Genomic DNA, 144,179 nt, shown 5'->3' with positions numbered 1-144,179 from the left:
ATAAGTCACACAATTGGCTGTCGGGACAGATTTGTGTCTGCGGAGGATTATCATTTATATTGCAGAATAGTTGGAATTTTTGATCTAACTCTCGACTGCACATAAGGCGTCTGAAAAAAAAAAAAGAAAAGGGAAAAATGTTTTACATTTCAGCAAACTAAGAAAAAAAGAAAATATCCAATATGGCTGGGATGAAATTTTAGATGAAACCGAGAAGACGGAGGATAGAAGCTACTGCAGTGGAGGTCTTATTGCCCAGTGTGTGGGTGGGAGGCCCTGGGGGGGGGGGGGGGATTTACGCAGGGGATACCAGAATCATCGGAATTCAATTTCAAGATCAGGGGGTGATGACCCCACTTTTCTGGAGAGAGCCTCAGGAAAAGGGCTTAGAGATTGGCTGCCCACACCCGCCTCCCACCAGCTCTCCCCCCCCCCCACACACACACGCACGTGCATGTACACATCGTCCTGTGGTGTCTGAGGAGGGTTAATCACTTCCTCAGACCCCGGGCTGTGGGGCCCCGGCCTGGGTTCGAGTCGCTGCTCCAGCATTCAAACCACATCTGTGTCTCCTCTTCGTCTTTATCGATATGTGTATTTATCTTTTTCCTCCTGTTGGTTCCTCTTCCTCTTACTTAAAGAAGCCTCGACTCCCCTGCTCTTGTGTTCAATTCAATGCAAGGTCTTTTGTATTCAAAGAAACGAAAAGGAAACCTCAGCCAGGAGATAAGAGCAGCGAGTGAATAGGGAAAGCAGATAAGGAGTTAAATGACCCAGCTAGGCTCAATGCCCCACTGTACTCCTGCACTGTGTTGTCTGCTTTCTCTCCCTTTACTTTGCTCCTTCTCCCCAGCGGCCTCCCTCTCTCTCTCGGGTTGTGAATACTGATGCAGGCTGTGTGGGCAATGATGGGAAATGTCAATTGGAGAAATCTGGCCGGCCTGCTGCTGTTCCTGCTGCTGCTGCTCGGCTGCCGAGGCCACCGCTCTGTTTGCACTGCCCCCAAGAGGCTCAGCCCGTCCCTGCAGAGCAGCCAGCAGCCGCAGGAGCAAAGGTCACAGTCACACAGGATCTGAATGACTTCCTTCTGAGACGTGGCCCGGAATGTTAGTGTTGGCTGTGCTCGGGCTGAACTTGGGTCAAAAATGATTTTATGGATTCATCTGTGACAGCAACACAAAGACAGAACGAGGAAAGAAAATCAATCGCTGGAATAAATCTGTGGAAAAGATGACTTAACATTTAAAAAGTGTTCCCGAAGTAGAACCTCTGGCTTTTGGTTTCACGATGATTTAGTCATTTGAATATCAAACCATCTTTGGTTAAGAATTTAGTTTTTAAAGTATGTGCTTGTTTAGTATTGTTTTCATTGTGGACAGCATGCACAGAAGAGTTAAATAGGATTCGACTGGATTTAATAAACGCATAGATACAGTGATTTGAAAAGTGCAAGTAGATGCAACTATAAAGTGCTGGTGTGCAGAGAACCTCGATACTTGTCGATGATGTTAAGGACGGCTGTAATAAAGTTTTAGTTCTGTCCACGGGGTCTTTATACTGCCAATGCTTTTATGATGTTCATTTGCATTTATGCTGTGTCCTGGTGAGACGGTCCAAGTGAAAGAAAGAGCACAAGTATCAGCATGTTTACTTTTAACTTTTAACTTTAGGAGCACAGGCAGAGCTGTGGTTATGTAATGCAACCACTGGATTTCTTACATAGGTCTGTAGATGACTGACAAAGCCTGTGATTTATACACCATAGATGTGTCATTAATTCACCAACAGACATTAGTGGGTTTCTTCAACCATCACCAAAGTGTCTGAGCCAGACCAAGTCATGTTTCTACCAAACTTTAACCAGAGCAGAGTGGTAGACATTTTCCAAAACATCACCAAGTAAGTTCCATATGATGTTATGGTTTTTCGTGATTTTTAAAGGTAGTCATGAACTCCATGTTCCTTTTAAAGAAGGACTGATTGATTTTGTTATATTTTTCATTTGTCGTGTTCTAAACAAGCCCAGGGGTTGTCTATGTGTGAACAGCTTGTTATGACCCAGAGTTGAGTTTTATTTTGAAGGAGCAGGTGATGGAGAATATCATGAATGTAAAGACACAGTAGGAACATGTTAAGTCACAAGAGACTATTTATTATACTATTGTTTATTCCCTGTTTGAAACATGTCATCGTTGCAGCAACCTTAGCTTTTCCTAAACCTCACCAATTAATTTTTTTGTGCCTAAACCCGACCAAACCATGACTGTTCCATAAGCGGTTAACATGTATATATATATAATATATGGGTTCTTCCATGAATGGTACTGTGGCCTGACTCCAAGTTTCATGGTAATCCATCCTGTAGTTTTTGTGTAATGCTGCAAACAAACAGACAAACATGAGGAAAAACACAACTTTCATGTTGGAGGTTTTAACATGATTTATATTGTTTCTGATGCATAAAAACTGTGAAGACAAGAAGTGAAAGTAATGTTTAAAAAACCCACAATGAACAGAGGACTGGTTTGAATCACTGTTCATGGAGCGGACCTTTCTATAGGCTCCACAGTCACTGCAGTAAACCATCAAAACCAGGTCACAGTTCAACCACATTTTTGGGGTAATTGTAAAAAGAAAGACCCCCCCCAAAAAAAGTACTTTGGCAAAACCACAAACAAACACACTCCGAAAAAGAGCAAATGGATTTCATTGTGAAATTCCAAACATGAGCCCGTCACCGGCCATGCAGACCAGGGAGCGATTGAAGCTGATTCATTCATAACTCTTGAAAGGGAAGAGATGCACAAGCAACATGTGGAAGTGTTTTCCCTGAACCAGGTCCACATGGTAGCACTATTATCCACGGCAGCGTGACATGCTCGGAGCAGGGAGAGCGGGGGGGGCTCTGGGTCTCTGTGCTCAACAGAAAATGATTTTTTTTAAGACACTGGTATCTGATGGAGGCAGAGGAACCCAGCACCACAGCTATCTCGAGAGCCCCTCCACACATGGAGGCAATTATATCGAATGGTGTTCTCCGGCAATTCCCCTAGTTGAAAAGAAATCACTGAAATTCTTATCCCAGCCTCTCTCTCTCTTTCTCTTTCTCTCTCTCCGTCCATACTCCTGCTATTACTGCAGCAGCACTCTGTCTGAGGAGCCTTGTCTTGATTGTTATTTCTTTCTCTGCAGCAGTGCCCGGCTCGTGATGAGAGACTCTCAAGGTCTTATAGCAAATTTATTGCAAAGACAGAAAAATGCCCTTGTGGTCCGGTGTATCGGCAAGACTTTGACTTTCAAATACCTTTTGTCTTCCGCCGCTGAATTAATTATCACAACCCCTCCGTTTAAAACTTCATTATTTATATTAGGCCTTGAGAAGTTAACTGTTCTTTTTTTCATCAGCTTCATGTTATTTTCATTGGACTGATAAAACTTGAAATGTCGGAGGACACTTCCACACCTACCTGGTTTGGTTCGGACCTTTCAGCCTTTTTTATATTAGATTAAACCAGAATAAAATGTGTGGAACATCATGCCAACATATGCACGGCCGACTCCAAACCATTTACAGTAAAGTATCGGTAGACGCAGCCCACATAGGTGATGACGACAACAATTCTTTTGTGCGCTTTCTAAAATTAAATGTGAAACCGAAACTAGCCAGATCAGATGTAAACAATCAAAACGGCTTTAGGTGTTGATAATGTAGACATCATCACAAACCTTTATGCAAACCATGCTCAGATTCTGTTGCATGGTTCCAGGAACTTAACAAGCCGCTGGAGGAGAAGAGTGTTCCGAGGTCGTGCAGCAGTAAAAGGGAAAAGGAAATAAAACACGTTGGTACTTCTGATTTAAAATGAAATAAAACTTAATAGGGATCTGAACAGAAATTGGCCACAGCATTAAAAATTGTGCAACGTAAAACTTTGGAGAAAGTAATAAACTAAACAGACTTTAATTAAACCTCTATAGTCGGGGGTGTTCACTTCATACTCATATCAAACAATGTAATTATAATTGTATATACTGTAGTTAACCCTCTCACTGCATGAGGATATGCAGATACAGGCAGATGCAGTCATACACATTCATTATTAGTGTTTTTATATCTTTGATGTGTACTTAACCTTAGTATATAACATGTATATAGTTTAGTAGATTTAAATAACATATCCTGTTCTCTGCTGTGATTTTATTTTCAATGCTCGTATGCATTTATCTTGTGTATTAGGTTCAATTGCAATAATATTCAGTACTTTAATATTGAATATTTGGTCCAAAGAATGAATCTGTCATTTTACGAGGGATGTGCTCTCATATCTGTCTGATCAATCACCATCAGAGGAAAATACCTGATGGGAGATGGGGATTGAACAGAAAGTGGAGACTGACTTCATCCTTGCTGCAGCGTGACCTTGTGACTTCTCTCAGAATCTGACGGACGCAGAACACAGAACATCTGATTGAAATGATCGAGATGTGGGCGTCACTTTCTGTCAGCCGACGACGAGCCTTCACTTTCATCACGTTGAAGAAGATGGAGATGGAAATACACGTTTTTTTCAGCAGATAGTGGAGTTATGGGAGAAATCCATGATCCATTATCTTCCATTATCTCTGGCAATCACCGCATATTCACCACATTACATTTGTTTTATATTTTTAAATCAAACGTTTATGTGTAAAGTGAGAGGAATCATTCATAGTGACATTTAGCTGAGCTCATTTTGGTTGTTATGCCAATAAACATGTTAAATGAATGCAAATGTTGCTCCATAATGGATGGATGGATAGATGGATGGTTGGATAGGTTGCCCAGTAACTCAAATTATTGAGTCAGCAACCTACAGAGATTAGGATGCAGGGTTAAATACACAATAAATAACTTTAACAGTCGCATTATCAGTTTTCAAAATGTATTTTAATGTGTAATTTTATCCAACATCATGTGTTTTGTATGATATTAATCAGAAAAGCTATTAATAGCTTGTGCTGTCAGATAGATAGTGAAGTAGTTGAGTGAATAAATTGTATTTAGTTAAATCATTCCACTAATAACAGATACTAGCATCAACAGTGGGGCACTGTATTGTAAATCAAACTAATATATAGTATATAATCTAAAAGGTGTGTAAACTGTATTTTGTAAAGTTTCACTACCACTACCAATACTTCCTCAACCTGCCTGAAGCTTGTATAAGCCCAGAAAATCTCCTAAACACATTCAGTGCGGTGAAGTAGATTTAAGGAAATAAGTTGTTTTAAGTTTAATTTTAAGAACAGCACCTCTGCTGCGTCACCGTGCTGTCGTGACCGTTTGGAGCCGCACAAAGCAAGACAACCGTAGTTCCCCCGGACATTAATATTCACCAGCATCTGCTTCAAAGAAAATCCCTTTACAAATCCTGGAATGTGTTTCATATGGATTTCAGGCTTTGACATTTCACCAATGTGGATGTTCCCCCTGGTTTAGAGGCTCGAAAAGTGCATCTTCAGCGCTTCATGCTATGTATTATTCCCTCTTATTTGCCAAGTGAAGTCTGTGTATAGGTTATATATAATTCATTTTTGTTCCCCAGCTGAGGCAAGGTTAGATCTATTTGGATAGCATCGCAGCAGCACCTAATATAAATATGTATTATTGAGGTGAGATATTTCCACTGTATGGACGTGCCAATCACGACGCGTATAAAAAAAAAGGAGCAATGTGCACCGAAGGTAACGAGAAGTGCATCTCACCTTCTGAAAGGAATGGAGAAGCATGGACCTTGAAATAATGCTGGTTTTATTATGCATCACCGGCATGTTAGTATTCCCCCCCGGTTCGCTGACAGCAAATCCCAGTTTACTTTATGTATTTGCCAAATAAATTGATTCCGACTCTGGAATGTTTAAAATAACCTTTTACCCTCACTGCAAATTAGACACCGTGGTCATGGATGAATAGCGCCCTCAGAGTCTGGTTAGTATGGGATTAAAATTAAGAAATAATTGGACGCATGTTGGCCTTTCTTTGTAATAAGACGTGTGTTTACATTTGGACATCAAACACTCAAAGCCCCCCCCTGGGTGTTACAGCATATGACTTCCCCCTCCAATAAGATAATCAACTGAATTCTTCAGTTATTTACACATTTTCCATCCTGTGTCCTTCCTGTTTACATTCTTTTTTAAACAAAGGCAGTAAAAAAACTTCCCCATCATTATATTTACCTTTTTCTTTTTTTGCAGGACCCGAGCCCATGGCCCACTTCGCACATCGCTGCAGGGCCAGTATAAAAAATAAATAAAAAAAGCATTCCCATCAATCACCCGGCACACATGTCAAGATTGCCCTAATAAAAACGAGGTGTAAATAATGTAGGGGGCAGATATGGCGTGCGGCACCATTTGCTACGTGGCGACACAGGCTATAAAAACACAGCAGCACTGTTTGTCTCAATCTGAGCCGCCTCCCTTTCCTGTTTGCCACCGCGCCGCCATCAACGGAAAAACCGCCACTCTGCACGCCAGATTCCCAATGTGTTTAAACAAGATGCTCCGTTGACTTTTTGGCAAAACACTTGCACGTTTGTGAAATATTTTATGTCCTGTATATATAGGTGATGCAGACTGTAGAAATATGTGTGTTTGTGCTTGAGTGCCATTTATGCTGCCGGGCTACACTTAGGGAATAGTGACAGACTTTAAACTCAAACATGGTCACGTTACTACTTTACCATCCTGGTTTTGTGTGATGAAGACTATCATTGAATACAAAGCACAGAAGAGAATAACATGAAAAACTCTGATTAGAAAGTATTTAAAGATTTGACATGTGAATCTGAGCTCATGATGCTGGATGGAAGGTTAGTGGATCAACAAAGTTTTCAGAATTCAGGAGAGAAGAAATCCATCTATTTAATTTCATGGTAATCCATCAGAATTATAGATATATTGCAATAGAAAACCATCGATGTGAACCTGATCACAGCTCAAGAGAAGTCGTCTGAGATTAACCGAAGTCAGCAGGATTCATTCTCTGAAAAAGAAACAAAAATGAGTCTGTTTATTATTTAGTATTTTGATTTTTCACTGGATAAGTCGAATTTCTTGGACTTGATAATGGCTCCATATGAAAAATCAGGGGATCAGCAGTCATGGGCAACTGATGGAGTTGGTTTGTACTGTTACCTCATTTCAACTGGTATGAGTGTGAATGACTGTGTCTTCCAGCCTGTGTGCACCCCCCCTCTCGCTCAATGCCGTCTGGGATTGGCTCCTGCTCCCCCCCGCGACCCTCAGAAGGATAAGTGGTACAGATAATGGATGGATGCATTACCAGTTACCAGATGGATTCCTCTGGGCACAACTGATATCTGTGCTGGTGTGTCTCCGGCAGCTGTCGAGAGATTCCACAGAAAACCCCCAAAAATGTCTATATTCCCGGCTGGCACTAGACTAGAGGATGAAAGTCAAGAGGATTCATCCTCTGGGGAACATGAGTTTCAATGGAATCCATACAACAGTCGTGGTTGTGATGGACAATCTGGCCGGTCGACAAACAGATCGACAGGAGCCTCCCTAAAGGACAAGCTTGGTCAAATGTAAAGTAAAGGAATAGAAATGTTGCATTAGATGTTTTGATGTTTTGCATAACGAGGTTTAATTAATCCAGTTAAAAGGGAGTAAAGAGGAGATGCCTTGATTTAAGTGATCAGTCATGCATTATATAAGCACTTGCCTAGTGAGATATTCGCTATAATTTGAATTCTTCATGGAAACATTTCTGCTGTGATCCTCCGTGAGCATCCAGGCAGTTACACGAGGTCCCTGGTGCATTAAACTTCTGCAGAGCCTCGGTAACCTTTGACACAAATACTGTCTAACCCCACAAGTGAAGGAAAATCACAAATACTCCCAGTGAGGCCTGTTCCTTTCCGTCTCATTGTTTCTAACCAGTGACCCCGTCGGGTCAGACCTTGTGATATGCAGAGTGGCTGCTTTGATATATGTCTCACTGTCAAAATTCATACACTTCACAATGCTGTCTGCACCGCGCCGCAGGAGCGTTTTCTCCCGGCACAATGGAGATGTCACACAGGGACATGTGGAGCCCCCCCAAACCCCCCCAGAGCCCCTGGAGGACACAGTGGGAAACCCCCCTCACTGATGTAAAGCTAAACCTGCCCTTCCCCTCCACTACTGTAAACCAGGCTCTTGTTGCTGTATGTGATGATAATGAGAGCTGGACCAGAGGCAATGACTTTGTAAGTGACTAGGAACTGATATACGAGGGCCTGGTTAATTGGGGGTCTTTTTACGAGGTGATGAAAATCACTTTGCCTCGTTACAGGACGTCTGGCTCAGTTCCAGTTGCCCTCGTTCACATTATGTATTTATGACTAAAAGCAATTTTCTGGATGAAATATTTATGATAGTAAGTTTAGTTACTTAGTTCTGCAATGTCCAGCTCCCCTGAGATTTATGTTTCCTGGTTCAGGGAAACAAGACAGGCTGGAAATCGTTAATCACTCAGCGTGTCATTCCAAATAATTACATTAATGTGTAAATTCCATTAATTTAGAATTTTAAAGTGGGATTTCCACCAATATGGAAGATCAATTATACATAGCCATTCTAAGCCAATTTGTTTGGTGCTGAAACAAAATTGAGTTTAACCAAAAATATCCATAATAATCGGTTTCCCTGGAGAACTGAGCTTCTGCACTTCTGTACCTTGTTTTGTGCACAAAGTAAAACCAGGATGTTTCTCAGTGATGGATGTTTACATTCTCTATGTCTTGTTCATTAAGTAAATAGATTTAAAACTTGTTTAATGATCTTACTTTTTGTGTTTATTGACTCAATAGCTGGGTCAAAATATCCTCAGGACGATGATCTCATATTCTCAGATCGCAGTCATCAACTTATGTTTGTTGTTTTGTGTTATGATGTTAATATGACTAATGGGAATTATGAGTGATTCTGATGATTTCAGATGAGGAAATATTGCAGATTTGAGAAGAAATTAAGGTAGAAATGAAGGTCCTAATTTGAATATTCTAACTAAAATGCTGTTTCATAGGTATTTATTTCATTTTCATGAAGAGGAAAACACTGGTCACTCTATGCAACAATATTTATCAATCCCCAGAGCTCCTGAGTCCACAGAAGTGCATGAACTGACTTATGTTTATTCCATTGTTAGTCATTTATTGACACCGTGTTAACATAAGGTTAGGTGGCCTAACAAGCACCCAGAGAAGAGCCCTATTTAATTAGCTTGATCGTACCGTCCTGTCAGTTTTGCAAATATAATGTTGCCTTGGTAGATTCATTTGTATCTTAATCACAGTAAATCCTTTCACAGTTTTTCCATAATTGAAAAACAGGACAAAATACTAGACAAAGAGTTGTGAGTGGTGAGTGGTGAAATCCGTGTGACCACTGGCACTGTAGCCTCCACTCAACACAGAGATCATGTGACATGTTGTTCACACTGACTTGACAGGTTGTCACACTTCGTCCAAACCAAGTGAGCAGAGTCTAATCAACACAACCCGAATTAAAAAATGACTGACACTCTTTAAAGACCTGGTGCCAGGAAGCTCGGAGCGAACTGAACCGCCTCGGCCAAACGACCCGCTCCTACGCTCTCGTTCTCGCTGCCAAATGAAACAAGCGTCCAATAAAAATTCAAAGCTTCACCAGAGGAGCTGCTCTCGATCATCGTGTCGAGGTGGTGGCAGCCAACCAGGCCTGTGTGATGTCTTTGAGTGGGTCACTGCTCCGAGACCCCGGGGCCAAAGCAAACTCCCCGGTAACAGCCGGCGGATTGTCCCTTCACCTGGCTGCGGATGTAGCTCCAGCATTCACAAGGCCGGACCCCCCCCCCCCCCCCCCCCCCCCCCCCCGACCAGGCCGGGCAGACAAGGCGCTCTTTCACCCGGCGGCTCGTTTCCTCGACCAGGAAACTCCCACTGGAGAGTTCGTTAGATGAGGCATCCAAGGTCATTTTAAGGAAGGCCAGTTGAATCGGCCTGTGTAACTTTTTATGATTCAGGTTGGGACTGCAAGACTTATTGATGTTGATTTGAAAACATGTTTAGAGTTTTTTTAAGGTTCAAACACAATGAACAACAGTGGCCCAACATCTTTCTCTGGGAGAAACACGGCCATGTTTGTTTGGGTTCTGTTCGCAGACCTGGATTTTCTTGTTTGGGGACATTGACATGATTTTATTTCCTGAATTAATCCTGGTGCAATTAATGAATCAATATATTTGAAACAGACTGAAACTATTCACTAATATTTGGAATAGTTTACTAATAAATCAAATGTCACAAATTTCTTAATATGAGATTGATTTCTTATATGATTTATATAAATCCTTATTAAAAGATGTGCTTTTTCTTAACTTAATTTGGAAAAGATGTTGACACACACATTTACACAACTGTCAGTCCCAAGGCATCGTCATTGGATCTATTGTGAATGTATTTGTATAAGTTTACTAAAGGTATAACTACAACTATCAAATTATCTAAATAGTACCATGGCACAATACTTATACCAACAAATATTCTCTGATATTGATAAAAAGTTGAACCTTGTTATGTTACTTGACTAAAAAAAGTAAACTTAGCACAGTTTACTTTTTTTCTGTTACCTGATCCCCACTTGAATTCAAAAGTACTCATCGGGATGTTTTAGAAAAAATGATTTTATTCGATGTTTTTCTGAATGAACATAAACAAGCTACTTTGAAAAAAGAACCTCTACAAACCCAAAGTGACTCGTCTGAAGCTGAGCAGTGATGTTGTGAGCGTCGAGTTCAGGCGAGCAGCTGCCGCGGGAAAACAAATTCTATACACACTTCCTTGGCAACCTTGGAGCTTAAGGTTTTACCCAATATGACCGTGAATATTTTTCAAAACTGTCAAAACAACACTGGGATACTTTCTGAAAGATGTCTCCTTCAGAAAGTTATAAAGCTGCACGCTGGGGTGAAATGGAAAGCCGGTCGACAGGGGGGCCGGTGGGAGAATTATAATAACAACACGAGAGGAGGCAGCATCTAACCACAAAGTTGATGAGTGCAAATCTCTGTAGGAAAAAAAAAAGCAGCGTAAAGAATCTCAACACAAACGGCAGAACACACAGAATCCAAATCAGCAGGCAAAGGTAAACACGAGTTCACAGCTCCTCTCCCACAATGCACTGTAAGCCAGCTTTGTGCGGGTGACCTTCGCCCAGGGAGACGTGACACAACAGCACTGTCAATCACACCACACAGCGTTTGACTGCAGGCCACTGGTGGTCTTTGCCCCTTCAGAGTAAGGGCGTCGCAGGGCGGGCGGGGGGGGGGGGTAACGGACCCCCGCGTGGACGCCAGAGACGTTTGTGTCGAGCAGGCGCCAGCTGGTCGTGACTACTGTAATCTCTGCCATTGATTAAAAGGGGTTCCCAGGTCTTTGGGGGTACCCGCCTCCTGATGGAGCGGGACCACAGTGGAGGGGGGGGCGGGGGGGGATGGATGAACACGCCCTGGGCTGCTCTGTGATGTCGTCTGCTGGGGCTGCTGATTGTGAAAGCCATGGCCACTGGCAGCCACAGAGAGATAGGACCTGCTGTGTGGCTCTGTGGGCCAGGGGAGGTTTCTAAAGACACAGGCTGGATGGGAAGAGTGAAAAGAGGTTTAGAGAAATACTGACAAAGCAAAAGAGGGAGAGAGGAGCGACTGCTGGGTGCCGCCTCTGCTGCAGAGCCATTAAGGAATAATTCAAATACCTTTAAATACCCAGACTGGTATTGACACACAGAGAAAAACACACAGGTCTGTTATCTATCGTCAGTGCATATGTGAAATAACATCAGGGTTTGTGAGTCTGAGAATATCTCGTGTAGCAGCGAGTTTTAAGATGATTGTTTCTGAAGCTGTCGGTGTTCATGTGTCATTGGCTCATATTAGTTGTTTGTCTCGTCTTTGTTCCAGTTTTCCTCCAGGTTTCTTTCACAAAAAGAGATTTTGTTTTCAAGAAGACACCTGATTGAATAAATGTTACGAATGATTATACAAAAACTGAAATTATACTTATTCTTCTGACCTCTTTCTAATATCACCTATAAATATATAATATGAAACTATCCTTCTACAAACAACTAGACATACATTTTGTTGATGTGTAGTTTCATAAGCAAAAATGTTCAAACCCAGAGAAATACCCAATTTTATTCAAGGTAAAAAGACATTTTAGATTTTGGTCTCCTATCAATTGTCTCGTATTCACTTCACTTCGGGGAAAACGCTGTTAGCTAATTAGCTGTTTCCTTCCTCCACTGTTTGTATTGGTCACCAGTAACAGATCATGTTTATTCATTGCCTTCTTTCGCAGGCACAGAGGAAACTGAGCGACCCGAGAAGATTATGAGGACGACTGTTCCCATTATTCCACAACATCATCAAACTGGCTCCTTTTGCTATTGTTTGGATTGAGATGGATCCTGTACAATTGCAGATGTACGGATGTTCACGTGGTTCATTTAAACAAATGTCAAGTACTGCACCGAAGTTGTTGATGTTTGTGGTAATATCATAATGACATAATTGCGGCTTAATTGAAGAGAATAATACATTTTCTCCATTTGAACAGAAATACTTACAAACCAGCAAATTGACAACATGCCATGTTCAGACATATGGATGTATAGATAGATGCAGCCCGTGTACTGTAGGTCAGAGGATCATATGAACACGTACTCTATGTCAGTCTTTAGTCTGCTCCCTGAACTGTAATGTGAAACAAAAACTAAGCAGATCAAAATGTAAACAATGTCGTAAAGACTTTAGGTGTGAAAAGGCCCCAAGGATCATTTTATAATCTTCAACCGCAATTAAATACCGAACAATACCCGCAGAGCATCTTCCCTCCCAGACGAGTCTCTCTTACAGCCCCCCCCCCCCACCTCTCGAGCACCCCCGAGCTGTTACTGCCTGTAATTGATGCACATTATAGAGTCATATTTTCACAACAGAGAGGGGGAGGGGGGGGGGGGGTGCACATTACAAGCTGGAATCCAAAAGGAGCATCGGGTGAAAACACAAGTCAGCGTGAAAAATAGACTAAAAACAAGGCTGTTGTTTGATCTCATTGTTGAGCTTGAACGTGAGGTTATTTTTAATTGCTAAAATAAAGTAAACAACACCTAAGCTGCTGGAAATATGGGGAGAGAATTTATTATTTTTATTTTCTGCAAACCAAATATAATCTTTAATGGGGAATGTATAGAGGCATTTGTGTTGATCAATAATCAAATCAAATGAATAGTTGTTGTTTTATAACAGAGCAGTAAATAAACAAGCATCTCGGTTAACGTTTGAATTTAAACATCAGCAGAACAGTGTCTTCAGGACGGGACACTGGTGAAAGCCGATACATCTCACCAGGCTGCTGACTCGAAATCGGAGTGATTGCGAGAGCTGATGTGTTCGGAGGGTGGAGAGGGTTGGGGGGGTTGGGGGGGGGTTTACCTGAGCCCTTCAGCTGCAGCAGACGACAGGCTTCTCCATCTAACAGCCTCTCGCTCTAATAACTGCAGGTCCCATCTCAGAGAGAAGCCGCCGCGTGACTGATCGATGTGGACAGGTAGTTTCAAGGCCGCTGCTCGAATCGCCCAGAACAGGAAGAAGCGCCTTTTCCTGAGGGCTCGGCTGTATCTGCCTTATATAATAAACTTTATCTGTGTAGCTCTGTTTCAAGATGCAGAGACAAAGTGCTTTACAGACAATAAAGCTGGGGGGGAGGAGGCTTTAGCCAGATGTAAGCACCTTTTTTTGTGATATACTAATCCAGAATCGTTCTGGTAACACCGCCACAGCACTTTGAAAATCATAAAACCAAACAATTCAGCGACAGTTTCAACTTGAAGTTACTGTTTGTGTAAGTGACAGTGACAACATTAATTTGGATGTAGCGCCGTGTGTGTTTGGCGTCTGAACAGGCTCATAACCGAAAGAGGAGGAAAGCAAAAAACATATTTATGGTGTGCAAGGCGAGCTGAAATCATCTCTGTGCTAATGCACTTTTACTGGTTCCTACTTCCTTTTGCTATGAAAATTGGTCGGACACTCCAGCTGCCAACTTCAATACCCGTCTCAACAGGCAGCACGTCACACGGTCAGGCACACAGCAGCCGCCATTGGCCAGCCGCTGTTCCCATGGAGACCACTGCCTCCCTTTCCCTCCCGAGGAAGCGTAAACAGTGAGTGAAAATGGGGCGATTCATATAAATTGTTTCCTAATCTTGTTATTTCTCATTTCCATGCTGGAATGGATATTGGATTACAAGTGTGCTGGGAGAGGAGGGAGTGGAGGGAGGGGAGGGAGGGGAAGAGAGACAAGTCTTCTCAATTTGACATTTCACTGCACGGCTCCTTCACTTTCTGCTGAACAATCCCACAGAGTTCAGTGTGAGAGTTATACAGAACACTCACCATAACTGTGAGAGACACCCAACTGGTGTATTTTTAATGGTTTGGAATAGTTACACTGTCAGTTTACGTGATATTAAGTTTCCCATTATATCTCGTATTACAAGACTATAACCTTAAATCACGCTATAATTCTTTAGAGCCAGAATCTGCACAGAGGTGATCACGGTCTGGAGCCGAAGTATCAAGATCCTGCCAATCACAAGAAATTCTCACCTGTCAATCATGCATGTCACCATAGTTTCCTTAACATCAAATAATAATAAAGAGCTTACTGCAAAGCTGAACACTTTGAAAACCATCTTTGATGAAAATGTATTTAACGTGTACTTTGAGTTTTTAGTCCACGTCCCATCTGCTAACACGGAGGAGGTGGGGTTTATGATCTTTACTGCTGTCAGCCACCAGGGGGAGATCAAGGTCACTTTTTTTACATTTCACAGAATGGTTCTCCCTTTATTTATATGACTCAATTATACCATTTTCTTTTACCAATTCTTATGACTGTTATGTGCTAAAATCAAATGATGGCTTTTACTTTAAATGTTATTTATTTATTTGTTTTCCTGTTCTTTCTTCATCTGCCTTTGTGAAGCACTTTGTGAAGCCCTGTTTTTAAAGGCGCTATGTGAACACACTTATTATCACTAGGCCATTATTATACCCGGTGTCTGAATCAAAGCCTTTCATTTCAAAGCGATCATCCCTTCGCCCCGGTGTGAACTCCTTTTCCGTTCTGCAGACCCCAGAGATAATGTCAAATAAATCACCTTGGTTTGCAGGAGGTTGAGGATAAGATATGAATTCCTAACACTCCCCCTTCTGTCAGGCTGAGCTTGACCTATTTGGACCGTAGTAATCTCTGGCTCTTTTGTGCCGCGTCTGATGACACTTTACCTACACCCCCTCCCCCCCCTCTTCTTCTCCCAGCTGTAACACAAGACAGAGGGGTTAGCCGCTTCACGGCGCCTGCATTTGCTGGTCTGCTGGATTTCAAAAGGAAGAGCTCCCTTTGCACTCCCCGGGCGTAATGTCCCCAGGTCAGGGCTCTATATCATGTCCAGATATGAAAAGACTGTCAGTGGGGTAGGGGCCCATGAAATAAACACCTCTTGACCACCGACACCCTCTGAATTCATCATGAGTCCGTGACGTGCAATGAGAAAACACCAAGCACAGCATCAATTAATGGAATCACAGCACAACACAAGCAGGATATGCATCTTCCTACCAATAATTAATAATACCAGCGGTTTTGCAAGGTGCGGCGTAAGCTTATTTTGTGCTTATGCGGGAGGTGAAGTGATGTCACCTACAGGCCGCATTACCATTCATCATGTTTTGCACGCTGGTGTTTGTGAGAGGGAGAGCAGACGTTACACAGGTGGTTCCTGATGTGCATTTAAACACCACAGCGAGCCACTGCAGTCCAATGAACTGGAAACTGCATTAAGACTCCCACTGCACGCTCACATTTCCTAAAGTGTAGATGTTGTGGATTAAGCTGCTCGGATTGACGACGCTAATCCTCCGTATTACATCATCTTGTTTGTGTAGAGAGTAATGTGTCCGGCTTGATCAAGTGAATCAAATCTTTTGTGCTTCTGCATAACAAAAAGGAGGGAGGGGTTAGGCTGCAATGGATTTTTTATACAAATCCAATTAGGAGTTTGTGCTGCGGATTGTGGGAGCTCACTTTTGTTTCTTAATGGCGCAAAGTAATTAGCGAAATGAAGACAAGTCCATTAAAATCATTATTGTTATCATCTAATCAGTGATATAAGGGGGGAAAGGCTCAACTGCTCCTCAAGGACGTGAGCGGGTCATCAATAAAATCAAGCAACCATCAGGTCGTCCTCTCTGACTTTGATACCGTCAGCAAGGTTAAATGTAAAGTCGCACTGGGACGTGCAGTTAGTGTTGGAGCTTTACGTTTCCGGGGGGGTTCCAAGACTCTGCTGCTGATGGAGTGTTGATTATTAACCAGTAAGGATGTTAGATACCTGCCCGTGGAGACGCAGACCCAGAACTTGCAGTAAAACAGAATTTATTACACAGAAGTTTCACAGGTCAGACGGGCACCATGGTATACCCGGAGACATCACAAGCCAATAGTGAAAGTCTGACTTGCCTCATGCAAGACAACGAGTTTTATTTGTGGAGGTAGGACCCCGTGGGAAGGTGGGATCCCAACACTAAAGATAACAAGACATCACAAAACTGGGCCTTTTACCTAAATAAGGACATGTTTAGTATCTTGTACTGCAAGTCTTCATTTTACAGTTCAAAAGAGTATTCTCTGGGGGAGAGAGCTAACGAATAACACCTGTGATAGTGTTCAAAAGAGTCTGAGAATTTGAGAATCAACACGCCTAAGATGTTAACGTGTCATTATGTTTTATAACTATGCTAGATAGATCTATAAGCTAAGCTAAATATACTACAAAAGCTAGCAAGCTAACTTCATCATTAGCAGCTCATTAGCTTGGTCTTGACGTGAAGCGCATCCTGGGATTGGTTGGTCCAAAAAAGATCCAGCGATAGAATCCTTCATTGCTCAGCTTAAACTTGTTCATGCTAGTTTTGGCATGTAGTATATGACTCACATATAGTATTGAAAAATGTTTACCCTCATCGATGCTGCTAATAACTTTAATCCTGATGATGTTTTCCTACACTTGACATCTGTTGCACTTCTGTCCGTCCTGGGAGACGGATCCTCACATGTGTCTCTCTGAGGTTTCTACGTATTTTTACCTGTTAAAAGGGTTTTAAGTAGTTTGTCCGGACTCTTGCTGAGGGTTAAGGACAGAGGATGTCACACCATGTTAAAGCCCTATGAGACGAATTGTGATTTGTGAATATGGGCTATACAAATAAAATTTGATTGATCAGCTACCAACATTAGCCAGTGCAACGATACTTACAAGCTCCCAATGTTTTCAGCTGCAGATTCTTCATCAGGCAAACATGACAGACGGCCTCTCCTTTTTTCTTTATTCTACCTTCTAGCTGTTCAAGTGTCTGCTCGGCCGTTGAAATGAATCACTAAAGCTAAGTACTTTTAGATATTGCACCTTTCAAATTACCAGGACCAGAAATGTCTGTCTGAACCATACATTCCCATCCCCTCAAGGGAAGCTTCAGAGCAGTAGCCATGGTTACGACAGGGGAAATATATAAAAGGTTGTTTTTTATTTATGAGGGGGTGAATGGGACTGGTGAATTAACTGTATTTAGCATCTTTCCTGTCTGATCGACACATTCAACTTCATGCATTCACCCTCATACACAGCTTTTGTCAAAAACAAACACCAAGGATATATGAACTGATTTCAAAGCAAAGATGAATTTTCACTTCAGTTTGACTTTACCTGCATGAATATTGTTACTGTATGAGGGTGACATGGCAAAACAATTGTCTTACCTGAGTGCCGTTGGTTTTATTTAAAAGTAAATTTCTGAACTGCTGGCACAGGCCACGCCACTCATCTGGTGAGTCAAAACATCCTCTGCAATTTATTTGTGAGTGGCTCTTAACTATGGTCTGGTAATAGCATCAAATTACCAAATAGACAAGCAGGAGAAATTGAGGCGATTCATATTCAAGACCTTGTCTGCAATTACACCTCCTTCAGTTTGTTTACAGCTCTTCTTTAACCCGCTCTCGTCCCTGCACAGTTAAATCCCTCTCCTCCTCTCATTGATTTAGGATTATTACGATAGTGCGACAACTGGGCTGTGGAGTGGAAGAGGCTTGGGATTAAAGAGGCCAGTGATAAGAGCGCCACAGAAACCTGGGTCTCTGAAGTAAGCAGCTCCTGTGGTGGAGTACCGCAGCTCGGGGAGCCCTTTGGGGTTTCAGTACAGAAAGACAACTCCATGCACAGCTGAATTGTGGGTATGGGTAGGGCTACATAGGAGTGTGGGGGTGAGCAATTAGCCAGATCAGTGGAAGCACGTCTCAAGTGGTTTAGAAGCACCCATTGAAGCAACTTATCTAGAGGAAAACAAAGGAAATGTCACATTTCTCCTCTACAAGAAACTGCAAACTAGGCACTAAAGAAGAAGCGTATTTGTCATCTAAACGGCCACAACGTGCAGAAAATGCCAAAATAAAAATTACTTTGTCTTTCTTTCCCCACAAGTGCCTTTTAGTATGGGAACGGAAAAGAGAAAAGAGCTGCTCTCATGCCCAGAGGAAATGTAAAGCATTTTTTCCATCCATCCATCCATCTATTATCTATACTGCTTATTCTTTAAAGGGTCACAGAGGGGCTGGAGCTGGGTGAGAGGCAGGTTATGCCCTGGAGAGGTTGCCAGTCTATCACAGGGCCAACATAAGCTGCTCTCCCGACATGCACTGAACACTGGGTAATGTCCTGAAATTATCCAGAGGGGAATTTACAGGAAAACACAAATATCAGAGTGCATGGGACACTGGATAGTTTTTCCTGCCTGCTCCCTGGTATCAAAAAACAAAAGTCTGGATAATGTCCACACAAGCCCTTGACAGTACAAACAGTACACATATCTCAGAGCTATTTACGTAAAAGACGTCGAGGAAGATTTCACGTTGGAAAGACAATGAGATTCAAGAGCTTTTGGTGATTCAGGTGACACCAGTGTTGATGTGCTACAAACAAAAAACAAGTGATCTCAGCAGCCGAATATGTCTTGCGTGCAAAGCTTAAACTCTCTTGAGATTTCCCTGTGATGAACACGTCCTGCTCAACCTAAGTATGCAGAAAAAAAATCCAGATCCTTCTGGTTGTTTGGCAGCATTGCACCACATGCTGCCCCAGAGTTTACCAGTCACAGCCAATTTTACCAGAAAAAGATCTTAACCTGGAAGTCAGGATCAGAAATGACGCCATGATGTTTGCATGCCCGTAAGGCGCATTGAGAAATACAGTTAATATTCCTATAAAGTCTTACCAAGGCATTAAAATGAAATCAATTCAAACAGCAGTGAATTACTAATAAGACCTTTATGGGGTGGGGGATTTTAACTGCAGCTGGCATGGGGCAAAGTGGAAACACTTCCACTTGTGAGTTTCTTTTTAAGCATTTGGCTCATGGCCTATGGAGAGCCATAAAAAAAGAGTTAACAAAGGTATTTTATTTTGTAGCAGCACAACCACTAGTAAAAGGGTGTGAAGCCATCAATGTGAAATATGCATCTGTAGATTTATCATTTATCAGCATTAAAGTTTGGAGAGGGTAAAGTAAAAATGTCTGCAGGCTTGTAAACTGACTTTGCAGAGCTTCTTCTCGAATTACACATCAGCCACATGTATGAGGAGGAAACACAGTGTGTGTGTGGGGGGGGGGAATTGAATGCAAACAGCTCAGGATGCTTCACATCTCTGTGCTTTTGAATGCACTGTTCCACACTTGTTCCCTCTCAGCTGTTGCATCTCCTCTGAATTAAAATGTAAATTTCCCTGGTTTCTCTCCGAACATTTCATTTGATTTGATAAAACACTAAAGACCAAACAGACACCGGGGCTCATGCAGGAGCAGAGAAAGGAGTCGGGGCCTGGAAACACATCTCGCTCTGGTATATTTGAGCTCACGTCTTTGAAGTCGTAAGTCTTCTAATGCTTCCTGTTGGACCAGAGCTTCAAGAGCTCGTTTTAATTGCTCCCAGAGAAAGAGGGGAATTGTTAAGGAGTAACAGATTCTATGTAAAAGGGGATTACAGTAATCTAAATACAAAATATTGGCAGCTGTAATCTGTTAGGCGCTGTAACAAATTCTGTCTCCTCATCCTCCTGTTCTGTTTCATGTGCGGCTTGGAGTCCATATGCTTTGGGATTTCTGCAGGCAAAGGAATTTTATGAGAAGTAATCACATTATGGAAGAAACTTTGCTTTGTGCAGCGCTTGAGTTTAACACCACTAATTTTGCCCATATGGAAAAGTACATTTGCTTGTTGCCCGAGTGAATGACTGAAGCAGCTGTACAAAAAAACATTGCTTTAAAACAATACTGAACAAGGCACCTTTCCCCCAGTTTTCCACTAGCCAGGGATTTAAACTTCCATCTCTGCTGACAAATGAAATTATAACCACTCTCTGAAATGTTTTACATGGCCAACAAAAGCTCTCGGAGTGGGCGCACACAGAACTGCTATTGTGTACTTGTGTCAAAACAAATTGATATTGCAATCAAAGCATCAGCCGTGGTGAAAGATCCCGCCGTTAAAAGCTTTTATGGAAAAACTCGTAGAATGACAAGCATAGAATCAATAAGGGCACACATGCACTCACCGCAGGGAGTCATTAGGAACATCTGAACCAAATTCCCTCGCATACATCAAGCGTGCTGGAGCACAATAGACTTTAAATCCGGGTTTTGAATGGCTGACTTGACACGGGGCGGCTTATTGCCATTGTGTCGACACAAATTTACTTTAACAATCGAGCAGACGGGAGATCAAATGTGGCGCGGGACTTCTCATCGGTGATCCTGCTAGCTTAATGACCTGTGTAACGCCACATTACGACCATGAATGTTGACCATGAGGAGTAGACTCCTAATCTACACCAGGAGGCTGCAGCTGGTGGTGAGGGAAAAAACGCCTGGTTGCTCGTCCAACACAATCCAAAACACTACCAGTCACTTTACAGCCTGTTTTCAATTGTTATAAAGAGAAAATGCTCATTTGAATTGATTTAAATGGTTCCAGTGTGTAAGATTTAGGTGAAAGGGATCTATTTATAAATCTAAAATAATCCCAGTGATGTTTTTCCTAATGTGTAATCCCCTAAATTGTAAGAATTGTTGTTTTCTTTACCCTGAAATGAGCCCTTTGTATTTATATACTTTATACAGTAGCCCAGGCTGGACAAACTTAACACCTTTTGAGTTTCTAGCTCAGCTGCAACATGCAACGTCACCTCTAGATGTCACTAAATCCTACACCCTGAACCTTTAAGCTTGACAACTCCATCTTGTCTTGCGGTTGATGACCAAAGACTTCCCCCCCAAAACTCTGAACGTATAATAAATCACGAGCCGTGTCCTGAGCCGCTGAGACGCTCCAGATTTCCCATCTGTGTCACCAGCTTGTTCCACTCTCACCGTTGCATCGTTTGTTACTTTGAACAGCTGCACTTACACCAGCTCAGCCGCCAATTGGATCCGTCGTAGCTCAGGAGCGGGCGGACACATTTAAAAAGGGCTGAAACACCATGATTGACAGCTGAGAATGACTCGCAATAGGTCGTACGCGTAAATCAGCGGCTCCACGTGATGTCAAAAGGGCAATAACCTGGTTTAGCAGAAGCTGGAGTCCTGTGCTGTCAACTGGTATAATAATCTATAAAATCCCTATAAAGCCGGTAGAAGGATCTATATCTTACAGTAGAGAATGGAAATGTCATATATGACATTATTACAGAATGTTCTCAGCCCCTTGTGGAGATGATCCTTCCCTGTGCACCATCCTGAAGGAATCCCATGTTGTGCTGAGGAGGCGTGACCGGACAGTGGCGTCTTGTTAGTGCCGCTCCAAACCTGTGATGTTCACCGCCATGCCAGATGTTAATTGGATAATCAATCTCTCCTAAATTGTAGTGGTCTCAGACCCCGGTGGAGTTCTTCATCAATGTCACCGTGTCAGCAGCTCCCCTGTCCTCATTTCCTCCCTTCACCAGGCTGCGAAGTCCGGGGAGTAGCAGCCGAGGATTAATCTCTGGGAATCTCTCAGGCTCGCAAAACAAAAGAATAAAAAAAACACAGCAGAGACTCGGAGGCGGACGGATACAAATGGGCGGCAGCGGCTTTCCAGGTGATTTATATATTGTTACAGGACAGTTCACCAGGGGAATGCACCTCATCTCATATCTGCCACCTTTGACCCTCAGCCAAGCTTTTACAACTTATCTTGTCAGGGACCCTGGGAGACTTTAATCCCGCCCTCTGCAGCCTAAACTCTAATGGCAGATGTTTATGGAAGGAGGTCGCTTCCCCCCACTTAGCTGACCTGATGGAATTCAGGTGGCAGGAGCTAACAACATATGGAAAGCCCATTAGAGACTGCATTAGAAATAACCTTTTAAGCCCCGTGCCTGTGCTATATTTCATCATTCTGGACATTACCTGCACACAGGCATGAGGCTTAGTTTGAGTCTGAGCGGATTAGGACGACTATTGATGTCTGAATTTGGGGGAAACTGAGATGAGCGGTCCGTGCAGAGATGACAAGCGAAAAAAATAAACACACCGAGCTTGAATCTGTGTTGGAAATGCATTTTCAATTCTTGGGCATTACACTTTACCATCATCTTGCCAATGCACCGTATCTACCTATTTTATTGTATTTTTATCTTGTGCTTCTGTTGTTTTATTCTTTCTACCTTTTATTTTTAATTTTATTGTATTGTATTGTATTGTATTGTATTGTATTTTATTGTATTCAAATATACCGGCTGCTATGACAACTTAATTTCCCTTCGGGGATGAATAAAGTACTCTATCTATCTATCTATCTATCTATCTATCTATCTATCTATCTATCTATCTTTAGGATACAAACAGAAGAGTCAGGGTTGAAGAATGTTTTAATATCTATAAACTGTAGTATTTTGCAAATACACAGAACAAACATGTACTGAACTCTGGATATTGTCCTGAAATTATCCGCAGGTGATGTATGTAAGATCACATATACAAAGAGGACACTGACATTCCAGAGCTTTGGGGGTAAAGGACCCATACCGATATCAATCTGCTGTAAACAAACATTAATATTTCGTGTTCTGACTCGGACAATCTCCAGCTACGTTCCTCATATAACTCGCAAAGTTTGTTTTGGTCTACTACTTCTTTTGTAGGAATAGATAGTTTGGAAGGAATCCATTTAAATAAGCAGCATTTACTTTTGCACTATTTCTCTGCAAAAAGCCATTTAGTAAATATATACATCTGCGTTATTATTAGGTTTCCGAATAACTTATGCAGCATTAAGCAGGAAGAAAAAACATTAACAAAGAATCCGTAATTCTATAAACCTGCAGTTCTCTTCCTGCACAGATCAGATTACCAGTACGGGCGCCTCTCTCAGTTTTGGACTCTCATACCGACTCATTTGCATCTGCAGCCCCAACATAAATGTCAAACTGCTCTCTCTGGCTCATTAATAATAAAATGGAGCATCTAGATCCCAAAGCTTGTGTGGCATTTTTGGCAATTAACGGACTGAATGTTGTAATTTCAAATGCTGCCCTTAGGGGTCCAATATGCATATGATAAATATTTAAATGAAACTGCAGTCAACACTCAGCCGGGGTAGAGCCAGATCTGGGCGGCGGCTATTTATCCACTGTCAGTCACTATGAATCTTTAACTGTGAACCTGCTCGTACCCTGTAGCAAGGTTCATAAATGTGTATAGATTCATCTGCATATTCAACTGCAGTAGAATGTTTGTGGGATAAATGAGCTTTTTGGTTTCATTTGAAAGTGTAACTGCACTTTATTCTTTGTTTTTTTAGTATTTTCTGCAAAGTCACCTTCACAGAGTCACTGCTCGATGGAACCAGCCAATGCTCCCTTGAGAAAAACATGTTTCCAAACACGTCAGTCTCCCAGACAACATGTTATTTTTATGACAGTGGCATGCTAGATGATGTAACAGATGATGATTATGATTATTTACACATCACGTTGAAGCAGAAGCATGTTTAACATGGGTCCGTCGCTACAGGGTGGTCTCAAGCTGAGAGGAGCCCCCCCCCGAGAGAGAAGGGCTGATTCTGTTTGTCCACATCAACGACCTTTAATTAATAAATGTTATGTACAGGAGACGGCAATGATAACATGGTTATAAAATCCCTAATGAGCTCCTGCCACTGGTTTTCTACCAGAAACTAATATTAAATCATGTAAATGTATGTACATTTTTAGTGGTTTGGTTGAAGACTAGAAAGTATAAATGTGTGAATGACGTGGCTGCGATGATGGTGGAGGTTTGAACTCACTACTAAAAGAATCCTAACAAGATTGAAATGATTTGCGTTGACATGTGTTTCTTCGCGGTGTGTTTGGTTTGGTTCATTGTCGAATCCCCACATATCCAACATATTAGTTTGAATCTACATTTCTTGCTGTCTGTTCAATATCTCTGTGTATAAAGGAACACACAATAACTAGTTTACATTTGTTGCTTCAGATAAACTCATGGAACCCACAGTTCCTTATTGTGTGATACTCCTTTACACCACGTTACCCTGTAGGTGTAAATGCAGTGTGTAGTTTAACTTTGGATAAACAGCAGACTCACTTTCCCTTCCACAAGTACCATCAAAGCTCAAACAGCCATGTGTATGCATGTGCGTGTTTCTCCCTCAGTCCCAGTGGAGCCGTTCCTCCAGGCCGCTGCTGCTGCTGCTGTAAATAAGACAATGCTCTTAGTCAAGATGCCTGTGTGAGCAATTTAAAAACACCGCTTATATCTTTGTTCTGACACTCAACACGTAGTGATAGAAACATTACATCTGCTGTTTACTGTCCCAGTACCATCTCCTGCTCGGCCTGTGGGGAACACTTTCCTTCACAATAACTGGAACGTCTGAGCACAGCATGATTGTTTCTGTAAACCACGATTTAATGCTTCTGGCATCAAAGCTGCTTCTGATCTATAACTGGTGTATTTAATGGTTATGAACATAATGTCATACTTTATTGTTTTAAGCAAATTAAAAGGATACATAGACATGAAGATGATTGACATGACGGGTTTCCCAAAGTGAAGCCAAAGCGATACCCCTCCTGGTGGCAAGATGAAGTATTAGGTCATAAACACCATCTCCTCCGTGTTAGTGGATGGAATATGGTGTAAAGTAAAGAGTTAACCTGTACAACCAGTTTATGTTGTTGTAGGTATGTTAGTGTTTAATTAAATATTTATTGTTTGACACTTTAAAAAAGGGTTTTAATTGTTTTATCATTTAAAAATGGGGTGAAGAATCCAGAGTAATAGCTGAGACTGACTAAGTTGGCGCCAAAGTGTCATCATCACCTCTAAAGTTTGATTTTATGGCTTAAAAGAGATAATCTATATCATTTGTCCATCTTTGAATGCAGTCTGTTGTTTAAAAAGATTATAAACATGCAATTTTTAAATCTTTAATTAAGTAATAATGAAGGCCTTTTAAACTAACTTAAACCAAGGGACAATTTTCCATCTGCTACAACCACAGGTTTCTTCTCATAAGTTTATTATTGGACAATAAATTCAGTGTTCATCACTTTTATCGAGGATCATATATAAATGATTCATACTCTTTCTGCCAGTAAGTATCAAAACAGCACTTGATATTCCTCCGTGTCATTTTAATACTCGTCCCTCACACCTTGGCCACTCGATGAAAGTGTTTATCCACATCCGCAGCCGATGAGAACAAACACAACCAGGCGGCACATTACATGACAGTGCAGCAGCATCCGCCAGATGTGACGGGATGTGTTTGACTGGGTCTCCTGCGAATGATCAGTTCACCTCACAGTCAGCAGACTGAGACCATATCGTGTTCCCTCTGCAGAGTGATGGGCGAGCGGAGCTTGTTATTCGGACGGAAACAACTTCAATCTAACGACGCCTGTTGAAAAATACATGATCACATTGCTTGAGAGAGAGAGAGAGAGAGAGACAGTCTCATCTTCCCCGGGGTTCGTGCTGTGTTAGATATCATCCGTGTTTCCGTCACTGTCAGCGCAGCACTCATTGTTTACCAAGAGATGATAACACAAAGCACAGTGTGAGGCGGTGTACCCGTTCAAAAGATGGCCGAGGAAGCCACTACCGACTGTGCAGTGAATGCCATTATCTGCGCTCTGCATATTGAGAGGCACCAAGGGCATCAACAAGAGCGTGTTGTCTGCGTGGCCGTGCTGTGAGCTGCATCTCCAAGCATCTCCAAGGGCAGTGTTGGAAATGCGCTATAGGGGCTCGGAGAAAGGAAACGATATTCTCAATAGGCCCCGGTTCGCGTTCTTTTCTCAGTGAAAGAGAGAGAGAGAGACGGAGACGGAGGAGTGAAAGTGTCACGACCTTTAAAATTCACTGAGGAGAGGCGCTCCCCCCCGGGACTCTCCGGAGCGCTGCAGCCTCGGGGCAATATCATGCGATTCCAGCACAGTTTAACCATGTCAAGGGAGGCCTTCGCTGCGTAATTTCTCATATAACTCCCACTGAACTCACACAAAGAGGGTTTTTACAGCAACAAACAGATACACTGAGTGATTTTATTGTTCGTCTCGCAGTCGTCAGACCACAGCAGCTGTGTGGATGAGAAGAATAGTGATGAAGAAGCTGCTTCTGGTAAGATTTAAGTGCAGTGTGTTACCTGTCAGTGGTTTAATTCTGGTATAAACAGGTCTGTGCACACATCTGCCTCTTCCCACGAGGTTAAAGCATCCCACACCGGATGTGTTGGTAAATATGAGCATGCAGGTTGTTGATTTAAATTAATTTTAGAGAAGTTAGTATCCCATTTTTCTAGCATTGTGCTCTTCATTTACCTGGTGCTCCTTAAAAATATAGAAAACCATTAAACCTCTTTTTGCCATTGATTGGATGATTTGTGTATCTAATTGCTGTGTTAGTTGTATAGTTCTATTTTAATCCGTTCCATCATTTGTTGTTACCTCATCCAAAGAGGTTCTGTTTTCGGCCCTGTATGTGTTTGTTGGTTTATTTATTTGTTTTAACTTGTGAACAAGATTATACAAAAACGTCTGAACGGATTTCCACAGAACTGAGTGTAAGAATGGAATGCTGTACGAGTCAGGGAAGAACTTATTGATGCAGATCCAGATCAGATACGGATCCAAGGGACACCAAGGACCAACAAGACTATTTGGATTTGGCTTTGGCGGAGGTACGCTGACTCCCATTTTAGTTTCCTTTACTTTTACTATTTACTCTGCTACTGTAGTGTCTAAATTCCCTGCTCCCAATAACCACAGGAGCGGCCAATACAATGCAGTACTTCAGATATGAAGGAGACTTTCCCCCAGAGCCCTGACACTGGTGCTAATGATGAGGAATGAAGCACCAAGTTGAGACGTCTAATGAAGGTTCTCTGGTTGGATGGTTGGAAAGCAGCAGTTAGAAACAATCAGTCTCAGTTGTTGGTTTCTCTCCTTTTTTATTGCATAAAATAACAAATTAAAACCAAACTAATCAAAATCATGAACATTTGAGCAGACTGTAGTTTGTGTATTTATTTCCTCGTCATGTCAGACTGGGCCATTCCCAACTTCCCTGGAGGAACCAGTTTCTCACCGTTTCCACTCACCTGATTCCCCCTTCAACCTTCTGGACACCTGATCCCCTCTTCCCTCATTAGTTCCCTGTGTTGCTCCATGTCCACTTGCACTCTGCAGATTGTCTCTTTTGTACCTGCATGCTTCCGCTGCCACTTTTTGACCTCCGGCTCCCGACCTTCTTCTCGCTCCCTTGAGCTCTTTCTCCTGGTGTTCCTGCCTCTTCCTCTCTCCGACCACTTCCTGCCGCTCACCAAGCCTTTCCCTGCTGTAGCTTTAAATAAGGGTGAACTCTCTGAACTCCTTATCGACGTCTCCGAGTCGTGCATGTGAGCTGTTCACTGAAAGAAAAACGCTGAATAGGAGATTACCCTGAGTTGCAGCAGCCAGTGCAACAATGGCCTCACATGGCCGCCTGACTCTGGCTCCATTAGAAACATACTAGCTGCTGTAATACTGAGCAGTGAACAGACTGTGAGGAAACTAAATGTATAAATCACAAAAACAGCTGCAACATGAAACGCACGATCGGGTAATGCTCCAACAATCTGAGGAGCGGATCAAACACGCAGGTCGATATTCATGCTGCTGTAGAACTGTGTCAATAGCGGGTTGCTATAGCGACAGAGGGGTAAACTTAAACCGTTCATGTGCTGCCTGAATACAAACACATAATCACGTACGGCAGATTAACCCACGGAGCACTTATTATAATGTTTCAACATGAAAATACATGGAAGTGTTTGGTAATGTGCTTTTTAGTCCAGCAGAGAAGTTGAGCTCAGTTTCCGCTCTAGCAACGTTTAATTTAACGTTTCCAGCTGCATTAAAACGTTTGACTGACAAAGTGATTGATGCTATCGAACGGTAAAACAAGTTTGTGTTGTTTTTTTGACACTTGTGTTGTAACTCAGCCTCGTTGTTTCCTCCCTTCTCAAGAGGCTGTCGGCTGCCGTTCACTCCGGCGTGAAAAACAACTTCCACACAGCGACGTGATTCATCGCAGGAAACAGTCGGTTGTAATTTACTGTTGTGTTGTTATCTGATCTTGACTGAGTTTGAGTGTTTTCACATGAGGGCTGCGTTCATTTACTGCTCACCACGCACACAAGGAACAGGAAGTACCCTCGACCATGTAGAGTCCTACTTTGAAACATACGTGAAACTGTGAACAACATAATACTGACTCTAGAAAAAATGAAGTGAACATTATTACTTATCTGATCCTTGTCTTTGCAACTCTTTTAACTTCCTACCTCTCCATAGGCTGTTCATTGTTGTTTTAAGTATAATGTATGCGTGAATAGGTATTGATCCATTTAAATCCTCCATATCCGTAGCTTTTCAGAAGATGAACACAAATATGGACTTAAATGAACCTAAATGAACCTTTAGTAAACTTTGGATTGAATCTACTGAGAGCAGATGTGAGGGAAATCAGATCATGGATCAGCTCAAGCCAGAAAACCAAACTGAACTTCTGATTTGGCTAATATTTGGCAAAACATTTTAATTAAACTCAGGGGCAATCATGGGGGGAGTAATATTATTATTACTTTAACAGCGTAATTGTGTCTGCAAATATTTATCTGCCCTCCCCGGTGTGTCACCTGCTGTAACGTGACGCTCACACAGAGAATCATTTTGCGTTCTTCCAGCCTGACAGCGACTCACAGCGAGGTCACCCGGCCTCTTCGTCCTCCTCCTGAGCGACGGATATCTGAAAGTAATTACACGCAGCAGATCTGGCAGAAGCCGCGCGGCGAAGACAAAGGGGGGGAGGGGGGGGGTTGCTCGGCGGTGGTCACCGTTAAGAGCATTAACGCTGCCCCCACATCTCATCATTATCTCCGCACAATCTAAAGCTCAATAAAATGCAAATCAAAAAAAAAATCGCCGCTGTTCTCTCTTCGGGAGATTTATACATTAAAGTGAGCCGGCAATAAAGGGAATCCGCCGAGGGTTAAGGTCATGTTGAAAGAGCGTGGAGTAATGGAATATAGAATGAGCGAGATGGCTGATTAAAACAGCTCCGTGCACTTCCACTGTTTTGGTGTCAGGTGTTTTAATCAGCTCGGAGTCTGTGTGTGTGTGCGACTGGTGATTTACACACTTCACATGTACAGTGTGTGATCTGCTCATCTCTCCTCATTAGGGACGAGCGGCTGTGGTCTCTGTAGCATGTTCCTGTTTAAGAGACAAGACGGGAGCAAGCAGATCATTTATGAGCCGATCGGTTTCCCACAACAAACTCCTTTAACCTTAAACTAGTTCACACGTCCTCTATATGTGCCAGGCACAGCTTATTACAATGTAAAGTTATTTTCAGAGTGCACTACACAAACGCCCTATTCACCCAGAAAGTGACTAGACCCCCCCCCCCACCCTCAACTACGTACTATTTACTACTCTCTATTATGCACTTATGCACTTATTGTAAGTCGCTTTGGATAAAAGCGTCAGGTAAATGAAAAATTAATGTAATGTAATATTATCTCAACAACAGATTTTTATTTTTTTATCTTAGTTTATTTTATTTTTATTTTTTTATGTAATGTAAAGTGTGTAATGGATTGATTAAGCAATTATTTATTTTTTTTAATTTTATTTAATTTTATTTTAATTTTTTTATGTAATGTTAAGTATGTAATGGTTTGATTAAGCAATTATTTATTTATTTTTATTTTTTTTTATTTTTTTTTTATTTTTTTTAATGTAATGTAAAGTATGTAATGGTTTAATTATGCAATTATTTTACTTTTTTCTTGTCAGCGGGTGGGAAGGGTCAAGGGTTAATTGTGGTTCATAGAAGCCGTTCTGGCTCAGTTTAAGCACATTGTTGTTATCATCATAAGACATCCTACCGCTATTTTCTACCTCTAAGAATTTTTGTAAACACTGTATGTTTGAATTATTGCTGTATGTGAACGAAAAAACTAATAAAAAGATGTGTAAAAAAAAAAAAAAAACTCCTTTAAGCCGGCGTCAAAATGGGAAAATATCCATATATTTATGACACTGATTTCTTTTTTAGAAAATGCATCTTTGATCCGACCTCAGTGTTGGAACTGTACACAGCATTAGCATACCTCCCACCCCTACCCGCAACCCCCCCACCTCTCCTCCCGTCCTGCATGGCCTTTGAGGGAGCCATGCTTTCTTATACTTTCACATTTAATCCAATTCATTATTGTGCCCCCCCCCCCCCCCCCCCCCCCCCGCCTACACTCAGCTGTCAGGGGAGACAAAAGCCCTGCCAAATATGGATCCTTTTTTGTTCCCTTGGATTTGTGCTGCCCTCCCCTGGGGATACTGCAACCCCCCCCACCCACCACCACCACCACCACCACCATCACCACCACCTCAACCCCATCTCCCCTCCACACACACACACACACACACACCCTCCTCCACCTCCACCCATTCAGGAAAGGGGGCGAAAAAATATATAAATACCTGGGGCTGTTCATTGTGTCACCTCCTCCATGGGTAGAGACGCAGAGAGGATGGAACCCAACACAGTCACGGTGCGGTGCAGATTCTTTTCAGGGTCATGCTAATTGAATGCAAAAAAAAAAATAGATGCTGGAGTCAAAGGAGAGCGGAGATTTAAAGGAAGACATTAACTATTGATGAAAATCACATGAAAAGAAAAAGGTGGAGGGGATTGATTATGTTTGGGATGTGTTTCTCATTTTCTGGTTTTTAGGGTTCTCTGATATTTGGCTTTATTTGATGTCTTTATTTCACCTCTATTCAGATTTAGTCTTCAAATGATGTCTTCACCAACCAACAGTCAGAGGCAGGTTTTTGTAGGAGCCATAACTGGTGACTGGGTTATGTTGACCAGGATCCAATCCCTTTTTCTTAAACCTATTTTGCCTTAAACACATTGTCTATGATTATTTTCAGGCTGCTTTAATTTGGCAAAAACTAAATAAATACTTTAAAACCCTTGTGAAGCTTCAGATAACAAATGGAAATATCTCAGTTCGAAAGAACATTTTTTCTGATGTTTTGACACATAACTTGTCATTAGTCTTACTACACCGTGCACATTAGTTTTACATGGACCCGGTTGCATGCTACATGGTTCTGGTTTCACACCTGCAGCCGCTCAGGGCCTTTCTGTGTGGAGTTCTCCCCGTGTCTGTGTGTCTCCAGCTTCCTCCCACATTCTAAACACTTGCAGCTTAGGCGGATGGAGACTTTATTTATCCCTGAGATATTCGGACGACCTGTCGGGGGGGGGGGATATCCCGCCTCTCGCTCGGTGACAGATTGGCTCCCGCCCACCTCAGGACTGTCAAACAATAAGCAGTGTAGATAATGGATGGATGGACTGATGGTTGAAATGGGAGTGTGTTTTGAAAAGGTGAAATGATTTAGAAATCATGCAGTAGCCACATATAGCAAAACACTTGATCAAAGAGACTAGAGGAGAAAGATGCTGATACATATTTAGTGTCTGACCGACTTCTCAGTTTTTATGTTCCACATCACAGAATGAAAGAAAAAGGCTAATTATGTATAACATTCAAATATTTATATAGTAATATTATGCTCCCTGTAGAACAAGCGTTGAAACGGGGTCGGTGTGGAGTCGTGGATGAATGAGACGAGTGACAGAGGGTCAGACACAGACCAGGTGTCTCAGGTCTGTTGAGGCAGCTTGTGATTCACTCTGAACTTCCCCTTTAGAAGAAGACTCCCCAGTTTGACGCTGCAGCTTCATGTTGGTGCAGGCAGGAGTTACGGTGTCTAACTTGATAAAAGTGGGATATTTGTTAGTGTTAGCATTTTGTGTTTTTAGCTAAAGAAAAGTAACTTTCCTGTCTATGCTGCATCTCTGTTCAAATAACACAAATGAAGAACAAACACCTTTAGACAACACATTTGTTCCAAAAGAGACTCTGTCAGTCACTGCTCCTCAGTTTAATGTTCGCCCTCTGCAGCTGCACTGCTACCAATTACCCAGCGTGAGTGATAGGCGGTGGTGTGGAGAGCTCGGGCATACACCGGGGTCACCGATGCTCCGTCTCAATTAACCACACAGCCACACATGGGATCTGCCGTGGCCCTTATCTCGTATTTATAGAATAACACAGAGACAAACACAGAGCAGCGTCAAGAGGCCAGACCCACAAGGTCAGTTGTTGTTACTGCTGATATTTGCAGCTGCTGCACAGGGAGAGCGGCGGGGAAACCGTGCTGGATTGAAAAGTTTAGATGGAGAATGTATGGAAACTGTAGGAATTTAGAGTTGAGGTTCAGATTCTTTGCTTGTTACGTTCATGCTTAATAAAGGAGGAGGGAAGGAAAAGCCACAGCAGGTTTATTTAATCCAAATCCTTGTTGGAAGAGTCCAATTTGTAAAATTTTTGTACTTGATTAGTCTAATATGAGGGAGCATTAGGGCAAAAGTCGTAATATTACGAGAATTGTGTTGTAACTGAGGGAAAAGTCTGAATAATTCATCTTGTAAAACCCTATTCTTGAAAATATATTCCTTTTTTCTTGTAATATCACTAACGTTGTGACTTTATTCTCGTATTACAACTTTATTTCTCAAAATCTCCCTTTTTCGCCTTTAAATGGACCAAATAAGAAATTTAGGGTTCAGGTTGGTGAGCTCTTAGAAACACCAGATTCTGAGAAACAGATAATTGTCTTAGTCATTTTTTAAATTTGTCTCTTAGAGCAATGGTTTGGAATAATAAGCTTTTCTTGCAGAGCTCCAGGTGCTCAGTGTAGTTTCATATCTGCCTGTTTAACATAAAGCAGGAACCAGGGGACAGTTTTCTTACCCTGTACAAAGAGCAGGAGGAAACAAGTCGCCCTCGCTCTGTGCACACGTAACACAACCTGCATCTAAAGCTTCTAATAATAAAAGCCTTATATCTCATTTGTGTTATTCATATAAAAGCTGAGTTGTAAAACCACTGGAGTCTCCACCAGTTGCTTGGCAACCTCACTGTTATGACAGAGCTGTGTGTGTTGACCTCTTCAAAAAGAAATATTTCCTGAAACATTAAACTATTCCTTTAACAGTTGTCACAGTTAACTTGGTTATGCATGATCAGCTTTTTATGGGGTTTGACGACATCCACTTAAAACAAAAAAGTGTTTTAATAACGGGAAAAATCTTTGAATAAACCTTGTTTAAAGATTTAAGATATAGCAACGCTTTATTAAAATGTCTAAAAATACCAGAACTGTGTGACATACTTTATTGACTTTACATTTAACAAAATGTTTACAACATTACACAACCATGATCCCACACTTCTTCTGTTATTGTTTTGAATGAGAGGCTCCACTTGCCAAAGCTACATATTGTACATCTAAGCAGCGTCTATGAGAATATGGTCCTACACAGACTACACTCACAGAGTATTAAATATTCATTCTATCCAGTTTTTACACCCACATACTATTGCATAGTCATGGGAGCCTGTCCCAGAATGCACTGGGGCAATAGATGAGGTATATTCTGGCCGGGTAGGGAGTCAATTACAGAACCTGCATGTGTTAAAATATTAAAATCCCTAAATCACTTTTTATATTCTGGGGATTTTACTCATGAAGGCTGTTGCAGTGAATATTACCATGTAACACTCTATAAAGTACTTGTAAACATTGGCATGTACTGCACTCTACTGCTCTGCTCGTCTTATCAAAGTAAACAACAGCTGTTGTGTCCGGTAACAAAAGAAATATGGCAATTTCTCCTCTGAATAATCTCCCCCTTGCACACGAGCCCCGACATAATGAGCTCCGGCAGATTAAAAATTGTAATCCGTGTGCTAATGGCCATGCCATTTTTGTCTTGCTTCATTATGTAGATTTAATGCAAACAGAGGAGCTTTCAAATTACGTTTTATGACGAGTGAGGCGCTATCAGAGCTTGCATTAGGAGGCTCGTTAGGTGACATCGACTCTGTGTGCTTCCATTTGCATCTTAAATCTAAGAACTAACAGCAGAAAACCCACAGAGCCGATGCAGATTGGTCTAATTACAGGAGCGTGCGTCTTCCTGAACCTCCGTATAATGGTGTCTACGTTCGACAGGAATAGCTGCATCACATATGATAATGTGCAGCGGTTGGAATAAACTGAAAAACCAGGTCGAGCCCCGTGTTCTACCTGTGATAGCAGAATGTGAATACTGAACACGCTGCTATACAATGAGCAATTGATTGGATTCATATTCCGCTGCTGCCGTGTAACACTCTCTCACAATTACCTTTCAGGAGCTATAAAGGGACTGTGCATATGGGTGAGAGGACGGCTTACGAGCCAGTGCAGAAAAGCTCAGTGGTACCAGCCACAAGTTGTTGTGTTAAAAGGTCAGTTTATGTATCATCACATGTTACAGACAGACACACAAAGAGTTGTGACCTGGTCTATAGAGATATTACTCCAACGACCATCATGAGCATTTCCCCTTCTTTTGGATAGGATCTATAAGAGCGTTATGTTTAGGTAAAATATTATGGGTGCTGGTTAAAATAAGTACCTCACCAATATTAGAGTATTATGTAAAGATGGACAATGCTATTCCACTTCAAGAGAAATGAAACTGAAATGCTGGCATTTTTTACGATGTTTACATCATTCGGAGCCAGAGTTTGCGCAGAAGTGATCTTGGTGTGCAGCCGAGGAATCAAGGTTCCGCCTATACATGGGCTGGACCGTTTTTATAGCATCAAATAGTTAACTTAGATATCACTAAGTGGAGCTCATACCTCCATCAAGACCCAGAAGTCCCGTTAAATTTAGTCCAAACGCTTTAAATTGTACATAAATATCAATATAGTATTTTATATCAATATTCATGATCTTGCAATGTTAAAAAAAGTGATCTGGATCCACACCAGATTTAATCGCTTCTTCTCTGACCCGTATCGTATCCTGCCACTAAATTTTGTGGTAATCCGTTGGGTGGTTTTCTGTAATCCTGTTTACAGACAGAAAACCAAAAAGCCCCAATGAAAACAACTTCTTTGGCAGAGGTAAATAAAACCCAACTTCTTTTGTCCATATCCCATCTACTAACATGGAGGAGGAAAGGTTTATGACCTGTACTGCAGCCAGTAGGAAAAACATCTCATCTGATCTCTCAAATCTTAAAAAGTATATTAAATTTAAGTGTCAATCCTCATCGTTAAAACAATTAGGCCTAATGCTCTGTGTGCTCTGACATGATCCGCCATTTTGCTCTACGGTTTACTAGGCCTTGTGCAGACGAGTTCCATTTCATTTTAAAAGATTCTTTTAGACGTCATTATGTGCTATGAATGAATTCAATAAGCTGTTGTTCGTTAGCCTTGAATGTGAGAGCATGGTTAAAAGCACTACATGTGCTTTAGGACATTGTTACTGCAGAATTCATCATCCCATCAAATGCATTTGTATTGTGACAGAAGATTACTTAGTAGGTTGTAAAAACTACAAAAATGTAGTGACACAAAGAGAAGACGCCTCACGGAAAATACAAAGATCAAGTAATTAATAACCCTGGGTGCAGTAAAATGCAGCAGCATCTCTCGGTCAACAAAAGTAAGTGGTACTTAGATGCAGGTTACACATTAAATTTCACAATAGACGACTTTAAGTTCCTGGTTTGACATCTACTAATAGCAGCACAAAATGTTTTCATGGTATAAGTGCATTAATTCATTAAAGCGTTTATTTCTGTGTCCACTTCTACTGGATTATAGCACAGCCGGAGACACTGCAGCTCGGTGACCTTCTACCTCCCGTCTACCTCCCTTCTACCGCCCAGCAGCACAGAGGAGAGAGGAAACAGGAGAAAAGGTATTCGGTCTTAAACTGGCCTTGACAGGTCTGACTTGACAGGAAGAAAAAGCACTCGCCTGATGAGATGCTGCAAGAGAGAAAAGAACAAAGCATTTGGTGCTTTCATTTATTTAAATCCTTGTTTTAAAGAGAGAAAAGCGAAAAGTCAGCAAGTGAAGAAATGGGCAGGGTTTTTGGAAGGGACCAGAAAGAGGAAATCAAATGCTAACACCTCCGGGTGACAGGATGCAGCCAACAACACATTATTCTCATTATCTGCAGGTAGCACGAGCATTAAAAGTGCTATCGAAGATTCTCTACTGGAAGTTCAGTCGACCCGCGGAGGGCTTTAATGGTGTGAAATGTGCCACGGTGCAGTAACACTTCCAGTGATGTACAGACCTGTCGGGAAAATCGCCAAAATCAGGTCAGTTTTGCACTCGAGGCAAATGGACAACTCTGGCCCAGACTGATTTAATCAGGGTCTGATTTACAACCTCTAACCACTTAATGTCTCACTGCCACATTCACATCATACACTCATTTGTTTTCCTATCAAAGAACTGCAGCAGATCTGCGGAGACGAGGAAACTTTTGGATTGGAAAGTTTTTCTCCTCTGCTGCTCTGAGCTCGCTTTCAGAAACATAATGACCAAGAGAAATCACGACTTATTGTACAAAACACTTTCCTGCACCTACGATATTACGGTATAAAGACAAGGTTCTCGACAGCTTATAACCAGCAGCTTCTTGAGCTTTTTTTATGCTTTTATTCCTGAAATCACAAAATTACCAATTCAATTTCAATTAAATTACATTTTATTTGTAAAGCACCAATGATTAGTAGAACATATAAAGGTTGAGACCTCAGAAATTATAGAGAAAATCCAACAGTTTCCACAATGAGCAGCACAAATGGATAAATTGTGGTAACAAATGCATGGACTAGTTTCTCAGAATCCTTATGTTCCTAACTTTCATAATAAGATAAATTCCTGAAGTTGAACCAAGTTATTAGATTCATCAGGCTTCATAGATACATACAGCTGAGTGTCATCTGCGTAACAATGGACGTGTACGTGATGCTTTCTGATGGAGTTGCCTAATGGAAGCATGTAAAAGGTGAAGAGTATCAGTCCAAGGACAGAACCTTGTGGAACTCCATCACTAACTTGTATGTCCATGAAGGAGACATTTTTACATTAACAAATCTGATAGTACGACTGAAACCAGCCTAGTGCTGTTCCTTTAATCCCTACATGTTGTTCCAGTGTATCTTACAGAATCTTATGGTCTCTATACTGGTCCTGATTCAGCAGGACCAGCATAGAGACAAGTCCATTATCTGAGGCCATGAAAAGGTCATTAGTAATTTTTAACAGAGCTGTTTCTGTGGTGGAGTCTGACTGAAAGACACGTAGTCTAAGATTTAGAAAACATTTCTGCAGCTGTCATCTCCACGGCTTTCCGTAATAATCCACTAATGGTCAAGTTTCATACTTAATGCATCACATCACACTCTGGCTCCCAGTCACATACAGGCTCAGATCCAGAACAACACTCACACACACTCTCACTCTCACACACACACTCACACACACCTGGACTTGCACCAGTAAACAAAGACCTGGAGCGGAGCCAGCAGCTCCATTGTTTGAGATTTTATCAGCTGTGCCGCTGCTGTGACCCAAACCCATTCTGAGCTCTAATGAAAAGTCCATTTGGAAGACGAGCAGTGTTGCCTCCTCTTCTCGCGTGGGCTTATAAAACCTCTGCACCAGGGGATGGACAAAGGTTTGTCCTCCGCTCTCAAATGAAACCAGAGAGGCCGATGTCGATGCATCAGATGAGACATTCTGAGCAGCCGTTAGCAGCCGTGTGCAGGGAAATCACGTAACACGCAGCAAATAGGATGCACGCTGAGAAGTGAAAACCAGAGAGCGCCCTGGAAGGGAATTTATAACCATTAGGGATTCTTAGAGATGGCCTCAATTCATGTGTTGGTCAGATATGAAAGAAAAATCCCATTTACATTTCATATAATACTCTTGCTTCTACCAACTACCATGAAAACAGTCACGGGTCACGTGATTCTGCCTCCAGCCTTAATATATCTATGGCTACTTCAGCAGTAAAAGACTCATGGGAAATAAACCCAGTGGCTCTGTTGTCTCCACCCATGACACTGTTTGAATAACTATTCATTTTGACACAAGGTTATTATTACTTGTTCTTCTGGGGCACGTGAGGCGCATGTTTGAGGAGTGTCTTCTGCTAAATTTGGTAAATATTAGATTAGGTTCTTCGGGGAAATTTGCTGGAGTCGGAGAAATTAGCGTTTCTTTGTTATTGGTGATTAAAACCAGAAAACGCTTTTCACCTCGTACATGTGAACTGTTTCTACGTCATTCAAAGTAAAGCAAGCAGCTGATAACATGAATTCAGACATGGGTGGAAATGTTCATATTCATATTCAAATATATTCTAACAAATTGCCATATTCCTTCGAATTACATTTTTGGAAAAACGTTACAGCACTAGAAGCCAAACACTAGTATGCACTTTTGTCATTGAAAGCATTTTATTATATTATTGTTATTATAATACATACTACCATTCAGATAGAAGCACCACTGTACTTTGTTTACAGCACACCTGCCTGTATAGACAAAAGGCTTCTGAGAATATGATTTAAGTTAAAGTTTTTATTTTTTATTAAGTCGTTTATTTAAATACTGTGTTAATGTCAAATTGTGTTGGTGAAGTAAAACAACAGATTTCATGTTAAGGTTTATTACTACTTAAAGAATTGTGATGATGACTTCTGATGTGAAATCATACTCGTCACCTTTGATTTCACACACTTGCCCTTTGCTGTAAACATTAAATTGCCGTTTTTATGAATAATTTATTCCCCTTTGTTTCCTTAAATGATGGATCCGGGTGCTGGAGAATGTTCCCCTGCACCTTTTAGTCAGATCATCATTTCCTCTGCCCTCCCGTGAGGATTCTTCAGTGGCTTTTCATCCCTTATTTCCTTGGTAACTTATAGATCAATGCATTCTCAGTTTTTCAGACCCACCTTCTTTTTGTGTGTGTGTTTTTTGTGCTGAGATCGAAACGCTTCCAAAGGTTGTTGATGCAGAAACACAACTGGTCCATGAATAAAACAGTCGGGTCCGATCCATACTGAACAAGAAAATGAACATTGGGCCACATGTAGACAGAAACACACACACACAGACACACACACACAGACACACACACACAGACACACACACACACACACACACACACACACACACACACACACAGCGTATAGGCACACAAGCACAAATGCCTGAATAATATATTAAAGGTCAATGATAATAAGATGTTATGTCGATGTACGTTTATTGGAGTAATTACACTTGTCCCATCGTTTCACCAAGAATATTCTCTGTCCTCCTCATCCCTCATCGACCCTCTGTCTGTCCTGGAGGCTTTATCTCCCTACTCCTCTCTGCTCTTATCTCCTCCTATCTCCATCTCTCTGCTCCTTTCTGCTCCTTTCTGCTGCTCTATGCTCCTCTCTGCTCTTATCTCCTCCTCTCTGCTACTCTCTGCTCCTCTCTGCTCCTCTCTCTTATGTGGACCTTGTCACAGCAGAAAGTGGTTTGACAAAGACACTTTGCCTCCTGTCTTCAGCGAGCACTTTATTAGGAACACGTGCATCTCTGTGTTCATACGACCACCTGACAGTGGTTCAGTGCATAAAGTCAAACTGGTTTGACCAAACCAAAAAATACCTAATTTTCTTTTCTTTTGTTTTAGTTTGACTTCGGGTGCAGGTGTTGTGATTCCATCTGGCTCCTACCGGCATTTTATCTTTGAATAAGCACCCAGTTCTTTATAGTGAACCTTGAAAAACAAATGATAACGCAGCATTGATGGAGCAATCTTTCCTGCTCCAGATTTTAGATTATCAGATAATGTTGTCTAAGTTTAATATTAATATTAATATTGACCTGTACTTAGCTCAAACATATGTTACTACAGGACTAATGTGAGCTGTGAGCAGAAATCAACAGGAACTCTAGTTCCCTTCTGTTATTTCCCCTCCAGTCTCCATTTCCACTGGCTCCAGTTACCTCAGCTCTAAAATTCACTTTACCTTAAGACACCTTTATTGTCCAGCAATAGAGTAGATATTTATTCATGTATTTAGCATCAGAGTGACATCAGTCATGATGAAATGAGTGAAATAAGCTCCAAACAGCATCACAAGACAAATCTGTGTCTCTAACAAAGCCTTCAAATCTTGTCTGATGTTCCCTCAGCACCAAACCTGTTCTGAAGTACACGTCTCCATCCGCCCAAAACAAAAAGGAGGAGGTGGAGGAGAAGGAGGAGGTCTCTTCAACCTGGAGCAGAGAAAGAACAATCTGAAAGAGGCTTCAAACCTTTTAAGACTCCACATGACAGGAGGTATATTTTCTCTCAATCTTCCCCACTCCACAGGAAGCGGTGTGCGTGTGTGGTTTTGTGTGTGTGGTTGTGTGTGTGTGGGATTGTGTGTGTGTGGGATTGTGTGAGTTGCAGGTTGAATCAAAGGGATTTTACTTTTACTCACTTTCGCCATTTTCCCAGAGAATAATGAATGGCTCTAGATCGAGTTGTATGTGCTGATCTAGTTTAAAAAGTCATGGATACTCCGCTCTCCTCTGCAGCCATAAAGAAAGATGAGTCCATATAATTAAATTAATGCATTGTACGGATAAATGGAGGAAAACTCTAAACTCTTTCTTTCAAACAAGCGTAATAACCTAAACTTACATTGGACAAATCAAAAATGAGGCTGCCTCTGCTGCAGAGATGTCACATGTTTGAGGAACAGGTGACAGCGATCACTTGTGAGGACACAAAATCATTACACAACCCTGACATGAACAAAATGCAGTGTGTGTGTCTTTGTGTGTGTGTTGTTGTCACAGTGAACCAAATATAGAAGTCCCCTGGTCTCTGGAGAGGCATCAGGAGTCTCCTCTCTCCTCTGGCTCTGCCCACTTCAGCTGATGAACCCGACTCAGACGCTTTGTTCTTTCACCTCCGGACAAGAAACATGTTGTGAATCTGTAAACAAGTGTTTTTGCTGTTGTTAGACGCGACTGACACAGGAAAAGAAAAGGACATATATTCACAGAAAGCATCAAAAACTTACAGAGGATTGTTGTACCGATTATGTCAGAGAGAAACAAACTAAAATATAAATGAGACCATTAACTTTATTTTCTTTAAACTAATCTAATTTATAACTTGTTTTACAATGTGAAGAGCCATACAGAAAACTTACATCTCATTAAATCTGCACTTTAAGGATGAATATAAAAAGGATGTCATCTTCATTTTGCTTTAATGTTCATTTATTCGTCCCTGTGTTTTTTATTTTTAACATGTAAGTGACTTTGAGCAGCTGGAAACTGTCCTCAGTCACTGTTTGATTCCCGGATGACTCATGTTTACCTGTGAGCGTCGGTTGTTTCAGCCGCTGTTCAAAGCTCCACCTCCTTGGAACCCAGCTTCCAAAGCGCTGCAGCAGCTGGAGGAGCTGGAGGAGCCGTGACTCCTCTTCATCAGGAGGAGCAGTGACTCCTCTTCATCAGGAGGAGCCGTGGCTCCTCTTCATCAGGAGCAGACTGTGTGATGATGATGATGCAGAGCTGCAGATGGAGGAGGTCACTGTAGAGGATGGGTCGACTAAACACTGGACTTACATGAGGAGAAAACCCTTTTCTCATGTTTTTAAAGGGGACTTGGCTCTTGTTTACCTCACGGGGACCTCTAGTGGTCATGTGACGCAACTTGACCTCTCAGGTGTAGCGTCACATCGTGTTTTCCGTACCTGCGGACACTTTTAAACACGACTACAACTGTAACCAAGTTGTTTTAGTGTTTAAACCATGGACGGTTTATACAGATAAAGGATATGAGAACCCCCAAAAAAGGGAGGCCAACTCATCTTGATTGCCCCCTGGTGGCTGGCTGCAGTATACAGTAGTGTCATAAATCCCACCTCCTCCAAGTTAGCAAATGGGACATGGATAAAACAAAATAGTAGTAGTAGTAGTAGTTCTTATTACAAGAAGAAACTGTGACTTTGACTATGATTAATTTACACATAAACATTTATAAACACATCAAGGCCCAGGTTTAGAAATACATGAATTCCTCATTTATATGTATGTTTGATGAAATGATGTAAAACCACCAACATGTTATGACAAAATTCCAGCAGCTCTGCCCTCAGGTCGGGTGCCTCCTTTCAGAGCAGCATGGGATCGTAACACAATGCGAGAGATGAATATGACATTCTCTACATATCTCTGCCACTGAAGACGTTTCTGTCTCCGATGTGAACTCATGGCGGTGAATGGCCAGAGGTTCCCAGCAGTGCATTGTGGGGTGTTTGGGTATGAAGGGCCTTTGTGCCGGGAGCCCGGGGGCAGCGGTGCTCGGCTCTTTTAGGGTTTGATTTATAATTGAAAGCTGTGTTTACATCCGCTCTCCAGCCTCCGTGGCACAGAGTGCAGTTCACAGCGCGATGGAGGAGGAACCCAGAAAACTGAAACCATTAATTTTAATTTTTTTTTTTACTTTGAGGAAGGGGCGAGGGGTTGGGTGGTCATGGAGCCCGGTGTTTACATTTGGTTGTACATCATTGTGTACACTGGCGCTGCTCTGAAAGGACAGCAAGGGAAATGTTAAATCACCTCTGACAGCTGAGAAATTGACCAGCGCTCGGCTCCAGCACGTTGCATTGTGGGAGATGGAGGTGGAAGCTAATGAGCGATCATTAGAGTCGGTCAGCTCGGTGTAATCACAGACACACACCGGCCATTCAGAGACACGGCTGGTGTCAGAAACTCCTCACGTCAAAGTGCAGTGCAGCCGATTTGTCTCTAATACAGGAGAATGTGTAAATATCAAGATGAAAATAGCATCATGGGTTAACAGATAGATACACAAGTGCAGTTTCTCATTATAGACAATCTTTGTTTTATCCTTCACACAAATCTGGTTTAGGGCAGAATAAAGAAAACGACTTGTTGCCCTACGTAAATAAGTTATTTGTTCAAAATCAGATATTTGTACGTATGTTAGATCAGAAACCTTCTGTTTTTATTCATAAAAACAACATGAATAGAACTCAGTAGAGCTCATTTCTCCCCGAAGCCACACAGTCCCATTATATCATTATCCAATCACAGAGCCCCAAACTTCACACACACATAGATATCAACTCACTAAATATCCCAGATTTTCGTTTTTTAAATCAAATGATCACCTCGTCCTCAGAAGTTTCCATTTACCGAGTTGTGACGTTGTTGTTCTGACTTCTGAGTTTTCCTTCCACCAAGTTTTGTAGGAATCTGTTTGGTTGTATTTTCTGTAATCTCGCTTAAAAAGATTTAAAATAAGGTACAAATTACCACTGAGACCAGTGATCACATCCTGGGCAGTCAGAGGTGATCACTGGTTTCAGTAGTTGGACTGTTGGGCCTAAGTGAATGTATGAGCTATGCTATATGCTAGTTGACTTGGCCAAAGTATTTTATTGACGAATTGTTTTATACCTTGTATTACTGTGTATATATATATATGCATATTTATTTCATTCCTATTTATTCAATGTATTCACTTTTAATGTATCAACTTTTTTATTGTACCCTCAGCACCATTGTAAATGAGGGTCTTATCCCTCAATGTGTCTTCCGAGGCTTAAATAAATATTCAATCAATCAATCAATCAATCAAAATGAGCTCTACTGAGTATATATGCTTCTATCCAAAGACTTAAATCTTTGTTGTCTTGAGGTGAAATGCTGTTATATATTTTGGATCTAATTATCCAATAACATTTATATACTAACTTGATTGGTAATCTTTCTGCAATCCTCCTTAGTACCAGTAGTGTTACTAGTTAGAGAGCAGAGCCTCCTGTCAGTACTTCATGTGGATCTGTAGATCCCTGTAACTTTGTGTATCACGTGTCCGACAGTATTCAGCTCAGCTAATTCATAATGAACGACCCCGGTGGCATCAGAGTTTCCAGGAAATCAGTTTTTTCTTTCCCTCAAAGTCATATTCAACAGAAGCTGCTTCCCCCAGATGTGCCGACAGTGATCCGTGTCTGAGGCCATAAAGTATTCATGCAGCTCGTCAACATGCTGCCAGCACAATTACCTGTTCTGCAGCTGGACGGATTCACACCACTCTCATCCAGTGTCTGTGTATTACCTAACCTCCATGGCTAATTTAAACCTGCACCCCCCCCCCTTCCCCCCTCTTTCACTGCAGCACACGCTCTCTGAGTTAGACTCATCTCACCCACTGCAGCATCCACCACGCTGTGACCCCGGGGTCGGGACGCACCCCCCAGGCCCCTGCAAATATTGCATCTAATTAAATCGTGCTATTGCGCAAATATTATTTATTTAAATTCTGCACTAAATTGTCTCTAAACCGTGTAATGGCTTTTCCCTGCTGCTCTGAAAAGCCTCAGCGGTGCCATTAGAGGCTCAGGATCAGAAAACTACACCTGAGTCCCCCCCCCCCCATCCCTGGAACACTGGGTCTCAGACGTTATGGCCACTTAGAGGAAGATTGCTGATGTTGGTAGAAACAAAGGAGGGAGGGAGCGAATGGGAGCAATTTCACCCAATCGTGCTTTATTTATTTAATTGTAAACACGGAGTCTGAAAGTAAATAACACAACATGCTCAAGAGGGAGGGGTGGGGGGGGGTGGATCTGCTGCCTCACATGACCACATGATAAATACCAAAAGCAAAACATGTTGATGCTCACTGAGCCGCATGTAAACTTTTAAACTGGGTGGAATTGTCCTTTAAAGGTTTTCCCATCAAACCAGTTTGTGAACATTTGAGTCAAACCCAGTTCAACTTGCAGGTTTTTGTTCCTTTTAAAAAAGCAGATGACGCCATCAAGTGGTCACTCTGGGCTCTACATCCAGTGTTTATGTCAACACGGAGGTTATGTTTTCACCCCCTGTCCACCTGTTTGTTTTGTTATGTATTGTTGTTATTTTCTGCTGTAAATATCCCTTAGCACAGTTAACATTAAGATCAATATCATATTAATATATTTCAGATAAGATATTTGATTTATTCAATATAAACAATAAGTCAACCTCAAGCACAGACGACTAATTCACTGTGTGCTGTTTCATTTATAAACACTGTGACACAGATATCACAAGTTTCATTATTATTAACTTATTTGTAATTTAATTATCCAGCATTAAAAGTAGATTTTCAAGTAATCCATTCAGCATGTTTTCATCTTCCAGTTCTTTGAAGTACATAAAACTGTTCCTTGACAATAAACCCCTTGTCTTCAGATTCCATCCCCTCCTCCCTCAGCTCGTTCCTTCCTGTAGACGACCTCCAGTAAAGATGGAAGCTCAGTCCTGACGCTGCAGCAGGAGTCGGATCTCCCTCTGACGTGATCCAGGATTCCTCTGAGGCCTCCCGCTCGTCTCTTCCTGTCGATGAAGAGGACGGAGCAGCCGGAGCGACACAGCAGCTCCTCCTTCTCCAGCGCCTGCAGGTCAGCGAGGTACAGAAGAGGATCGTGGTCCATCAGCACCAGGTTGAACCCTTCTCTCCCATCAGGCTCCAGGTTGAACCCTTCTCTCCCATCAGGCTCCAGGTGTGAGCGTAAAGCTGGGACGACCTCGGCTGAGCTCGACGTCAACACCTGGAACTGAGGACGTCAGGAAATCAGTTAGATTAATTTCCTGTTTGATAACCGGTCTTTAACTGAAGCTGTAATTTACCTGATGGTGTTTGAATCCAGACACAAGTATGACCTCCTCCCCCAGCTCTGCTGTGAGGGGGTCCATCTCCACTGTGATCAGTCTGCCAGCAGGGGGCAGCAGACGCAGCAGGCGGACTGAGCTGTAGCCACAGTGAGTCCCCAGCTCCAACACCCGAGAGGGACGCACCCGCTTGACCACAGCATCCAACACCTCACCTGGGACAGAGGAAACAGGACTTTATAAAACCAGCATCATCAACATCATGCACACAAACATTACAATACCAGTAACTGTACTGGGAGTAATGGGGAAACCAGATAAATCTTGTTTCCCCATGGAAGCAGCATTTTCATTTTCTGATGATTTTCTACCAAACTGTGGGCAGAACATAATAATTAAAGGTATTAAGTGTTAAAGTTATTAATATCATATATACAATGGGTGGAAGTTAGTGATTCATATTAGGATTTCTAATGTTAAAGCACATTTTCAAACTTAAAGATTTGTGATCTCTTAATAAACTACAGGTTCATCACTGAATTAAAATAATTATTATTCCTGCTTTAAATACAGCCTGAGTACATATATTGTTCAGTTCTGGTTTATTTAAAATAAAACCAGATAAAGAAACTGCTGGTGTGGCTTAAACTGCAAGTGGAAAGATCGCCACTCTCTGGACACTTCACGAAAAGCAAGTCTCTGATATCAGCAGCATAAACTTCAAGAGATTCACATTTGTGTCAGGTGTGATTTAATTAAGAAAAAACTTTCCTTATTAATTCCACATTTGCTTTTGTTTGTCAGTAAGTGTTCAAGTTTCTTTGCGGCTGTTTGAAGTTAATAAATCTCTGAACATTTGGGTGAAGTGAGGTTTGGATGTTTTTTAACAACTTTCCCAGAAGCTCCTGATGGTTTGAACCTGTCGGCCACTGATTCATCACTTAACAGAACAAAACCCTCAAACTGTGTCAGATTCTGATGCTTCCACAGGATCTGCACCTGAATTCAAGCCTTTAGGTCAAAGGACGTCAACAACTTTACATCCACACAGGTCACAGATTTCAGATTCTACTGGTCTGAATAGTTAATATCACAACGACGGTTCCTCTAAACTTTAGATGCAGTTACTTACCTATTTCTGGACCAATGGATAAGGAGGGGTGCATCTCAGCGTAGAGGTCAAAGGTCTCCAGGACACTGTCCACTTTGCCGTGGGTGCAGTTGGAGAAGACGAAGGAGTGTGTGCTCCGGACACACTCCTCCGGACCCCCCCGCCGCAGCAGCCTCAGCACCCAGCCCAGAGCTCTGAGACACAGCGAGGACAGGTGGACGTGGTAGCGACGGGACGCCAGGACGATGGCAGGAAGCAGCGGCACGGAAACTGCAACCAGCCACATGTTAAAGTTTGAAATCTCAAAAACCTGTGAACACAAGACGGAGAAAATGAGGTCAAACTGTTTGATTTCAGCAAAGTGACACATTGGTTATTGATTTATCTTAACAAGAAAAATCTGGATCATCAATTGGAGTATATTGAACATGGTTTCTGTTGGATCCAGATTCTAATTCTTGGTATATTATCATATTATCAATTATGTAATACAAAATCACTTAACATATATTATATTATTTTATATATACATTATTTAGCCATTATTTTTGGCTAAAAGTTTAATGCTTAACTTATAAGGCGTTTAGCATCTTCAAACTTGTATTAGTTGTTAAAATATGAGAAAAACGTTGTTCTTTAGCGCCCCCTGCAGGTAAATTGTGGTTATTTCAAAGCACAGGACTGAGATTTTTTAATCTATCTGCAGATTTCCAGTCATCCTTTCAGATATGAGCAACTGTTGATTTTACAATTTAATAATTGTATTTTGTCCCTCTCTGGAAAATCAACTACTTGATCTAATTGTTTCTGTGATGGAAACAATTTTGCAGAACAACCATATTCATACTTTTAATATAACATCTTAATAATTGTATTTTTTCCATCAAACCGAACACGACACAATGGAACAAACTTAGAAACAGAAACAGACCATTTCTGCAGAGATTTCTCATTACAATTAATATCACGTTTATTTATAAGAACAAACCTTCAAGTTTAAACATCAATTATGACCTAGAGAAATGTTGAAATCAAACCTTTACAATGACTTTGTTCAGATGTTTGTACAGTGGTCATATGAATAAAGACCTTTGTGTTTCAGTCCAGATTAATAACAATACACACTCTTTGTTTGATAGAAACATGTGAACACGAACAAGGAAACTTTTAATTGTGAAAAGTGTCAGAGCAGCTTCTCACCCAGTAGCTGCTCCAGGATCAGTCCTGTCAAACACAGGTGGGGGGGGGGGGATCTGTCACTGAGACTCCTGTCAGTCAAACACACGAACAGCAGCTGGGAATCAAACCTGGATCCTTTAACCTCTGAATCAAATCCTGAGAGAAAGGAATCCAACGAGAAGGAAAAGCACGTTAGTCCGATTCCACTCTCCAGGAAATAGACAGAGGGGCGTGGCAGAGTCCGGCTGGAAGCACACCCAGGCTCCTCCCCCTGCTTCTCAGTGATGCTGCGGGATTCCACTAGAGGGCAGCAAACATGTAAAAATACAACAAGCATGTGGGAAACTGGTTCTGCATGGAAAGTTAGAACTGGCATCATCTGATATGAAATGTATCTGACTAATTAATAACGAATATGTATATATACCTGCCTTTATATTTATATCAGTCTCTTTCTCTATATAAGATCATATAATTCTTCATTAGTCCCAACACAATAGAGGTCAGTGAAGTAATGATTCAAGATTCAAGATCTTAATGATTCATAAACATGCAATACATACATACATACAAATGGGATATAAAAAATATTGAAATACAGATGAAACAGAACTATTATATACCTAGTGAAAAGTTATAACTATACTGTTCAATCATCCTATGATGATGCACTTTATTCTTCTACTTTATCGACCCATAATATTCTCTCTGTAGTAGGAGGTGCGTAAACATGTCTTTGTATTTTTTCATATTTTATATCATTGGCTATATTTTACAATATTTGTTACTTTTACTTGCTATTTTATTTAATATTTTATGTCTGACGTAACTTTTTCATTTTTAGGCCAACAAGAATGAGAGAAACTAGAGAGAGTCGAACTGATCAAAGCGTGAGAAAATATTAATAAACAAATATTAGAAGATGCAAATGGTGTCAGTGACTGGAGGTTACACACACAATCACACAATCACACGCACACACACACACACACACACACACACACACACACACACACACACACACACACACACACACACACACACACACCGCAGTGAGGTGTGCAGGTCCTGTCATCCAGTTAAGTCAAGTTTGCTTGATTGTAACCGGAATTAAAGTGAGTTCGTCACCAACATAAAAGCAGACGGATGGAAGAATATAAGGCAATGAGTGGTAATGATTCTAAAAATAAGCAAACTGTCGATGTTTTTACAACTCGTAAACATCGACAGTATCCCGATATTAAAATAAATAGAGTCAACACCTTCAGAAAATAATGATAATACCGTTTCAGTGTGTGCACGGCCATGAACAGCTCTTTACTGTCATTGTTTGGCAAAACTTAAAATATTAACACATAAAAGCAGCAAAAATATTACACATCAAAGGAACAAAGGCACATACAATGTTTCAAAGGACAAAATTAATTAACGATCGTAAAATTGACAGGAGCATTCAAAGTACACTTAAGTATTGCATGTTACTTTCTACCTATTGATTCTTTCTGTAATATTGCAAATGAGACAGTAATCTTATTTTACCGCTCTAAACACTATGATTCAGCACGTTCTTCTGCTGGAGCCTTTATTTTGTGCTCTCCAAACCGGATGTCACACCAGTAGTGTTGGACTCGAGGCTGCTGGTCCGTGCTCAGATTTCCACCAGGAGCGACCGTGGAGCAGCACCAGCTCCTTCGTCCTCCTCCTCCACCTCCTCCTCCTCCTCCTCCTCCTCATCCACCTCCTCCTGCTGCAGCACCTCCATCGGCTGCAGTCTGTGGAATACCTGCGGCACCGAGCTGCTCCTGCACATCGCTCACGTCCCCAGGCTTTTTTTTACTAGTTGAGGAGAAGCTGAGCCCTCTCGCCAATGGCAAGTCCGGCTGCAGACACAGGACAGTCTCATCAGCATCACCCGGCCAGCGACTCTGCAGCAGACTCCGGGTTCCAGGAGGCGCAGACATGGATCGAGGTGAGTCCCAGGATCCTGGTTTTCTAACCCTGCAGGTCTCTGCTTCCCTGTGAGGCAGGTGTGTTGTGTTGTGTTGTGTGGTCTCCCAGTGAGATTAGTTACTGGTTTGCAACCTGATGTCTCCCTTGAAACAGCACTTTGCTCTTTTGTCTTTATTGCCTCGTCACCTGTTGAAATGTGACTCAACCAGAAGGGAAATCCTTATTATCAACCCCCATGAAGTTCCTGAGGAGGGTCACAATGATGCATTATGAAGTTATTATCATGGATATGGTGAATTTGAAATTCCTTTAAATTAACAACTATAACCAAAACAAAAAGTTGTGTTATTTACCCACTATGATGCATCCTAAGCAGTGCAGTGTCTCCACATTCCTTCCCAGGATGCTGCACACACTTGTGAGGGACCTTCCTGTGTGTTGCAGCAGGCTCTCACTGGTGTTGTGTAGGTCGGGGGGGCCTTTGTACAGTAGCTGCTGTGGGGCCTGGCTGCATGTTGGACTGAAAACAATGAATGCATCATGTGGAATGGATTGTTTTTTGCCTCATCGCGAGCCTGGCCGAACAATAATCACACAAGCGAGGTTTTGTTCCGGGAGAATTTGAATCACGACACCCTCCTGCCCCCCCCCCCCCCCCCCCCCCCCCCCCCCCCCGTGTGCAGTTGTCATCCCGAGCCTCCTCCTGTCAGGACTCAACACACCGGCGTCCGACACATTATCTGCAGCTAGTGAGCAGGATGTTGTCCCAGCTTTGCAGCCTTTCACCTAGAGGATGAAAAGACTGATCTGAAGCCCACTGTGGCTCCAAGCCTTTGTGTGAAGTGGGTGATGCAGTGCAGCAGGGGTGCTGCTAGAGATTGTGGGGCCTCATGTGTCTCTATTTCTTTTGCTGCAGCTTTGGGTTTTAGTTTTTCACTCATCAACTGTTGGTTTGTGAGACGCTCACCCACATGTGACCTTTGATCCCAGATGTGACCAGAAGTTAAATACTTGAAACCAGGTATATCTTAACAAGTTGAGCAACAGCACAAAGGTTCTTCAAGGAGACATGTGATGCTCTTTCAGTTCATAATGCCCATGTGGGAGCTAATCGGGCCCCTGGTAAAGTGAGAGCAGACTGGGTTTTATTTAGCTAAAAGTGTTTCAGACAGAGGCTGAAAAGAGGAGCTGCAGCAATGAGCAGGCTGAGGAGGGTGATGTGTTTTGTGAACATTAGAATTAAATATTCTATAAATAGTCAACAGTGATCAATCACTCACACGTTTAACTGATCTTTGTAAAAAACCTGCTGAATCCAGGTCGCTTCTTAAAAGTTTGAACACTCTGTTGCGACATAGTCTGCAGCAGTGTGTGTGTGTGTGTGTGTGTGTGTGTGTGTGTGTGTGTGTGTGTGTGTGTGTGTGTGTGTGTGTGTGTGTGTGTGTCTGCCCATCTGTCGCTCTTCACACAAACAAAAGTGATCACATGTGTCTGTATCGGATCATGAATCCGGATCGTTCCAGCCACTTCAACCGTGATGTCCTCTGTGCGTCATGTCTCGTGTCATGTGTTTCTTTTAAACGTGTTTAAAGTGAGTGAATCAAAACAACCCAAAGTCATCTTCAGTACTGTTCAGGTCCTAATAACTTCGGAAATGTGGCAAAGGTGAAACGATACTGGATTCATAATGTGCGTCTGTCTGCACTGATCCTGAAGTGGCGATCATTACGCAGAGAACACTGATCTTATTCTTATTGGTATTAATACAAGTGAATTCCTCAGTGTCAGATTATCAGAGGCCATCACAGCTCTACTTAGCAGCACCGAACTCCTCCGAGGCTCGTATCACATCTTTAAAAAGCCACTACTGACCTAGAATCTCAGAGGCGTCTCCGGGCTGAGCGCTGAAAGGAGAGAGAAGTGATACAGCTCCTCCTGTTGTTGTTCCTCTATCTCCCTTTTCCCAGGGGGACTGATTTAATTCCCCATGCACACCTGGTGACCGTCCTTCTGTCACCTCAGGCAACCAGAGACCGGTTGCTGGTTCCATAATGAACAGATCAACACAAAGCCTCAGTCTGCAGCACAGTGGTCAATCTTTGAATGCTTATATTCAACTGCTGTGCCAGATAAGGTGTCAGGACCGGAGGCTGGAGGTGAGAACAACAGGGCCTCTGTTTGTCAGAGACTAATCAGAACAGAGCAGTGCTCCAGACTAACCTTTTACATTGGTTTCACCGGTGCACCTAACTTTGTCATTGAGGTGCATTCAAAAGTTTTCACTGCATCTTTTGGCACCATAATAATACACCTTTTATACCTGTACTTGACAGTTCCCATCTATATATATTCCCTTAATTAATTTGATTTGGATTTACAAGGTTTTAAATCAATATTGATTCAGTTCAGGATATTTCATTGTACAATACAAATTTAACCTGGATATGACATAAATTCTCAGAGAATAAAAGGAAACCTCTAACTCTGTGCATTCTTAAAATTATTAAGGTTTGTTAAACGTATTTTGTTGGAAGATAATTTGCCCCAGAAATTTCTGCGTTAAATAATATTATTGTCATTATTCTGAAACCATTTAAAACCACTGGTACAGTGATACTATTATATCATAATCATGCAAGTACATCCTGTCAAAGAGCAAAGAAACTTAATTCTATATTAAAATATCCTAAATGAAACAAACTGTGAGTTCAGTGTTCCTCATCGCTTGGGTTGAAATATAAACTTTTATTTGTTGCAGTTTAGTTGTTTCTTGTCGCAGTATTTTCTTAAACTGAGCAACCAACTGAAGATCTACTTTCTGTTTATACCTGTAGGCATGTATGTGAATGGTCATGTGTTATTCATGTTCAGGTGTTAGTATGGGTGTAGCTTGTTTCAGATTCGGACCAGGGTGCCGAATTAATAATTTAAACTTTTGCTGAACAACTGGATAACGTTGGCTTGTGTGTTTGTGGTGATTATAAGTTTTGTATTAACTTGGAGCAGTTTGCTTTGGCAGGTGAGGATAATCTGACCACAGCTGTGCACTAGCTAACCGCACTGAGACTCGTTGGAGCTGCTGTTGAAAACCAAATTTATGCTTCTCTGTCAACCTGCTCTGCTCGTCCGGCCATAGCTACATCCAGGGCTGCAGCTGATTTATTATTCAGTGCTGGACTTTGTCTGTTCTCTGCTGAAGCTCCACTGTCATGGCGAATGGCCATGTTGTGAGTTATGATGTGTGACCATGCATTTATTAAATGTAAAAGTCTTCCCTCACACATGTTGTGACATGGACGTGGGACGGTTCTCACTGTAAATCTCCTGCTACAAAGGAGACACACAATGTTTGCTTCACGTCATGTTTATGTTCTTTTGTTCAGGACATTTCGTGCATGTAAATGATTTGCAAGATGAGAAAAACTGGATATTGAATGAAAAAGAAAACTAAATTACGAGAAACTATAGTAGTTGGATTAAGAAAATGCACATAATTTACATTTAAATAACTAAATGCACTAAATCCACAGCTCTTCTACATTGTTTATTCTGTCAAATAAAAGTCTTCATATCAGCAAACATAGGATATGTGTGTGAAAGACTCGTATTAGCTGATTTGGTCGAACAGCCGATCCACCAACAGGCTCTCGAGCAAACATGGTGTCACTAAGAAGGAAAAGATTGCTGAATCTTGAAATTGCTTCATGTTTTCTCCAGTATCATTAATCTACACCAGCATTGGAAACATGCAGGAGGAAAGATAAGTGGCTCTCGCTGAGTAATCACAGTCTCAGTGGTTTCTCTATTTAAGAAGGAGCGTGTCACAACAGCCAATCAGGTATATTTCCACCACGGTTAAGTTCATTCTTAATATGCATCAGACCCTTACTGTCCACTTTGAATTTCAAATGAGTCCTTTAAAATGTGTCCCTATGGTAACCAAACACAGGTTCCTTCCTTGATGGGCACGTCCACTCACCTTCATGTCAGCGGCGCTGCAGCTAATCACAGTGTTTAGTCTCCTGAACCCAGAGGAGGAGGTCTGACCCTTCTGATGAGGGCGGGAAACCCTGGATTGATTTGCATCATGTAGCCGCAGGGTGTGTGTCGGCTTTGAATTGGAAACCCATAGATATTCACTGACTGGGTATTTTTCTCAGATCACATCTTAGTGGTTTGATAAATAGTTTGTTTGGTGGTTGAGGACTATTTTTGCTGCCGGCAAATTAATATCACAGCACAACTGTGGGAAAGTAATGGTGTGAGAGTTGCTTAACTCGTTATTCACTCGCCTTGTTATGATGACAAACATTTACGATGGGAAAATATCCAACAGAAAATATCCAACAGATACAGAAACATAGATATGTGTTTGAGCAAATGAAATTAATTTGACAACTCGATAAAAATAGTGCATGTACATGAGGTGTGCAAATATGCAATATGACAGACAGATGTTGATTAATCAGCATAATGGAATCTCGATAAATGATTCAGTTTAAGTTACTTTGTGTTGTAGGTTTTAAACTGTATAAAGTAAATAAATTCCCTCAGCAACATGCCTGTTTTTTTCCACCACTTGTCTCAACTCGTTGTTTTCCTCTCTACCGGTTCCTTATTGTCTCAGTCTCTCTCTTTCTCTTTTCTTCTATTCCTGAAATCCCTCCTTCTCCTCCTTCTGCTCCTTCTCCTCCTTCTCCTCCCTCTATCCGTGTCATGGCATGTTTAGGTTGCTCAGAATAAAACTAACTTTCCTTGTCACATGCCTGCTGGCAACTGGGATATCATCACATGTCAATGGCTAATAGCATTCCAGTGATATCATTGTGCAAAGCAGTCAAATCAACACAGACTGATCTATGCAATTAGATTCTGTATTCAATGTAGTTATTATGATGACCGGAGATTTCATCCTAATACAGTTTTTTACAGTAGACTGACTATATTGTACCTAAATTTAGATCTGTGCAAAGGGAATAAAACAAAATTCTGTCATTTTATGTAATTCTTATCGCACTGTGATGTATTTTCACTTGTTAAATTTACCGGGCTGTTGACAGACTGTTGACAGTTGAGACTGTCTTGCAGTTGGTCGAGCTTGTGTATCGTCAGACTATCAACACAAAGAAACCAGCTAAAACCAACATCCTACCTCCTGTTGGTATTTGTTATTTTTAAGTCATAACTGAATCTTAAAAAAACATTTCCAGTTGATAAATCTCTTGGTCGCTCCTGTGCAAAGGGCAAATGGAAGACATCCATTAGACAGCAAGACTCCGCTGCCAAACAAACAGGTTTCCGTGGTGATGGATTGTCGCTCAGCAGAGCCAGCTTTATCAGACTGGAGGGAGATACTGTATATCAGGTGAAAAGTGTCAGATGGGACCAGACCTGATGACAGCTCAGAGGTGTTTTCCACGAAAACCTTGAGTTGAACAGCAAGGAAACAACCTGCCGAGCCAAGAAAATGCTAAAAACAAAGATACTCGTTGCCAAGGAGAGTTTTTAAACACAGATGATGATCCTCAACACTCAGCAAGAAATATGCATCATCTCTCCTCACCAACACTGTCTGCATGGTTTGCTATGGAAACGCATACATTTGGTTTATTTAGGGGAACCTAGGATTGTGGTTTCTGTAAAGCCTCAACAAAATACCTGTAGGTTTATGTTTTGGTTGAGTGACTCTTGTCTTAGTTGGATGTCTTGACGGCGACACCCTTTGGAATGCAAATGGTACACACATCTTAGTTTTTAGCCCTGGGCTGTTTTGGAAATTCACTGCAGATCTGGAGTCGCTCCGTCTGTGTGCAGTCGTTCCCGAGGTCCTTCCGTGATGTCATTCCCAGTTTTGGGGCATTATCCTTCTTTACTAGTTTCAAACCTTATTTTCTCAGATGTGCTGCTATGACTACAGCTGTGGAAGAATGTAAGGTTAGAGGGAAGTGTCTGTCAGAGGAGGGTTCAGGGTAGATTGAGGATGTTCCCATCATCCCTCACCTTAATGCTCTGATGAGCTCAAAATCCACGGTCTACCACGACCTCCCTTTTCTAAGTGGTGCTGCTCCAAAGATGAGCTCAGATTCCACAGTTCAGTGTCTTCTTCCAGGAGGAGAATTAACTTGAAACATTGATGTGATTTAATTTTAGCTGCTTGTAACTTTTGCTTCAGTTCTTCACGTTAAAAGCTACATTTTGATTTTATCGTGGTAGTTTAGCAGAGTCATTTTAAAACGGTAATGGCACTGGTAGCACATATCTCTGCCAAGGCCCAACAGTCCACTCAAATTCAACCAAGCTGCACCAACTGTCACACTGTCACAGATATCAGTCTTCTAAATGTATGTAATATGAAGATAAATCGATATGTGTTTATATTTTAAATGTTGAAAAAAGCAGTACCTCTCATTTTTCAGAAGCAAAAAATCCACTACCCAATTTGTTGCACGAAGCACAACTGTCTCCCAGTCCTGCTCTTTTAGCCATAACTTCAGTTTTTGACATTTATACTGCTCACATCGAAGCGGCTGCAGGACTGCTGATCAACCAGCTCACAAGATATATGTTTATACAATCTGCTGCACTGTGGCACTGACACAAATGAGACATCTCTGAAAGTAAGATGCTAATCGCTAATCCAGGGGTTATGATCTTCTTAATCTGAGCAGAGGCCGTGTGTCCTCTCCTGGCGAAGCAGGGATACGAGCTGGCACGTGGACACGGAGGCATTAAGTGAAACAACCCCAGGGATTAGATGTTTCAAAGAAGCAGATTGATGAAATTCTCATTCACACTCATGTTTCCTGTTATTTATCCACATAATACTATTTATCTCATACTAGCTTTGATTTTGATATTGCTACATGCTTTCATGAAAGGTTTTCAGTATATTTCAGCAGGATTGGATATATTGTAAAAAAAAAAAAAGGAACCTAAACGATGCAGTAGTGAGTAAATCTGGGTCCAGATGGGTCTTTACACGCAGGCAGGTTTGCAGTGAGAGGTTGATCATGTGGCGGATTACCAAAATCGAGTGGAGATAAGCCCCCCCCCTCTCTCTCTCTCTCCAGTATGTGTGCATGTCTATGTTTGTGTTCATGCAGTAAGAGGCAACATCCATCCACTCCGTTATTCCACGTTTTGTATCGTTTCTGGAAATCTCTTGTGTTTCTTTTTTTGCAGGCGCATGTCACAGGCCACACCAGAACTAATATTTCCAAAAAAGACGAGTCCCTAGTGCCACTTTTCATGCAATTGACACAATTTTTTAGGCTGATAATTCTGTCATTACATCTTCGAAGCTTGAATATATGGCACCTTTTCATTGTTGGACCAGTTTCCGTGGGTTTTGTACAGTGGAGTACAGTCGGCTGTACCTGGTTTCCATCACGTAGATAATTCCTGATGATGTGACCTTAATAACTTTGTTCATAACCTTTTACTACTTACTCTGCCGGTAAGAAACAAAAAGCCTCTGATCCTCCTTCATTTTAAAGGAGACATAAGACGAATTGGCCGGACTCCTGACGAGGATTTTCAGTAGCAGTGTTTTCTGTTGAGATGTACGTACATTTTAGCGACTCAAAATCCATATAACATGAAAGAAAAACGGAAACAGAATAATTTTACCTCCTAACAATCACTCTTTTTGCAGTTAAAGTCATGTCATACCTGAAATAAGAACTCTAAAACACCCCAAGCAATTTCTGTAATCCAGCAGTACAAGGAGACAGGACAAGTTGATCATCAGCCAACAAAACATCAGATGATATATACAAAGTTATAGATTTACCAGTGATGATCAGGGTTAACTATTTGCTGCGATATCATTTATCACGAGTCATCCCTGGGCTCATGTGTGTCCTGCTGCCTGGAGCTGATTTGTATAAAGCCCTTTATCACAAAAAGACTTTCAAATGGAGCAGTGGAATCGTTGGCTGCCGTTCACCTACAATAATTGAAAGTGGATTTTTGAAAGGCTTCACCTGCCAAAGAAGATGACACAGCTGACGGGAAGCACACACACACACATGTGCTTCTCTGAACCAGCAAGGGGGAGAAAAAACCAACTGGTCAAACTTAACTCCTCAAAGCTGAAGTAACTTCATTTTAAAATCAAATATATTCAAATGGAGGTGGCCACAGGACTGGGTTGGGTTGATGACATGTTATACCAAAGTCCAAGTAATATTTAATATGAACATTTGAATAGATGAACCAGCCATATATCTGATGCTCGATCTGAATGTGTCCCTTTGACTTTCTGTCTTTTACGTTTGCGTGTGTCTGTTGCCTGATGTTGCAAGTCTGGTCGGACATATTTATCTTGCTCAGCTGTCAGGCCTGTGTGTTCATGCACTGGAGGAGAAAAATAGCTTTCAAGGAGGAGAGGGAGCGAGGCGGCGTCACACTCGAGTGAAGGAGGCGCAGTCGGCTGTGTGTCGGGGGTGCACAGCTTCACCCTGCATGAAAGATGTTGACAATTGTTGTGATTTGCCACCAAAGCCATTGCACCTGCAGCTCAACCCGAAAAAGAAACATGACTGACAGATGTTGACAGCATATTGAGGAATTTTAAAATTATGCTTAAAGAATCTAGAGAATGTGTTTTTTTTACGGATGACTTACATTCTTCGGGTGGTTTCACACCTGAAAGTTCAGACGACGACCTGAACCGAGGTACATGCGTGTGTTCAGACTCTCAAACTCCTGACATGTGCTGATGAAACCTTCCTTCCTGTTGGTCTCTGTTCTAACCACATCTGCTTATATCAAGATGCAGCCATTAGGCATTTTGTTTTAAGTCAAATAAACAAGGCCCCCCTTAATGTAGAATTTATTATGGTTTGGAATGCTACTTCTGCATCAAAGCCACAGGATGTCCGAAAAGCCCCGGAGTAGTTTCAGTTACTAATGTTCTTTTGAACCGACCGTATAATTAAAGCTTTTCAAGTTTTCCTTGACCAGCTTTTCCTGTTTCATTAAGCAGCAGACTCAAAGCAAAGAGGAACCCCGAAACAGACATACTTCAGCTTTTTCTCCTTTCTTCTTATCATCAATCACGTTCATCTCGAATATTCACCTCTGGACATGTGGGGATGATACATGGAGACGGCAGCCGAACCTGAAGATCTGCCACAGCTCGGTAAATGTTCAAACATCAAACGCACAATAATCAAAAGATCACAAATACTTCACTTCCTCCGAACAGATTTTCTCGACCCATTTAGAGACTCGAGCCGTTCAATCACAAGCCTGTTCTCTGATCTTCCCCTTGTAATGACAGGGCATTCCTCCGCTGTCATGTAATCTCCCATCGGGCTATTGATCGGCCCTTTTCACAAGAAATGTGGGTCACTCCGCACGCCTCCCATTCAATTCAGATCTATTGATTGTTTCGTGAGCTTTTGACCGAAAGGGCGCAGATAAGTTCTTAGTCCAACAGGGGAAACTTTTGTTGTTCTCCAAACCCCTTTTGCAAATATCCAATAATTCTGTCCTGTTCTTATCCCACATGTGCTGGAGCTTATTGAGCAGCAGTTGCAGGCTGAGGTTGTAATGCACAGCGTCGTAGATTGGTGTGAAAAAGTAATTCTGTGGAAAGATAACACGAGCAGTATTAAAAGCATGTTAAATGAGGTGTTACTCTCAATGTCTGGAGCCGGTCTGAACAGGCCTACGGGACAGAGGATGGATGTGACAGAGACTGATGCTCCTCCTCTGTCCAGGGGATGTTTCTAATTAGGTCGTGTGGGCTGAGCTGGTTCCCTGGTTTTTCTGAGCTGGGGCACCGGGGGAGCTGGACTCTTTCTGACTGTCGAGGGAGCAATGCAACCCGGATGGTTGGAACTCGGAAGACTGACAGTTGTGTAGCAACAGTGTCTGATTGGCTTGTGAATAAAGTCCCTGTTCAGTTTTTATTGCTGGCTCTAAGCTTGAGGTTATTTTTGGCGTCTGTCTGTTGGACACAACTCTGTTCTAGATTGAAATATTAATAACTTTTGGCCGTACTGGCTCAATTTCAAATGATTCAATTGTCCAGTTTTCCAATACAATACTTAAGTGGTCTCACTGGCTACAAATTTTGTCAGTCGAATCAGATTTGTCTTTTCAATATGATATTCCACGATTTATTTTTCTTGTAGAATCAAGCAACACTTAACTGAACTGCCACATTTTACAGCCGGACATTTGGGAGTTAGGCTAATGCTCAGTCATTTGTCTGTTTACTTCAAATTAGCAACATGCTAAGCTAAGATGATGGTCATATCATCAGCCTTGCCATTGTGAGCTTGTTACCATGCTAGCATTAGCATCCAGCTTAATTTTGTCCTTCTAATGGATTTGACAGCTTTGGACTCATTGCCTGAAATAAAGGACCGATCTCTGCCTGTTGCAGTCAACCGGTCTTTTTTCAGTTTAACTTTGCATTCACTGTCAAAGTGACTGCGATCAACAGTTATGTTTCTCTATTTGAGAATGAAAAGTCACGGTATCTTTAATCAGATAATAATCAGATGAACCTGCCTCGTCCCGTTTCTTCGGAAAATTTACCGCGTCTATAAAACATGTCAAGATATCATCTGCTATTTCAGCTGGAAAATCAGATTGTTAGATTTGTGCGCCGCAGAGAACCAGATGACTCAGGTCCACCATGAATGGAAGCTTTTAGAACTGAGTGAGGTGGCTTTCATTGTCTCACACACAGTCTCATGCACATGAATCTCAGCCAATCCACCCCAACATTCCTGAGCCCTTCGGTCCCCATCCCATTCAGACTGGCACACACACACACACACACACACACACACACACACACACACACACACTCACACACACACACACACACACACACACACACACTGCTCCCCAGCTGGTCGCCCCCGGTCACAATGCGTGCTGTCATCACACTCTGGAAAGTGACACAATCATCGCTCAGCTGACTGGCGTTTGTCTGCCCTGGTCTGCATGATGCAGCATTGCTGTCTGTGGCGCATTTCTGCCATTTCACAGGTGAAAGCCTGTTTAGTTGGTGAAGCTTTGCTTTGGAGACACAGTCTAAAGCTTTTGACACCACAATGCCTTATTTTATTTTTGAAAATATCTATGTTTGTGATGTTCAAGGCTCATACAGTCTATTTTTTGGGGAAGAATTCAACATTTTTCTTTACTTTTCTACTCAACGCTATTGGTTTGTATTTTAAAAGGCATTTTTATAACATAGATACTGAAGTGTTTATTTTTGTGTGCAGGCTGGATGAATGAATCAGTTTTCTTTGTGATCATTCTAGGAGTTAATATGAGAAGGACATTTAAACCCAATGACTGCTGCTTCAGGATAAAAGATTCTAATGGAAGATAGATGACTTACACGGTCCGGCCCCCTGTGCTGCCGTCGCTGAATCGTATTTGTTCTACTAAAACCATTAGACTCTATTTGCATCAGAATCAATGTCTGGTTTCTTTCTTTCTCATGCTGGCTCTTCTTTTTATATAATCTCTGCCCAGCATTAGAATGAAAACCATACTTGATCCTGAGTCTGAGGGTCTTTGGGCCCTGGTACTCATCTTCAGTATTTGTGGGGGGGTTTGTGGTGGTGTGAGAGACTGGGATTAATTGGATGTTTTCCTCCATGAGTGAATCCTCAGAGTTAAACTTGAGATGTAGACACCAGCTATGTGTTCTGATGGTTCCCCATCATCCATCAGTTCTTGTCCGACATGTCACCACTGAGAATAGAGTTCAATTGGAATTCTTGGAGCCACACCCCTTTAAATATAGCGCCCGCTGTTACGTGAAGTGGAAAACCTGCTGTTGAATTGTTCTGTGTTTGTTGCACCTATCTTCACGACATGAACAAGCATGAACTGGATGGAAAATAGGATTTGATCGATGTCCGTAATTATCTGATGCATTTTAACAATGTTATAGAAATTTGGCCGACACAACACAGCTGTGATCCAAGTTATCCCCATGAAAACGTCAACATCAGCCTGATTTGTTGTTCTTCATAACTGGTGTGAGGTGAGTCTGTCATGAGGAGTTCAGGCAGAAGGAGACGCTTTATGATTTATGAGACCAGAGGAGGAAATAGCAAGTGAGCAGAACTGAAGAAGAATTGTGCAATCAACATATGAGTGATCAAACCCCCATGTATGAATCCATAAATAGCTCCACCTGCTGTCCAGAAACGTATACCTCAATTGTTGTATATATATATATATATATATATATATATATATATATATATATATATATATATATATATATATATATATATATATATATATATATACCTCTATACCTGTGTACCTCTTGGCAAATGAGAGGGCATCTGTCCCTATTGCTTAATTATAAGTGAGCAGTCAGAGACAGTCAAGCTGTTACCTGCCAAACTATTGTCTGTAGTAAGACATGCAAACAACTTACAGCCAGAAACCTCAGATTTGTCTTTATTCAGTATATCAATCATTTATATTTAAACCTACTTATAACCCAATCTGCTGGCTGGTTAGATGTCTGGCAGTCAGTCCTAAACAAATAGTTATTTCTGGGTTTCTTTTGCCTGCAGGGTGGAAGTTCAAATTTCCACTGGGCTCGACCATGCGGAGAACACAAGCACTCACTCTGGTGAAGGGGATAAAAGCATCTTCTAAATGTTTGACTTGTACAGTGGGAGTCCTGTTCTCTCTGACAGCAGCAGGCAGACGGCTCTGCAGGCTCCCTCGGGCCTGGACCACAGCCAACCCTGCAATTTGAGGACACTGTATAAACTCTTGTCACGATTAAAGTGTGAGATTGCATTTACCATTTCTGATTTAAGTACTATCCCGATACTCAAACAGTGCAAAGATCCATTTCACATCAGCGATAAGGAGTTTTTGTCCTGATATTCCTCGTTTCCTGCTTTAGGAATGGACGTCTCCAGCTTTCCATCTTCCCACTAGTTGTATTTGTTTGACAGTTGGCCAATTACACATTGCTCCTTTTTAAGAGTGTCAACTAAATACCTACAATGGAATGGCAAAGTGTACAGTACTGGACTCTTGAGTGCGGTTATCCCCATCAGCTTGTTGGTAGCAGGGGATAAATGTTAATCCTGACTAATCCGGCCAGCTGCACCTCCCTCTTTTCAGGGGGTGAGCGAGCATGGCAGCTCCCCCGGGGCAAACTCCGACCCTGTCATTACGGGTTGACAGGAAGGTCATTACATGTTCCTCCTTGGCAATGTGACTTTGACCTTTCGACTTCTGACCTTTACGTAAAAAGTAGTAAGTGGGGATGTGTTTGATGTCACCTGTCTGGGTCCATTATGTTTGAATATGCAACAGCCATTTTTATTTTATGAACTGGAAATGGTCTGCCTTCTCTTACTTTGGTGTTATCGCTTTTCACATTTAGCCCACAGCTGGAAGGAAGAGGTTCAGGACCCTTGTTTGGGGGTTGTTGAAAGTCTTTTCCTGGAAGTCACTAATGGTTTTGGTGGAATCACAAACAGAACTCATAGATTAGAGTAGATGTCACAGAACACAATGAACAGATTGTGTCTTTCTACATTATTTTACCTGATTTGCAGACGGACGCAATCATGACCACTTTGAATCACACATAATGTTCTCAGTGATATAATCAGTTATTCAAACAGCTACTAAGCAACTTATGCAATGTGAGCAAAGCCTAAGCTTCAGTCACTGCCCCCCCCATCCCCCTCTACATTTCTAGGCATAATATCTGTTGGGAAACTATTCAGACTTTGCAAAGCAACTCAAAGAATTTCTCTTTTCAAAGCTTAATTCCAACACTAATGTTGATCCGGCTGCCCAAACTGATCAGTCATCAGCCTTGGATGGTTTACAGGAAACACACAAACACACACACACTTACACACTGGCAGGTGTGCCTTAGTGCTACTGTGTAATTAAGTGTACTCTGTTGGTTTTCATGATCCGACAGCTGACACGAAACCTTTATCCTATAAACAAATTCCTCTTAGAATCTGCTTAAGGAAGTATTTCATTCTAGCACGTGAACATTTTTGAGGTTTTGCTCACACAATCACACAGCTTGCTGTTCTGCGGTGATAATTCCTGCTTGTCGTCACATGGATTATTACAGGATATAAGTTTTTGCCTCCACACGGTACTGTGGACTCTATTGTGCAGTGCTTTGAGGCTGATATCATATTTATGTAATGGCATCTTCACATTGGAGGTGAATCAGTGATGGAGTAAGGGAAGTCTTCTGAGCTTCTGAAAGTATTATCTCATTAATACCTTTTGTAATTGAATCATGTGAAGTGGAGCTGCTCAGCCTCTACGGAGGGACTCTGATGTTCTAAAGAGATATTTCAAGTGTTCAGTCTTTTTCTATTATATCTTTGTAGGTGTTTCTCAGTTAATTTCTGGGCCAATGCAACTATTCTGCAGGATCTATCACTCTCCCTCTGCACCTTCTGTTTTTCTGTTCCCTGTTGGAGATACTGTGTCAGTCCCAGGATTCTTTCTTCAAAAGCCCCAAACCCCCTGGGGAGAAGCACAATGGCAGGATTCCTGTGCGTCTTGGGTGAGGAAAGCCTGGCTCCAGTGCTTCCTCTTGCTAATGGGAGCTCAGTGCTAACATGGACTGACAGACGCCCATGTTCCCAGGGGTGACGGGGGGGGCTCAGCCTGGGGGAAACTGTCGGGGAAGACGGATTCCATCACCTTCCAAGAGCTGATTTACAGATTATGAGTCCTAAATGAGGTTTTTAGAGATTTGTGTTTGGTTTCACTCCCGCTATCTGTCACACACTATCATGTTGTGTTGTTAGCGTAACGTAAACGCACATTGTTACGCAATCAGTGTGTTGAGTCTCTTTTCAAGTGGCTGTTTCATCACGATTACACCAGCAGTGTCTCAATCCTCACACACTTGATAGCAGAAGTGATTGTAAACGCACTGATTAACTCTCATTGTGCTGCAGTGTTGACACAGTATGTCAGTGAAGCTGCTGATTAGTTCAGCCGTATGGAGGACAAAGCTTCTTGATGAGAGGGGGGGGGGGGCGGCATGTCTGAACATGTACATAGGACAGAATCTTATCACGTTGAAAGTTTGGGTTTTTGTTTGTTTTGGCTACACAAGCCTCCCTTTCTTAAAATGACAACATCAGATGAATCTGCCCGTCATCTTTTTGTGTTGGTGTTGTATTTACTATGATCCAAGGTCTGTTGCCTGGATACTGTACCGAGCTTCATGCCTCAACAGAGCAAGAGCTGGTGTGGGCCATTCTTTGAGATACAAAAATCTCTATATATTTTCTTGGGATTAATATTAGCTGGTACATTCAATGATTCAGTATAATTGCAGCAGTTAGCTGTGATGCTAATCTGCTACCTGCCTTAATTGGGTGAGGATTTCTGTCTCATGATATAAGTTTGTCTAAATCACACTCCCAATAAGACAAGTGGACCTTGGTTTAACTTCTGGTCTCAGAAATGAAGCATCAAGGCAGCTGAGAAATGTTTTTAGTTGCCTTTAAAATTAATGATGTGTATTTCTTCTCTATTTAAATGGAGACAGGACTCATGACTTCTTTCTAGTGTGTTTCAGTGGATATTTAAGACTTGTTTATTGGCTCCTTTGTTCTATAAAAGCAAGTTTGAGAACTTCACTGACTCTGGCTTCAAGATGTCCATCTCAATAAGTAAAGACCAGGGCGTCTGTCTGTCTGTCTGACAGACTTTCTGACTGTGGCTCCCAGTGTGGCCGGTGGCTGGCTGTTGCCCCTGGCCTCATAGAAACTGTAGCAAGCAGGATATTGGAGACTAGTGAAGGCCCCTGGAAAAGTCCTGCTGCTTAGGAAGCTTAAATAAGAGGGCTGGTGTTGACACAGACTTCTTTGTTAGTGATCTTGAAAAGCTGTGGGGGGTTGTCACTAAAATCCTGGTAGATATGGGATGTAAGGTATGGTAAGGTATCTGCATAGGTTGGTTTATGAATCAGAAACCACCAGTTAGGATATTGTTGATCTTAAGACAAAGGGTCTTAGCTATTGGAACGTCCTATAGTGGTAAGGGTCAGTTTCCCCTCAGTACTTGTGTGTATATAACTAAAAAGTTTACCAGGCATCTGCACTGTCGACTGTGGACTTAACCAAGATAAACATTGATCTTTATTCCACAACAGATAAAGTAAAACAGCAAAACTCTGTTGTCTTAATGGATGTGATGAAAGTCTAAAGGTGAAGTGGATAATCCAACAAAACACAAAACAAAGGGATCTTACAGTCAAGTGCTTTCCTCTCAATGCAACTGATTTTATTGAAGAGAAAATGAAGTTTCTTCTATTTCTTTTTTTATCTTCCTCCATTTTTGCTCTGATTCACAATTCCGCTTCCTGTGTCTTGTTTCACCGAGACGATGTAAAGTAGGCTGGGTTAGTAGAATGGGGATTTGTGACTGCACACCCAGGGTAATTACTAAATTAAAGAGGCAGAGTTTGTACCACGAAGGGGAATCTAGAGGACCCTGGAGTGTGAACTCAACAGAGAGGTTTGAAGGTTCATTCCTTCTTGTAGGCAAATCTTAAAGCCAGTGTGGGGGGGGTGACACAATGAAGCCCTGTTTCCCCCTGCCCCTTCCCAGTGGTCACCCTAGTCCTCTAGTCCTCTTAGGGGACATTGTTGGTGAGATCAGGCTGTTTCCCTTCCACGTCACTGCTTTCCCTGCAGCTTTCGGCCTTGTGGTAAGTTTGCATTGCAGAGAGAGCAGAATGTTATCAAAACGTTAAAGTCCCAAAGCGTAATTCAGATGTACGATGATAAATATAAAGACATTTAAGTTTCAGTATCTTGCCCAATTGCACTTTGTCACAATGACTTGAAGAGCAAGGGATTGAATCAACAACCTTCTCATTAGCCGATGACCTGCTCTATGGTTATTAGCACAGCAGTAAACTCCATCGAATTTTCAACTGTGATCTATCGATAAAACACATAAGAGCAAATTTTACATCCATAAAAAGTTTTGATTTAATAGAATGTGTATATTGTCTTATCTCGAAAACTTTTTTAATCCATAGTCCTAGGCTCATGCTCATTTCTGAAGTTTCAGCGTTATGAGTAACATAGTTGAAAATATGGATTTTGCATTGGCAAAGTAGAGACTCCCCCTTGATCAGCCAAGTGCAATATATATAATCTACCACTGTGCTTTGTCTTTAAAATGTGTGTGCTCTCTGAGAAAGGGAGCTGCTGAATCATTCACTATTCATCGGTGTTGGGTTTTCATCTTTAAAAGCTAAAATGTAAAATTCATGCCCACACACAACAATCTTTGAATCTATCTGCTTATGAATATATGAATATGACCGATTTTCAGATGTTCTTACTTCACACTCACACACATGCAGGTTTTTGAAATGCCTTGTTATGCAAGTCACAGCCTCAGCATCGGCTTGCAGCTAAAACAGGATAATGTAATCAACCTGCCTCTCACCCTAGTTCACTGTGACTCGAGTTAAAGTTTCATTTGTCCTCCTGAGCACAGTTCGCCTCCTCTCTTCTTTATTCACGTCAATCGCAGACTCATCCAGAGTCCAAACACTTCTCCTTTCTCCTGCTATGTGGGCCCAAGGCCTCCCGAAGCTTGGAACATAGTTTGGGGAGAGCTCGGAGGGAATGGGGATGGAAGTGAGCAGCACCAGTGGGGGCCAGGAGCGGGGTTAATCCACAACCCAAACATTGTTCATCTAATCAGAGGGGAAATGGGACGGACCGGCTGGAATACTAACATTTAGCTCAGGACCAGGGCATTTCAGTCGCAGGAATCTTTGCTTGTTTAATCAGAGGGACCTATCAAGAGTCAAGGGAGGCATACGGAACCAGGGGATGGAATTCAGACAGTTTAAGCTCTTAGGAAAACAAGTCTGCAAGAAAGTGGTCTCTGTCTGAATGCCATGTGTATGGTTTGAATGTAAAGACCACTTTATATGACGTGGGCATCACATTGTGGTGTTTGTCAGTGAAGTCAGAAACTAGTGAACTTAATCAGATTTGAAAACTCTCTGCTCCAGCGGCTCCCTGTTTTTATTCACATCTAAATGTATAATTGGCCCGGGCAAGCCTGAGAAGAAATGTCCCAGTCTGGCATGTCATTGGCTGCAAAGTGGGAGTATGTGGCACGTTTGTTTCGCAGTTTGTTGCCTCACTGAGTAAAATTAAAGCGACAAGGTGATAGGAAAGAAGAAATAGCATCTTGTCGGATAACAGTTATAACAGTGGGAGCAACATTTTCCAATTTGCAGTTCTTACCATCTCAGGGAATTGCAATCCAATCATCAGGAGCCTTGCTGTGTTTTTTTGTGAATCTACTGAAACCCCCCAGAAAATGGAAGTTTATCGTGGGAGAGATGAAGGTTAACAGTATCTGACAACATGTAGAACTTTAAAAAGCAGGTTAATAAAAGTGCCAGTTAATAAAAAGAAAAAGTAATTAAGTAAACCAAGCATTTAAGTTTATAGCCCTCATAAAAACAGCTGCGTTTTACTGGAGCAAAACTTCTCTTTTTCAAGTTTATTGGATCTTTAAATGTTATAAATGAAAAGTCTTTTGAAAGTCAAGTGCTTGACGTTTGTGTTCCCCTGACCCAGATCTCCAAACTAAAGAATCAGAATACATTTAATGAATGAAAGGAAAAACAATTGACTCATGGTTCCTAGTAGACATCTTTAGGGTAAAGTGATGTCTTCTGAACTGGAGACGATGAGGAGCTGCAGGTCTTCTGCCTGTTAATGATCATTAGTGGAGATCATATTGTAAGTAAAGTAAAACGTTTAGCTACTGCTCCTCATCTTCAGCTGGTTCCTGAGGATCTGTCGCATGTTGGTGGTTCGTGTGCATCAGCTGTAACCACTTCACTTGAAGGCAGCCCTGAATGAAACTCGACTGTTGTCAGTTTGCGTGCTCGCTGCGCCCCATCATCTTGTCAAAGAGAGTTTGTGAGAGAAGAACCACCACGCTGTGATGCCACTGTACAACCACAAGTGAGCTGAGTGTTCCTGCAAAAACCAACAGAGTGAAACCTCCTGGCGCTTCACGTCACGTCACTGTGGGCGATGGAGACACGCTTACAGACGCTGTATTTTTAAGAAGGGAGGAGGGCATTATCCCTCAGTCCCAGACACCACTAACTTTGATGCTGTCCACTGACACTGTGTATTTAAAGCTTGACTAATGACGCTAAGGGTAAGAATGCAGCTTTTGTAAAGACCCTTTTAAAAGGCGATTCCCAACATACTTGAACCGACGTGTGTCACTAGTAAAATCAGCAGTAGCTTGTCTGTTATACCGTCAGACTCTCAAGGAACAGAAAATACATGAGGAAGCTTGTGATTTGACTTGTGCGTCAATACTGATGTCCCACGTGGCTCGGTTCTCTCCTGAGAAGCGTTTGAATCGTTGCTCTGCTAACGCGAGCTGTGCCAAGTCTGGGAAAACGGCGATCACTCCAAGTTTCTCACTTGTCTTTTACAATTACTTTCACAGAGTATTAAGCTGAACCTGATAGTCTCTGTGAGCGTGGTGTGCACATTTCCTTCTAACCGTGAGCAGGTGACGGGACTGTTTTGCTTGCAGCCATTGTTTGTCTGCAGCGCTCGATAAGAAGAATTGTTCTGAATTAAATATCAGTATCATTTTCTCTAGAACAGATCAAGGATTGTACGAGTTGAGATATTTAACAGCAGTGCACAGCCATGAACTCTCTGTATGTGTTGAGAGGACACAACTTAAAAGCAGCTTTCATCTTCAAGACTGCCAGGCCTCATGTGGTTCTTTGGCTTTGATTAAGGGGGGGGGGGGGGGGTCACTGTCTGTTCACTGAAAAATAAAAAGAATTATAGCTTTACTGCCAATTTACTGTAAGTTTGGAAAGACGTGGTGTAATGAGTGGATGACCAGAGAGAAGAGTATACCTGTGTTTTGTGGAGGTTGGGTTTTTTCCGCCCCTGTGCATTCGGCTCTGTGGTTGTTGGTTTGTTTGTTTGTTTGTTGGCAGGATTGTGAAATGACTACTGAGGAAACAAGCAAAGAAAGCACCTTGAAATCATTTTCAGCCCAGATCCAACAAAGCAGAGCCAGGATTTTCTTTCTTATTGTCTTTAACATTGCGAAATTCGTCTTTTCACTATATATAACTACCTGTGATATGAACTAGTGCAATAAGTGTTTATGGAGAACTTAACAAAAGTAACTACATTTTGAAAGTAAAGAACAACATATGGTTTTCTAGTCAAATTCTATATTGTGGAAGTCTGGTCACACACACGATGAGTGCATCAGCAGAGTTTGTGCAGGTCGACAAGAAGACCGTACAATAAATAATTTCATTCCATCATTGGTTTATTTTTCATACGTTAACTAAAGGTCTGTGATGACATGTTGTTATGGAACTCGGCCACATATGGAGCAGACTTCCAGGTGGTCCACAGACATACAGTGTGAACGCAGACAGCAGATGTTCATTCACAGCTCAGCTCATCATGACAGGCAGTGGGACCGTCTCCGGAGACCAAGGTGTGACATGGAAAACCGATCTGCTCCGAGTAGACGTGTTTCTGCAGGCTGACAAACAAATGCCCCCTGGGGTGCTTTTTATTTGGTGGTACAGTGACAGGAATTTAACAGCAGCACATTAAATAATTGAGGATGTTTTATTGATTACAATATGCTGAGTTTGCTGGCTCGTTTTCCTCTGAGGTAAGGTTTTATTTAAATATTTATTTTCACCACTTCTGTTCCGCAAGAAGAAATCGCCTTATTTAATTCTGCAAAGTTAGCCATGGCAATAAAGCATATGGTAAAGATGCTTTGGTGTTTCTTCAATTATTCATCAATCAGCTGTAACCAGAAGGCTGCTGGTTTAACCCTCAGTGATTCATTATAATCTTCACTAAGAAACTTAGTCTGCTGCCAAAACCTTTAATAATAGTGATCTGCTAAAATGATACCTTAAAGATTATTTTAAAATCTAATTAACTGCAGGTTGATTATCACTCCCTGGACTCATTGATTCATTGATCTATTGCTGCAGCTCCAGAACAAATTATAATAGGCTCAAAGTGAGTCGACCATTACAGTCCATCATGTAAATACATAAAGTAGCTTCTGCTCAGATAAAACCAATGAGTCCTGGTGAGTGGGAGCAGAAACATGACTAATCAGCGGTTGTGTAAGGTTTCCCACACCAGATGACTCTCGCATGTGCCGGGGAACATTTGTGCTATTCTGACTAAAATAAGATCAAGATTAGAAAAGTGTGTTTGTGTTTTTTTTTACACACAAAACATCACAGAGGAATTTGACTCAACACACATGTAGTAAAGACGCCACACAACATACTATGAGATATAAAATGCTTGTGTATACTATAAACCCTGGCAAACAATCTGGTTGTGATCACATGAAATGTTATTTCTGCAAACATTGTAAACTTGCACTTCTGTGTAACTGAACTCTTTGACCAGTACCTTTTATATTTATGTCTTCCCTTCCTTTTTATTGAGTTCTCCATGACCACAAATCAACATAGTTCACTGCTGCTGCCTCCAGCGTGTGGCTGGCACATGTGAATGATGAACTTGTGCAAATCCAGAACAAAGAACTTACATAACAGTTTGTCCCACGCATCATTTTCTCATGTTATCTTTGTGTTACAAAAATCGTATTGCCGTTTCGTAGCCTCCTAATTTGACAGAGCTCTTTCTAGCGATAGCAAGGTTCAGTCTGTGAAACTCGCTCATCCACGACAACACATTGAGTCTAAATAGTCCACTGTCAACAAATCAGTCTATAAATATTCCCCTCAGGAGCCGGGGGTCCAGATCAGGGATTGGACTGTAGCGCTCCAGTGCTGATTCCACTGTGTATATGATACCTTGCCAATTATGCTCTATTAACCATCATTACCCGTGATGATCCGAGTTTCGTAATCCTCGACTTGTTCATTGTCTCCGTCTCCCGGGCAGCGGCTCGGCTGCTTGTTCCAGCTCGGCTCATTTGATTTGAGAAATTCAGCCGCTTCCGTCTCAACTTCCACCAAAAATAAAAACCTGGGGTGTACTGGGGTCAGTCTACTGTAAACACACGCTGTCATCTGAGTGTCTTTACTGGTGGGTGGGTGAGTTCATGGGTTGTGTTGTGCACGTGTGTGGGTCCATCAATCTCTGTGTTTGTGTCAGTTAATGACTAATCGTCCGGATCTCACTTACATGTGCCTCTGGACTGGATATGCATGTTGGATCCTCTCTCTGGCTGTTTCTCCAGTGTCTTCACTGTATCTGCTGGCGTCACCGTCTCCAGATCAGAGGGACACGCTGACGAACGCTCAGATCTGACACTGATTGCGGTTGCTCAGCGGTGATCTGCCACGCGGGCTGTGGAGGCATGATCCAATATTAGCCCCAATCTTATCAAAGCCTCTGCCAACTGCAGGGAAACCTCATGATGCGTGCTAAAATTAGGCAAGGAGGGAAAAAGATACACAAGCTGTTCTGTTTTCCACAACCACATTGGACCCAGATGCATCAGGGGCCTCTGTCTGCTCTGGGGAAGGGAGAATTCACAGCAGCTTTCTCTTCTCCCACTATTTGACATGTGCTATTGGTGTTTATTTTATCGATAACTCTGTATTCTCGTCATTTTTTGTTGATCTCGTGCAGGTAAAACCTTCAGTTGCACATTGCTTTGGGAAACTTAAGCGAGAGGGAAAATTCCTTTTAATGCTGAGCTGCACCGAATAATGATTTTTTTATTGTCGACTGATGTCAAGAGAAGTTTCTGATCCCTTTGATCACAAGCACAGGTTGATGCCTTCAAATAGACTTACAGTCAAAAATTCGAACGGAGACATTAAACAGAGAAAAGCAATAAATCTTCACTTTTTTTGACATTTTAAGTTCATCCAAATAGTCGCAGGTGTCTTTTCTCTGGATTCACTTATTGATAAATCTAATAATGTCAACTCTAATTCTGTTTGGTCTTGTACATGGCAGGACAACAGTTACGTTTTTGATTGTTTTGATTTGTATTCTCAGAAATATAAAACATATGAACCTGGCAGTGTGGGAAAGATACTTTTCAGTTTTGCCAACCTTTACTGTTCCTTTCAGGCTTTGGGGTCTTCTTTGCAGACCACCCCATGTTTGTTTTCGAACACTATCAAAGGCTGAATAGTAATCTTGAAGAAGCAGAACAAGCTGACACGATTAAATATTCTCAGTGATGGCCCCCCCCCGCTCCACCGACATGCCAGCTCACCGAGCTCAGAGCAAACAGTCCACCGGCACAAAGGAGGATCCCTGCAGCGGTGGCAGGGGTGGCAACTCCTGAAAGGGCCTGGATGATGGATCGCAGGCCGATACCACTCCTGACCTTTGGCTGAACCTCTAAGAGCGGAGGGGACCCTCACACAGAGGGGGCCCCCCCTTCTATGTAGAGTCAGATGTTCCCAATTTTAAAACTTTTCTTCATCTTTTGACATATTTTGTTTGAAATCCCAATTTCCCATGAAGCCAAAGATTTCTATCTTTTTAATGATGATGAAAACTTGACTCTGTTTGTTTTAACCTTGTCATGAAACAGTTGATTTAGATTCTGCAACACTGGAGATTTAAGAGGTTCTATTGTCCAGTCCCTTCCTTGGAGAAGACAGTGAACTACACAAATCAAACTCAGCGGTATTGTGTGTCTGTCCTTCTCCTCCTCCTCCTCCTCCTCCTCCTCCTCCTCCTCCTCCTCCTCCTGCTCATGTCGTGAAGTTTGTATTTACTGAACAGCCCGGGTGTCCACTGTTGTTTTTGTACCGTTAAGCAAAACCAGAAGCGTTTACAGATTACGCTCCCTTGCCAAGTTGAATTAATGAGATTATTGGCTGCGGGCCAGAAGTTGTGTTTACATGTGTTCTTGAACTTGGCTTGAGCAAAGCGTGGGATCCAGTCAGGATTACACAACGCCCTCAAGACAGCAGCATGAAAGGTAGAATGCTACAAAGCAGGCGTGTGATACGGAGGCTGGCCTGCAGGCCCGGAGCACACGTCTCTGTTTGTGTTTGCCAGCTCTCGAGCTCACAGCTGTCAACTCTTCAACAGGCGGATCGTAGTTTGCCTCCGGGCCGTGAAGCGAGTAGTGTTTTAACTTCACCCAGTCACGGAACCCGGCCTGTCCACAAAGTTTGAGTTATTGGTGTTGAATGTGGGACAGGTAGTCATCTAACGCTGTGAGGCCTCTGAGATCACAGTCCCGCTGCTATAGGTCTGTTTTCATTGGATTTCCCTCAGGGTGGATAACAATACCATACTGTGTCTATATATCTAAATATATATACAGTATATATATATATTAGTGCCCAATGACGTTGTGACAGAGTATGTGCTGCAGCGATTGTTATCAACCAATCTCAAGTCAGTCTCAGCTGTAAATCACCAAATTTACCAGATTATTATCTACTTTTTTAGTTTGGTCCTTGTCCCGTCCACTGACATGGAGGAGGCAGGGTTTGTGATCTCTACTCCAGGCAGCCACCAGGGGGTGCTCTAGAAGCTTTGGCTTCACTCCTGGTATTTGTCATATTGTTCATTTAACGGTCAGTTTATGATCAGCACAGCCATGAGCTGAGTGGCTGTGTTACAGGAAGTTCTGGATTTGGCTCTGGTCCTGATTGAATCTGCAGTGCAAGTGTTTTCTCTGTATGCTGATTAAAAAAGGAATTCTTGGCAGTAGTGTTTCAGTTGTGTTCCCTGCCAGACAGAGCCGACTGTAGAGGAATCTCTCCTCATCACATTGATGTTTTATTTCTCAGAAGCATGAAAGCAGTACCTCTGGGGAGTTTTCATGCTGGAACCTCATCATGTTTAATATTTTATATTTCATCAAAGCACTACTGCTGAGCAGAATTCTGCAAAAAAGCAACTTTAGCCTCTGCAAAGTTCACTTGTGCAGTGTCTAAACCTACAGACACGTCCTCTCTGTGTGGACACAGAGACGGCTGCTGTTGGATAATGAATCCATGAGAAGTAATCCAGTTTAGACATAAAGGGATTGCAAGAGGAAGGAAGTGAAAAGGAGGAAAAAAAGCCAACCAGCATCGTTTGATTGTTTGTGAAACAATGCGGTCGACATTCCACTGAAAACAACAAACGCGACACATTCCTCTTTCTAATTGAGGCCCCTCGTCTGAGCCTGCACGGGTTCGCAACACAGATCCAGAGGTTTCCAGCACATTTAGGATGTTTTTCTCCCACCGAGGTGATTTCTACTGCATCAGATTTATCTCAGACTCTTTTTATTCCTCAGTCTCTGTATGAATATTTGTTTTTTCAGGAACCACTTTACTGTAGGTGGTCTTCTGTGGGTATTTTATTTCTTCCTTTGTTCGATCTGATGCTGACGAGGATCCTGGGATTTTCTGATTTAGTGTTTAATAGCAACTTCAAATGACTTTTTATTTTCCTGGACATTTAGCCGTTAACCTACAATCAACAGCACTTCCCCGCATGCCATCTCGACTTTAGCACAATGCCTTCCTGCTGTAACTCAGGAGGTTTTATTGGTCTGAGAGGTAATGCACACGCTGAACCCACCAGCCAATCATCCTCTTTATATGAAAGGCTGGTCAAGTTGTACTTCCTGGCGGTTTAATATGTCCAACTCGTGTGTTTTTTTTATCCTGCCTCAGAAAGATCTCTGATATAATCAATATATCAATTCTGTGTTTTATGTTGGTCAAACGTCTGTTGCTTCAAAACGTCCAGACCGGAGTTCCATGGGCTCTTCGGCTCAGAACGACACTTGTGGGAGCAGCAGACGTATATGAATCAACTTCCTCTGCAGCTCCAGAGTTTCTGCCAAAGAGCTGCCAGGCAACATCAAAGCAGAAAAGTACTGTTGACTATGTTGTATCCAGTAGATTGATAGATATTGAACTTTATTGTTCGTCCCAAGTGACAGAAGTTCTCCTTTTGACAGGACTCAACAATACACAATTGACAGCACACAATACATATTTAATAGCAAGACTCAACAATGCACATCATTAACATTTAAAACATAGACACAAAACAGAGAGATATGCACTTTTTGTTAACGTGCATGCAACAAGCTACTTCTCAGAGAAGTAAAAGGTCGTTCAGTTTGAGCACAGAACCAATATCCACCTGACACATTTATTGAGGAGCTGCTAAAACAAGGTCATCTGCTCGGCTGCAGGTTTTTTTTTTTTTTAGGCTGCTGATATAAAAGTATCTAGGCCACTGGATCTTCACAGAGATCAGACCATTAAATGTTATTTTCTCATGAACAAAACCAGGGAATATACTATTCTCCAGTGTAAAGCTGGGATCTTTGCACATGAAGATTTAATGTTATTCCCCCTTGTACGAGAATGTCAGTGTGTAAGATCAGATCTGGAAATGCCATTCATCTGTGTATAAAATGTGGAAATGTTATTGACTCATAATTGCATCCACAGACGGCATCTGCTGCCATTTAGCTGCGCACAGAACACTTCTTTAATTTAACTTTATTTGTCTGGCAGAACTGGAGAAAGAATTAAACGCATTGATTAAGTTAAACCTCGCCGGGGCTGCAAAGCCAAAGGAGTTTTTCTGGCCAAGTAACTGCAGGCTTGAGCTCGATGGAAAAAGGCAGGAGGCAAGAGAAGAGGAAGATAATTACCACGAGTCCTACTGCTGCTGCTGTTTTATATAATTGAGAAATTGCAGTTTAGCGACATTAGACTGCCATGTGTCAAACAGAGATAATACATCTTTAATGTTAGAGCTGCTCTAAGAGCCTTTTATCTTATATTTGTATTTCGGATTTGCTTTTTTGTATTTACGAATGTTCTCCCAGGCCGTTTATGTTTCAGAGGCTGTTGATTCCCCCACCCTGCTCTTAAGCTCTCTAATGAACATAATATATTCATTACGTTATATTTTTTGAGACTTCAGAAAGTGACCCTGTCCAGCCAAGACATCGACAATCATGTAACCTTGTAAATCAAGAAACTGGGGTTTTATCCTTTGGTTCTTTTACAGAAACAAAACAAGATACGACCAATTAGTTAATGAGCTTAAGAGATGTTGACGGGGAGATTTATTATCCTTTACACAGGTGTTAAACATCAACTTTGCCACTTAGCTAACGCTGCTCAATGATGTTTGACTCAACAAATAACATTACGTGTTTTCCTCATCCAGTCATTACAGTGTAATTACAGCTTGTGGGTTTTGTGGGCTGTGTGTTTGCACTGAGGGACAAACTTTGAGGCCTCACACTCAGGCTTCACTCATCGCTTTTGTGTTGTCAACTCCAGACGCACAATGTGTTTCTCACAAGTGCTGCTGCAGTCGGGGGGGGGGCGAGCGGCGAGCAGCTAAACGCCACCACACAGGGAAAGACTGTGGCACTTTGATTTCTGTGTTTGTATATCTCTGTCTCTATCGGTCTAGCTTCCTACTAAACATTAGCACCTCACGGGGCCCCCCCGACCCTCACCACCCCCCCAGCAGTGGACATGAGGCCCCCTGACGGCCGGCTTGCTGACATACAGCAGTCCGTTTCTTTTGTAACGGCTCCAAGCTCCACGTCGAGGCCAGAAGCCGACGGAGACGCACAGCTGGCTGAAGACTCTTCGTCTCCACAGCTGTGCAAATACACGTGAAAGAAACTCTGCAGGAAACTTAATCTTGTAATTGTTTTGGCTTCCAAGCCGGCCGTCCAAATGGGTTCCTCCGGGTTTTTTTTATACGTGCCAGTGTTTGTGTGAACAAATGGATTTTAAATTGACTCAGTCACAAAAGTCTTGCAACAGCAGATATTTCTGAGTAGGAGGCAATTATTGTTTCACTGTGGGTGCTGGCGTTTGCACGAGAGTGTTTCGTTTGAGTTAACGTGGGTCGTATGTATTTATGAGACGTTCTCTTCACTCTCGGGACTAAAGGGGAGAGGTTGAAACTTCAGCTGAAGCGTGAACACCAGGAGCAACAACAACATAGCATTTCAGAGTCCTTGTGTTTCCTATATGCTGCAGCTGAACCTCTCATACGTTCAGGTATTCTAGCTCGCAGCTATAAAAAGACAAATCTATATGTGTTGTAACAATGCACACATAACTTGTGATGCACTGCAGTCATGCAAGCGGGCTGCTACTCCTCCTCATGGGGTCTGAGCAACTACTACCCGATAAATCCCCTGTCACGACACATTAGCCTGCCAGAGCCATTTGGTCGGGATGATGGCGGCTTATGTCAAGCTTGTTAGTGTTTAGCACTGTTAACCAGAGGGGGACCTGATATACGGCCGGCCGCTCTTTGTGCTCCTCTCCATACCGAACCCGGGATTTACTGAGAGGGGAAGGACGTGAAAGGAGCGTAGATAAAGGTTCCTGCGCTTGTTCCTCCGTTGCCGTTTGTACGTCTCGACTTCAGAAACTGAAATTCTCTTTTGATCTGGTGTTTTTCCTCCGAACTGCTCTTTGTGTTATATTTTGCTGAAACACTCTCTTCTCTTTCCCTCTGTAGGCTGTGACAGGAAGATGTTTTGGTGACAGAGATTTCAGAGGAGGATTGGAGAATGGCATACTGCTGTGCGAGTAAGTTCTGACTCTACACCTTTATTATAACTGTCTGTAGTATATCAACTGTTCCCTTGCTGTCTGTCCAGCTTTTATCTTTGTTCTTGTTCTCTTGAGGGAACTGATGCTGTCTTAACATGGTCGTGAAGTATAGGTCATTTTAATTTAACGTTTCTATTCTATTTAAACCATGTTAAAATTATACGTTTTAGTTTTCCATAGTGACTTAAAAATAAGCTCTAGACCTGTGCAAAGGCCCGAAAAATCATGTTGATAGGTTGAGTGAGTCCTCAATAATATTATAATATTCTTCCCGTCAGAGTTTATTATTAAATCACTTAATGAATACAGAGCCATACAATCCTGACAATTCATGGATTGATAGATATTTTATTGCTCCAGACTGAAATGTAGGAAGTTGACAGAAGAAAACAACAATCCTGTGAACCTAGAATAACCATGCTGTTATATTAAAGTTGACAAGAAGAGCATATTTCCCTTTCATACCTGCACTGATTTGCTTCAGCGCCACGCTCGAGTGACCAGAGAGACTGGCGTTCTGTTGAATTGTTCTCCAGTGTGACACTTGAACTTTTGTCTCAGCGGCTCATAATAAGCAGAGGTGCTGAAATGAGACTGAAAACATACGCAGACACTTGCACTTTCCCTCTTCTGCATTCCTCTGTGCCAAGTTCGGTTACACAAGCCCCGTGTTTACTCTGTCTTTGTTGTGAGTACAGACCGCTGGAACAATTTAACAATGTCCGACTGCTTTCGGAATTTCTCGAATATCGTGGGAGATCCTGTCGTCCTCCAAGGCCTTGATAATTAGAGAATAACAGTGATTTATAAATGGCAAGTTGTATATTTGGAACTTAATTGGAATTTCGGGCAATTGGTCAAACAAAACAAGACATGAAGACCCAGTTCTATGGATGAATGACATGATTCTTAGCTCAATTTTCTACATTTTGGAACAGCAGCCACCAATCGTTGTGTGAACTCCTCAAAAATACAATTTGAAAGTATCACCGACATGTTGCTTTCTCTGATTCGATATCGTGGTGAAAGATAATGTAGTGTGTCACCAGTCAGCTGTGTCGTATGAACTCACAACAGACTCACAAGTCTGTAAGTCATTTACTGTGAACAGGGATCTGGCAAGCCAACAAGTTTGAAAGTGGTGAAGTCTGAAAAAAATCTATCTATTTGAAATCAACAGAAGAAAAACTGAAACCAGACTTTTAAACTTTCACAAACATGCTAATGGGTTTTATGGCACACAACCATGGACAGTATATTATATTCACCAATCAAACTTTAAACTGCAAACATTCACGTTAAACCTCGGAAAACACTGCGTTCATCATCACTTATCATTGACATTAAGTAAATGGCTGCAGAAAACCTTCAACTTGACATTTCATCCGGTCACTTACAGTTAACAAACATGTGATCCTTTGGGCAGCCTTCCAAACGTTTAGGTTACTGATGTGATTTAATCATCAACCCTTATACCCATTACCTTGTCTTAACACCCTGCAGGTGTTCAGTGACGCAATGCACTGAACCGGTATCCAAGCAACGTCCAACCTCGTCCTTTAAGGCTCCAGGAAATGTGTTTGTTCCTGTGAAACACTCGTAAGATGATGTATTTATGTGCTTAGTTTGTTTTGGTTGAATCCATGAAATCACTCTCACTCTTGTTCTTATTCCCACTTTATCATCAGGCTGTAATAAGTTTAAACTGTGACAGTCGTCAGTGGAAACAAACACATTCCTGCAGATAACTGGCAAAAATGATGATCACGAGCATCATCAAATTGATCACATCAACTTTTCAAAATATTGTAAAAGTCTTGTGAACCAATGCTCTTCAATCATTCAGGCAGAAATCCATCTAAAACAAATTAGAGAAATCCATTTGGTTGCCATTAAAATAAAATGGAAGCACACTGAAACATTCCAGGCAATTTGTCAAGAGAGGAAATAGTGTCTTCACTGTTGCTCGCTTTCTCTCCACCTACACACACTGTGCAGAGAGTTCTCCTCGGGTCGGTTTGAAGTTATTCTGGGAAACACTGAGGTAAAGTTTGATGAGGCAGGCTGAGGGGAAAGGGTTCACTAGGAAGTAAGATCACAGCGTTTCATTCCAAAATAACTCGTGGAATGCTGTGAATATCACAGGAGCTGCTGATATCGGAAACCTAGTGTTTCCAAGGGTGGGTTCTTCCTTTAAGAGGGCTGACTCATAATCGTTCATCAAAGATGAAAGTGCAGAGAGACCGAGGGAGATGTGGGACGTTGGGAACGGTTTGTTCACGACTAACACAAGCAGGCAGAGTTAGTAGGAAATTAACTGTAAAAGAAAAGGGTTTGCATCCATGTTTTCAATAAGGAATAACAACACCAGCACAGAACCACTTCACGTGTGTGTGTTTGTGTGTTTGACCTGGACCAGAACTAGTAAGACAAGTTTTATAGTCACTTCTTGTGTTTGATTGAAATTCACCCTTTGTTGTGCTCTTCCCTGTCTGTGTCTCTTTTTTATTAGGTTGCTGAGCTCCATTAAACCTGGTCTGGTGAAGAAAATTAATAGACTTCCTACACCCATTGCTGGTCTGGTAAGTCCACTACACTACCTCATCGTTAAAAGCCCAAATTTACAGCCTCTCCACCGAAGCTTACAACTTTAATATATAACGTATTCTGTCTCTTGTCCTCTTCCTGCTTTATGTCTGTGTCTCTCCCTCTCCTTTCTTCTTTATATTTCCTTCTCCAGAAATACATTAGATGTTTGTTTTGGTTCAGTGCTCTTTAATGTGACAAACTTGCTGTAACCTGCCTTGGAACAAAGTGTTGATGTCTATACAGGAGTTTTTATGGGGGAATGTGAACATGACACAAAACAGGGTAATTCCAAGTAGGAGATGGACTTCGACCTAAGACATAACAGGGAGCTTGTTCCTAAATGAGGGGCTACACCTGCTGGCAGACTAGGCTGCAAACTGGCCACTATAAGAGATTTAACACCACTAACATCCTCTATAGCACCGAGGCAAGAATGTTAGAAAGTAGAAAGATGAGAGTCAAGTGCCCAAAACAAAACCCGGGACCCAAATGGCAAATAATCTACAATATGGAGACAATTGCTTCCATGGCAACTTAACCTCTACATATTAAAAGTCTTTTATCATAGTATCAGATTCTGGTTGTATCCCCCAGCTTTGGTTTCAAATCGCAGTTTTCCTTCTCTTCCAGTGTCTGCTTACTACTGATCGTACAGTTTCAACCAAGGAAACAACCTGAGACACTGACAGAGAGCATGTGAGGTTAAGAGTTAGTGGCTCGGCCGGACTTGACATTATAAACCGGCAGGTGTGTTATCTGGGTTTGATCACAGATACCTGCAGCCGAGAGGACCTCAGTTTCACTTCCAACAGCCAACGTGTCCATCAGCAGCCGCCTGTGACACTGAGCCCTTCACGGTTCACCTGTTGTACAATGAGACTGCAGATTTCCTTCCTGTTTAAATACTCAACATCGAGATGATGAATCTGAGGTCATCTTGTATTCTGACATCACTTACTGCCTTGGCATTAACTTTTCATTTGCGCAGATAGAAATTGTCGCCTGCTCCCACAAACCTTATGCCAAGATTGTGCATTGTATCTTGTGTTTTTATTTAGGAATCTAAGGGGAAGTTCACCTCCTGCTGTAAATAAGAGCCTGTAGATTCCAGTAGAGCTGAACACTGATGCTTTTCAGGCGAGTACAGTGAAACACAGGTGAACCTTTTCATGAGGACCTGAGACCTTGATCTGGATGAAGAGGCCTTTCAGGACCAGGAGAGACATGTAAACATAGGCAGAGGAAAAAGTTTATCGTATTGGAGCTCATGTTGAATCTGCTTTAATCTCTCCTTCCTCATTTGCTCTTGAATATCTTTCACTGGTATTTTGTCAATAATCTTTTATTTTGAGTGAAGACAAAATATCTGGTCTCAGAGCAAAAGGCTAGGTTCACAGTTTCTCTCTCAATAGCTGTTTTCACACCTGAGCTCCTGAAAATGTTTGGACCCAAGTTTTCCAAATATTTTCTGAAGATTGTATTTTAGATATGAACAACGCGAAGGAGTTTGACCAACTCAGACTTGTTTACTACACCAGGAACATTTTTGGAATATTCAGACGAGACGAGTGGCGCCTGGGTTGAGGATGCAGGAGGCCGGACTCACAGCCTCTTCTACATATGGAGATGTTTGTGTTCTTCCGGTTTCGTGTCCATTATGTGTCCAGAAACTTCATCAAGTCGCTTCACTCACTGTGAATTTTTGAACGAAACTAATTTCCCGAAACAACACAGATCAGCGTAATTGCTGCTTTTAAGAGATGTTGAACCAGTCCGGTCCGGTCGCTGCTGACAGACGATGGAGTTTAATATGTTGTGATCACATGAGGGAGAAATGTTGACGGTGATTAGGACAGAACTTCTTGTACTTAAAGGGGAAAAAGGTGCAAGGGATGCTGGGTATTTCTGGATCACAGCACGAAACAAAACAAACAAGGAAGTCTGTCCCCGGCTGAAATGGCTTTTCTTATCTGACGGCGTCACTAATGGCCGCCAATGGGCCGTCTCTGGCTTTTTACAAGTGGCGGATAATTACACAGCCACATTCTTTACGAGCCTTCGACAATCACGAGTAGAATAACAAGTGATGATCCTGTGAGAGCTTTTAAACCCACGAGTCCATGTAGTTCCTCCATCTCCGGAACATTCCTGCAAAGTTTTTGTGCCGCCCTTATATTCTTCATCCTAACTTCATATATTTATTATTGCATAGGGGGAACACTTCCCCTCCAACAGATATAAAATGTGTCTCTTACACAAGCTTCAAGCTACAAATCAGATTATGGATCATATCCTTTCTTGAGAGAAGTTGATTCAAACTTCATTTTATGGCCTATTCAGTGTTTTTGTTCTGGTGAATATATTGTAAAAGATTGTGTGATTATTAGTTTATGTCATAAGTCTGATTGGTTTCTCAAACACCGGTGATCGATCCATGCAATGACAACATAATTATACAAAAAACCCAATCAAGCTTAGACATGATAATTACAGGACAAGCAAACAAAATGTGACCCCTGCTAATTGGCCCTAAGGGGCAAATTAATCATCCAGTGAAAACAACATGTTTACATTAGTAGTTACTTATTTATGTTTGAACATGAGTCTTTAAACTTCATAATTCTGTCTTGTACTCTCTTGTGGCCTTTTGGATTTTTCCCTCCCCCTCCGGCTGTGATTAGAGAGGTGAGAAACGCATAAACAAGGGTCCTGCTGTTATCTGGCCCATCGTAATAAAACACAGGGTTACTCCCCCTTCCTCTTCCTGTTTGGGGGGGCTAATGGGAAAATGAGTCTCTGAGGAGTTGGGGCTGTTTTGTAATTAGAGCAGCCACCTCCGTGCGGCTCGGCCTGTGTGGCTGCGTGTGCGTCTGAACGGGTCGGTTGTGGCGTGCTCTGTTTCCCAGCTTGTCACTGGGTGGACTGGCATGTTCACGTTTTACAGTGTGCAAACACACACACTGGTGATCGGCCCCTGAGCTGAATGGTTGTAATTCACTTGCTGTTTTCCAGACATCAAGTTTACACGGCAACAGGCGTTTGTGTTATTTTTCAGCGACGCACTCGCGTGGAAAGAAAACACTGGAGACTGTTTTCGTAATATATATATCAAGGTTTACTCCTGTTCAGTTTTCACCAGTTGTGTCAACGTCTGCTTCATTAGTAACTTTACAAAATTGGGTCCCTTGAGTTTTAATCAAAGCATAAACATTCATGTCAGTTCAATTTAGGGCTCTTCTTGGAAAAAGCAAGTTTCCTGTCAGAGGCTTTATGATAAATTGAGTGAAACAGAATAAACAAGTTTGTCATAAGGTCATTAATGATTATTTTAGCTGTTGTTTTTCTGTAATGTTTTCCCTTATTATTCTCTCTTATTGAGTATTTAATATACATTCAAAATCATCTCCTGATCAATGTGCACATCGGCTTACATCTCTAAAATTTGACACTGTAGTTTAGATAATGTCATATTGAGTTACAGTTAAAGATAAACCATCTAAAAGGAATTGCCGCACAACCTTTTATTCTATTTTTATCGGGTTGGGTCCTTGCCTTCATGTTTCCTTTGTCTTAGTTTTTTGTTTTATCCTTGGCAAGGGACAAAAAGAATAAGGAAGATATCTTATCGTCCAAGTGTCTTGATTTCTCGCCCTGACCAGCTTTCATCTGGAGTCTGTCCCGAGTCCCGACCCCGGGTGTGAACACGACAACTCTTCCCTGAGAAACCTGTCTGATCCTGGGTGTAGACAGATATTGATTGTTGTTAGGGGCACATGCTTACTTTTATTTTCGATTTTTCACACAGTCGTAGTAAATGCTCTGGCTTTAATTCTGCTCAGACTTGATTGTAAATATTATTTTGATGACCCTCGTTAATCTTACCACAGTGTTTATTTTTCCACAGTCCGCATTATGCCTTTTGCCCTTATTTATTATTACGTCTTTCCTTTTTTTTTACCCTATGTGAATGCACAGACTCCACTTCTCCACCTCCCATGTCTACGAACACATTCAGCTGTCACTCACGTCTCTGCAGTAGACGCCCAGTTTCCTGTGGCAGTGACCTGCGATTTCACCACAAAGTTAATTTCCTTAGACACACACACACACACTCACTCGCTCCCAATGCTCCCGTTGAATTCTCCTGTTTGCAAGTTGCTACTAAATGAGTCAGTTTAAACTATTTGTTGTTGGTCTTATTGGTTTTGGTGAAAATTGTTCCAGACAGTTATAAATACCAGTTGATGGAGGGTGAGGAGAAATGTGGGACAGGATTGTTTAGCTGCTGAGGTTAAAGTTGGAGTTGCTCTCTTACAAGCATGGTTTTATTGATGGCTCATTATACAGCAGATTATTGATTGATTGATTATTATATGAATATTGATCACCAGTGTTGCTTGGTTTCAGAGCTCTTGTTTGACAGTGCTTTAATATTTCAGAATTAAATTATACTAACATATAATTTATTTATCGGTTTATTACAGTGAAACAGACTGAAGTCAGATTGCAGGGACAGTAAATTGTAATAAGTAATAATAGTAATAAGATTAAACAATCCCTTCTGTGTGTGTGTGTGTGTGTGTGTGTGTGTGTGTGTGTGTGTGTGTGTGTGTGTGTGTGTGTGTGTGTGTGTGTGTGTGTGTGTGTGTGTGTGTGTGTGTGTGTGTGTGTGTCTGTGTTAGTGTGTGTGTGTCATCAGGAGAGCAGAAAAGTAGCTTTCCCCAAAACACAGGAAGCTGCAGGGTGGGTTCAGAGGTGGTGTTTTGCAGGATCGTGAGAAAAAACGTGATTCAGAGAGTGTGTTTGTAGTTATGTATTCTCTCACCACCTAGTGTGTACATGTAAAATTTGTATCTTAGTCCTATGTCTCTCTGCACTTGGAACGATGTATAACAGCATTTTGTGTAAATGTGCATGCTGTGTCTATTGCACATTGTATTTGTGTTTTGGTGTGTGAGAGAGATACAGTGTGCCTGGGACAATCAGGGTGGAGAGGAAACGGTGACACCCAGAGAGGAGGAGAAGTGGGGGGGGGGGGAAAGGGAAAAGCAATTGGCTGTGGCCCTCAGAAAGATAGAGAGACGTACACAAAGAGAGAGAGAGAGAGAGAGAGATAAAAAGAGAGAGAGAGAACCTGGGAACGAGAGAGGAGAGCTGAGCTCAGGTTGCACCCAACAAAGAGTTTTGTGAGAGAGCCGGGATGTGAGGGTGAGGACGGAGGAGATGGAGAGAGACTGAGGAGCAGGGACGGAGAGGAAGAAGAGGACAGATCGAGGAAGAGCAGGTGAACAAGGGGAGATAAACGAGAAGCGGGACGACGCTGGAGGGGAACACAGAGTGAAGAGTGAAAGTTGTGTTGAATCTGAGAGGGGGGGGGGGGGTGCACGTTAACCGGACACAGAACCTGGCGGTGTCACGTTTCTGTCGAGCAGGTATCCTGATTTTCATGTTGTGCTGTGATGCATGTTTGTTTGAGCGTAACCTCCTCGGACCAGGGACATGAATTACACACACACACACACACACTCGATTCATGACTTGTTGTTGTTTTTTCTACATTTCTGGCAAATGTCCTTGTGTGTGTTTGTCTGAGAGAGAAATGTTGAAAGCACCTAATTTAGAAGTTGTGTTTGCGATAGGAAGACACTAACTGTGCAGTAAACGAAGAGAAACTTGAACTTTTATCTAAATATCTGTGGATCCGTTGTTGTTCTTCTCTCTTTAAACTGTTGACTTTAACTGTGAGGACATTTGTTGCACCATCACAACTGTTTGGACAGTTCAAAGGTTTTCAGAAGGGTCAGACGAGGGTTGAGACTCGGTGTAAGTTAAAGGTCAGAGTCGGGTGTAAGTTAGGTTTAGAGTAAGAGAGGTAATTCTTCACCTGTGTTTACATGTGTGTGCTTATGTTTGACGCGACCGTGTGAAGCCAGACTCAACTTTTCTAGTGTAAATTAACCCCAAAACAAATGACACTTATATGTTTTCTACAATATTGTTCTGATTGAACGTGAATCATAGAGAAAGACATCTCAGTCGCGACCCTGTGCAGTGAATTATCCTGACCTTGCTTTGTCTTGTGTGTCTGCAAACAGTGTATTAACCCGTATGAAATGTGTGTGTTTGGTGCAGGACAACCTCAGTGTGTTCCTCCGAGGCTGTGAGGAGCTGGGACTGAAAGGCTCCCAGCTGTTTGACCCTGGAGACCTGCAGGACACGTCCACACGCCCCATCGCCAAGTAAGACTTCACTGTCACCTCCCGGCTCAATGACTCTGTGTGAATCTGTGTTTCAGCCTTTTAGATTTAAAGTAGTGCTCTCTCTTGATCCAGATTGCAAAGAAAATACAAACTTTATAGGACGAAAGTTATAACAATTTATTTGACATCAGTATACCAATGCAGGCGTGATTTTTATTTGGTATAAATAATACATTTTATCCTAATAACAATCTTTCCTCAGGCTCTTTTATTCAGAACATTTCAACTTTATCATATGATCTTTATCAGCAGATGGATTCTGCCCTGTTGTCATGGAGATGGAGATGATTAAATATAAAAACAATTGTGCTCTTTAATGACTGCTGCTTTAACTTTGTGTTTAAAGTTCACTCTTAACCAAGGAAGCTCCAAAACCATCCTGAGCTTTTGAGTATATTTCATGAATGTTAAGAATAAAGGAAGAGTTGTGTTGTTATTAAGTGGTTGTGACTGAGTTCTCATAATGATGATGATCACTTCAGTTGTGTGTTAATAGGCTTGTCCGTGACACTGGTTGTGTGTCTCTTTGTGTGTCACATCTGTCAGTCACGCTGTCGGTCATTCTCTGCATCAGACAATAAACCAGTTCAGGGCAAACACAAACAACTCAATGGGAGTAAATGGAAGTTTGTACAAGTGTGTGTCAGCAGAGCAACAACGGCATATCTGTTCTACACAACCAGTCTCTGTCCAAACACAACAAGAAGCTTTAAATCCCCCACAAGACCACAGCTCTCACTTTGTTGCTTGGTAACAAAGCCACGTGCAATATATACTGTATATTTTAATGTGAATGTGGCGTCCATGTGCATGAACGAGGCGTTATTCACTGGAGGGTTTAGAAAGGTGCTGCTTGAGATGGAGGGTGGAGAGAGGACTAATGTTAGCTGCTCTCAAGAGGAGCTGCTCCATCGACTCTGTTTGGACAAAGACGTGATTGAGAGGCTGTGTGTGTGTGTGTGATTGTGTACTTTACAGTGTTTATATTTATTTTTATTCTGAGCATGTGTGCAAGTTTACAGTAAAGGTAATAGTCCATGCCTTGTTCATCTTGACACTGTAAATAAGGAAATTATGATGTTTAACTTTTGAAAGCAATAATTTCTCCCCAATTGATCAAAAAAGTTCAACAAATCCAGATTGTGTGTTTTTCGTTTTAATTAAGAAATAAAGGAACTCAACATAAGCTTTCATCTAGGATTTACATCCCCACTCTTTTGAGGTAAACGTATTCATTTCTTACAAGGTACAAGGAATTATTTTTATCCCCATTTGTCTGCATAAATAATGGTTATAATGACAATTCACCACTAATCAAATATATGTAGTTTTTCCCCTTCAACCAATAAACATGTAGAACAGATTTTAAATCAAAAGTGACAGACTTCATCTGTGTTATTTTAAAATACTCATTACTGAAGCATGTAAAGATCAAAGTGCTGCAGTGGTTTCCACACTTGGTGAAAAAGGTTTCACTCTTCAAAATGTCAGGAATAAGCAATCACAGACCCGAGAGGAAATCTCACTGTCATTGTTTAAGTGGAACCGCTTCTATTTCCAGTTGTTGTGTAACATCTGTCGTACAGGATGCTCTTTCCCTGCAGCACTTTCCCTGTGTCGCACCGGACAGGTGTTTGCTCCTCTGGGAGACAGCTTGGGACAGGGAGGCGTAAAGACGAGACAGGTTGTGGAACACTATGAGCTCAGGCCTGAAATATATATCCTGTTCCTCTGCTCGTTGATGGACAGAAGTGGAAGGTGGAGGAAAGTGGAGGAGATTTTTCAGTTGAATTGTTAAAAATGGATTTCCCTCACAGCTGGTTTTGAAATACGTGTGATGGAAACGGTCCACGAGAACAAACACGTCTTCAGGATTTATTTAATATTGATTAGTAGTAAGTTGCTATTTGTCTGCTCCATCATAGAGTGATACAAAAATACATAAATACAGACCTTCATTCTTATCATTTAGATTCAAATTATCCTTTAATGATAGAACTTTACTGCAAGCATTGAATTAAAAGAGAACACGGGAAAAAGTCAAAAGGGACATTTGGTAGAATACAAATGATAAATGAGGATAAAACCAAAAGTCTGAAGTTCAGTGTTAATAGTCTCATGAAATCTGAAAGCTTTGATGTGTCATTACACTTATTGCACATCTTTAAAGTAAATGTTACGTATATAGATATGGTTTTTAAATAAGAATAGAGTCAAAGCAATACCTATTACTATTGTAGGTTACATCCAAATATGATTGGAATGGTCATTTTTAGATTGCATACCTTTTGACTGTTTGTTTCTGTCAGCGTCGGTAACCATGAAGTTATTTAAAGTCTCAGAAAAGACAACAGTAGAATCTGACTGATGTTCCTCTGGCCCCTGAGTGTGATCTCATATCTGGTGGAATGTGTCCCTCAGGTTTACCTCTGCTAGGTAACAGCAGAGACAAGCTGTCTACCTGTCGAAATGTTTATTCAGTCGGCTGACAAAGAGAGGATGAGGAGGAGGAGGAAGAGGAGGAGGAGGAAGGAGAGGACTGACACTACATTCCCTCCAGCTGCTGTCACCCTGCTCCTCACCTCCTCTTCTTACATTCCTTTCTTCCTCTGCTCACTGCTGTAATGGAAAACTCATACAACTGCAATTTAGGTTTTACCTGCACGTTGAGTGAGCTGGGATTTGTGACCCTTGGGCTCTGGAAACTCCCCAGATGTTAACATTTATAAACATTAACAGGTAATTCAACAATTTAAAGTCAGTTAAAGAGAAATGAATATTTTTGCTATTTCTCAGAAGGGACATTCATATACAAGAAGATATATTAGAATATTTCAGTGATGATGCCATTGTTTATGTTTGACAGCTATTCTATGATTCAACTCAAATAATTGGAGCAGCCTCAATTTACTTCTATAATGTGTTTTGTTTGTTAATACCTGCTCCTGAAGTGAACTTTATATCTGTAAATAAAGTTTTACTCTTTCTGGTTTTGGTATGATTGGTTTTCTTGGTCATAATCCAGACTCAGGCACAAGAATGACCACATTTCTTCACTCGGGTGCACAGACTTGTCCAGAAAGGTTTGGCAGCTTCTTGTTGCCTCTCACTTAAAATACAATTTTAAACTTTGCGCCTTAGGGTTGTGTTGTTTGTGCATTTTTCAAACACACTGTGGTATATATTTTACTATGACAAGTCTGCTTCTCTTATGTGTCATTCTTCCAACTAATGTCGTCATATCTCTTTATGCGTGTCTGTGTATTTTCATCTATTCTCATAAAAAGCAAGTTTGCCTTGCCACACCACCATGTGTGTTGGGGTCAGTTTAACTGCTTCACTTCCCATTTATAGCTTCAAGCCGCACGATCCACATCTTTTCACTTTGGCAGCACGTGTGGCGCTAAGTGGGCTGTGGTGTTTGTGCTCTGCACCTCCCTGACACCACTCAGTAGTCAAAGCGTCTGTCGAAACAAAAATTTAGAATATTGGTGTAAGAGAGAAGATCTAATGCTTTTTCAAGCAGAGAAACTAGAGGAATATTCTTCTCCTGTATGTTGTCACTGAATCCCTGAGTTACCAAGGCTGTGAGTTCTCCCTGCGTGGGCTGAACTCACCACAGATTCCCACATAGTTCTAATCAGTTTTCTTTTTGCTGCTGTTTTGCATGGATATGTGGGAGTTCAGACATCTTAGGTGTCTGCTGCTATCGTTATGTAACTCAGTGTCTCTGTCTCCTTCTCCAGGGGAAGTGACTGCAGCCGAAAGCTGAAGAATGTAAGTGACTCTTCTGGATTACAGTGGGATATAATGTGCTTGTGTGTTCTAAGTGTACGTTTGGAAGGAAACTGTTTTTACAGCCCTGTGTTTCTGCCTGTGCTGCGGTTGTCATCCTTTATTGCAGCTGCCTGTTCCAGCTCCACCACTTCTGTTCATCCCACAGCAGCTCTGTGTTGTTAAATACTTCACGTGGAATTCCATTCACTCTGTCTCGTCTGTTCTAGCTTCATCTATGCAGACCTCATCTCCTTTATCGACCCCGTCTCACACATTTCACTTTACCAGCTTTTGAAATAGACTTTATTAAGATGGATTACACATTTTTCTCCCACTATACATAGATGAAGAACATTTTATGTCATTTCTTTTTTAGTTTGGTCCATGTCCCATCTGCAAACATGGAGGAGAAGAGGGTTATGACCACAGTCTATGGTTTTGATATCAGTGCTGGTCTTTCCAGTTTGACTTATTCTGCCCTCCCAGTTTTAATGTGTTCCTTCATATCTTCTCTCTTTGTCTATAGATTACACACATAACTTTACTAATCATATCAATTAAACAGATAGTAGCTAATTGTAACTTATCTGCCCTTAGTCCCTTTATTTGTGCCTCAGATGGTTTTTTTGCCCCTTTTTGTTTTATTATAAATATTTTATCCCCAATCCCTACTCATTTCATATCTTCTCCACTCAACTGTTCTTCATCATCCCTCTCCTCGTCCTCTGCTCCTAATAATGCTGCTTTAAGAAGTCCAACACATAACAGTAGCCCTGCCCACTCTGCAGTCAAAGCGTGCCCTCTCTCTCTCTCTCTCTCGCTCTCTCTCTCTCTCTCTCTCTCTCTCTCTCTCTCTCTCTCTCGCTCTCTCTCTCTCTCTGTGATGCTGCCGTGCACGGTTCAAGTTATTGTGTGGAGCTGCAGAGCTGGCAGCGGCTGCTAGCTCGTCCAGCTGACAACACACAGGCGCTCTCAGCCACAGCTCAGCCAGAATTTACAAGCAGTAGCAAAACAAACGGCCTGTAACCCTCCATCAGCCGCCGCTGCTCCGAGTCGCTGCTCCACCGTGGATCTACGCTGCAGACTCAAGACTAGGATTTGATAGCAGCCGTCTCTGCTGCACGTCACATATTCAGAGGTGAAGGAACTGCACCAAGTGGGATTTGCTGATGTGGTAAACCAAAAAAAAAAAAAAAAGGTGTTGTTTAGCAAACAGATGGGACAAAGAGGGAATCGCATGAATGGATGGAATTCTGCTGGAGTCATGAGATGACAGTTTAGCTGTTGCAGGTGGGAACAGGAAGGATTGTGCATTTGTGCATTTTAATAATGGATATTGGGACTTTGTACCTAATATGGGGAAGTACTGGTCTGTGGGTTGTGGCAGGTGTGTGTATGTGTGTGTGTGTTTACACTGTAGATGTGTGTTTTTTGTTGATTCATGCCTCTGCATCCCTTGTGATCATGTGTGTTTGCACATAAAACAAAGAGATGACTGTTGTTTTCAGTGGAACCTCTTTGACAGGTCTTACCACATCTGCCAGAGAAGGTCAGCTGCTGATTCTCAAGTGGCAAAGCATGTGTGACTCTGTGCATCACGTTACTGTCGGGCCTGTCACTTATATTTCAGTCAGTCAGAAACCCCCCGGATGTGTTTTCTTTCATCCACTGAGGCTCAGTCCAAGTTGCTGTTGTTTGCAGTAGGTTTAATGTTGCATGTCTGAATCATGTGAGTGCAATCGTGCATGTTTCCCCCCCCCCTGCTGTGTTTGTGCAGCGCAGATCAATATGGATGCGTTTAAAGCAGAGTAGTAAAGGACTGAAACACAGTTGGTGCTGACCCACTTCCACTGGGAGCTGGCACGGATGTGTTCATTGTGCTGGTGACAGGGAAACAATCTGCTGCTCTGCGTCCTCCGGTGTGGAGATGATGACCCACAACCACAGCAAGTGCAGCACTGCTTCAGCACAGCTCCTTTTTTATTAGTGGCATTTCGTGTGGAAGCAAGATGTGCAGATATTTTATATGAAGATGAAGGAGAAACCAGCAGTTTTGATCTGTTTTAATAGAGTTCTGGTTTGATTCCAGCGGTGATGTGGACGTGTCCTTGAGCAAGACACTGAAATCTCTCCCAGATGTAGAGGCTGACCCTCTGTTAGTCCAATGTCTCTGTGTGTCTTCTGATCAGCTGACCGGCGTGTTTGAACGACAGACGGTGTTTACACTGACGACTGACATGGACACATTAAACCACGCTGAGCTTTCTAATCAAAGCAATCCCAGTGGAGTGCTGGTTGACATGGACACAGTCAATATGGCTGACATCACTTTGCCAACAGTGCTACAGGTGCAGCTCTCCCAGTGGACACAGCCAATCTGTACATTCTGCATTTCGGCCATTTGGCTAATTCCACACTTTGGTTTCTTCCATCACAGTCGCAACCATTTCAAGGCACAAGTAAGACACAGCTACTGATTCCACTGGGTTATTGTGTTGGAAGGAGATGAAACTGACCTGGTCATTCATGCACTCTGGGCTAAGTGGGTCTACAGGCGAATATAAATCACTTTGGTGCCTGAAGGTTTGATAAATGTTGGTGAAAGTGCCTGCGCCTGTTCTCAGGGTCAGAACAATGACTCAGTCTTGTCATGTTTGTGCAGGACGCCTCGAACTAACATGCAACTTCTTTGAAAGAGGCTGGATTGTAATGGCCAGGAAACCAGCTTGTGTGGGTTTGTAGAAGGAGAAAATGAACAGAACAGAGTCGAGGATTGTTGTAGGGTTTTGCCTGAAGCACTTTTATCTTCCTTTTATGTAAAGAGAAAGAAGATTGCTTGTGTTAACCTTGTCCGTTACTTTTATTGTCTTCGGCGTAGAACCCAAAACACGACCACACAGCCGGTTCTCGGATGCTTTTTGTGTGGAGGGCCTTGCTAGCTTCCTCCATGTTCCTTTCTATACATCATAAATTTACTGTCTTACTTTATTGATGGGGTCAAGAGGGCATGCAATAGGTCAAGCTGAGAGTGAGCGCCCTCTGCTGGATCTCAAGGAAGACTACTTCAGAGTTCAGACAGTCTGGAGTGTTTCTGACTTTTCAAATTAAATTCCAACAGGTCGTTATAGTTCGAATATGAACTTTTACACCTAAACATGCTCAATATGTGTGCAGTGATGTGTTTGTGCATCCGGGCTGTAACATTTTATTCAAAATACCATTGTATAGGCATGTCTCATGTTATCATAATGTCTGAGTCAGTCTGACAGTATAATTTGTTTCTGTGCCTTAGGTTTTAATCACCATCTACTGGTTGGGTCGTGCTGCCAACGGCTGTACCTCCTACAACGGGCCCACGCTGGACCTGAAAGAGTTTGACGGCCTGCTGTCACAGATGCGAAAGGTTTGTCGAGTCACATCTGGTTATAAAAAAACAAATGAAAGATAAATAAGGCCCAATATACCCACAGACACACTGACAGCAAGTCTCTCGCCGTGATGTCACCCTCGTGCAATTTATTCCACAAAGTGACGTCCCTGTGCTGGTCTGTAAAACCGAGGGAATTACTGCCAACTCAGCACAACCACTTCCCCAGATGTGCAGCCGAAACAAAACAAAGCCACGTCTCCATGAAAAAAAAGGAAAAAATAACAATGGAATTGGATTTGGAAAATCTTAGCAAAGCACATCAGGTGCTCGCATTTAAGATTGAACCGGTCAGTTCACTTCTAGGGCTTATTAACTGGAAACTGGACGCTGGGGTGGTGGAAAAGGAAGAAGCAGGTGATTCCTCAGCTGGACCTTTACAGAACCTGAAATGTAACATCTTGGTTAAAACTTTGGATTAAAATTCTGACAGTGATGAAATAAACAAATGATAAGAACTTAAACTGTTGTAGAAATCTGATCTCAGAATTGAACCTTGGATTTGAAAGGATATGTTTGCACCCATCCACAAATCTTACTACACCTTCAGTCTGTGATGTCATGACTTCACCAAAGACATAAATCACACAGAAATGATGTAGTAGTAAAGCCTTCTTGAAAGCATAATAAATACTTTGTCGGGGGGGGGTCTGGGAGTTGCATAACAGATGGTCCCGGGGTCAGGAACAGGAAGTGGTTTTGTAGACAGGAAAGGCCTCTCCCCACCTCCCATTAGCTGCACAGACATGTTCCAAGTGTAGACAGACAAAGGGAGGGGTCAGCGAGGTGAAGAGAGAGTGATGAAGGGGGGTGTAGTCAGAAGAGAAGATGGGGAAGATGCAGAGGATGATTGATAAATGGATGTGGGAACGCTGGAGAGTTAGTGTGACGTGTTTGAGGTGGACGTACAACACAAGTTTACAGACTTTTGGTTAATTAAAGGATTATGATAATGTTCTTTCCTTTTGTATGTGTGAAGTTTACACACCTGTGTACTCTATATAACGTGGATGTGTGTGTGTGTGTGTCTGTGTGTGTGTGTGTGTGTTTGTGTGTCCAGGAGGCGGAGGAGGCAGAGAGCCCGAAACGCAGCATCCGTGACAGTGGCTACATCGACTGCTGGGACTCCGAGCGCAGCGACTCTCTCTCCCCCCCACGCCACGGCCGCGAGGACTCGTTCGACAGCCTGGACTCCTTCGGCTCACGCTCACGTCAAACCCCGTCGCCAGACGTCCTGGTTGCCCGCGGCAGCAGCGATGGTAGGAGACACCTCACTGGGAATGTGTGATGCAGTAGAAAAGACTGCTAAAGGTTGCAGGTTAGATCGGTTGAATAGCCTTTGTCGTGTTAGTCACAGGCATTTATCTCGAGGAAGGGAAGTAATTCGGTACAGGCTGTTTTGTTCGGCTGGATTGTGGTGCACCGATACAGTGTATAGATAAATGGGCTGCATTGTCCTCGTAGAGCTACTGTAGTAAAGCCTGTAGTTCTCTCCCCCCCCCGGGTGTTTTCACAGGACAACTCCCAGAGTTAGTCAAAGGCTTTTTCAAAAGAGAAACGTGAAAGGTCTCAGTGATATTTTGAAGTCAATGTACGGCCATTGTTTGATTTTATTTAATGTAACAGCTAAAGGGAAGAAATTCAGAGCAGGCTGTGCTGATTTAATTTGGCTCAAATTCAGTGAAGGTTATAGAATCATGCACTGAATGAGGTAGTTTGTGCCTGTGGTGCTGCTGAGGTGAAGCTTCTTGGAACTGTTAAGGATATAAGTGTCTGTATCTGCAGGTTAAAATTCTTCATATCAGGGATCCTGTGTGACCTTTGACCTTGATTATGTAATCAGCTCCTTCTATCTGTTGTCAATCTACAGTGTCAAAAAGCTGAGTTACAATAACAACGTCTGTCACATCTGTTTCTGCTTCTCTTTCAACACATTTCAGTTATGTAATATTCACACAAGGCTCCACCAAGATTACGTCCTATGACTCTGTCGGGAGGCGTCAGGCTCAAGACATTAGATTTGTGTTTTTTACCTTCTGGTAACTACCAATTCTGACTCAAATGATGCAATTTGTTGGATGTGAAATGATTTGAATTACAACCATGTGTCCGTTTGTTTTCCTTCAGATGAAACATTGCTTTCTCGTGTAATAATTTATTATTCACATGGCAAATCTGTGTCCTGTGACAGAGATAAAAACTCGTCAAGACTTCCAGCTGTAGTTTGAACTCTGAGAAACCAAATCTCTTTTTAACTACAGTCATCTCTGCGTCTTTGTGTGTTTATCTGTTTATCTGTTTATCTGTAACATGTATGTGAGTGAATGGATGCCACAGCCACTATGAATCTCCAAGCGTGCAGTCTCTCATTGCAAGTTGTGACACCTGTCACTGAGGATTTCCTGTCCTGCCATTGACATCCACACAACAGTGCCTCTGTGCTGAGTGTTTGTGCCTGTTGTCCTGGGTTACGGCTGCTTGATGGCTCCCTTGAAGTGCGGAAAGAGATGATTGATAGAGAGAGAGAGAGAGAGAGAGAGAGAGAGAGAGATGAAGAGTCCTGATCCAGAGAAACAGGGGGGAGAAAGAGGTGCGGTTGAATGAATGGAGGCTTTTAGTGTTTTTTTGATCTGACACTTGACTCATCTGTCAGCGATGACGGAACCTAAGAACAAAGAACACAGTTCCATATGTTATTATATCCTCATTGTCGAAACAGAAGATAGAACAGAGGCTCTTTGTTAATCCTCGATAGGATTTAAATATGAAGTAATAAACAAAGAAATGAAAGTATAAAAGCCCTTTACATCCTTTGTGATTCCACTGCCTGCTACAGATTTAGTATTGCTTTGATTTCTACATTTTATTCTCTATATTTCCTTGACAATCCAGTATCTCCTCAGTTTTCAGTGTTTTTATTAAGGCGGTTGCATAAAATAAGTTTAGACAACCTCATATCGGCAGATGAAGTTTTACAAAGCAACAGTTTTTACACAATATTATAAGTTTGGGTTAAGAGAAACGTTTTTATTTGGTGTTGGAGTCGTAAAGGAAGTTAAAATACAGTTTGCACGTCACTGAAAGCTGTTGATTGCTGCTCTGCATTCGCATGTGACCGTTTTACATTTTATTGACGGCCTGTTAAAGGTTACAGCACTCGTGACGAAATGTAACGAACATTTCACTAAATACAGAGAGAGGCTGAGCATCCTGCCCGACTGCATTTCTGTTTTGAGGGAAGTGCAAAGAAACCCGATGTGGCCTACAGCTCTTTGTGACTCGGTCAGGTTCAGCGGAAGTTATTCGGTCAAAAACATTCATTCAGTTCAAACTGTTTCATGGAGATTCTCCCGTCTGATCATATTTCTAAGCCCTGGCCATTATTCTCATATTGTCAGCGTTGGGATCAGACCCAGGAGGCACAGGTGAGAAAAGTGAGTACGGGACAACAATGATGTTATCAACCAATCACAGGCCACTCGGAGAACACCCAGAACAAGAGTATCCATTTATTAACAGGCACAGAGGCTGAACCCGGGGAAGGTTTCCGCTGCCCCGGCCTTTCAGACAAAAAAAACCTTTCACTATTCAGACCTGCAAACCGACTTCACCCTGACAGCAATTAGGAAACAGGAAAAATGAGTTTTACTCGATCTCTGAACGAAATTCAATATTGGAGACGTTCTTTTGTTTGGGCCAAGTTTGTAGATGGAGACAGTTTTGATAAATTAAGCACTTTGTACTCCGGGTTCTAATATAGTTAAATCCATCCTCTTCTTTTACTAAAGTTGTGTCGGAAGAAACCCACGGTCACTGAAACCTCAATAAAAACCTGAATGATGGCACCAAGATGATTTTAAGGGTTTCGCGGTAAATATTGTACAGTTATCAGATTTCAGATTACCAATATGTATGATTTGTCGCTAGTTGTTTCAGACCTGCACTTAAGTCCAGTTATTTTCCTGGTGGCTATACGTGAGAATGCAATTTCATTTCATAAAATATATTAAAAATCTCTCATAGTTTTAGTTTTACACAAAATAAGAACACATAATAAAAAGAAAAGGAGTTGAGAAATTAAAAGAAATAACACAGAATGCAAACAGTAAGTCTTCATTCTCTTAAGACTTTTCTGCCAAAGACATGAATAATGTTTTTTACTACAGCCCTTCCTCATCATTTTAGGGTTCACCTCAAATGATGAGCAGTATAGATAATAGTTGGGAATAAGTGGGTTTTTCAGCACATACTTAGAACCAGGCTTCTTTAAGCCACACTAAAAGCTCAGCACATCTGTGTTACATCATCGGAAAAAAATTGGAATCGTATTTTGTGTCCTTGAAAGTGTCATCATTTATTTCACTTTATTGCTCTCTGAGATTTTCAGCGAATCTCTGTCGATCTTCATTTGTTTTTCCTGTTCCCGCTTTTCAGTCACTTTAAACCACATTGAACTGGACTCATGCTTTTCCTTTCCCCGTGTAGCATGACTGCATTTTGACGGTTATTGATGTAAATAAGATTCTTTTGAAGCTCCGGTACAGTATGAGCACCGACCCCGGACAGACGCTCCGGCTTCAGTGTTACCACATGTGCCGAGAGACGAGCTCGACCCCGTGAAGACATGTGTTGCTCCTTAGAGATGGACTCGGATGGCAGAGTCACTCATGTTTCCAACTGATGGGTTAAGAGGCATAATTGAACCATTCATTGTCGGGGGAGTGCGGATAACTCAAGGCCTCTGTTGGACCTTGTTCTGTCAATCTCTGTGGACCACATTAAAAAACAAAAAGCCTATTCATAGAACGAGAGGGTTTTCACAAGTTCAAAATGTGACGTTTATTTCCACCGATAGCTGCGGTCGCCTCCTCCACGTGTATCTGCTCAAAACCAACTCAAGACTTTTTATGGGTTGAAATTGTGGGTTTATACTGGGAGAATATATAAATTAAGTCATATATATTGGTAGGTCATAGATGGAGCTCACATGCATCCACAGGGAGAGGGATTCCAGTAGCACATGTGCTGAGCATCTTGGGCAGAGGAATTTCTGGGAGACCTTGGGTGAAGCAGGGCTGCAGCAGGTATCCGTTTTCTGCAGATTGAACGTATTGAGTGTTGAGCGGAATGAGCAGAAAGAGGCCGTAATGACAGTGGAGATGACTGGTAAGCTTAGGGTAGATCCCCGGAATTATAAACATGTGATGAGGCGCCCTCAGGATCACATCAGAGCATCGGAGGAATTTAAGACTCCGAGCAGGAAAGGTCCTTGAGCGATGCACGTCTGTGAATCCAGGTGTTTCCACTGACATTAAAGTGTTTGAGAATCTGATTCACACAGACTCACTGGCATCTTAAGTGAATTCTTCCGAGCTGCAGGCTAGCATTTAGTCGACATGAGATGCACGAATACAGTAATGATTCATGTTGCTTGTTTTGTCTCTGAAAAAAAGGGTCGTCAACCTGCGCAGAGTTGATTTATGTTCTGCCGCAGGAATGCACCACATATAATAACACAGTAACGGCCCTATAATGTTTTGTAGGCCTGTATAACCGGATGGTTTTGAGGGGAAGTCTGAGTCCTCGATCAATAGTTATCCTGCTCCCTGTATTTCTTTTACTATTTATTCTCTCCCTCCCTCTTTCCCGCTTTCCCTCGCTCCCTCTCTATGTCTGACCATGACTCAGCAGCCTCTGCGCTTCGTTTCCCTCTCGGAGGCTGAAAGGGGAATAACAGTCATTTTTAAAAGCTGTTATCATTCAGAAAGTATTACAACACACATGAGACACTGTTGTTTTCATATCCTTCGCCATAAACACCAAGGACATTGTGTTTTTGCCCCTGTCTGTTGGTTGTTATTGTTTCATCAGCAGAATAATGCAAAAAAATAATAGTTTTTTGTTATGGTTTCAATATTTTGTGAATCTCAAAATATCTTTTAAAGTAAGAGGTTAAGGTAGAGTTAAGTTATATTCCAGTAATCATAGCTTGATATTCATAACATCCAGGGAACGGAAGTTTTTTGTTGAATTTCCCTTTCAACATTTTCTAAAAGTAATTTTTACATATATTGAAAAAGCTGTCAGTCAGTGACCTTTATCAGAGGTTACAGATATTAGAACGCTTTTTAAATTGAATTAGTGTATTATTCACCTCATATCTACATAATGAAAAGAAACTATATTTAACTGTCACTGCCTCTTAAATACAAATCAGATTTTTAATGATTTGTCAGTGATGTTCATAGTAAAGGCTCTATGACACCTCTTGATAATCTGCTTCATCCCTTCATCTCCTGCTCTGAAACAGGCCGTGGAAGCGACTCAGAGTCCGACGGCCCCCCCCACCGGAAGGCGCCGGACATCCGCAAGGACGACATGTCTGCGCGGCGGACGTCCGTCAGCGAGCTGCGAACCGCCATGCCCTTCAACCAGTACCTTCCCAACAAGAGCAACCAGACTGGATACGTTCCCACGCCGCTGCGCAAGAAGAAGAACGACAAAGAGGACGGAGCACGCAAGAGCTGGAGTACCGCCACTTCGCCTGTAGGGGGAGACAGACCTCTCAGGTGAGTGCGACTAATCGGAGAGACTTTAAAATGACAATGGGAAGTTATTCGATTAATCAGTTGGGAATTAAACAACGTGTTTCGTAAATTGTGGCTCGATCTCACATATTCAGCATTTTTTCCTAGACACAGTGCAGAGTGAGAAAACTGTTTTGACCCTGGTGATGAAGAGTTGAGGAGCTTAGTGAAGAGCACAAGTTTTACAAACATGAACTTGTGTTTGCCTGATATTGATTTCTTTCTTTCAAATAAGGATTTATGGCATTATTTACATTTTCTCACCTGTAAATCTGCATCTTTTATGATGATGTCGTCTCCATTCTGCAAGTTCAATGTTTAAAATATTAGAATTAAATCTAGACAGAGTGATGTTTTGGTGGATGAAGTGGATAATTTTAGATGATTGTGTGGCTCAAATTGTCACTTAGTCAAATTGCACTGTTCAGCTTTTGGTTATTTCTCTCTGTCCAGTGCAGCTCAGGTGGGGGGGGGGGGGGGCTGAACAAGGCCAGATGTGAGCTTCCCTTTGGTTTCTGACTCCGATTGAAGCCCAAGTGTGAAAACGTGGTTCATGGACAAAAAGGCTAAATGTGCGACAGCTCTGGGATCTTATTTATATTTTAAGCATCTGCTCCTCAGTGGATCTCATGTGTTGTGCCTCTCAGATTTCTGCTGACTCCGTAGATTCCTTAATGTGCTTTTGATCAGTGTGCGATGTTATTGTTGGGGGGGCGTGAGAGGAGAAAGGGAGTGTTAGGGTCTTAAGGGCTAAGGTTGTGAGGCTTTGGATGAATAATTGTTGGACGACAGCAGGAACTTGGACTTGGTTTTACCTCCTGTGGTCTAGGGTTGTGAGTAGGAGGATATGCAACAGGGAATGTGTGTGTGTGTGTGTGTGTGTGTGTGTGTGTGTGTGTGTGTGTGTGTGTGTGTGTGTCACCCATTGTTTGCTGCTGATCTCTCATTTCCCTTGGTTAAAGTCATCCATCATTTTATGTGTGCATCATCAAGTCCTTTTTATTAATTTGCATTTATTGTTTTCCTTTTCCTCCTTCTCCACCTCCTTCCCTCTTGTTGTGTATATTTGTGTTCCCCCCTTGTAACCCTAATTTTATCACTCACGTGCACCTAATTGTCCATCAACACATTTGTGTGTTTCCCTCATCGTGTCGTTGTCGCTTTGCCATTCACCTTCATGTGCTTGTTGCTTATTACGCTGCAATGTGATCAAATCCAATGTGTGTGAATGGCTGATCTAACAGTCCAGATGAAGTCCGTAGCTTAGACACCCCGAGTCCATCCTCCCCCCCGCCCCTTGAACCCCAGACACAGATTCACCGGGAGGACCAAGGGCCGCGCGCTGTCTCCATACCTAGCATTGAGATCCACGCGGCGAGCAGGAGGAGGAGCAGTGACCCTCCGCCCTGTAGCGTCCCCCAGCCCCGCCCAGACCCCCCCGCCGAGACCGTTACGCACCTGATGGGCGCCGCTGCACAAAGGTCTTCACCTTCATTCCTCTTTTCTTTCTCTGAACCTGAAATCATCAACAAAGTGATTACCGATAGTGATTTAGTTGTATAGAACTTTAAAATTATTAGTTTATGTGTTCAAATTGTTTATATGAAGATTCTTCTGAGTTTCCTTCAGACACTTAATATGTCATCTGAAGCTGTTTGGTGCTCCAGAGGAAGCTGTTCTGTGTCTGATTTGAAATATATGATTTAGCTGCGGATGTTTAGAAAATGAAAATAATATTAGTTTGAGGAATTAGACAGGAGTGAGATTTACCAGACCTCTGAAGCTGCACATGATTTCTCACACGCTGGAGCCTGCAGGCAAACTGCAAGTGGTCAGGTTGCATTGTGGGTCATGTAGGCACCAGGTTTAGACAAGTATATATAGATGTAATGTATTAAAAAGGATGATATCTCTGGTTCTGCTGCCTCACCACCACCTCTGAGACCCCTGTGCAGAGTGAATTACATTTTTCAACCACTGGAAGAATTGCACTTGAGATTCTCCCCTGCAGCACATCTCTTCCCGTCACTGAGGATAATCCACACACTTCACTTTTCGTTGCCAGGACCTTTCTCTTCAGTTCAGATTTGTCCCAGCTGCTGTTTCCATTCGGCTACTTCCCTGTGTGACCCTGTTATTACCAGGTCATCGCTTCCACTGCTATTCTTATCCACGAGCAGCCCAACAATAAGTTTGCGAGAGGTTGTTGTTGTGCAAAGTCTTTACCCAGCAGGCTTGTCCAGGGTCACTCATTTCACAGTGTGTGTCAGCTAACAAGGTGAGGATTAGGAGTTGCTGGGAAAAACTGTTCTATATTTTACAGCTCAGACTTCCAGTGTGATGTGAGGCTGCCTGAAAACATGTCAGTTTCACTTTTGTGTCAGCCTTGCCTCCAGTTTGCAGCTTGTTTTTTTGACACCGATTGTCATGGTGTTGATTGGATTGTCAGCATGTCGAGGGAGTGAGAGGAATTCCTCAGTAGAAATCTAACATGTGTTTCGCTGTTTGCCGAGGAGAAAGTGGGATTTCTTGGGTGTTTTGATTTGAGCGTCTTCAGTCGGTTCCAGCTGGTGTTTGTTCAAGAGGGAAAATAAGGCCAGGACTGTTGTGATTTCTTCAGGGTTGTGTCACACCGACATTTCTGTGTTTCGTTACATCCTTTTTTTCTGCAAGCAAAACAAGGCTGAGACGTTTGTTTGGGTTTGTTTGGATTCACGAGTGGAGTCTATCTCCGGCGCTGTGTTGCTGCTGGTTAACCGTTAACTGGGTTTCTTATCACGAGCAGACGTCTGATATCAAGAGGTTAATATGCTCATTAGTAAAAAAACAACAGGAATGTGGCTGAGTAAAATATGAAAATGCTGATGTGATTATGTTTGTTTTTTTAACTGATAAAATCAAAAACAAGAAATGAACCAACAAAAGCCCTAATTATTGGCCTTTCCTTTCCATTTACACTTGAGCTGACGTCTGCCAGAACCTGCACAAACCTTCACACACACAAAAACACACTGTACGTGTCCACACACAAATAAACCCACTCACAGGGAACATGAACATGTGACCCACCCTCAGGATGTAAGGAAATGAGCCCGTCTTCCTTCCCTGACCCTGAGTGGGCTGGAAATGAAGCCCAGTCCTTTCACTGCCGGCCGCTGGCCAGTGTTTCACTCTGCTGTGCATTCTGGGAATTTACAGTCCAATAATAAGTCTCCCAGAAAGTAGCTGTTCATCTCAGGGTGACAAACAAGGGAGCGTTTTCTTTTTTTCTTTGGCTTTGTGGCTCCAACCGGTGACCATACTGTGCTTTTTCCTTAAATTTATGTTTTGAAAATCCTCCATGTGCACTTGACTCCTCCAGAGGAATGCTGTCTGTTGACGTATAGGATGATAACCAGACAGCAGTACGTTTTTAGTTTGCTTTGCTCTCCGCAGCACGCCGGCTCGCTCGTGCTCCGAGGAACTCTTCCACCGTTCCACGGCTCCGGCAGGAAACGCCGTCGCGGCGTCAGTGGTCAAAACAACGGGCCCCGGAAAACATTCACCTGCAGCCGACCGGGAGGAAGCTGGAGGGAGCAAGGGACTTGCTGGTACCCCACTAGTCGCAGAGGCCTGTCAAACGCTGACCTCTCCCAAACGCACCGCAAGTCCCTCCCACCTCCTTCCTGTGACTGCTGCCATGGCAACTACTTCGAAAGAAATTGCCAATACGGGCCGACGAAAGGGCCGGACCCTGAGTGAGAGTGACGACCCACAAGGATCGTGGTTTCACGGCAATCTTCCTGCAACGTGAGCCCCCGTCCAGCAGCTACACTACATGTTAGGAACTAGAGCTAAGAAAATCTCTGTTTAACCAAAGGGATCCACTTCCCCCGTGATTCCATCTCAGCATGTGACCTTGACCTCTGCAACGCTCCTATGAGCTCGGATGGCTCACCAGCTTTAAGATGAAGTCTCATTGTTATAAAGCTGTTCCATGAACGCATGGAAACGTGTTATTTCCATCGTTGCATCGCTATTTTCCTGCTTTTAAAATATTTGAATAAGAAAAAAAAACAATGTGGTCTTTGATTAACTACGCATGATGTTTTTTATATCTTTGATCTCTTCATGAAACCCCAAAAAATTCACTTGATGTTGAATTAACTCTTCTGCGGTTTCATCCAGAAAATCACAAAAAATGTTCGAATTCACTCATTCATCATATTTAAAGCAACAATACGTGACTTTTATTCAGCAACAGCGCCCTCTGTGGGTAGTGATTGATTCTGTCGGGCTCTGTATCCGACAATTTTATAGTTTTCATGTAGAGAAAAACAAAAACAAAGGATTTATTACCCATAAGCCCCTGCTCACTGAACCAGTGGAGCCTCCACTGTACAGAACTCTTCATATTTTGAAAGTTTCCAGTTGAGTATTTGGAGACGTTCTAATACTTTTTAACTGATCTACAGTTCAGCTTTACTCTTTAACTTGCCGGACATGATATTCTGACAGTTGAAGCTCCGACACTTCTCGAGAAAGTTGCATAGTGTTGCTTTAAATTGATCTAAATGAATCTGTGCTTGTTAAGTTGTTTGTCTGTGTCGGTCGTTCCCCGTATGACAATCAAGCAAAATATCGAAATCGGCTTTAATGGAAACCCCCCCCTCGGTGTCACAGGCGAACATCTTCTACCAAATTACATGTCAAATAATTACAGCGTATACAATATGGCACATCTGGGTCTTCTCTTTATTTAGTCTCCTGCTTCTCATGTGGAGCCTCACTCTGTCTCACGTCTGTCCAGCTTCACAGAGGAAGCTCCTTTGTGGTTCAGACCTTCAAGTCGTGGTCACAGACAAAGAGAAGCCACACCCTTCATGTCGCTCTCTGATAAAAGATGCATGTGCTTATTTTCATACTGCAGTTTTATTTTTGCTGAACACATCTGTTGAACGTCAGCAGTGTTTTTGTTTGCAAGTGCTGCAGTAAATCTCTAGTCTGCTCTACTTGTGTTTTGGATGAGACTGCCCCCTTGTGGTTGGTTTGAGTCTCACTGTGCAAACCAGGGGACACACTTGTCTAAAACATTATTTATCAACACAATCTGCTGCGTATTTTGTATTTACCTCGTTGTCACCACTGTGTTTAATATTCAGGACGATTCCCGTATATCTGTGTTCATTTGTGATTGTGCTCTCTCTCTCTCTCTTTCAATGCTCTCTCTCTCTCCATCCTTCTGTAGATTCAGCCACACAGATATTGTGTCAGATGACTCACAGTAAGTTGTGTTTGTAACCACCCGGCTGCCTGGCACCACAGCTGCTCTGCACGACAAAACAAACAAACCCTACTTCACAAAGCTTTTTAAATCCTCACGTTTATTATTTTGTAAATTACAACGATTGCAATAATGACTTTTGGCAGCATGAGTAAATTAAAGTCTCTTAAATGGCTGTTAACACTGGAATTACCCACTGAATATCACTTATTAGAGCTTGAATTTGTCTTGTAGCTCAATTCAAATAAATTGTAGGTGAAATCTGTTTTGTATAAGCTGAATACATTTATACAACTTTACTGAAGAGTGAAATAAATAGACCAAAATGTTTTATGTAAAGACAGTAATTTATGCAGATATCTGCTTTCATGAAGGTCGTAGTAAGTCTCTTTTAAAAAGGTTTCTGCTCATGGAAAATAAAACCTGCACCACTTAACTAAAACCATAATTGAATCATCAGTGAGAGGACTTGTTTTTAGCCATTACTCTTGATCTGTAAAGATGTTTTCGAGGAATCAGTTTTGGTTTTGTAAACAGTCCGGAAGCTGGAATCCGTCCTTTCCTCCCTGATTTCATTCGGTTCCTGCAGCATCGGCCGTGGAGGAATCTTACTAAACTACAGGGCTCTTAAATCACAACAGTGCTTCTGCCAGCTGCTTGTTTCATGTGACGCAACCTCCTGACATCCCATCTCTAATAAAATACATATTATCAAGGTCATGTCCTATGATGCAAGGATAAACCTGCAGCTTCTCAAAAAGAAAATTACTGTCATGTTTGACTCTGCTTCTCTTTTTCATTTTCAACCAACCCTCATCTATTTGCATACATTTCTGAGTCCACAAGCCACAATTGTGAGAATTGTGGCTTGTGGGAAATTGTAAAGGCGAGAATAAAATGACTAAAGCCGTTCTCAATGTGTGATGAACAGCGAGTCCGGCTGCATGCTCCTAACAGCTGCGTTTTACTTTCCTTTCTGTAAATCAATGCTTTAACATCGCAAATGCAAAGATCAGTGTGAAACTTTCTGTACCACTTGTTTGAAATATATGTGATGTTGCATCTCATATACTCACATCAGAATGTCACTAAAAGCTTTATAACAACAGTTACCTGCATCTGAAGCTGAAGGTCTTGTTTAATTTTGTCTTCACATATTTAATGTTAATGCATTTCCTGTAAAAAAGAATGTTCGAATGTGTCATGAATCTATCTGTGACTATTCAAAAAGTACTAACAGAGTGGAGTTGTAACAGGATGGGATTTTCTTTTACTTCTGACATTTTTTTGAGTTTTTCTCTGAAGATTCACAGTTTTACATTTGTCAGATTCTGAGCCACTGGTTCAAAGTTGTCATGATTGATTTCTACAAAAGAAATCTTGTGAATAATGTGTTTTTTCTTTTACTGGAAGTTTAGCTTCAGACGTTTTAGTTTTGGGGTCAAAGTGTTGTTTTTCCAGTGTCCACAAGACTGTGACACAGATTAAATGGCCGACAGACAAACGTACACTACTGTGCTTGCAGTACAATGAGTTGAGTGAAATGTATAGAAGGACTAGCAGCATTAGAAAGCCCAATCTTGACGTATTCTTTTTTTAAACAAAACTTCTGTCCTTTTCTGGAAGTATTTCATCATCCTTCTCTCGCTCTCTCTCCCTCTCTCTCTCCCTCTCTCTCTCAATCTCTCTCTCTGCCTCCTCCCCAGGAGTGTGAGTATGATCGACATGCGTGGCGAGGACGATGGCGTCCTGCAGCCACACAGTCAGGTGCGTCATGAACTGATGCACAACCAGTACAACATGATGAAGGAGGAGGACGATCACTGGCAGGACGTGAGTGTCTCAGATCTGTCTTCTTCACATCACTTTTAATCTCTGTGTGATTATTTGTTTGGGTCTTTTTTCTCTCGCTGGTGTGAGACAACATTTAAGTCCAATGAGAATTGTGTGTAATCTGCACAGTTTGTATTTCTGGTCTCTGTGGTGTCTGGGTTTCATCAGATATAAGCAGTGTTTTTTTAATGCCTGCAACCTCTTGCTGTGCCCCAGTTACACAACTTAAACCAGTTTTCAATGGAGCCACAGAAGTGCTGCAAGTGTCCCATCACTACTAAGCCAAGCTCTCTCTCTCTGTCTGTGTTTCATGTGGACCCGGCAGGACCTGGCACGATGGAAGAATCGGAGGAGGAGCGTTTCTCAGGACCTGATCAAGAAGGAGGAGGAGAGGAAGATGATGGAAAATTTGCTGACAGGAGACGAATGTCCCGCCATGAGGAGGAGAAGCATCAAGACGTACAGAGAGATAGTGGAGGAGAAGTATGTGATACACAGTGGGACGAGTATTTTGTCTTGTTATTATTCCACTAAGAAGCCAAGGTGCTATATGAGAGCAGTGGAAAAGTAGGTCTCACACAACCTAGTTCCCGACAGCAGGCGTAAAGGTGACAGTGACTCCTCCTAGAGTTTAATTTAGTATCTATTTAGAAAGAGAAAATGGAAGAACGTGTCTTTTGCTAAATAGGGAAGTAGAATAAATCTAATCTTTGCTTCACTCTTTATTCCTTCGTTCTTCTTCTACCTCACGTGAACAGGGAGCGTCGTGAGGAGGACCTGCGAGACACCTACAGACGAGCCCGGACCCCCGAGGAGGCGTCGGTCATCCTCCAGCGCTACGCCCAGCGTTTCTCCATCAGCGAAACCATCCTGGAACGCCTGCAGCTGCCGAAGCTCCTGGATCGCAGCATCTCCGCCGACCCCTCCCTCGCCTGCTCGCCCTTCCCTCTCTCCCTCTCCTCCTCCCCGACCACGCCGGACCCCTTCGACGCGGACCCCAGCGGGCCCCTGAGGTTCCTGCGCCAGCAGTCGGCCCCGGCTCCAAAGTTCACGTCTACGCTCGAGGCGCGAATCGAGGAGTTTCCCAAAGACTTGTCCTCCTCTCCTCACCAGCGGCCTCAGATTCGCTCGCGCTCGTCCGAGCCGCCGACCACCAGAGCCCTGTCGCCCAAACCGGTGCCTTTGCTGTCGCCCAAGCCTTACCTCGAGTCCCGTGGCAGAGCGGCTGAACCGGGGGCCAACAAGGTGAGTTTGATGCTCATCCTCATATCAACAGACAGAGGTCGAGTTAACCTCCTAACACCACCAGGGTTTTGATTCCCGACAATAAAGGCCGATTTATGCTACTCCGTTTTTACGGATACTGACAGATAGGACCGCCCTCTCCGCCGTCCGAGCGCCTCGGAGAGCTTTTCGTGCACCTCTGATTTTTCTCACTATCCGTGGATATTTCGGATAGCATACGGACAGCCCTTTGCTGTGATTGGTCCGCTAACGACATCATTTCCGTACGACGTCATTTCCAGATTTTCACATTTCCGGATCTCAAACTTCCGGTTTTCTTCCGGTTTTCTTCAGTATATCATAAGACGGCCCCGTTAAGATCCAAACACAACTACGATATGAATATGGATAGCAACATTGAAGAGCGTCTAGTGGAGTCAGTGTGTGGGAGGTATGCCGACAGAGGTAAATAAACACACGTGGACTTCTTCTTCCCAGAAATGGGGTAGGCTTCTCTGAGATCGTCTTCCGTTGCGCCACCTACTCTCTGGCGGTGAATTGTTTTTAGACGGACGGTCGTCGGAAAAGCACAAATCAAAAGGAGTCCGTGGTATCCGTGCATCCCTCTCCGCGACACGGATACGTAGAAGCATAATGGAGCCTTAACAGTGGAAGCATCTGCGGTGCTGGAACACACTTTGGATTATAGCACCTTCTAAATGAACATATGGGTTTTCATTAATGCTACATAGCAACCCTGGAGTTTTCAAACTGAAGAACTCTCCGTAGTGTGAACACAGGTGTGAACGTAGCAACAGGGGGTTTTGTATCTAAAAGGAAGTACTTTAGTTGTCGTGGTTTAATGATACTTAATTTAAATTGCCTAATTTTCTAACATTATTTCTAGTTCCCTCTTAGATTAATTAAATGATTGGTCTACGGTTCAGTGGCGAGGTCTCAGCCACTTTGCCTGTGGTGAGTTTCCAGTGGCTGATGGGTAAATTCCGCTCCATCTCTCTTGGCATTTACATTAGAATGCCAGAGAACCTCCATGGTGACGAGCCCACTGATGTCTCTGGAGGACACAAGACTTCCCCCTCACACAAGAAGCATGTAATGTTTCAATTTAGCTCTCTCAACAGGATCCGTTTCCTCTCCTCCAGGAAAAAAAGAAAAAAAAACGTCCAAATGGAAATATTCAAAATGCGATCTCATGTTTTGTTGTGGCGGGAGTGGGGATGGGGGGGGGTTATTATCAGACCAAATGGAGCGGGAGCGCTTTTCTGGAATGTCTTGTCGGGGAGTCTGAGCCGAGCCCAGCGCTGAATGGAGCCCTCTGTTCCCTATTGACTTAAGAAGTTGACAAGTAGGGTCCTCTCGATGTGAAGTGGGCTCCCGGCAGACAAAGACGGCCCACACAGGCTGCGCGGGTTAGGATGAGAAGGTGGAGGCGGGGGGGGGGCAGACCGAGAGCCAGCATTCACCCAACTCCACCGCTGTGTCTTAAGTTACCGCTCGCTATAAGAGCTGCTCACACATGCATCACTGTGCTTTGTCCCGGAGGCCAGCACGGCGTAGTGAGCCCGGTGAATGGCCGACGAGACGAGAGCCTGGTAATGAGCACAAATGAGCAAACTGAGTTTTTATTAGTGGGAGGGTTTGATTGAAGGTTTCCATTAAAGGGCACATATTATGAAAATTCCACTTTTGTAGTGCTTCTACACGCTAATTTGGGTATCTAGCATGTCTACCGTCCCAAAAACTCTGGAAAAAAACAACTCCCGCAATTTGTTGTGGTTCCTCTATGTCAGAAACGATACTCTAGATGGCGTTGAATGGGATTACGACCAGAATTGACGTCATGGGCTCGCTACACGGCCCGGCTCCACCGGCCCGGTTAGCTCGCGGCCGGCCAGGTGGTTAGCTCACGGCCGGCCCGGTTAGCTTGCGAGCTAACTGGGTCGGTGGAGCCGGGCTGTCTCTTCCCTGAGCCAGGCTTCGGCCCACCTGACTCTGGTTCAAAACGATGTGGTTCCAAGATTGTATCTTCGTCTCGAGTAGCCATATTTCTACAGAGGTAATGGATAGCTAAAAATCTGGGAGCTTGTATCTCTTGAAGGAGATACAAGGGTGATCCTTGTACCAAGACCCCAAGGAACCATATCAACTGTGGTAAAATGGGCATACGATGGGTCCTTTAAAGTTCATTTTGACCTGGATTTATTAAGCGATGTTACACGTTACGAGTATTGTAATAACCGAACAGTTTAGAGAGAAATCAAGTCCAGAGGTTCAGCCTGTTGAACTGATTTTGCTTTAATTGATAATGATAATTGGACATTATTAATGTAGCACTTTTCCAGTGTTATTCACCACTCAAAGCACTTTAGAGACACATTCACCCATTCACACTCACTTGTATACAGCGCTTCTATATGCAGCAGATTTTCTGTCTTAATATCTTTCAATTAAGGTTTGCTGTATGTCCACAAGTATTTCCCTGGATGTTCCTATTGGTTCTTTGAAATGTGTTTAAGATCATTAAGAGCTTACAGTCCAGTTCAGTGTTGGCACAAGTACACTTGGTCGAGTCTGATATCATTCACACACACATTAATGCACGATGCACTGTATGAATGTTTGTGGAAAATGGTGAATGGTGAAATCGTACTGTAGAGCTTGAGTGGTCATCAGGTCTAGAAAAGCCCAAAATAAATAGACCAGTTCTTCTGTGGAAAAGGGCAAACACACCAAAAAGGAAAAGATAATTAATAGAATATTCCAAAATGAACTATTGCTTTTTCATACGCACGATTATTCTGAAACTAACCTGACACCTGTCGTCCTCTGATGCAGGCGGACGGTTTGCTCCGAGTCAACGGCAATGCAGGAAGTGACGCTCCCACCGCACCCGAGAGTCTAGGAAGAGAATCTCCTCCTCACTTCCAGGCGTCTCCTTCCAGAACCAGCAGCAGCACAGTAGCTGCTCCCTGCTCGGCAGCATCGCCCGCACACAGTCCACACGCCCCCCCCACAGGAGGAAGCCCGGCGTCGGTAAAGGCCAAGGAGGCACAGGGCGGCATCGAAGCAGCTTCTGAGGACGTCCGAGAACAGAGAGAAGCTGAGCACTCATCACCACTGAGCCGGCCCACCTCACTGCCAGCGGTCAGGATAAGGAGACATTGCATCAACTCATATTTTACTGTATAGACAAATATTGTAGTCAGTATGTTTTGGTAGATGCCCAGTAGAGGGCAGCTTCCTCCACTCAGCATTTGTGGATGAACACACAGACCAGTAAACCCCTAAAATAACAATTAGTGATTCATTGGGTCCAGTGTGGATATCTGCAAAACACAATATCTAATATCTACATCTAATATTTAGCTGCACTGTACTAAAATGTAAATTCTCTGTCAATGGAATTAGTTCTGTGGAGGCACAATAGAGCTGCATGTCGATAAAAAGCCCTGTTTTCTAATATATTTATCATTTAAAAACTGAAACAATCTGCCTTTGTGTGAATGCATTGAACACGTCTAATATGGCTGCACTCTGTAAAAGGATGCATGTAAAGATTATTGCAAACGGAGACAACACATTGTCCTGCATTCCCTCTGTACTTTTGTAGAAGGTACTTGGAACAAAGTTTAAGGAACAAATGTTATTATGAACCGTAAAATCACTTTATAGTCAGATCATGCAGTGGACATTAATATTTAAAACCATCTTGTGGCCCATTCAGGAACTGCAGAAGCCAGAAGAAAGCTTTTGGAAGACTGGAGACCAGACTGCAGCTGCTCCAGAGGAGAAAACCTCAACTGCTGCAGCTCAACCAACAACACGTACAGGTGTGAACACACTGACACCTTGTGGTCACTCAGAGACTCTACAGCACATTTCAAGAAGACGTATGTTAACTAGAACCATTGAAAATATGAAAAAGAAACAAATGTGAGGAGGAAAGTGTTTTTACTTTAGAGTCTTTGATTTTAGAGTTTTTGAGTGTTAAAGTTATTTTTTCTGTATTTTTAGAAGCCAAACAAGAAGTTAAACCTGAAGCATCCGGTCCAAACGTCGCCACTCTGGTCCAATCAGGGCTCAGCACACAACAGTGTCACGCAGTAACTTTACAGGTGAAGCTGCCGACTAAACAAACACACACTTTATTCACCTTTAATCCAGAAGCAGTGATCACTCATCTGTGCTTCGATTAACTCTTGAATCTCCTCACAGGCAAGTTTTCCCAGTTCCCAGGAGTTTCCACAGGGAGGAGAGAACGTCCCGAACCTAACGGCACCAGGATCGTCTGGATATCATCTGGAACAGGAAATGACAGCAGGTCAGTGAACTGCTCACGTTCAAGCACCAAGTCAGCAGCTTCTTTTCCATACACCTCCATGTTTTTCTCCTCCTCCTGTTTGTTTTCTTAAGTGAAATTAGGTTGAAGTTTAATTAATAAAAAAACTGCTAATTAGGAAGGCGATCTTACAAAAACAAATATGTATTGAAAGAACTAAACTTCTTATTCCTCGTAAAACCAAGTTATATAGAAAACATATTGACTTTTCTTTAAAGCTAAATTTAAGCTTCTATAAGGACTTTTAAACTGGTTGACCAGTTTGAGTCTGTTTATCCTTCAGTGTCACAGGACCTCTGTAATTCTGCTAATGTCCATTCCAGCTCCTGGTTTTGACATTTGTTTTATCCCTCATCATTTCCATCCCTCTTCCCTTCCTTCCTTCCTTTCTTCCCTCATTCCCTCTCCTCCCTCCACCTGCACATTTTTTTTTATTTCGCTTTAGAGTTTGCAAACAGTGTCCTCTCTCCAGCGGCAACCAGCAACCCTAAGTTACGTCTGGAGTTCTTCGCTCCGCCAGGTAAAATCCTTTCATTCATCAGCGGAGCTCGTGTTTCCCTCCTCAGGTTCTGAATGTGTAGAGAGTCTCTGCTGCGTCTTCAACAGTCGACGACACTTCACTCCCTGATTGTGTTGACTTGTTTTTTAATTCATGTCAGGAGTGTTGTGTATGATCACAGACTTTTCACTCCATTTTATGTGTTTTATTGTTTTGCACTACAATAGGGATGAATGAACAGGATGAATCGATAAGATTGTCTACCAGATATCTGAGGGAATAGTGACCAGTAGATGGTCAGAATGTGTTAGTGTATTCAATTTGATAGAAGATTCAAAAAGCTGATCTAGATAAACATTTTGGTATATTTAGTGAAACCTCACATCTTATACTGAAAGAATATTTTTCTGAGCAGGAGACGCCTGTAAGTTTAATTATCTTTAACAGTTTGAAAGCCTCAGTATCACGTCTCACATTGTTTTGCCTTTCTACCAAAAGCAACAACATTTGGCTTGAGACAGTTTTTTATCCATATCATATGAATTATTTTTTATACCTGCTCATATAATGTTTAATTTTATAGAAGAACATTTTCAAACGTAAAAACAAAAGAGCAAGAAGAACAACTTCACATTAAAATCGTTGCTGCTGGTGAACTGGTTTTCCCCTCATCTGTCGCCTACTTTCATCTGTATCTCCCTTTCTCAGGTTCTTCCAAACATCTGTTCCATCAAAAAACAGAAAAACACATTTATTCTGATCACCTGTCTCTATTATATCTGTTTAAACTGTATTGTAACTAATGTTCTCTCTCACATTTACTCTGCAGAGGCTCCAGGACAGGATCTCCGTGGAAATGTGAGTTAAATCCTTTGAGCTTAAAACCCTTTTCACTGCACCTCATCTGGTTTATCACCTCCTGCATCACAGACGATACCTGTAGCTTAGTTTAACTGATCAAAATAAACAAAGACAGAAAAACTAATGACTACGTCCTGCAGGTAAGATTTTAAACAAAATTACACACTAAAACATTAGATTTAATGTCAGCCCTTTACATCCTGTGTAGTTTGAATTATTCAATTATTCCATAAATTCTAATTATCGTGTCTCGCAAAGCCAATAAAATGCTTTTTGAGCAGAATGATCCAAGGACAGGTTTTAGTTCTTAGTGATGTTTTGGTTCAGACGTTGAACGCTCAGCCACGATGTTGTGAGTCCCAGCGAGCTGTTGATGTAGCATGACAGACGACGAGGCTGCACCACGATGGCCGAGGCCGCTTCCGTTTGCATTGGAGCTCATCTCTCTCTCTCTCTCTCTGTCTCCTCTCTTCTTAGTAGGAGTCCTTTGGCTAGCATTGGAGTAGTGCTGTTGTGGTAGACCAACTATTTCTGTCTCCTCCCTTCCCTTCTTCTTTTCCTGTGGTGGACGTGTGTGCACATTGGTGTGTGTGTGTGTATGTGTGAGCGTGTGTGTGTGTTTGTTGGAGGGTGTGAATATGTGCATGATTATCTGTGTGCCGTGTGTGGGGTATTTTGTGCATGTTGATGTGTGCGTGTGTGTGGATTTGTGTGTATGTTTCTCTGTGTGTGTGTCTCTGTGTGTGTGTGTGTGTGTGCGTTGGGGTCCATCAGGTGTCAGTGCCGGTGTTGCCCCAGGCCAGGCGGGCAGACCGCTGGTCTTGGGACCCGGATGAGGAGCGAAAGCGTCAGGAAAGGTGGCAGCAAGAGCAGGAGCGCATGCTGCAGGTACACAGGGAACCTCACAGGGGAAGCATGGGCGCATGAGTCTGCAAGGTCACGAGTTCAACTCCTTGTGGAGCTCAGTGGGTCGAGCAAGGCACCAACACCGTGAGGATTAGATCCAGAAATGACTCTAAATTTAAAACTATTGCATTTTAGTAGATTAATAACTTGTCATAGAGGCAGAAAGAATTGATTGAGGTGAAACTCAGCCCCTGAGTGGAAGAATATATTCTTAAATGAAAATAAGAAGCTAGTTGTCTTTATATTATTTAAGGTCAAACTATGGTTTTAGATTATTTTACTAAATGCAGTAGATAATGATTTAGTGTAAATAATGCACCAGAAAGCACAATATTTGAAACATAGGTTTTCCTGTTATTGACTTATTCAAACTGGTCTCTTGCACAACAACATCTCATCGGATTCAGTAAATCACAAACACACATCACTGAATTTAAATCAAAGTTATTATTAGAATATTTTACAGGTTAAACATGAGCTTTATTATGAATAAATATAAATTAATAAGATATAAGAAGATACAAATCAAACGGTAATACAACTAAATAATATAAACAATTACGTCTTTTTTGCATCGTTTATTCTGCAAATAGAAGTTTTGATATCTGCAAACAAACTAGCAGATGCCATTATGACTATTTTACGGTTCATATCAATACAATACAAGTCAATACATGCAAGTTTTTATAAACTACATTATTTGTCATTAATTTTTGTTTTGCAGTTAAATAATTTTAAAAAGACTTCTGGCTGTGAACTGGGCTTCATCTCCTTGAAGTCAACATTAAAACTGCTGCTTGAGTCATTTGTACTCATTCCATTTTGACATGTGGTGAATTAAATGGTATTGAAAAGTTTAAACTTCACCAAAGTGTCTTAAACCAAAGTTATTCTGGTGTGTTTACTGGGACCATTAACTGACCCTGTAAGTGAAATTTAAACCAGTAACCCAGTAAGTTTCAGTGTGTCAGTCACTGATCAGCTCAGTTCACAGTCAGAAGAATGAACCACATGTCGCTGCTACCTGCACAGCTTGCCTCCATGTTTGTTTCACACCGAGCGTCCCCTCCTCTAAAAGCAGATCTCCTCTGACGATGCACCCTCTGGCCACTAGATGGAGACTTTGTGCAGCTGAAGAACTTCTAGTTGGGTTTTTGTTTGAATCTCATGCACAAAACACAGACTTTGTTTCCCGAGGTTGCTGCTGTTGCTGCTGCCCAAATCACCCTCTCCCTCCTAAGCCAGTACCAGCTGCATCTCAGGGCCACGTGCTTTTTAAACCTTTAGTGTATCCTCTGATCTGCAGTATCTAGATAAGTACCAGTGACGTGAAAAGGTTCCTCCTCCTCCCCTGTCGTTGCAGTTGATTGTTTGGGATGAGATGCTCTAAAATGGATGAATGTCTGGTGCATCAATGTGCTCGTGCCCTGGTTTGTATTGTGCTGTGTGTCTGTGCTTCGACCTTGGTCCGTCATCCGTCTTATTCATGTTGCTTTCACTTTGAATCTTCCTTCTTTCGTTTGGTCATGTTTCAGGGTTCATGCACAACTTTAGAAAAGAAGTCAAAAGCAGTTCTTGTGTGGAATAATCCTAAGTGCACATTTGCTCTAATGTAACCGTACATCAGGTAGAAACCTGAATGAAATTGAAAGATTTAGGGGAACTTTTCAAATGACAGTTGTGTAGGAACCCTGTGCTCTGCATGCTCTGCTTCTTGCCTTTTGTCTGCATCGCCTGCGTCTGGTCTCCTTTGTTCGCTTATTTTATCACTAACAAGTAAAATCAGATCCGAGCAAGTGTTCGGACATAACAGAGGAACATCCAGCTACCTTTGCATCCATTTATGTCTCTGAGTCGAGGGTCACATCCAGAGAACATGGATTTAATTAAGCAAGATGCACCAGTATTATTAATTTCAGATTCAGAAAGCTGCAGACAGTTCAGTCTTCTTTCTTGTTGAGGTTCTGTGCTGTATTTCATGTGTCTGTTGCCATGGTAACAGGAGAAGTACCGCCGTGAGCAGGAGAAGCTGAAGGAGGAGTGGGAGAAGGCACAAAGGGAGGTGGCGGAGGAGGAGAGGAAGTTCCATGAGGAGGTGTGTGTGTGTGTGTGTGTTTGTGTGTTTATGCTTCGGGGCACATGTTTATTAAATGAAATGTGTAGTGTTTGTGTGAGTTGTGTGTTTTTTAAAAGTGAAATAAAAGTTTACTTTCTAACTGATGACAGGAGCGAAGGATCCTGGAGGAGACGGTGGCTCCTCTCACGCCTCGCTCCTCGGCGCTGCCGTCCCCGAGCCGGGGGGGGGTCCCCTCCACCGCTGAGCCCCACGACACCATCGTCCGCTCGCTGGCCGACTGGGAACGCAAGCAGGAACTTCTGGAGAGGCAGTCGGTGAGTCACTGATGGATTAGCTCAGCAGGAAGGTTAAAAACTCCGGAGTGGAAACAAATCAACTGACTTTTACCTGTTTACCGGCCGGTGCAGAGGGGGAGTATGGAGAGCGTGGAGGGGAAACGGCGAGAAAACGACCGGACCAGTGACATCAGCACTGCTGACGACAGCATGAAAACAGGCAGAAGGTTCGTTAACTCGGCCTAAAGGCAGGAAATGATGCTTCTGAGTAGATTCAGGAAATGGGATTTAGGATGAGGCTCTGAAGTAGAGCTAGGTAATAACATCAATATTTGTCCATTGTTTACTGCTCATAAATAGTTTAAACCCAGGTGAGAGTGTAGTTTCTTTATAAGTTAGACTTTTAACTTAACAGTCCACCATCTTGTCCTCCTGTGATCCTCAGCCTGGTGAGTCACAGCAGCAGTCAGCAGGAGACACTCGGCCACAGTCTGCAGAACGGCCAGAAGCCTCCAGCGTCAAGCCTCAAACCCTCGACTCCAGTGAAGAAACAAGAAGATCTGACGACAGACGGCAACAAGGCCGGCCAGTCTGCAGGAGACAGGAGGTGTGTGAACAGTAGAGAGGGAGAGAAAGAGAGAGAGAGAGAGAGAGAGAGAGAGAGGAGGTGTGTGAGTGTGTGTGTGTGTGTGTGTGAGAGAGAGAGAGAGAGAGAGAGGAGGTGTGTGTGAGTGTGTGTGTGTGTGAGAGAGAGAGAGGGAGAGAGAGGAGGTGTGTGAGTGTGTGTGTGTGTGTGAGAGAGAGAGAGGGAGAGAGAGGAGGTGTGTGACTGTGTGTGTGAATGGTAGAGAGAGAGAGAGAGAGGAGGTGTGTGTGTGAGAGAGAGAGAGAGAGAGAAAGAGAGAGAGAGAGAGAGAGAGAGAGAAAGAGAGAGAGAGAGAGGAGGTGTGTGAGAAAGATGATGAGCTCAGTCATTTTAAAACTTGTTATGGATTTGTGTTCCTCTTACATGTCAGAGTGAGTCAAGACACACTTGTAGTATATATTATAGACAACATACATATTAATATACGGACACTGTACATACTATTTAAAAACATGAAATATAGAAAAGCATAAACAGACTGTAAAAGACAGAAGTACAAACAGTTGCAGACATGAATGTTTCATTTACTTCCACATTGAAATCACAGGGATCCAGTTTTTTGGTTATTATACACAAATGTCTTCATGTCTGTTTTGTTTTCTTACATCTTTCATTCTTGTGTCGGCTGTAAATATGAATTTCAGACGATTAGAGGAGGAACAAGTAGAACACTGGCTCTTTTCTCAGCAGCTTCAGTTCCTTGTTTGTCCATCGGGTGGCACCTTGCACATGTAGTTCTCCCTCCACCACCCAGTTCAACGTGAGAGAACCATGACAAGAATAACGTCTTTTAAACATAATCATCAGAGTCTTGTACTGTAGGAGAAACTGAATTTTAAAAGAATACCCAAACAGTTGTGAGTAGATTTGCCGGTTGCCCCCCCCCAGGGCTCCTATTGGCTCACGTCCCCGACTCCTGCAGCCAATCGTGTGTCCCGTATCTATGAGTCATCATCATGTCTCATGTCACTGTCCATTTCCAGGGGTGGTCCCATTGATAATAACACAAGCCGCAGCTCATCAAACCCCCCCGAAGCATGTCCACCTCCTCCAGACACTCTGCCTCCAGCGCCCAACAGGTACTGCATCACAAACAGCCCACACAGGGGAGGGAGGGAAGGAGGGAGGGAGGGGTGGGGGGGTTCATTTCTGCTTTGTCATTTCCTGCTCTGCTGCATCGCTCCACCCATAACATCACATGTACAACCACAACCTGCCTGGGAGAGAAATACTCAGTCCAACCAAATACAGTTTCATGTGTTTTTGTGTTAATTGTGCCTCCGTGTATTTCAGTTAGATATTAAAACATGTGTCAGTCTGATCAACACTTTCCTCTTCTTGTCTTTTCTCACTCCTCTCTCTCACATCCACTGACATCACAGTTAATCTGTCACATTTAGACCATGACCTTTGTTTCCCCCTGCAGGTCGGTCAGTGGGAAGAAGCTGTGCTCCAGCTGTGGGCAGCCGCTGGGGAAAGGAGCAGCGATGATCATCGAGACCCTCAGCCTCTACTTCCACATCACCTGCTTCAAGGTCGGTGACGAAGAGGAGGATCGACTTCCTCACGTGTTTAGTCTCATTCTATGCTTGTGTGAGAATGAGAATCAGGCGTATTGCAGATTAGATGATTTTACGGAGATGCTTCGGAGGTTTGGGGTAATTTTTGGCAACATGGAGCAGCTGAAATTACAAATTCAGTCCAACATATCCAGATAGCTAGAATTCCCCCCCCCCTTACTTTAATCTGAGCTTCACATTTACCTTGTTTCACCACTGTTGTAGGATTGTTTTCAACATTTTTAAACTGAATACTTTTATTTTTAAAGATCTACTTTTTTCAAATGGGAATCCGAAGGGCCACAGACAGAATTGAGCAGACAATACTGAGACGGGCATTGACTCATAGATGGTTCTGGGTTATTTGTGTTGTTTTTTACAGAATAACACCAGCTTCTTACGTTTTATTATCAGCTGTAATAACTAATAGATTCTTATTTGATATTCATTGTGTCTCCTCAGTGTGGGGTGTGTAAGGGACAGTTAGGCGACACGACCACGGGCACGGACGTCCGAATCCGAAACGGCCTCCTCAACTGCCACCAGTGCTACATCCGCTCCCGCTGTGAGTACTCCCTCCCCCCCCCCCCCCCAGGTCGTCCTCACCCCCTCCCTCACCACTCTCCTGTCTCCATCTACCCTCCTCTTCCTCTCTCTTCTTCCATCATCTCTGTCTTTATCTTATTCATCCATCAGAAGCAAAAAATGAATTATGAATGTGGTCGATTTCTGTCAGCAGATTACAGAAAAAATCAACCACAGTCAACAACAAAACACAACCAGCAGAAATAAACAAACAATTCACAGTTACATAAGATTCATAATCATTCTCAAGAATCGGGGACAAAAGATGAATAAAAGCATTTTTCAACAAACCAGTAAACACAGCGATCGTGAACCAGGAAGAGAAAGTGACTGTGTTTGATTTATTGTTTTCAAAGTAAACCCGACACTATTTCATGATTAATACATTCGAGTTGCATTTCAAAGGTTTTAATCCTTTATTGCCATCCTGCTGTGAGGCTGATAATACGAGGGGGGATTTTTAATATGAAAATCTTCACCTGCGAGTGCAGCTTTAATGAAGAAGTGTCAGACAGGGTGGCGCTCTGTGAATGGAGGGATGGATGTGAACAGAAACCGGTGATGCTGCGGCGGAGAGAGGACGAGTGTAACTTTCCATCTCTTTCACCTTGACTGTGCAATAAAAAAAAGGAAAGTCGCTCATGTTTAAATGTTTAAATTTCAATCCACAAACTGGTGGTTAAGTACATTTTGGTTGTAAGGCCTCAGTTGGGAATGTTTGTTAAATCTATAAATATGTTTCCTTTTGAGTTGAATCTCCAGTCGCACATAACCTGATGAATTCAATATATTCTAAAATATAAATATTATCAACCAAACATCAAGCTTCTTCAAAAGCAATTTATTTTTTTAAATGTAACTTTCCATCCTTTTCACCTTGACTGTGCAAACAAAAAAGAGAAAAGTCGCTCATGTTTAAATAACCTCCGAGCAGCAGATGTCATCCGAGGGATCAGAGAAACCACAAAATCAAATCAAGAGATTCAATCAAAAGACTCTTGACTCATTATGAGGTTTTCTTCTGCCTCGACCTTAAAATCCCAGGAAAAGGAATCGTGATTTCTAAAGATGTTCTTCTTCTCTTCTCTGTGTCTTTCTCCTTTCTAGCGGCCGGACAGCCGACCACGTTGTGACGCCTGGGAGGAGAAGCACAAGGTTCACAGAAGAAGCCCCTTCCCTGCTTTAACCCGATTATCTGCAGATCATGTCCTCCAGCGTGTGGCCGGGTCTCTGCCTCCTCTGCAGCTCAATAACCAATGAAGATTCATCACGTGGGGCCGGCCGGGGATCTGGGGACAGTCAAACAATGACAAAAAAATATATATATAAATATATTCATCGTGTTTATGTCATCTGATACGTGAGTGAAATCTGGATTTGATTAGTCCACGCAACCACCACAGACTCCGCTCCATCATGCGGCGAGAAAGGAGGGAGGCGGCTCGGGGGGGCGGCGGCGGCGGCCATGTTGAAAAGGAAAAACACAAGATGCAGATTACAGATTCGCTGTGAATGCAGTCGACGTCCTTCACGGTCACAGTGAACACACAAAGAGGAAAAATGGTGTTTGAATCAAGAAGTAGAATCAGATTCTATTTTTTTCTGGATGGAAAGATAATGTTAATATTTTCCGCTTTCGGTTCCATATGATGGAAATGCAGTATATCGTTTAGTTTAATGTCATCATTTAAGAAAAGATTATTTTCATAATTAGATTTGATAAGAATCAGAAAAACCCAGGAGTGAAAAAATGAGGCAGCTCAGATCTGACTTTTGACTTTCTCATAACAGGCTGGATCTGAATTAGTTTTCATAATTTCATGTCCCTGCAGCAAAACTACACGACCACAACAACAAGGTTCTACAAGCTTCACTTAGAAAGTGAAATGAAGGTCACTATAAATCCTCTGTATCCACCGTTTGATCCTTCGGCCCAAACACTGATCCCACGTCCCTTCATTTGTGCTCGGGAAAATAAAAACACCCTCTAATATAAACACATATTATGGATGTAGGTCATCATCAGCTGCTGGGCTGCAGCAGAAGTCAGGACTTTAATGTGCCTTAAGAAAGCAAAGGTGATGCAGGACGAAGACAAACACACACCTGGGGTGGAGGGAGGGAGGGGGGGAGGGATTTGGCCAAATTTAAACTCTTAAAACCCGCAGCCCCCCCCTCTCACATCACGCTTTACTGCAGAACTTTTCATTATTCTCACATCAGTCCCCTGTTATTCCTCTGTGATTTGCAGTGACGAGCCCAATGCACAGAAAGGAATACGTCTGTTTTCTATCCCGAAGAATATACCTGTAGAGTATATATATATATATATAAATACATATATATATATATATATATCTACTGCAGGGGAAACCATTGATTTTATTTTGAATGTTTGACTCTAGAACCATTTAAACTCCTGTTTGCTAATTGAGGTAATTTTGATAATTGCTCATTGGTAGGATTCATTTATAAAATAAGAAAATGAAGAACCAAAATAAAAATTCACCAGTACATGTTACATCTCATCAAAAACACCGACGTTAGATGAACACACACACACACACACACACACACACCAGCAGCAGCAGTTGCACCCGTGTAATATTTGGTTGGATGAAAACTAAAGATCTGTGCCGCCATCTGGAAAAAACCTCAAGTCAGTTGCTTCTTTTCTTTTAATGAACTTGTGTGAGAAGAGCTCGGTTGTGTATTGTGGATATTTTTCAAAATAAAATGCACGTTTAAGCCTAAAACCAAATGATTTGCTGTATGAAAGCAAACTAGCAGCCTCCTCCTCCTCCTCCTCCTCCTCCTCCTCCTCCTCCTCCATCTATAGCCAAGCTTCTCCGGGTTCATTTCTCTGATCTACAGTATTTTTAAGCTTCTGTTCCGATTGTGTATTTTCTTTTTTTATCCTCATTTAGTTGATGAATAAATCTCGGCTGAGTCTCTTATAGCAGGATCTTTGAGACGGACGCTCTTCTTTGACGGGATAGCTGGGAAACGGAAACCTTTTACGTCTGTTCTGTATTTATTGTAATATTCACCTGAACACTATCTGAAATATAGATTCATTTGATGTTTAAATGCAACGGCATTTATAGCATACTGTATGTTTATAAATAAAAATGTTATAAATTTTAAACCTTGTGCTTTCGTCTTTTAATTTTGAAACGATCCTTGAATAAATACCAGATATCTTTTTCGAACATAATAACTACTTAAGTGATTTAAATGATTAATCCTGCAGATGAACTCCTGCCGCCGGCTGTGAAACATGAAAAACAAAAAACTCTTGATCTCCTTGTGCAAACTCTTTTTCTCTAATTTAAACTTTTTATTAACCAAGTTCCTGTTGAGGTTGGAAACCTGAGATGAAGGAAAAACAGCCGCAGGGATCTGCTAATAACAGACTAAACAAATCCAACAATGAATAAACACTACACCAAAAATGAATAAATATTAATCTACTATATTTTGGTTTGTTGTTTTGTTTAATGAAGAAGTGTTCAAAATTAATCGATTAATAGAATTGACTGATTTAGGTAAATGTGAAGCTCAGATTAAAGTAAGAGGGGGAAAATCATAACTATCTGGAAAATGTGTGACTGAATTTGTAATTTCAGCTGCCCTATGTTGCCAAACATTTCCCCAAACCTCTGAAGCATCGCCGTAAGATCATGTAATGTGTTGATTTCAATCTACAAACTGGTGGTTAAATATATTTTGGTTTCAAGGCCTCAGTGGGGAATGCTTGTTAAACCATGAATATTTATCCTTTGAGTTGAATCTCCAGTTGCACACAACCTGACAAATCCAATATATTCTAAAATATATTATCAACCCAAAATCAGGCTTTTTAAAATGCAATTTCTTTTTAAAAATGTACTTTAAAATGTCTGATCACCGGTGTCACAATTTTTGCTGGATTTTCTCATTTTCTAAATTAAATTCTACATCAGAGGACTAACTGTAAATTATCTGTGATATTATCTTAATCTCAAGACAAATGATATCCAAACTGTTTGTAAAAATAAATCTAAAAAACTAAATGAATTGAGAAACAGTGCGTTGCTGTCCGTGGTGCTGAAATCTTGGCCTTTTCAAAATAAACTAATTTCTACGATACAGAAAATTCTAACAAATATTTCAGGATTTTATACTTAAAGATTGTGTCAAGTTGATTAATATAACACTAATAATGATAAATATTAATATTTTAGTTTGTCAAAAGAAAAACATGACCAAATGAACTTGGACTATTATTTTTTTTATCATCAACAACCATTTCAATGGTACACCTGGAAAACTATGTGCACATGTAGAAATATTTCCTTCTTAAATATAAGCATTCATTACCTACATATAAATAACTTTCAGATCCGGGACAAAACATGTTACACAATGCTCACAAAATGGGAGGGAACTCATTGTAAAATCAGACAAAGAGACAACATGCAAATTATATAGAAATAAATACAATGTTTGCATCCATTCCCCCCTTTTTTTTTTGTATACCCAAAATAAATTCTTCCAAGGGAAATCTTTGTAAAACATCAAAAAAGACTCTGTATGATCGATCTACGAGGGAGTATGGCCTATGGTTCAACTATAGGAGACAGTTATACGTATTCACACTATACAATTTGAGCCACAAAAACACTGCCGTAGAAAGACACACAAAACATACAGGTTTCCTGTCATGGGGGGGGCGAACATTGCAGTAGTTTGTGCCTTTTTTCTTTTTTTTCTCTCGAGCAAATAATTGTGTTTATATCGATAATTTAAAGAAAAGTAAAACTCAGCGGTCGTTCTTCCACAGAAAGTGTGTGAGATTTGTCGAGTCAGGGTTCGTGGGTTCGTGGGTTCGTCCTCATGGAGCCTGTGGAACGTCTCTGCAGAACAAAGCAGCTGTTGAACTCTTGACTTGTGACGTCGGGTGTTTGCTCATGGGCTACTGCCACAAATATTCGCCTTAACAAGTCACGTCATCGTGTGTGTCTGTGTGTGTTGTTGTTGTTTGTCTTCCTTTAAAAAAACACGAGGAGTACGTTTGATGGAGTCTCTCGCATGAATCATCTCAACACAACAACTTGTTTTTCTTATTGTCTTTAGATATTCAGCCCTAAAATATGACCGGAAACAATCCACCGACCCAACTTGTTTCAAGAAAAACAAATGACTTGCCAAGATGGATTATTTTTTTACAGTGAAGGTGTTTAAACTGACCACAAGGAAAACGGTGCAAGGCAACAAAATAAAAGAACAGGAGTTGTCATCGTCTTCTGTTTTAATTAACTGCGTTTTATTGTCCGTTTGAGTCTCGAGCAATTTGCTTTTTTCAGTCTCCGGAGAAGGAGGAAGCTTCTCCTTCCCTCCGCTCTGTGTTTTCTCCTCCTCCCTCCCTCCTCCGCCACAGAGCTTTATTAGAACATGCCGGTCTTTACTAATGTCGCTTTGGCTCCGTTCTGTCTTTGCAAAGACGACAGTACGCTGGCGAACGGGCCGCCCAGTGAGTCCGGGATGGAGGTGATGGTCCCCGGGGCGGTGGACCAGCCTTGGCTCGGTGCTGTCACCCCCATGCCGCTGGACACGGAGGTCTTCACCTGGTCCACCTGTCCGTTCCCGTTGCTGTTGACCTGCCCGCCGGTGGGACTCGGTCCGCCGCAGTTGGAGGTCGGCAGCGGGTTCGGGCCGGGACCCCCTGTGCTGTCCGGGTCGGTGGATTTGTTGTCTTTGCTGTCCTCATCCCTGGGGTCGGACTTCTTCCCAGAATTGTTCTTGGCTGCGGCTGCGGCCGCTGCAGCTGCGCGCTCCTGCTTGCGGAACTTGGCGCGTCGGTTCTGGAACCACACCTGGAAAAATTAAGAAAGGGTTAAACAACTGTTGATGGAAAACAATACAGCATCCCGTGAAGGCATTAAACTTAACTATAAACTGTTAAAAAATAAGGATTATGTTCAAAAATGTGGTTTGCATGATAAATCCACCCGTGCGTAACCGTGCGTAATTGTGCGTAATTGTGCGTAAATGGAGATTGGATGTGTACCTGCACTCTGGCTTCAGTCAGGTCGATTTTGAGAGCCAGCTCCTCTCGGGTGTAGATGTCCGGGTAGTGGGTCTCCGCGAACACCCGCTCCAGCTCCTTCAGCTGGGCGCTGGTGAACGTGGTCCGGATGCGCCTCTGCTTCCGCTTCTCGTTCAGTCCTCCGTGGTCCGTGAACAGTTTGTATGGAACTGGGAACAAGAGAAAAAGAGAAATGTCACCGTTAGACGTGCAGAGAACAGCAGAGGTCTTATCAGTAAGAGGAGCGAGTGTGTGGGTGTGTGGGTGTGTGTGTGTTGTCAAGTGGAAGTAAATTCAAATTCGATATTTTTGTGTAAAATCCGGTTAAGGCCGCTGAGCCGGAGCTTTGAATCCGGTTACGCGGTTGCGGGTTGAATTAGTCGTGAATTGATAACGTCGCTGACCCGTGATGCGGTTAATTGTAATGTTAAACTAATTGTTGCTGCTCAGATCGAGGCTCGAGTTTGAGAACTTGTCATAATGTTCCCATCCTGCCCCGCGTGTGCTGCTGCTACTGTAGCTCCGAATCGGTGTCAATAATGAGCTTTAGTCTTTGGTTATCTAATTATTTTCGAAGCTTTATGTCTCATCGCAAAGTAAATAAATTATGCCTATCATTTTGGCAGCTTACGATAATTCTGTTGGCGGTTTTGGGTGTGACTGGGATAGTATAACCCGGTAACCGAATTACCTTCTCCCTGCAATCGCTTCTAACGTGATAAATTCTTTCATTTGTGTAAGCAAATTTCGTTTGGTAAATACTAAACACATTTCCATTTTCAAATGCAATCAAGGCGTCCTATAATACGCCGGGGTTGTGGCTCCGGAGCCGCTGCTTACCTGCGGCATACGGGCTGCTCTGGTGGTCCCGCAGGGTCCCCAGGCTGCAGGACCCCGGCGTGAGGGACGGGCAGCCGGAGGTGGCCCCGAACGTGGTCCTGATGGGATTGTACTGGAAACCACTGGCCTGGCTGCAAGAGCTGAAGTCCGCATAGGCCGATGCCAAGCTCGACGTGTCCATCCCGGCCATACATGACTCGTAGGCAGAGGAATTTAGGTAAGAATACTCCATTTTATACATTTGAGAAGGCTCGGTGGAGTTAGAAAGCTGCACTTCCCCGAGAAAACCCAACAAAAAAACACGGCGGAGAAAAAACACCGACCCTCCCTGGAAAGGAAGCAAAATAAATAATAAAAAAAAAAAAACCTGAAAGCGAGCAGGACGCGCGGTCTGAGGTTGGGGGAAAGCGGATTTGGTTTGGACTGGAGGAGGCTGGACGGTGGGTAGATGCTCACTGCTCAGCGCCTGCTCCAAAACTGGCCTCCTTTATAGGAACCTAGCCCTGTTTTATGAAAACCCCCCTAAGAGCCGCCTAGCCCGAGGTCTCTAGAGCATATAGTCCTCATAATAAACTTGGCTCTTTCCGCTTGGACAATAGCAAAGCGTTTGGTCTTATTGCTAGCGCTTTTTTACATGACAATAACTCATCAGTCTATTGGGCTGGCACTGGGGGCCCGGGCTGTCCAACCTCCCTATCATTGATCCCCTGCATCTCTAATTAGAATTTAATACCACGCCATTACGCACCCCCCCTCCACCCTCCACCGCCTCCACCTCTCCATCCCTCCATCCCTCTACCCATCCGCCCCACTCCTCTCCAACCACCATCTTGCCCTTTAATTCAATCACACCACTTGGAAATAATGAAAGTTGGGTGACGATTCTCCCTGATCCAATTTTCTCCAAGCTTTTAAGCCTTTTAAGCGACCGTATACCTAGGGCAGGATTTCACAGAGTATTTTCCCCCCCTCATGTCTCTCCTCTCTCTCTCCGTCCGTCTGCTCCGGAGCTTTGCACCGAGGCTCCTGACTGTGGTCTCCCCGGATGAGAGCAGCCGGAACCCGGGCACGATCATCCAGCTCGATGGGGCTGGTGGAAGAACAAATATGTAGTTTCATCATAATCTCGTCTTCTCTCGAGGAAAACAGGAGTAAAAACCACAGAAACACTCACGTAATCTGCATGTGGGTGAATTATTCCATGTCACTATTTCATTTTAAATTTTTCACATATGACAGAAATATGATTTTAACACTGAAGTGCAGAGAAACGGCTTCTCCGGGTTTTATTACCCTTCATGCGCACCAATCACATCCAAAACGCTTTCCCCATTGATTTCTGTTTGTTTCATCTCACCTCAAACTAATGACTTGTTATTGCTTTAATTATGATTTCAGACATTTAAATGAGCACATTGCAATTTCTGTGCAGCAGCTAAACCTGAAATGAAACTCAGGAACTGTCTCTGTGGGTTTTACAGCCCTCGATGTGACATTTTTTACGCAGAGTAATAAACAGATTTATTGGCTTCATTCAGTTTTTCTTTTTCCTGAATCTCCTCCCGCACCTCTGCTAAACTGTGGTGTTTTTTCTGTGCTTATGATTCAAATGAGTTTGTAATTGTCTTTATTACTTTCATTATTTCGTTTATTGGGCAAATAACATCTTTGTAATGAAAGTAACGAACTGGTGAGGCTTTCATCGGACCTCTTAGGCTGCACTATATTGGCTGAGTGGTTAATTCGGTTTGTGTAATAAGGTGAAGCGTTTTCTATGGCGCTCACACACTCTCTGTGTTTTGGGATTTTTTTCACCGAGACCGAGTTCAAGTCCTCGTTTGAAGATTTTTTTTCTTTCTTCTTCTTCTTCTTCTTCTTCATCCAAATTATCCAAACGCGAAAAGGCGCAACTTGAATGATGGAGCAGCAATTGGATTTATTCGATGAGTGTTTGATTTTTAAATTTCTTCACCTCCGGTCGTGTTTCAGTGATTGATCTGTGTTCTACTCTTCATCTTCTTCTTCTTCATCTTCTTCTGGCTCTAAAATCCTCATATTCTTCCAGGGACTGAGTTTTTAATTCTCCTTGTGTGAGTGTTTGCTTCAGGATTTCTTCATCCTACCTGTGACACTGAAATCGGTTTGGACTCTGGATATTATCAACGTTTGTCTCGCAACCTATTAGATTTATTTATTGTAGTGTTGTTATAGATTCTTTTCGCTTTGATTTGATTTGTCCTTCACGGTATTGATCTTATTTTTCATCACAGTTGAGGAAGGATGGAGTTAAAAATAAATAAAACATTTATTCCTTATAATTGAGAGTTTATGTGTAAAAAAAAAAAAACGAATGATGTTGATAGAAGCTTGTGAGGTCAATTTAGTTTTTAAATCTTATTATTAGAAAAGCTGAGGAAGATATTCCTTTCCCCTCAGTTTCACAGTTTTAATTTTCAACTCCAAAACTCAAATGTGGCTTTAATCTAATGAACTGTTCACTTGCTTTATAATTTATACTCAAACACAGAATAGGGCACCAGGCGTTTGGTGCATGTGGCCTCACGGTGCAGCTCAGGTTCTCTGTTAGAACACAGAAGGACCCGCTGCACATTCGCCATCAATTATTTTGCCTCCACAATCGCTGACGTGCTGCAGTGTGTTTCTGCCTCTTTTCTCTCTCGCATTGTCTTCTCACAGATCAACCAGACTAAAAAGGAAAAAGTTAATTCTTTCTTGAGACGACCCGGTCCCTATTATGTAAATGTTTTCTTTTTTTTTCTATCTCCCCCCCTTCCTTTTTCTTCCACACACGAGCTGGGACCCCAAAGTTGTACCAAATGGTTAATTTGATTATTGAAACCAAAGAGCCAAATGGTTCACCGTCCTCCCTCCACGCGTCTGGCGGCGAGAAAAGAACCCATCTCTGGGAATTAATCTAATAACGCTCAAAGAAACGAGGAGTCTTTTCTGATATTTCGCCGAGGCAAATACAATTATAGCTTTTAGCCATCGGTTTCTTTCACTGCTCTTTATCCTGACGCTCTATAGTCCCTGCACCAGGCTCCTGCACCAGCTATTGAGACGCCCCCTCTTTTATAGTTTCAACATCTTTTACTTATTTCAGCTGGTTCGGGTGGGCCGAGGAGCCACGGGAGGAGAATCTGATGCGAGAATATTAAATCCGACAGGCTCGTCTCTGAGCTGCAATAAAATATGTTGTGTGTTTTGTTATTTACCTGTCTTTCTTTTATGTTTGAGATATCTGTGCAAGGTGCAACGCAGTGCAGAAAGGTTTACGTGCCACATGGGCCTGGTGGCACTGGAGCGCTGCGTAAAACCAGTGATTTACAGTAACATAATGGCCCTTTGATTGAAGGGCAAGCTGCAGTTAATTCGTAATTATGTGGCGAATGAAGAGCTTTAACCATGTGCCTTCACTTAAATAAATCAGGAAAATGCGATGTGTGCAAGACCCTAAATTCTCCCGGCAAGTGCCGCACAATAGCCGGTGTGCGGGAGCAACTCCTCTCCATTTAGTGTTCCACTGTCGTTGCTCAGCAATATAGGAATGCGGGTCGACAGGAGGGACAAAAAGAGGAACAAAATGCCATTGTCTCTGGATGGATTGGATGGATCCACTCCCCCGAAAAGGCAAAGAAACAGAGGAGGATAAAGAGCGAGCGAGCGATGGGAGGAACCCGCTGTCACACGACGTCTCACTCCTCCGCCCGAGGAAATCCTGCCGCTTATCAAAACGGTTATTAATAAGGCCGCGTGTTGCAAGGGGAGGGGCTCAATGGCAGATCAAAAAACAAATCATTTTGTGGGTGGGGTGGGGGGGTGTTTCCGTGACGATTTAGTGTGATGTCTTAATTTGGCAGGAATGGATGAAGGCGAAGGGTTCTGGATTTCACCTGTAAAAACCAGTGGAACGAGACCTGAGATATCAAGAATCAAGATTCAAGATTCAAGATTCAAGATGTTTTATTGTCAAATGAACAGAGATAACATGAAGTAGTCACTGTCAATGAAATGCTTGGGTCACACACTCTCTTTAAGCAATGCTCAAGTATAAAATAGAATAAAAAGAATAAAATAGAATAACAATGAAATAGAATATCAAAAATTTAAAATAGAAAATAAAATATATACATCTAAATATATATATCCTTACAGATGAATGTTCAATTTGTGCAGTAGTGCAAATGTTCAAATATGCTTGTTATGGTGCTTGTGCCAAATATGCAAATATTCCAGGGTGCTGGTTTGGTGGAGTTATTGCAGTTCAGAGGAGTTTAACGTTTTATTTATCACGTTTTATTCCAGAAATAGACAAATCAGTGCTTTTATATTTGCTCTGTGTGATGCTGCAGTTGTTAGATCACTTAAATCATCACAGCTGAATGGGGTGGGGGGGTAACTAACCCAGACTTTAAGGTGTACCAGGCCGGTGCGTAAAAAAGAGGCGCATCGCGTTTCCAAAGCGCACAGATAGAAAGTGACATCTGGAGAAGAGAGTAAATTCAATTAGAAGCTGGTGCCTTCGCTCTGTGTCTGCGAGGAGTAAAAAAAAAAAAAAAAAGACACAAAAGACGTCAGTGTTTCAGTCTGTGTGGAAGGAGACTGGTGTTTTTACGCGTTTTAAGCTGGTTGGGTCTGGTTTTGTTCTGTCGCTGGCACCGATCTGTCTTTTGCTGGTGATCAGCTGCTGACACATGGCGGTTATATGTTATACTTAAATGAAATTGTGGAATATTTGCAGATCATTTTAAATGTTAAACTGACAAATACGGTGAAGGGCTGATGTGGAAGTGGAGGAAAAGTCTGTTTCTCCTTTTTTATTTCGCCTATAAATGTGGAAATAACAGATTTATTTCCAAATCCCACACAATTAAATAAGGTAAATATTGAATCCTCCATGTTATTTACAGTCTCCATCTCCCCTGTTGTTCTTCCAGATGCTGCAGCCTGCGGTTCCTGCAGATTCCAGCCTCGTCTCTCCGGCCTCTCCTCCGAGCCTTTATCCGCGATCCCCGAGTGACCGAGAGAAGCAGCCAGCGGATTAACATAAAAATCTTATTCCGGGGGATAAGATTAGGAAACATATTACCCTCGAACGCGGCCTTGGCACGAACGCGAGCCAAGGCAAAGGAATCAATTACTAAATTACTCCAACCTCTAAGTCGACATTAACGCAGAGAAATGCCATCGACCGCTTCTGAAATAAGATTTCGCAAAGATGTGATCATTAAATCTCTTGCCAGTGTTCAAGAATCTGATTCATAAAATCGTCCGAAATGAGATGGAATTAAATTCTTATCGGAGCTCTTGTCATCGTTTCATCCCGCTCGCTGCTTAACGTTGGTCAATGGCCTTCATGAGATTTCCCTCCTGTAAATAAACTTAGTAATTGAATCCGCCCTCTCCACGACACATTGTTTGGGTTTGTTATTAATTTATCGCAGACACACACACACACACACACACACACACACACACACACACACACACACACACACACACACACACACACACACACACACACACACACACACTGACTCTACTGCTGCATGTTTCCTATATAACCTGCATTGTGTTTCAGCTTTAAGGGAATAAAACTACATCATCTGTCATTTTTTTCCTCTTCCCTCCTGTTTCCCCCCCCATGTGGAGGTCAAACCATATTTTCACTGGCATCGCCCCCCCCACTCACTACCCCCCCATAGCCGGGCATTAGCAATTGACAATTATTAGCCCCAGCTCCATAAATCAGCTGCGTGACCCGTTATTATTGTTGAATTGAATAGCTGTTGGGGAAGTGAGGGTCAGTGTCATTAACTTGGGCCCCCTCCCTCCCCTCCCTCCCACACTCCCTGCCTCTCCACATCCACATCCACCCCCCCCCCAGCACCGTCCTCGGGCCCCCTGAAGGCATTTGGCCCCCTCTATACAAGGACCTGCTGGCTCATAATGCCGTGTGGTCGCTCCCTGAAAGCTTAATCACACATGCATTAAGCGGCGGACAGCGGCCCTTTGTGCGCACGTAGCTTTACTGGAATTAAGCGATTAATGGTCATCTGAGCGGCAGGCGACAAGGCGGCGCATCGAGAATGATGGAGCGGTTTTTAATGTCCAAGGAGAGAAAAGAGGACGAGGAGAGAGGAGGAGGAGAGAGGAGGCGTCCGGCTTCTGAAAGGAGGGAAGGATGGAGAGAAGGACGGAGGAGGGAAGGAGGGAGGGAGGGCTGCAGCAATTACAGTAGGCCACGTCTCCCTATCCATCATAAAACGTCAAGGTCATTGTGCGTCATATTGATTATTGTCCGACGCATTGTGATGTTTATTATTACCCCCCCAACACTTCTCTCCCTACTCCAACATTACAATATGCAAAACATTCCACATGTAAACACCTGCTATCACTTTTCTAAAGCTGCTAATTTGTCTCGCCCCCCGAGCCCCCCCCCCTAAATTTCATATTCTTTTCATGTGTTATGGCCGAACACTTGTACATATCAGACTCTTTTATTTTAGCCCCCAGCCGCCATCTGCATAAACCATCAGGCAGCGGCTCCTCCTCCGTGTGAATTATGATTTCCATATAGTCAAAAGAGTCACAACAAGGGCCTCACATCCACTTAGATGCACAACAGGACGCACACAGACCCCGTGGACCCGCAGACACACAAACACAACAATCTATCAGGGAGAGATTAGGCTGCATGTTGACTGTGATGATTTAATATTAGAATAAAGCTTTAATCACCGAGGACCAGCATCCCTTAAATCAGCTTCAGTGCCTGAAAGCCTTCATTGTTCATCCAGACACAGTCTGAGTCGCTGGTTGACTGATTCCACTCAGGTGTTTGTGTGTCTAACTGGTGTCTGTGTCACTATAACCTCTGTAGTTGTGTTGCCGCTGTGAGGATATAGTTTCACTTCAAGGTTTTTATCTTAATTGGTTCTTGTGGAGTTTGTTGACATCAGCAAATGTCCAGTAGAGCTACTGGTTGGTTGGACTCAGCTGCAGGATCCAGTCAAACCAACCATGACTGAAAACACATCAGATGAAAGCACTTTAAAAAGGAAGTGAAATGACCAAAGTAGATATGCGTGTAAGTATATAAACAGACCCTTGATAGTGATTGAACTCTATCACGTTGAGGTCAAACTGATTTAGGTCTTGTATCACATGAGGTGTTTTTGCTTGACCTTCCCTTTTGTCTAAAATCATGATAAAATCCTGCCATTGGACGACAGCAGTGCAGAAATGTTTTTTATATAAGTCTGGCAATCAAAAATGTACCTTTAAGTAAAAGTACAGAAGTAAAGTACTTATCGTTGCTGCTGTGTCAGAAGTTATTCGCTGATAAATTGTTGTTTTTATCATGTCTGGTGGGAATCTGCAAAGAAAACAGTGACTATAAGTAACTTGTGTGTTAATCACTGTGTAATAAATGTAGTAATGTAAAAGTATTAAGTAACATTAAATGGAAATACTCAAGTACAGTCGCTGCTTTACATGATAATTTAACTTATGTATAGTACTGGAGTAAATGTTCTTTGTTACTGGAGATCAGTTGTGTTTCTAAACAGGAAAAGCCAGATATTATTTGACAATTATTCCAGTTTTAATTAATACTAGCCTATATTAAATTTAGCTTTGGATTTATTTGTATTTTAGAGATTTTTAACCCACATTTTAAAGGTAAAATATACAAACTATTTATCTTATTTTATCCCCAGTACAACATAATTTAGCAAAGGCAACAACTTGTTTCCAATTACAAGAATAAAGTAAGTTATTAATCTCAACATAGTTTGAATACTTTTTTTGTGCCGCTCATCAAACACAAAGGAGAAATATGGTGTTGAAATGAATTTAAGTGAAAAGTATTGATGATTAATTGACAGATAAGACTGTGGACCTTGAAGATTTCTTGACTTGTGAACAATCAAGATGTATAAGTGTTGTTATCTGATAAAAAAACTTCCCAACAACATCTGATATAATCCAGAGTTTGATGTGATGATACCAGGTAACTGATTTTTGATCTGTACACCTTTATATAATGAATCTCTTTATATTTGGTTGCATCACATCCACGTTTGAAAACCATCATCACTCCCGTCTCAGAAAACCTCAAATTATCATCATCAGACCGGAGGAAGTCCAGGTCCTTGGATTTCATGGATGCTCTTGCTCTCCCTCCGAGAAGCCTTGATGGCACAGCGTGATTTATATCGCCATGACCACCGTCCAATGGCAGCGCCTGTTGATCAATCAAACCTAATTTGATTGGATGGAATACTTAAAGAACAGCCAGATGGGAGTCATCAGCGTGTGCCTGTCCACTGCAGACTCTGATTCACTTCCTGTTCCCAGAAGGCAGCTCTCCGGGCGCTGAAGGATGAGGCCGCGCCGCAGAGCTGGAAGACGTAGAGTCGATGGTTCCACGGAAATCAATACGAGGACCGAGAACCGGCCGGAACGCAGATAATGGGTGTTTTTCTCAATAAGTGTTGGTGAGCTGCGCTGCTTGTGGCTTAGAAAACCCATAATGTTGCTTCAATAACTTTCAACAGCAGTATATTGAATTTCTAAAGAAAGTAATGACAATAACTCTGAAGGATAAGTCACTGATCTTCTATGTTTGTCTTTCTTTTGCTTGTTGACAAATCCCATAAAAGTCCAGAACCAAATAGTTTGTGAATCTGAAGCCGATATATCTTATTTCTGTGCTCCACTGTTTTCCAAAAACACAACCAAATGTTACCAAATATGAAACCATGGCTGAAAATATGTAATCAATGAATCTATACATTTGTCTAGATGTAATGGTTTCAAAATCTATTGGTTTTTGGATTAGAGGCACAAACTCTGACATGATATCAGAACATACAGCTGTAGCATGTCTGTATTTTCACTTTTCTGAGACAAACACTGTCTGTAATTGTTTAGATAAGTAATGAAGCTATAAGAAAGAAATACCCAGTTCATTGGATGTGTTGTGGGACCACAGTGGAAAACATGAGTATTCGTAGCTGTTCCAATAGCAAGTGGGTGAGATATGGTTCTTAACACAAACACTGACAGAAGAAGTTGGCAGATCAGATGTGGGTGTGAAAATACAATTGATATTTTTACAAAGTTAAAGAAATCCAGTCATAACAATCAAAACTAACAAATAGTTAGTTAATATGAACCTTTATTTATAAGGAACATGAATTACTTTACCACCAATGATTGACGGAACATTTCACTTATAACCAGGGGCTCTTCATGGGATTTTAGGGGCCCCAGAAAAAACAGACCTGGGGGGCTGTACATCTGTCGAACCCCCCACATTTCAAGCTTTTGGCAGGACGTTAGTGGCTCTAATGGGGCTCTCACTGTCTCAATTGCCGTTGCCGTGGACTAATATTATCAACCATTTTTGTGGGGCCCCCTCTCAGCTCGGGGGCCTCAGGCAATTGCTTGCTTTGGCCACCCTGTTGCAACGCCCCTGCTTACCAACATCCTCATGGTAAGGCCAATGTGAGGTGGGGGGGGGGGGGGGGGGGGTCTCCACAGTGAGTCACATTCATGGTCTGGGAACCATACATGTTCGTAAAATAGTTTTTGTTCGAGATGTTGAGATATTTCAGTTTTAACTAAAGTAGTTGACCGATTTATATTCTCTAGTACGGCAGCAAAAAAATCCATCTGTCTTAGCTGCACAAAAGGAGACTACAAGGTTGCTGAGGTACGCCTCTTTTCTATCTCTTGTATTTCTATGCTGAGCATCCTCCCTCCCCTGTGTGAGCCTGACGTGACAAATAGCTGGATCTGCACTTTTCTGCAGCAAAACCAACATGCCCCTCATCATCGCTGGGTGCAAATTTGATCAGAACACACCCAGAATCCCCCTGGCTGCCCGATGATGAATTGGCATATTAAGAACGATGTTTATGCATCAGGCCGGCGCTCTCCAGCAAATGACAGTAAATTGCCTCTCAGACAAATCTCCAGTCTGGGACTCTGGTGACCGGGGATGAATTGAAACCTTCGCCGTGGATCCCGTGAGCTCCAGAAAACCCGAGCAGATGATGACTTGTCCTTAATCGACCGGTGATTTGCAGATAGTTTATTGTAAAATTAGTCACCTGGTGGAAAACAAAGTTAAAATTAAAAGAAAGTGAACAGCGCAGCAGCTTCCCTGGTTCTGCCCCTTGTGGGTTGAGGGAACCCTTCACTTTAAACCATCCACCTTTTATCAACAAAGTTTTGATGTTTGCTTTAAAGTAAATTTCAGGTCAAACAAACCTGAACACACGGGAGCACTCGTGTGTAGTTATTGTTACATTCATCCGTAAATTATTATGGCTGTTTATTTACCTCTTAATACTCTCCGTCAAGAGTTGTGTCCCATAGATTGAGTGAGCCTGTGGAGCAAGGAGTGGAACTTGGCTGTTCATATAGCTTTTATATGAATTAACGTCAGTTTAAGCTGGTCGAGCTCGGCCTGGTCCAGGTCCAGATTGAAGCCGCAGAATGAAAACCAATAGCCTGGGGCAGATATAGAGTAGCAGTGAGAAGACGGAGGGAACCGTAAGAGGAGCAATAACGCTAATGTGATCACAGAGAATGGCTCTCTGAATAGAGGTGGGATGAAAGCCATACCCCTTAGATCTGGCTTTGCCGGGCCCGGCAGAGGTGACAGCATGATGAAGTTTCTATTGGATTTCCTGAGAGTCGAGGCCGAGGAGCCTTAAACCACTGCCACTCACGTGCTGGACCTGAAATTGACAGGCAGAGTGTGTTCAGAGGGAAAATTACGCCGGCAGAACTTATAAGATTGTGGACTCAAGACCATGAAGTGGATCGAGTAATGATGTGTGAGTAGAACTCGTAGTTGTATGGACGTCATGACCTAGAGAAACAGACGTAGATTATTATTGATGTTATTATTGATGATTTAGTAAAGTATGGTTGTAGTTCCACAACCAAGGAAAAGGAGAGTTAGAATCTGCTGTCCAGGCACCTTTGAGCAGGGCGTTTGGTTGGTTGGTTGGTTGGTTGATTCGTTGTTTGTTTAATTGGTTGGTTGGTTGTGTGTTTAGTTGGTTGGTTGGTAGATTGGTTGTTTGTTTAATTGGTTGGTTGGTTGTGTGTTTAGTTGGTTGGTTGGTTGGTTGTGTGTTTAGTTGGGTGGTTGTTTGTGTGTTTAGTTGGTTGGTTGGTTGATTGGTTGTTTGTTTAATTGGTTGATTGGTTGTGTGTTTAGTTGGTTGGTTGGTTGATTGGTTGTTTGTTTAATTGGTTGGTTGGTTTGGTTGTTTAGTTGGTTGGTTGGTTGATTGCTTGTTTGTTTAATTGGTTGGTTGGTTGTGTGTTTAGTTGGTTGTGTGTTTAGTTGGTTGGTTGGTTGGTTGGTTGATTGGTTGTTTGTTTAATTGGTTGGTTGGTTGTGTGTTTAGTTGGTTTTTTGGTTGATTGGTTGTTTGTTTAATTGGTTGGTTGGTTGTGTGTTTAGTTGGTTGGTTGGTTGATTGGTTGTTTGTTTAATTGGTTGGTTGGTTGTGTGTTTAGTTGGTTGGTTGGTTGATTGGTTGTTTATTTAATTGGTTGGTTGGTTGTGTGTTTAGTTGGTTGGTTGGTTGATTGGTTGTTTGTTTAATTGGTTGGTTGGTTGTGTGTTTAGTTGGTTGGTTGGTTGATTGGTTGTTAGTTTAATTGGTTGGTTGGTTGTGTGTTTAGTTGGTTGGTGAAATCTACTGAAACTCATTTCCACAAAACCTGGTCTGAGAAGGAGTTGTGGACCTAGAAAAATCCCATTAAAATCATAAAGTGAAGCCAACATACCTTATCTCTGATGACTTGCTGCAGTGTGGGTGATAAACCTTGCCTCCTCCATGTTAGCGGATGGGACAAGGGTTATTGTAGTAGGTATATAGTTCTTATCACAAAGATGTCTGTTCAAGTGTTTGTATTCCTTGTGGGTTTTGTTTGAGATCGGGTGACATGTCATGATTGACAGCTAAGACTGGCTCGCAATTGGTCGAGCATGTATGTGGGCCGGACTTCGATTCTGCAGCTGCATAGACTCTGACTCCAGTGACGTCACCAGGGCAAGATGGCAGCCGCAGTATCCGGGATATTTTGGCTTCATTTCTGTACAGTGGGATAAAGTTTATAAACAATCATTCCTCAGGACACACCACACGGCCGTCCTGAATGCTAACGTGCGATGCTAGCCCTCTGTGCAATGCTACAGGGAAATACAACACTTCGATATTCGATGTCAAACGAGAAAAGTATTTTGAATAATTGTGATTTGATTTGCTGCCACCTGGGAAATTTAGCCAGTGACTGCAGTTGTTTGCTGATGGAGCCACATCACAGACGGAGAATAATATTCTGTCAACTGGTTTCTGGAAGTTTTGCAGTAAACACAGTATCAGAACCTTTTGAGGCCTTGATCGCTTTTGGGGCTTTACAATCAAAACATCTGTTTTCATGGTTTTCTTTAGTATTCACCGACCAACACCAGCTGCATGTGTCATTGAGAGGCAACAACCTGGGTGTGTCGCCTTCTTGTTTTCGCTTCCCATTCAAAAGCAATCACAGAATGCCCACCAGTTTGCGAGCGGCGTTCGTCCGCCCTCTCCTTCCCCTGACTCCGTTTGCAGGTTTGCATCTGAATCAGGGGGCTGGGGCTGGGGGGGGGGGCCCGAGTGCTCGGCCACGTGGACCAGATTGATGTCATTGTCTCGGCACACTGACCTTTGCTGTAATACCCACGGCAGACATCACAAACTCTCACATCAATTTGGCCCAATTGGATGTGGCATGTCTTGGCTAACTCAATTTGTGGAGAAATGCACCTGTCTCTGCCTTCCCTCCCTATAGATTCACTCGAGGGGAGGAGGAGGGTGGAGGGTGGAGGGGTGGGGGGAGGCGCTGGTATTGCAGGGGAAGAGAAAGAGAGAGAGAGTGGAGTTGGCTGCTGATCCACCACGTTCACCCACTCCCCCCTCTCCTCCTCACCCCCCCTTCGCCCACAAAAACATTCACCCGCATGCATATAAACCCCACACACCAACTTCACCCTCTCTCGCTTCCTCTCAGCTCTTCTCCCTCGGCCACACTTTGCAGATGCAGCTCCTCTGCAGCAGCAGCACGCACACTCCGAACGTGTGTGTGTGTCTGTGTGTGTGTGTGTGTGTGTGTGTGTGTGTGTGTGTGTGTGTGTGTGTGTGTGTTATCCAAGGTCTGGGCAGAGCGTCTGGGAGGAGCAGAAGGAGAGCTATTAGCCGGCAGTAATGAGATTAGAGCGACGTTAAAGGGGGATGTGAATTTAAACAGCCAGCAGAGAGAAGAAGAGGAAAAGTTGGAGGTGTTATTAAGGTTGTTCATTACTCATATGCTCACTGAGTTTGTGTGTCTGTGTGTGTGTGTGTGTAGCATTTGTTTAAGAATATTCTGCAAGGTCACTTTAGTCTGCAGTGCTCTATGTGTCCATACAGTAGGTTCTAAGGGATTTGAGGAGCTGTGAAGTATGTGTGTATTCACAGCAGCCTGTTACTTTACGTGTACACGTGTTCTCGAGTACACACAGGCGACACACACAGATTAGCGTGTGCATGTGTGTGGAAGTGTGTGTTTGTTTTATGCAGCACAGCGAGCTGTCAGAGGTGAATAATATGTGTTGGGATCTGAGCGTTGGGTAATGAGCGGCATGCTGTGAGGTGAGCCACGAGCCCTCCGTCTGCACAGACACTGTTTACTCCTCCAACGTGTTTGTTCAGCTACACTTGTCAGGACCTGCAGCTCGGTCACATGTGTTTGCCAGAATTGAACGTTGAACTGCAGTCGTACATGACCGCTGGTTCAAACTCGTAGAGATGCGAGATCACAGAGATCAACTCTATAGCCTTTTCAGGACACTTCCACACTGATCTTGTTGGATCCGGACTCTCTGGCGTCTCGGACCGTGATCCAGACACAAATGTAGTCCAACTGGTTTGGATTGGTCAGACTGTCAGACCAGTTGCCGGATGGATTGCTGCAGTCTTCACCTCCTACGATATATAAAGTTTAAACGACAAACAAAGAGAACTGATTCATGCATTTTCTCCACTCAACCAAAAAGGATACCTGCCAATGTAACAAACATACAAACATTGGTTTGGAACACAGACTTTCAGGTGTGAAACGTAAACAAAGGATCTTCTGAACATTGTGTCACTCTCCATCTCGGACAATTCTCTCTTTGTAGATCACAGCCATGTAGGAGGAGGTGAATGGTAAACGACAATGCACATTATTCAAGCCCTTTAAAGCCTTTACATGCATGAGTGAACGTGCACGCCCACAAACGGATGTTGTGATAACATTTACCCGCTCTATAGATTTCCCCTGCAGTCGTATTGACAGGCGGCTCGATACAGCAGCAGAGGGAAAGTCAAACCCGAACCTTACTATTCACTTAACATTGACTGGACTGGAACCTCCTGGACATGAAAAGAGCAGCGTGCATTAAAATACCAGAATGACCTGCAAGTCAAAATGCGGCTGGTGTTCATGTGTTCAGTGTCTCAACATGTTTAATGATGCCACTTTTACACTGAATAGTATAATATTATCATTCTGCAGGTGAACACTGTAAATTGAGATGCATCCTAGAATGTGTGGAACCAGAGAAGATCACGGAATTTACATCTTACATAATTCAATGAAAGAAACAGATCAGATTACATTTAGTATTTATATTTATAGTTTATACTATTTAAGGAAAACCACGTGGATGATGAAAACTGAGTGACAAAAGTCAATAAGGGTGACCTGATATGCAATAAAAGATAAACAAGTGACTTTTTCCTCTCTCGTTTTACTACATCATAATGTAACAATGTATTACCACTGTATAATATTACCACTATCTTCCACATTATATTATATAATATATAGTACTGTATCGAGCTCTTGATTCCATCATCTTCAGCGTTTTCCTAACTACATTAATGTTGTTTAATTTAGTTCCCATTAAAAGTTGTCTGAGCACTTTGTGGACGTCTGGTTCTTGCTGGATTAAAAGCTGAAAAGGGAAAATGTATTTCTGCTCCTTGAAACAACACTTGACAAAACAATAAAATGTTCCAGATCAGTTACTGGTTCGACTTTGTAGTGTGAGTGTTTAATATTGTCATCGTATTTAGAGGATGTGAAATGTGCATTCTGGGAAATGTAGGAAATCAGGACAGGGAGACCGAGAAAACCTTGGTTCATC

General features: G+C 42.3%; 3 protein-coding genes across 3 annotated transcripts; 1 reads left to right on the top strand and 2 right to left on the bottom strand.

Annotated features, from left to right (window-relative positions):
* Positions 1-45,735: 45,735 nt before the first annotated feature.
* Positions 45,736-47,774, bottom strand: LOC133012151 (transmembrane O-methyltransferase homolog). The gene is made up of 3 exons (XM_061080131.1): positions 47,509-47,774; positions 46,395-46,591; positions 45,736-46,321 (listed from the first exon to the last, which is right to left on the bottom strand). The coding sequence occupies exons 1-3, from the start codon at positions 47,771-47,773 to the stop codon at positions 45,953-45,955; spliced, it is 831 nt and encodes a 276-aa protein (XP_060936114.1). The 5' UTR covers position 47,774; the 3' UTR covers positions 45,736-45,952.
* A 40,217-nt stretch (positions 47,775-87,991) lies between these two features.
* Positions 87,992-125,146, top strand: LOC133012032 (LIM and calponin homology domains-containing protein 1-like). Its single transcript, XM_061079997.1, has 25 exons — positions 87,992-88,098; positions 91,866-91,896; positions 95,189-95,299; positions 96,384-96,582; positions 101,634-101,892; positions 103,155-103,391; positions 105,346-105,699; positions 107,138-107,173; positions 108,880-109,006; positions 109,332-109,489; positions 109,765-110,251; positions 113,087-113,395; positions 113,976-114,081; positions 114,266-114,366; positions 114,467-114,572; positions 115,036-115,110; positions 115,919-115,947; positions 118,859-118,951; positions 119,083-119,247; positions 119,341-119,435; positions 119,654-119,815; positions 120,838-120,933; positions 121,281-121,389; positions 121,876-121,978; positions 123,106-125,146. The coding sequence occupies exons 3-25, from the start codon at positions 95,291-95,293 to the stop codon at positions 123,129-123,131; spliced, it is 3,441 nt and encodes a 1,146-aa protein (XP_060935980.1). The 5' UTR covers positions 87,992-88,098; positions 91,866-91,896; positions 95,189-95,290; the 3' UTR covers positions 123,132-125,146.
* A 2,281-nt stretch (positions 125,147-127,427) lies between these two features.
* phox2bb (paired like homeobox 2Bb) lies at positions 127,428-129,149 on the bottom strand. The gene is made up of 3 exons (XM_061080213.1): positions 128,909-129,149; positions 128,051-128,238; positions 127,428-127,856 (listed from the first exon to the last, which is right to left on the bottom strand). The coding sequence occupies exons 1-3, from the start codon at positions 129,147-129,149 to the stop codon at positions 127,428-127,430; spliced, it is 858 nt and encodes a 285-aa protein (XP_060936196.1).
* Positions 129,150-144,179: the final 15,030 nt, after the last annotated feature.

The sequence above is a fragment of the Limanda limanda genome, chromosome 10 (assembly GCF_963576545.1).
Source record: "Limanda limanda chromosome 10, fLimLim1.1, whole genome shotgun sequence".
NCBI lineage: Eukaryota > Metazoa > Chordata > Actinopteri > Pleuronectiformes > Pleuronectidae > Limanda > Limanda limanda.
This window is presented reverse-complemented; position numbering and strand designations above follow the sequence as displayed.

Coding starts and splice junctions, on each gene's coding strand:
- LOC133012151 (XM_061080131.1), bottom strand. CDS start 47,773: ATGTGGCTGGTTGCAGTTTCCGTGCCGCTGCTTCCTGCCATCGTCCTG. Junction 46,592..47,508: donor ATCCATTGGTCCAGAAATAG/GTAAGTAACTGC, acceptor CCTCTGTCCCAG/GTGAGGTGTTGGATGCTGTG. Junction 46,322..46,394: donor CTGGATTCAAACACCATCAG/GTAAATTACAGC, acceptor TGACGTCCTCAG/TTCCAGGTGTTGACGTCGAG.
- LOC133012032 (XM_061079997.1), top strand. Junction 105,700..107,137: donor CACGGCAATCTTCCTGCAAC/GTGAGCCCCCGT, acceptor ATCCTTCTGTAG/ATTCAGCCACACAGATATTG. Junction 121,390..121,875: donor TCCACATCACCTGCTTCAAG/GTCGGTGACGAA, acceptor GTGTCTCCTCAG/TGTGGGGTGTGTAAGGGACA.
- phox2bb (XM_061080213.1), bottom strand. CDS start 129,149: ATGTATAAAATGGAGTATTCTTACCTAAATTCCTCTGCCTACGAGTCA. Junction 128,239..128,908: donor GAGCAGCCCGTATGCCGCAG/GTAAGCAGCGGC, acceptor TCTTGTTCCCAG/TTCCATACAAACTGTTCACG. Junction 127,857..128,050: donor TGACTGAAGCCAGAGTGCAG/GTACACATCCAA, acceptor TAATTTTTCCAG/GTGTGGTTCCAGAACCGACG.